This window comes from Amblyomma maculatum, chromosome 11 (genome assembly GCF_055883805.1).
Source record: "Amblyomma maculatum isolate TAMU_Amacu chromosome 11, ASM5588380v1, whole genome shotgun sequence".
Lineage (NCBI taxonomy): Eukaryota > Metazoa > Arthropoda > Arachnida > Ixodida > Ixodidae > Amblyomma > Amblyomma maculatum.
In genome coordinates, this window is record NC_139354.1 from 52602610 (window position 1) to 52723245 (window position 120636).

Below are 120636 nucleotides of genomic sequence, written 5' to 3' on the forward strand. Positions count from 1 at the left end.
GCTGCCTGCAACAATTTCTACAAGCGAGAGCTTTGTAATGGCAGTGCGATCTACACGTGTTTTCCACACTGGCTGCGAAAACAGCAGCTTAACAAAATGCTTTCAACTCCGCAGGAAATTTATCATTTGCTTTTCAATATATATGGCTGCGACGTTTACCAAATCTACATGGTCTGCGGCAAGATGCGCATGCAATGGGCGTACATGCTTCTCCTTGGAATGCATGCAACCAAGGAGGGAATAGTATACAGCGCCGCTATTCAGTTTTCTCGTAGTTCCTTCGGTAGCCGGTATGGATTCTGCGCCATCCGGGCCTGTTAAGTTCCTCGCATTTGCGAGGAGAGCAGAGAATTAAAAGCATCAGCCTCACTATTTCAACAGAGCTCATTAGAAACAGGAGCAAACAAATGCGATGTTAGTATTGTGCGTTACTTGAAAAGAGGAAGATAAATGCATTTGCGGGTTCTTTTTTTCATTTTCATTTTCAAATTACAGTCTGGTGTGACAGTTAATACACATAACATAACACAACATATATGATACAAAGGGCCCTTGGCCGGGTCCTCCCGTGCTCCATAAATAATATAGTTTTCATGAAGTCCATCGCTTCATTAGGGGCAATCTGAGTGCACGTCAAATATATTACGTTACAGTTGAGCTTGTAAAATGTTGAAGGCTTTTATAGTTTAGCAGTTACAGTTCATTGAGGGAATGCTGCCTGTCGTGACCAGGTGTCAAGAGTTTTCAGTCATATATTTTCAATATTTCTTTTCAATATTTTCTTTTCCGATAGATCATCACTGCGCGATGGTTTCTGAAAGTTTTGCGCGCAGTAGCGAAGAAATTAAATGACTTATTGCACTTTTTAACTTTGCAACAGGACAGGCAGAGATTTGTTTTGATGCACGAGTATTATTGCATTTCAGTTACCCAAAGCAAGATCCCGTCGATGCATGGATGCCTGAGCCAGGTACGTCGTAGATTTTGCTTTCGCTTGAAAGTACTCTTTCTGTGATTTGTGGAAACAATTCTTTCTATTGCTGTCGCCCATGCTGTGTAATCTTGTACACGATTAGGGAGAATTTATTCATGTTTCAAACGATGGATCAAACCAGCGCGCTCGTTAGATTTACCTGTAAAATCGGTTTTAAAGCACTCACCTGAAACTTTTGGCCGACCACACTAATATTCTTATTGGCAGTGAGCTCGTAACAGCTACTGTTGTAAAAATGTGTCTCATGGCTGGATAACGCAATTATTGTAGTAAGGAACTCAGTGTTCAAGATACCCGACACAAATTACGTAAAAAACGGAAAAGATCTGAAAGGCAGCTACGTTGAAGCCATTTCGCTTTCGATACTTAGACATATGCTAGTGCAAAAAGTTTATAATATTGTTGGCCTTTCAGGACCGCAACAATGCCACCAGAAATTAATTTTCTAACAAATGGCTTGGGCAGTCATAACGTACAAGATGAAGGAGACCGGAAGATGGGCTGTGCACAAGACAATTTCAACCCTGCCAACCTGGTAATGCACACTTGAAAATATTTTGAACGAATAAAAAAAATAAAGGTTTTATTTTCAAACATTCAGTCTTAAGGATTTGTACGGATTTGACGAGCGACCTACATTCAATCAGTAAACGTTGACAGTCCCCTTTCCTGTTTGCCTCGGTGGAATCGTTAGTCGATTCTATGCAAAAGAATCGATTTATATATATTGTAGTTATATTTCATTTTACATACCTACTTTCAATTTGACTAATAGACTGGTAAGCTAAGAGAAACAGAGCTTTTTATTTTCCAGCATTCTGGCCATGTTATAAATTGTAGTTGCTGTAAAAGGAACAACTTCCATACTTACTGATTTGGTTTCTGTTATGGTTTTTTGTCTACCATTTTGAAAATAGCGCCTAAATATGTTCCCAAACGGGAAAAAGACCGTACAATCAAAGGACGAAATTCACTTCAAAATTACCACATTGTTTTTCTTAGAGCTCATATTTACACTTGGAAACATCTACGATAATAAAGTGGAAACGGTACGAATATTCAGAGGGCATTCCTGTCCCTTGCAAGCAACAAAAATAATTCATTAAAAGTTCCTGTTAGGCAAAATTGGTACTTCATCTTGATGTAGGCGTTTTTAAGCGCAAAGACAAGGACAAGAGAGGCGACGTACACACACAGGCGCTATCAACTGACTTTATTAGCGGACGTCAACACTTAATAGGCCGAAGGGTGGGACAGAATGAGAGCACAAAAAAGCCTTCAAAAAGGAAAACTCTAAAATCTCATGGAATGTGTTCTGATTATATGTGTAAATATAGGCTGGCGGCAAATAAAGTTCAATGGTCCACAGTGATATGGTGTGAAATAGTCATGTTATATCAGATGTTCACAAACTTTAGGTTGGGGTGCTGCATGCGGGTGTCACAAACTTCCACATTGAATAGGCCTGACTTGTAAATAGGGCCACTAAAAAATTTAATTAGCAACCCTGCCCGTCACCCGCGCAAAGTATGAATTCCTCATGGCGTCAAAGTGCAATCTTAGCAGACAAGTAAAAAATAACGCACACTAATGGTATTCTTGATGCGAAATCTGAGCGCAACATTTTAGGTTTCGGGTCTCCGTGATACCTTTAGAAAACATATCCAGAGAGACATCATCATTATCATCATCAGATGGACTATACCCACTGCCGAGCGAAGGCCTCTCCCGCTTTTAACCAATTAACCCGGTCTGTGCTAGCTGCACCCACTTGAACCCTGCGAATTTCTTAACCTCATCCAACCAACCAACTTTCTGCCACCCCCTTCTACGCTTTCCTTCCCTTGGAATTCATTTGCTACCCTAAATGATGGTTGTCCACTCTACGCACTACTTTCCCTGCCCATGTTCTTCTTATTGATTTCCACTAGAATGTCATTAACGAGTTATTTCCCTGCGGGCTTCGTATCTCTTAGAGACATATGTACACACAATTCAAGACCATGCTTTAGTATCAGTGCATGCATGGTGTTCTTTGAAGTACCAATCTTGCCTCGCTCCGCAGTTGTAGCTCAGTGGTGAGTTTTAGCGATGCCTTAGACAGGATCCTGAGTTTGATCCTTGCTGCATCGGCCACGTTTTGATGGAGCCGAAATGCGAGGCGCTCGTGTACTGCGCAACATAAGCGCACGTTAAAGATTCCCAGGTAGTCACAGTTAGCCGCACCTCTCCATGTTAGAGTCTCTCAGCCTGAGTAGTTTTGTGAGAGGGAATCTGATAAACCAGCTCATACTGATTTCGCAGTCCTTGATTGTCCAGGAAAGGAGTTGCGGTAAGTGAAAATGGCGGAGATAAGGTTGGAGCTATATACCTGTTCATTTTGGGGTGAGTAAAGCGACCACACATATGAAATTACAATTTCACGTGTAGCTGCACGCATTCTTCTTGCTTTCGGACACGTTTTAATTCATGTTGATATTGTAGAAGACGACGGCATCCGATGCGGAGCGTAAGAAGTGGCCGTTTAACATGAACGATAGAAGGCGTCGTCGCTGGCCTGGAGATCGCAGGTGGTCACCAGCAAAGCTGCACAGTTCGCTAATTCGCGGATTCGAAGCGTTCTCGGTGGCATAACGACGTAACTTTTATGTGTCCATCACGCGATGCGCGAACTCACACTGCGTCAGCTGAGCGTGCCTTCGTTCTTTTCCATCCTCCGCTGCATTCTTCGTTCGTTTTGCCGGCTAGAACACCGATGCAACAGCTCAACACGTTAACCGGCCTGTTAAGACATACATTTTAAATGGGGCTTCCTAAGACGCTCTAACCTGTTTGACCACTGAAAAAAATTGGTTTTTTAAAATATATTAGTGAATTTTACCAATTTATTATATATTTTAGTAAACAGGTAAGCTGTGCTGATCATTTCGTTATGAAATCCTGGAAATAGACTGAGTTCTCTTTATCCCCCATATATTTTCTGAACACTTATCTAAATTACCCAAACAATGATCTACAGGAAACATGCTACATGACTGCAGAATGAAGCTTCCCTATCAAGGGTTCCGAGCAGCATAAATTAAATGGCTTCAAAGCTGTTCTTTGTTGACTATCTGCGGAGCCGTGATTCACGGCTAGTAATTCCGAGCAAGCGAAATAATGATGGCCAGCACGTTACTCTCTAGCAGTAACTGCAGTTGACAAACCGCGCCCTAAGCCCTCGGTGGGTAGGACGCTCAATTGCTCAACCTAAGGATGCGGGATCGAATCCCGGCCTCGGCGGCCGCTTTTCATTGCGGGCGACAAGCAAGGCGCCTATGTGCTGTGCGATGTCAGTGCACAATAAAGAGCCCCAGGGGGCCGAATTGCCAGAGCCCTCCACTACGGTGTATCTCACAGCTTTTTAAACAGTGACCCAAACCAAACCAGTAACGGCCATTAAACACGCAGCAAAACAAAGAATAGTTTGGTGTCTAGGGTGTGATGTCCCAAAATGACTCAGGCTATGAGAGAAGCAGTAGTGGAGGGCTCTGAAACATTACACCATCTGCAGCTCCTTAACGTGCACTGACATCGCACAGCATACGGGTGCCTTACGTTCTGCCTCCATTAAAAAGCAGCCCCTGCGGCCGGAATTTGATCGTGCATCTTTGGGCAAGGCGATTGCCCTAACCACTGTACAACCACGACGGGGCGCAAAAAAAACGATGTGCGAGTAGTTACCGAGATTCTACCTTTTGTCACTGAGGCCTTATAGACCTAGCATAGACATCACCTAGCATAGATTCAGTTTCCTTTGAAGCTGGTTGAACTTTTCAATCACTTAAAGGCACATAATATAGTTGAAACATTAGGGGACAATTAAGAACTGCGTCAAGAGTGTGATGCGACAGCGGCTTTGGACCTTAGTAATTGCACGCATAGTGATTAGCATACAATGATAAGATACTATTTCAAGTGCAGGATAACACGATATGCAAATAAACTTCTTCCCAACACGCGCTACCTTCCTAGTCCGTTTGCTTGTCATGCTCGGAACCTAAAGGCCGTGGGCTTGAATTCCGACTCAGATGCACAATACCTAAAACAACAACTGAGCTAAATCAAATACTTTATAAATCAATATCATATTTGATATTTAGCCACCTTTATAACTGCCGTTAAGCGCTGTTAGAGATGTTCACGATTGCTACAATGGTAAAGAAAAAAGAGGTGGTTTTCTTGATCTGCACTGCAGACACTGTGCAGATTGTGAACCTGTCTTTGAGGCATGCAAGGTCATCGCGAAAACCCCTAGCAAACTCACCCGTAAATGATCGAAGCTGAAGCCATAGATAGCCTAGGTGACATGTGTATTGCAAAACCGTCTGTAGGTTTATCGCAAGAAGAACCTAATTATCTGAGAAACCATTGATAATTGTTAATCCTCCTGTCTGCGTACTGCGTCTGCGCAATGCGTTGTCACGCCGTGTATATTTACTGCCCTGGATTCCGTAGTAAACTGTTGGAAGGTAGCGCTCGTGCGTGTTCTTGCTTGTTCCTTGTCCTGTCTCTGCGCTAGTTTTGTTGACATGTGGTAGCTTAAGGCTCTCGCGTCACACTCTTAAAGGATGAGCTTAAGTATCCCCAGTAATATAGCACCTTACACTGATAGGGCGTGATAGGGAAATAATGTAGCAGGCAAAAGAAGCTTCATCCAAAAAACAGCGCGAACAAACCAAAGTTAACCAAGGTTAACCAGAGTTCATCACATGGTAGTGACGTTTGAAATGTAATACGCGGGCCACGGTCCGACTGTTTGTTGTGTGAATCTGCTTTTAGCAGGTACCTGGGTTGCGGCCCATCCAGTACCAACATCCATGCCTCAGTCGTTAGCGACGAGCCATATAGGGGACTCTGGTTTATAGAGAGAATCTCTCCATCTCAGTCAGCCTGGTGTTTTCTGTAGCAAGAGTTCATGGCTTTCATGATGACCATAGGTGGAGACGGGCTTATGCCAATTTCAGCAGTCTGTTTCAGCAGCGGTCTGTTCACTGGAACCGGAACTGCTTACGTCTACCGTGTTCAGAACGTTACCAAAGTAAGCTCATATAGTGTCCTACCGAGTGCAGTTCACTACTTCGGGTACTATATATGCCTTCCGCATGCTGAAGAGAGGCAAGCAATTGCAGAAGTTATTGTTTGGCTAATGTACGACTAACTTCATTGGTAAACACAGCACTGAGATTAATGAAGGCGAAAGACACGCTATCGAAAGGTTTGTCAGAGCGATGCTCAAATAAGCGTCATCCAACCAGCTAGAAACCCGTGGCCGCTATCTGTAGTCTTTGCGAAGGAAAATACAGGACGCTGGGCATCCTGTGGACCATGAATCCTAAGGATATATTACGCATATAACACAGAAGTACGTTTAAACTCGGTCACGTTCAAACGACTTCTTCTACCGAGTTCAGCAAGCCAACTACTTCTTTTCAGTATATACCTAGGAAGTGCTTAACTACGAATAGAGCTGACAACAAAGACCCCGAGAAAATTGATTTCATGACACTGGACGTAATCTACTAATTCCGCCTCCTCCCCTTTGGGCTCTGCTGCGCTTCTGCAGCCTCCACTTGTCACATATTTAATAGCGGTGTGATAATCACCGTTCTCACATACTCAAAGCATTCTGATCGACTCTTCAGGGGGTTTCAATAACTTCCTTTAAAAACTTCCACAAAGCTTATGCATTGGGGACGCGTTTCTATGAAGCTTAGGAAATATCCGTACAATCGCGAAAACAATTGTAATCAAGTGCTGCGCTTTCAGTTCCTTAGCTTCTGATTGCTCATGTTGCATTGTATATATTTTTATCCAAGAAAACCTTACTCTCGTCCCTCTACCTGCATCACCTAGCTTATCACCGCCGCGGTGGTGCAGTGGCTACGTTTCTGATCTGTGCTCGAGGTTACGTGATCGAATCCCAGTCGCAGCGGCCGCTTTTAAATGCAGGTGATAAGCAAGCCACCGGTTAAAGAAACCCAGGTGGTAGAAATTTTAATAGCCCTCAACAACGGCTCCTCTCATAAGTCGCGTTCAGGTGTTAAACCTGATAAACCAAACCTAACCACGTATATTCGTTTCTATCGAAAGATCATAATCCTTGGACTCATGCTCACTGCAGCAGAGGCTCAGTCCCTGGGCACGCAGGCACGAAAGGGAAAGACCCCTTTCTGACTGACTCTGCGATACTAAACTGAGGTAGGGTTGTTGACAGTGTGATATCTTACTCTCCACAATATAAACTAAAACAAAAATATTCGCCATAAGTAGTTTGAGTTCGGTGGCAGCCAAGCTTTTATTTCCGACGGTCAGTTTTCTATGAAAGCAACATACATTGGGGCTGTACACTTCGCAGTAAAACGACGAACCTAATTATAAGAACAAGAGCAGCTTAAAGGTCGCCCGCACAATAGGAAATCTAAATCAGCACAATGTTGTTTTGGCCCTGAGACAGTTTTATGTGCGGTGTCTGTAAATGTGCCAGGAGAAAAGCCCTAGTGAAAAAACCCTATGAGTCACAATAACCTCATAAAAAATCTCATACTAAGCTCATAGTAATTTCACACAAATCTAATATAATCTCGCATTACACTCATTCATCATATGAGAAATATATGATAATTAATGCCATTTGTATAAGTTTAGTATGAGAAATCTGCATGAGGTTATTGCGACTCATTCGGCTTTTTTTTCACTAGGGCAGGCTGCTACAAATAACCACTGTTCTGATGAAACGCAGCTTAACTCGTTGATTCAAACATTGTGCATAAAGATTACAGTTTTCCTACGAGCAAATAAATAATTCATTTCCACAAAGTATTGTCAGATAAACATCTTTATTCACTTATTGAGTGGCAGAGTTCCATCGCCTAGCTCAGCCTTATTTTTTGATGCACGAAAAGGATTATTTTGCGAAAGATTTTTTTAGACTTTACTTGACAAGTGCCAATGCAGCTGTTCACCGCCACCTTTGCTAATTGCAGATGAGTACCAGATAAGGCAACAATCCACATTACTAAAGTCATAGGTTTAAACATAGACATTTATTTTTGTTCAGTAAGACTTCTTAATGGCCGCGCTTTGGTTTGCTTAATTCACATTTTTCAAGTTCGCTTAGCTCTATTCAACCGATAATCAGGCTGCTAACTAAATAACCGTTTTTGCGCCACCGAAATAGTACGGGGAGTTGCAAGCTGTAATGAAGTATAAAGTGCTGCGGCATAAAGTGCAAACTTGCATTGCTGTACGCTCCGACATGATAGAGCGGTCTTCAGGGAAAGGCCGAGTCAGTCTGGTCTTCGTATCGATGATCTTGACTTCTTTGAACACCCGAGTCGCATTCCTGGACAGGGTCCAAGGGTCGGAAGTTTGCCACAAGAGAGGCCAAGCCACACGACAAGATGTTGACCATCAGCTGAACAGGCTGAAAAGCAATGAAATAGACCTGTGGCTTTAATTTTTTAGTGCAACGCGCAGTGCAGTCTAGTCAGGGCAGTCCAGTCCAGTCCAGTGTAATACAGTGTAATTTGGCAAACCACCAAAACATTTCTCACGCATTGCAGTTTTCCACTAATAGCGATGATGCCTATACTTAATGAGTTCTGTGATTAATTGGATTAAAGAACTTCAGTGGGGCCACATCGCCATCAAAACTTCCAACCGTAGCCAGAAAGCGTATCGGCAACATATGATATTGTTTCAGCAAATACTCAGACCTTTTTCTGCGTTCGATTATTCAACTCTTTCTTTCAGGTGCCTTTAGCACAGCAACCAATTTAAAGTAAGAAGCATATTTCTGAACAGAATAATGGTAAAATGAGGTAATTGCTAACATAAAGCTTGCAGCAAATTGACAGCAGAAAAAAAAATGCTTATGCAAACTATTAAGCCAAGTCTGTCTTAAGCGGTAATTGGCAGCAAAGAAGCACTAACATCAGAGCTCTGGAGTGTGCTGATCTTTCCCTGGTTGTACAAAATGCACGAAATTTTATAAATGGCGATACGCAACTGAACAATAATCAGAGCGCTTTTAAAAAGGTAAATGCCATGTGCAATTTTCTGTTCCACGTATATTTTAACATTATATTGCAAAATAATTTATGGACAGGCCTTAATCAGCGAAATGAGATATCGAAGCCGAAGATATAACCCAACCATCGTAGTTCAGCGAGCACATCAACCGCCGTACATTTAGCCTTTCTTTCCAGTCATCAACTGCGATTTCGTCCTCGATGTAATTACCCTCCAGAAAGCAGCCAGTATAGCATTATTTTGTGAAATAAAATGCCTGGTGTGCCTCAACAAGCAGACTTTGCACGCGTCAAAGGACTGTTCAGATAAGAATGATGTGTACTTCAAAATTCCTTTAATGGTATGTGGACAATAACTGCATGCAATAAGTTTTTTTTTGTAAAATTTAGATATACGACTCATTCTGATTTTGAAAGACATTTTTTGGCACAAAGCAACAAAAGTTGCATAGAAAAATAAATTTTAAAATTCACATTTTTTCCCATCTAGTGACATTGTCAAAACTGGCAACATCAAGATCAAAACTAACTACTGGACCACCATTCATAAACTAAATAGCAGTGTAAAGAGATTATAGGTTGCATGGAAAAGCGCCTTTCGCCTCTGGTTTCTAGCCGAAATGTTGGCCGCGAAAATATCTTCGGTTCGTTTTGTTTTACCTTCCGTACCTTCCGTCCCATATTATTTGCTTTCTGAATCAAACTAACTGATATATAGATGGAGACATAATTGAACTGCTGACCAGATTCTTTTCGAATCTGCGCGCTAAAATATTCAAATTCCTGCTGGCGCAGTTCTCATTGATTAGAAGTTTCAAAAATATTCGTCCGGAAATAAAGTCATCAACTTAACACTCATTGCAGTAAAATGTTTAGTAACGCAATATTTTGATTCCTAATAAGCCCTTGTAAATACCTGTACATTCGAATCAAACAATGAGCTGTCTGATTAGAATATCCGTAATAGAAGTGGCACCCCAAGTGATATACACGTGACAACTTCCAACGTCTAAATATAGAGGGAAACTGTTACCCATATATGGACTTCCTTGATTCGATTGAACTGTTTCAAGTGGTATTAGGTGCTGGAGTTTCCTTCATCGCCGATTTTTAGCACATATCTTCTGCCTTTTGTGACCAGCAAAGTTATAAATAACTGCGTTGGCATGATCCGTTTGGAAACCCCGAAGAAGGAGACCCTAACCTCCATCATATCCTCTTGCAGCTGCAATTATTCCGTTAAGGCCATTGGTCATTTGTTCCATCTCCTAGTATCAGGAGCCAATTACATATGAAAAAAAAATATTGCCGGACAACTGGACACGACAACGCTAAAGCTGGAGGCTGTAGCAATAACCTCACACAACCTCGTCAAATCACATAGACTCTCATACGGTGCAGATCATTGTCAAAAAATGTCTTCCATAATTTATGTTAATATACAAAAAATTATGAGATCCTGCGCAATTATATGCGACTTGTATTTGATTTCTTACGCGAATTGAGTGAGACTGTGTGAGAAAATGTGACGTTGTTGGCTCATGAAATTTTTTCAGTAGGGTAATTATTGTAAGTTCGGTTCACATTCCTTACAAGTCTCATTAAAATAGCGCGGGGCTAACAGTACAGCATATGGTTGGGATACACCTGCACGATTCCGGAAATGCAGGCGATTAAAAAGAGAGGAAAGGGGTATAGCGAAAAAAAAAGAGAAAGGAAGCATATTTTTTTTGTCTTCTGTAACATAAACTGCAAAGCAGCTTGAGTAGACCCATTAAAATATTTATTGCCTTTTCATATTGGCTTGAAGGCTCCGAATGACATCTGCAGAGGACCCGCACACATTCTAGTACAATAAATTTGATATTACTCGCAAATTTAAAGATGTATTCATAACTTTTCGAATTCACTGAAGAGAGATAGCAAGCAATGAATGGTTCGCAGTTTTTTCAAAGCTCATGATATTTCGCTTAGCACATCGAGCTTTCTTACCGCCGTCACGAAGGTTGTTGCAAGGCTGTTTTCAACTGTCCCAGTTGTTTCATGCTGCAAAACAAAAAGAAAATACATTTGTAATAGCCATGAACGTGAACAACAGATAAACATCGATTTTACCGAGTGAACACTTTTACAAACAAACCACGCTTTGTTTACTTTATTCTTATGTTAGAAAGCTTCATCATAGTCAGAAAAACAGCATCTGAAGCGGAGTAATACAACATCACACCACTTCCAGGACAGCGCCGGCCTATTAACTGATTGATTGATTAATTGATGGAAATACAAGGTGTGTGAGGTGATATATGCCCTTATCCTATGAAGTTTTAACCGCTCCTAGCAGAAACGACGGCACCTTCTCATCATGTGACCCTTATCAATGTATGATATCGTTTTCGCTCAGTCAGCTAAAATAACTAAGAACCTGATCAAAAATTGTTTGCATTAAAGGGCCACTGTCCAGGGAAGGCCCTTTTAAGCAAAGGAGCCCAGTGTTTCGATCAGGTACCGGAGATAGTCTGTGCAAAATGCTACAGTGACACGCGCGCCGCAAAGCCTCGGAAATACAATTCAAAGCTATCTCATGCTCTCCTCCGGGTAGCCAGCTTCCCCGTTTCCTGCGCTGGCCCGACGAGCCACAGTAATGACGTACGTACCGCGAACGACGTCCATTGGTCCGTCTCTCTGACTGACGGGAGAAGGATGGGTGTCTGCCGCTCGCTGCGCGCTTCTCCCTCGCTACGGCCAGACTGAATCCAGCGGCGCGCGCTCCCTCAGCCGTTTTTTTTTTTTTGCGCTCGCGGGGTGCCACGCCCCACCTCCCGCCAAACGCGGAGGAGGAAGAGGAATTTGTCTTGCGTAGGCTAGACGACCTCGGGCAAGAGAGTGAAAAACCTTTGCGAGGGAACGGAAGGAGAGAAGCATGACAGAATCGGGTGATTGCGGTGGCTGTAATTGCGTTACTAGTTAAACTTTTCAAAAACATTTTGCGGCCTTGCGTTCTAGGGGCGAAGTCTCAGTCACCGGGGAAGAAAATATTTTTGACCGGAGGGTGGACAGTGGGCCTTTAAGCGTCATGCTAAAATAATTTATTTCGCTGAGTTGTAGAGGTGTGCCTCAAACATTTGTTCAGATATATGTGTACCACTGCACCGGCAGCATGATACTGTTTTCCTATGAATTAATAGACGCGAAATAGGAAATATCGCGCGAATTTGCATGTGCGCTCCATAATTCAGCGCTCTAGCAGTGCTTGGAGAGAACGATACTTCCGCGCTGGCTATAAGCAGAGCATGACTGCTTACTGTTTGACCAGCCCAATGATGCAAACCTTTAGCTACGCACTCAACGATTTTATTTTATTTTTCCCGCTCTGGGGGGGGGGGGGGGGATGAAAAGCTCAAATGTTCGATAGACACACCTAAGACAGCCTACGTTAGAAAGGTGAAACTGTTCCTTTTTGCGCACTCGCATTTCTTTCACTGAAGCTCTTTCTGTGGGATAGTTCTTTCTGCAGGATAGTGTACAAGGGCCGGCAAGGGTCTGCGAGTTATACTGCGATGGTAAAGCGTAGAGTTTTGTGGGAGCACCAAGTGCAGCTTCCGTTGCATGTAGAGCTTTGTTCTTGCGTAAAAAATGCCTAACACAACGTTCCTAACGGCCACAGCTCACCACCATCAGGGAAAAAGGTTGAACATCCACCATGCCTTGTTGCAAGGCAGAGAAGTTCCTTTTGGGAGCACGAGGGATTCATGCGAGGTGCTAGTGGCCGCTACAGTCGCTGAGCCGTTGCGGAACCGGACAAGATGGGAAGGCGATGCCGCGTACGAGATGACGATGAGGTAGTGCGATGAGTACGTCTCCGTCAGTGATATGGTCAGAAACAAAGGTAAGTAGTTTTTCGCACTGAGGAGGCAAAACAGTATCAGCTGCGGCAATGAGGGTATAATGTCGTTCAGAAAAGTCAGATGCAAAATCACTGTCTGTCATATGGATGACACGGTCGCTCGCCAAAGGAAATTAACACTGAAGCAGCTGACAAAAAATCCCATCCAAAAATCATCAGATGCACACAAGATGAGAGCACAGCAAACTGCACATGGTGGCGGACGCCGTCGATAACACCTCGCACAGTGCACTTTGTTGAAGGGCGCAGAGAAACGTCATTGGCTCCAAGTAGTTGAGGTCCATCATATGGTGCCGTCACTTCTCGTAAGCGGTAGCACAAATTAGCTTGAATAACAAATTGCAGCCCCTATCAATCAAAGCTTCGACCAATACTCCTTCAGCGAAAACAAAAATCAGATTGTGCGGGCGATCAGGAGGACTTTTAGTAAGCTCGCTAAGTGCAGTTTGACCTCCGGCTACTGCATCACTTAGTTTCCCGAATGGCGGACAGGAAGAGTTGTTGCGGGCGGAGAGGAGAAACTGAGCGGTGGTATGGGGATTGGGAGCGGCGTCGAGACACATCGGCTTCACTAGGATCAGACGAGGACACTGGAGGCGGAGAGGACCGACGAGAGGGGTTGGGAATAAACCGGCGTTGATAATATGAAGTTGAAGGCAAATCAGTTTCGAAGGCGTAGTAACCATGGCGCTCGTTCTGGAGGCGGCGGTGACAGAAGCGGGATATGTGTCCTCTAATGCCACAGTAGTAACAGACTGGTCGAGAGGGGCGCTAAGGTGCGTAATAGGGTGACGCAGGTTGAGCCGTCACCATTGCATTGATGTGATTGTAGGGCGGTGCCAGTCGGGGCAGCGGAAGAAAAGGAGGGGGTGATGCTGCGACGTGCGCGTAAGTCGGTGCTGGGCGGGGTGCAGGAGGGTCAGACGCCATAGGTCGGGTGATTGTTGCCAGCTCATCTTTAATGATATTGCCGAGACCGGAGTCATTAGAAGGTACGAAATAATGATCGCATCCGTCTCGACAGACAGGCTTGAAGGCTTGGAGCTTCTCCCGGATGATGGCTCGAATCAGTGTCCGCAGATCGAGGTCAGCAGAGGTCGGGCTAGTAGCGATGCCGGGCTGCACTCGGGAGGACTGCAGCTGGTCGATGCGTTGGCAGGTCGCAATAATGGCGTCAACAATAGAAGGATTCTGGGCAATTAGCGTCTTATAAACCACAGAAATAAGTCCTTTCAAGATGTGGTGTACGCGTTCAGGTTCCGGCATGGTGGGACTAATACGCCGGCAAAGTGCAAGTATGGCCTCTGTAAGACGCATAAGACTCATCGGGACCTTGGAGGCGAGAAGCGAGATTGTTCCTCGCGACCTCAGTCCGAAGTGCCGGGTCCGCGAAGTATTGGCGGAACCGCTGCTTGAATATGGCCCATTAGTGGTGTGGAGTTCGAGGTTAATAAACCAGGTTCTGGCGACCTCAATGAGGTAGAAAGAAACATTCAGAAATTTTGGAGTATTGTCCCACCGGTTGTAGTTACTGCAGCGTTCACAGGTGTCGAGCCAGTCATCGACGTCTTCATCGCGACGACCAGCGAACAGCGGCGGGTCGCGTTGTCGTGTGGGCACAGTCGGAGAGGACGGTGCAGCGGAGGTAGACGGTCCTGCCGATTCGTGAGTACTTTCGGTAGACATAACGATGGTGGCAGGCGGTAAACAAGGTAAACAACGCCCGGAACATAACTCCAGCGAGAGGCAGGGCACAAAACAGCAAAGGCGATCAAGTCACACCTCCACCACTTATGGAAGAAGGCCAGGTGGAGACGGCAAGGTCGAGACGCCAAGGCAAGGGATCCCGTGTCTGTCGTTTATTCCGATGAACAAACGAGGCGCGTGCCACCGGTGGCGCCGCAGGAAGATGAAGATGATGATGGTATGTACACATTGCCAGGGTCAGATGCCAATGGCGGCCTGTCCAGCGGAGCCAGAAGTCCTTAGCACCCCCTGCTGCGTCACAGGTCTGACCGCCGCCGTGGTCAGTTGTTCCGCAGTCGCTGGTAACTGAGGGCCGGGGTTTTATGGAGCTTATCATGAGAGGTCATTGCCGATTACTGCACCAGGGTGGCCAACTCCTGTTCTGGTGAGGGAGCGCGTTGCTGGAGGTGTTCACCGGCATCAGGTCGCACCCCAAGCCTGTTTATGCAATTCCATCGACACGCGGATTTTTTGTTTTCTTTTTAAATCCGGTGGAGAATTGCGCGGCACCGGGATTTGAGCCCCGGTCTCTCGCATGCGACGCGGACGTTCTACCGCTACGCCACCGCGGCCGCTAGATCTAAAGCCTAGATCTGAAGAAGGGACGAAACAGATTAGTAAGAAAGAAGCCCATCAACGAATTAGCGGTGAGGGGGAGGGCAGAAGAATTCAGGATCTCGCTACAGAATAGATATTCAGCTCTAACCGAGGATTGCGGCCTTACCCTGGAAGCAATGAACAATAATTTCAGAGATATCATTACTGACTGTGCGGTAGAAGTAGGCGGTAGGATAAATAGAGTGGATACCGGTAAGCTGTCAAAGGAGACGAAAGATTTGGTTAAGAAACGTCAGAATATGAAAGCTTCCAATCCAACAGACCAGATCGAATTGGCAGAGATATCAAAGCTAATCAATAAGCGCAAGGGGGCTGATATAAGGAAGTATAACATGGAGAAAATGGAGCATGCTGTAAAGAACGGGGGAAGCCTTAAAGCAGTAAAGAAGAAATTGAGCATAGGCAAAAACCAGATGTATGCGATAAAGGACAAGGCGGCAACGTCATCACCAATATGGACAAGATAGTCAAAGTAGCCGAGGAGTTCTATACTGATCTCTACAGCAGCCAACGTTGTCAGGACCGTAATGAGATTGGCGGCTAGGAAAAACAGTCAGATGTTCCACCAGTGACGAAGGACGAGGTCAATACGCATTAGAATTTATGAAAAGGGGGAAATCAGCTGGAGAGGATCAGATAACTACAGATTTGCTAAAGGACGGGGGGGATATCGTGCTAGAAGAACTGGCCACCGTGTATACACTGTGCCTAGTGTCATCGACGGTACCGGAACCATGGAAGAATGCAAACATTATCCTCATTCATAAGAAAGGGGACTCTAAGGAGCTTTAAAATTACAGACCTGGTCAGCTTACTGTCTGTTACGTATAAGGTATTTACTAAGGTAATCACTAATAGAATCAGGACAACCTTAGACTGCCACCAAGCAAAGGATCAAGCAAGGTTTCGGAAACGGTACTCTACTATCGATCATATTCATACCATCAATCAGGTGGTAGAAAAATGCTCGGAATATAACCAGCCCTTATACACAGCATTCATTGATTACGAAAAAGTGTTTGACTCAGTTGAAACATCGGTGGTGATGCAGGCAATGCGATATCAGGGAGTAGACGAGCCGTACGTGAAAGTGGTGGAATATATATATAGTGGCTGCACAGCAACAGGTATAGTTCTGCATAAAGAAAGTAACAAAATTCCCATAAGGAAAGGTGTTAGGCAAGGAGACACAATCTCCACAGTTCTATTCACAGCTTGCTTAGAGGAAGTATTCAGAGACTTGGAATGGGAGCAGTTAGGGATAAGGGTAGAATGAGAATACCTCAGTAATCTGCGATTTGCTGATGACATTGCCTTGCTAAGCAACTCGGGGGATGAACTGCAAATAATGATTGATGACCTAGACAGGAAAAGTAGTAAGATAGACTTAAAAATCAATATGCAGAAGACTAAGGTAATGTTCAACAGCCTCGGGAAGGAACAGCAGTTTACATTAGGTAGCGAAGTACTGGAAGTAGTAGCCGATTATGTCTACTTAGGACAGATAGTAACCGCAGATCCGGACCATGAAAAGGAAATAAGAAGAATAAGATTGGGATGGAGCGCATTCGGCAAGCACTCGCAGACTATGGCTAGCAGCTTACGGGTATCCCTCAAGAAGAAAGTATACAACAGTTGCATCTTGCCTGCACTCACCTATGGGGCTGAAACGTGGAGGCTAACCAAGAAAGTTCTACTCAAGTTGAGGACAACCCAGAGGGCTACGGAACGAAAAATGGTAGGGGTAACATTAAGAGATAGGAAGCGTGCAGAGTGGGTCAGAGAAATAACTCAAGTTACCGACATTCTAGTGGAAATTAAGAAGAAATGGGCATGGGCGGGACACGTAGTGCGAAGAGAGGATAACCGATGGTCGCTTAGGGTAACAAACTGGATTCTAAGAGAAGGAAAGCGTAGCAGGGGGTGGCAGAAAGTTAGGTGGGCGGATGAGGTTAAGAAGTTCGCGGGGGTCAAGTGGATGCAGCTAGCACAGAATCGTGTTAAGTGGAGAAATATGGGAGAGGCCTTCACCCTGCAGTGGGTATAGTCAGGCTGATGATGATGATGATGATGTATACGTGAAAGAAGATCCTTGGAAGGCTCGCCATATTTAGGCGGCTGGCAAAACTGCTGACTGGTAAATATTTACATTTCCGTGTCATACCAATACAAACGAAAACATGTAACGTACATGTTACGCATGTCTCATAGAAGTCCAATCATTTTCATGTGGAGGCAACGCAATGCTATGATGGTATCGATATCACCCTTCCCATTACTCCCATTAGAATATGCCCTGGTAAGTACAAAATTTAACACGTACGTGAGAGCGTTTGATGAATGCAATACGACCACTAGTCGGCCTTTCATGGCTCGAAATAACGCAAGCGTCCATTACACCATTGAAAAGCAAGTGGCCGCATTGGCGTTAGTTGCCGCTACCAATTGAAATCGGAACTATAGCTGTTGGTTATGCGGAGCTGCAGCCGGTGGTACGTCTTCAGATCAGGCAGATGAATGCTAACTATTGGTTTCCGAGGCACTAAACGCCTATTTAAGCTATTTAAATACTCCTCTATTTCCTGCTGCGCGAATAGAATGGGCAAAGGAAGATGGCTACTCAACATGAAAAGGCAATGAGCAAGGGTAGAGTAGGGAGGGAGCCGGGAGGAAGTGGGGTGGGGGGGGGGGGGGGGGGGGGGCTGAGTTCGCAGATCAAGACAACATTTCAACAAGTGGAGTTGTCTTCGTCTGGGCCCCCTTAGCCCCCCTTGAGCCCCCCCCCCCCCCACTACCCCAGTTCAATGCCCTTGCTTCCCGCCTAGACACATCTGAAACAACACGTATCATGTTCACATAACCGGTACAGTCGTGAACCGAACACCCGGCCTCGTGCAGTGCGAATGGAGCGCAATATGCATGTAGCGCTTGTAAGGAGGCATGCAGAAACAGTGCTTCGAAAGGAAATGAGATGGTGCAATTCCCAGCAAAATTACAACGTGCGGCAGCGTTCATTCTCTGGTAGGAAACCGACACTCTCCAGCTGATTCGCAGTTATCCAATTTCTCAACCTCAGGGGCCATCGGTTATCCCTTCTTCGCATTACAGGTCCTGCCCGTAGCAATTTCTTCATGACTTCGTCTGGAACGTCGTTCACCTGCATTTGCTCCCTGACCTACTCTTCACGCTTAGTTCCCCTAAACGTTACACTTACTGGCTTTCGTTCCGTAGATATCTGCTTTGTTTAAAGCTGGAGCAGCATAATATCCAGAAATGTGGCGCAACAAACACAAAGAGACACAACACATTTCTGGATATTATCCAGCACCACTTGCCCCTCAAGCCGTTATTCTGGAGTAGCATCATCTTCGTCAAGCACAAGGTGCTGCCTTATCCGAATGTGCTTGTATAATGCAACTCTTATATACTTTCATCTTGAGGGATGCTAGTAGCTGTTATTGATCCCGGAACAAGGTCCATCATTCTGCTTTGCCTATCAAGATTTTTATCATACTTTGCCATTCGTCCCCTAAGGTAAACAGCAACACACTGTCAGCAGTGAACGGCGGATTGTTATTCTCTGTCAACCCTTATTCTAAACGTTCCCATTCTCGGTCTGCGAATATTTCAAAGCGGTGAACTGCTTAGGAGAAAACTTCTTTCCTTACTTGTAACGGTTTCGTATGGAAATTATAAAACACTTTACATAACTAAACCTTGCCACGATGTGGAAAACAATTTTCTTGTGACTCCACATACTCTCGAAAATTTCTTTAGTTACCAGCAAACCTCACGTGCACAGATGTACAAAAATATCGTATTTATTCTTTTAAACTGAATAACGATTTATGTCTGTCTCGCTTATTTGCATATAGTGATACAACTGGCGCATAGTCCCTGTATATGACGTCCTCTCTGCATTGGATCTTGGGTGCCTTGCACTCAGATGTACGATAGTCGTGCAAAACCGCGTTACATCAGCGCTCCTAGATAATGTCCCTAACGTTATAAAGCATACGGTCGCACCATGTGCCTCAAGATGAACTCTAGGCAAAAATTCTAGAATTGTTCATAGTCACCGTCACTTTTTCGGTTCTAGTTCGCCGATTGTTTTTCTAATGAATACGATGATAACATTACGAAACTCTGGCCTTTAGTTGCTGGGCAGGTTCCACCGTGGTATTCTCCTATTTATCCTAAATCAACAACGTGTGCCATCAAGCGGCACATGCAGCGATCAAAAGCTGAAGATACAATATTAGAACAAATTATGCCCATATAGAACCACATCTCTAGCAGCAGTCCCGGTAGGTAATCACCAAGAAGAAAAGGCAAGCAGCAAGGAGGCAAAAAATTAGGCTGAAGGCGATAGCATGCATTCTTATTCCATAACGATTAGATGTAAAGGCGCGATGCACTAACCGTTACCAAACTAATACAACGTGAAACATTTCCTCCATTTCGCCGGACTGCGGTCATGTGGTTTGGTGAATGGGGTTTAACATCCCAGAGCAACTCAGGTTGTGAGAAACTGCATATTGGAGGTCCCTGGAAGTTTCAGCCATGTGGGGTTCCTTAACCTGTACTTTTCGTTTTTTCGTCTCCATCGAAATGCGACCACCACGTTGAGTTTCGATTCTGCATCCTCGGGTGCAGCAGCCAAGCGCCCTAACCACAGCGCCATCGCGGCGGGGCTATTGACATTATCGCTCACCTTTGCTGTTGTGGCTGTAGGAAGAAGGAAGAGAAAATGCACGGGCCTGCATGGCTCTGTAGCTGAGCCACCTGCGCTGCCTCGTGCAGACAGAAGAGAAAACAGACAAGAAAGAAAAGGAAGGAGGAGAGAAAGATGCGCGCCGCAATAACAGCCGTCGTCCACCCCCCAAGTGGTGGCGGGTGCAATGACGGCCTACAACAGATAAACATTCGGTGGCAGGCTAGCCCCCGCCGCAAGCGGGGCTGAGGTACCTGTCCCAGCCCCGCGCTCAAGCTCCATCCTGTTTTAGAGCGCTAGCATTACTCCGTTCATTTGCGTGTTAAAAGTTGTTCCGACCCCTAGTATCTCATGTGTTCTACAGATAGCGTCACATACACGTGCGCTGCATGTTTCATCTCGCGCTGTGCTGCAAACATGGTGGTCTTCATCTCGTTCTTTGAAGTTTGGATTTCAATTTATGTGGCGTCGCCTTAGTAACGGGTAGTGCTTACGAAATAAATTCCTCAAGTGTCTTATTATAATTACGTAGGTGCCCCTCGTAATTCACGGATATTTCTCCTCACAACGTAAGTCATCAGTTTGTTCAAGGGTCTTATTATAATAACGTAGGTGCCCCTCGTAATTCACGGATACTTCTCCTCACAACGTAAGTCATCAGTTTGTTCTCACACTTGCTTCCACATCCCTCACAATGTCGGATGTCTCTCCAATTATCACTGCGTATGCGACAGCCCAATCGCCATCTAGTGGTCGTCGAGGCAGGAATTGAAGTGCCTCTTCGAAAGTCATTCTGGTCTGATGTTGTGGTTGGAACACTAGACAAAATAGAATATCGTTTGTAGTCTCTCCTGCTTCCTGGCACAGCGCACACATCCCATCTGTACTTTCTGCATTCTTTCCACCGCACTTCGCCAACATCTGGCTTTGAAAGGCAGTGCGAGTCCGACTGATTCGTCATAAAATTGCTACTGCTTGATCTCCGTCTTTTTGATGCGATACATGCTGAAGGTCGACATCTTGGCTGTCGCCTTTCTCCGCTGTGTCTGAATCACTGAAAACAGTTAAGGCAGTTTACCACGGTCCACGATTCTGCCATCCAGGTCGCATAAAGCTGGCAAAAGTCTTAAATGTTAGCTGCTAGACCACTTACTTTCTTCATCCACCTTGAGGACACTCCGGAGTGCACCTTATTAATTCAGCGCTTTTGGCCAAGACCCCATGACCCCAATGTTTCCCTTTACTGTCCCGTTAGGTTTCGATTGATGGGCGCCGAGAGCCTATCTTCGCACCTCACGTTGCCTCCTCTTAATTTAATTCCCAGAGAGCCGACGACAGACACAGCATCTTATTGGCGACAATGAGTCCAGGAACTATGACTGCCTTCCACAGGCTGCGAACCACTTCTATGCATGCTTAAGACCCACAGCAAACATGCCTTCAATAGTGCGTAATTCCGATCTCTCAAAGGTAGGGTGCCACAATTTCTTCCTCACTAGTTGTGTCAGCCCGTTAAATAGTGATTCTGACGCAGAAGTGTCTGTGAACGCAACCAAATGGTAAATCTCACCAAGTGACGGCACGAAAAAAAATACCGAAATATTACAGAATTTGTGTGGGCATTGCTATAATATGTTGCTTCCAGCCTTATACACGGCTGCTTTTACGGCTGTGTACAATCGAAATCATCGCATAATAGAACCTAAATGAAACACACCCCCCATGAAATATGTTAGTCATTTAGTGTATTGTTGCGAATTGAAAAAAAAAGGAGTGCACAAAAAAAGGTCGCATCTAGGAGATTCGAACCGCTGTTTCGGCATTTCAAAACGCTGCATTAATACATTGCTCTATAGAAGCGAAACTAAGAGCAGCTCTTAATTGCTCGATTCTTCATTTTAACCCTATTCCTACAATTTGAGACCAGGCGATGCTGCGCAGAAGATCCTACCATTGAAAAAAAAAAAACGAATTCATGTGCCAGTGCCCTAGTTTGGTGTCTCCTAGTTCGATGGTCTCGGCATTCTGTCTGACACGGCTACGATCTTTGTCTTTAGCGATATTGTATTTACGTAGGCAAATACGATATACGTATTTGCCTAGGTAATATTATGGAGCGGCGGAGATGAAACTTCATGAAAACAACGACGACGTTCAATGCCCAGCACGAGGAAGAGAATGTTTAGCACGACGTTTACAAATCTTTCTGAAAAGAATAGATAAAAGTTTTTTTTTTCTACGGTTAAAACATGATTAACGTGATTACTACACACCGCAAGATTGTGTTCCAATTTCACAAGAGGTGAGACCGACTGCAGCGATAGGATAGTGCTCTCATTGTCTGCCCGCTATGAAGACGAAGATATTTGCTGCTCAGCGCTTGTGCCAAGATGAGCGCAATATAAACCTGGGTATCCGCATAGACAGTGCTGGATGAGCAATCATTAATTTTCCAGTGCATGGTAATCTTATCACTATCGCCACACCGATACCTGAGAATTGAGTATTAAAAACTTTACAAAGCGCGCGAGCTAGCCATAGACAAAGCAGCAACAAAGACTGCGCTATGGCCGATAACTCACGCTCGTGAAACGCGTTTCAAGGATGCGTGAACGTCTCCAATTGTTTACTGTCCATTATGATGCACAACAGGCGACAGAAGATTCGCGTGCACTCACACGGGACTTCATTGTCACGAGGAAGCAGTCAAATGAAGTAATTGTACTTGGGACAAGTAATTCGTGAAAATCGTGAAGGACCTTTTCTGCACATTTATAGACTTTTATTGTTTCACAATCGCCTCCGCAATCAACTGTGACCACAACATAAGTGCTCTGTTCACGATCTCAAGGGTAAGTAGATGAAAATAAAATTTTAATGCTTTCGAAAACATCTTAGTTTTCGAATACAGTAAAATGAACAAAAGCAACTTCTGCGAAACATTTCTGATTGTTCCACGCTCGGATCTCCTTTTTCTTCAAGTGAAGCATGAGCGTTGTAAAATCCGTGGCTTTGAATCAAATGATCTGTGCAGGTGTCACGGTGTTCCTGAAGAATAAAACAACGCAGAGCTGAAGCTTCTGGCATTTATTAGCAAAGATCGGGCAATACATCATTTAAATGTGGCCTCTCTGCAATGTCTGCAACATCATAAATACAATATTCATGTTTGTGTCAATCCTTGCTTTTTTAGCCTGGAAATATTACATTAAAACCACTAAATCCTTCATTTGTGTTTACACCTGCGTTTTTCTATATTGTAAAGGCATAAGCCCTGAAATATACCTTTTCATGCAGTGATTCTCTGCTTTCGCAGAAGCGTATGATGCATAACACATTCACAACTGAAGCCGTACGATTTCAGATACTTTTTTCTTTAGATGAGCTGATCCTTAGTTGCGCGATATATTTCATTTCACAGGTGTTGTTAAAGATTCTGCTGAGACGCAGAACAAAATTGCTTGAGGTAAAAACGCAATCGTTGGGTTGAAAAGCGCTAAATGAACAGTGGGGCCTATGGATATGACAGAGGTAAAGTTTGTCTGCAAACTGCACGTTTTCGTGGCACTATTATATTATTGCGACAACTATTTCGTCAATGATCACAACTGATGCACTCAAGTGACTACAATAAAGGAATCTATTTGGAAAACATACTTATGTTCATGGCCAGCAGTAAAAATGACAGCTGCAACGCTGTTAAGACGTTACATTTCACAGGTACTCTATTTTTTGTAAACAATATAGCAGACATAGCGCTGTTTCTTCAAAAACCCTTTTGCAGTTCTCTGATCTAAGTTCTTTAACCATTAGCAAACTTCTCTAGATATTGCTCGTAATTGTAGGCAACTTCAGCATATGTGGCCTGGCACAAGCATAAAATTGTTTACTACACTGTTTATTAGCCTGCGGTACTATTTCAAAATTTCGATCAAACACGACTAGCCCCTTTTGCAGCGATCAGTATTAAAAATGTGGAATCAAATGGTCTACGCGGGTTTATTGTGTTTCTGCACCATGGATATTGAAGCAGAAGTTATGCTCTTCTTTAGAATGCCTTGGCCAGGAGTAGCAACTCAAATGTTTTCGTTAGAGCATTGTCCCTTTTCCCTGAAGACTTAACATTGAGGCAGTGCTAGAGCGTCTTATCCAATTGCCTGTGCAGTACATTTGCAAGGGTGCCGTTTAGACGTACGGCTTTATGATTCGTTTAAAACAATACTACTACCGTTCCTCAATTGTCAATACCATACTTTTCGAGGAGGAGCACAGCACGAGGTGGCAACCACGAAATAACAGCTGCGAACGGTATACAGGCATATTGCTTATACGAATTAGCAATGGGCTGGTGGTTTAAAATAGGTAGGTAGGGTGTAGTGTTAGTGTGAAGGCTACGAAGTATGACATCGCCCGCAAGCCAAAAGTATAGATTATAGAATTAAAATAATACTGCGTGTTCTGGGAGAAGTTTCAGCCAAGCAAAGGAGATATTACAAAACATACTCACTAGGTGAACTTGCAGGTCAAGTGTTAAATATGCATGAACGTTAACAATAATTGAGCAGTACATGTTTTATTTTCTTATTCATCATCACATCCCACACCAAAAAAGGCATCGCAACCGTTATCCATTTGGGACTTCAGTGCTTCGTGGACGATTCTTTTCCATAAACGGTTCGCTGCTTACCGGGTGATTTCGCCCAAGAAGCTGGTCGAAAATTTTTCCCAAAATACGATATACTGCCTCCTTCAGCTGTAAACCTTAATTTGGCAGGTATCCCTGAAGACGCATGGAAACTACCACCTGCTGCCGACGCAGATGGAATTGCGAGCCCCTTTTCGATGTGCGAGCTGCTGGCTGCAATTGACGATGCGAAACGGAAAACAGCGCCCGGCCTGGACAAAATTCAGTATGAGGTTTACAAGAACCTCAGTACTGCTGCACTTCCTCAACTACTAGACACCATAAACAAAGTGTGGCTTGATGGTGTCGTACCCGAGAGCTGGAAAACCGCTGTCGTGATCCCTATTCCCAAACCTGGGAAGCCTCCAACGGACCTCGCCAACTTACGACCAATCTCCTTAACATCAACGCTTTGCAAGCTCGCAGAGAAAATGCTAGCCACACGACTTTCTTGGTGGCTTGAACAGCACGGTTTTTATCACCCTGCTCAAATTGGATTTCGTCCATACATAGGTACGGAGGACGGGTTGGCTGTCTTGGCATCAGCAGTTCTGTCATCTACCCACAGTCGCAATGTACGTACCATATTAGCAATGGATGTTGCAAAGGCATATGACAACATCAGTCATGCTGCAATAATGAATGCCATTGACATGCTTCATCTCCCTCCGAGAGTACGCACTTTTGTCGCATCATTTTTGGACGGAAGAAAATTTGCAATACGCCTCAGCGGTGACACTGTTGGTTCATTCGTTTCACTACGTGGCGTGCCCCAAGGATCAGTATTGTCTCCGATGTTATTCAATATTACTTTCATCCCATTGGCGTGGCGCTTACATGATATCCCTGAAATCAAGTTTTTGCAGTACGCAGATGATATCACGGTATGGAGCACTCACCATGATCTTCTCACTCAAGAGGCCGCCCTTCAGTCAGCATTAGACGCAACCTCTGATTACGCATCCTCCATTGGCCTTCAACTTTCTGTGGGTAAAACTTCATGCACGTCAGTCGCCAACCGCTGGGGACGCCGTAAACTTGCCTCAAATCCAATTCGTCTCTCTCTATCAGGCACGCCAATACAAGAAATTTCGAGCCTGAAAATTCTGGGCTTAACAAATCAACAATCAGGATCAGCGACTGCTTGGCTCTCTCATGCAAAAAAGCAAGCAAGCAAGCAACTATAAGTTTAATAAGAAGGATTGCACCTAAAACGGGTGGCGCTGGCTCGTCTGTTGCACGCCAGTTAGTGAGGGCGGTTCTGCAGCCCCGTATTGTTTACCAGGCACAGTTCCAGCATCTTACAAGGGCAAAATGGGATCGCCTTGAAGCCGTAAATTGAGAGGCTATGAGGACCATAACATGCCTTCCACGAATCACACCGGTCGTAGCGTTACAGGAGAATGCGCAGCTCAACACCATTGATGAATTGGTGCAGCAGCGCCGTGATGCTCGCAGACTCAAGGCCACTTTGTCACATTCCACGCAAGCACTGAGGGCGTATGCAACGTCCCACATTATTCTTCAGCCACCTGTGCCAGTTCTCCCTCCCTGGAAATTTATACAGTTAGGAGACAAGCCAACCGACATCCGCAGACCGACGTCTGCCAACTCTGCATCGTTGCTACGCCAGAGATTTAAAGAGCAAGATACTAACCTGCCTCAAGATTCCATAGTAGTGTACGTAGATGGAAGCCTGCAAGGCTGTGAAGCCAAAACGGCAATCTACTGTCCACGGAGACCTAGCCTGAATCGGACAACTACGTTTCAGCTTTCGGAACCACTTACATCTTTCTGCGCTGAGCTTCTGGCAGTTCAGGAGGCACTCTGCTCCGTGACTTCTATAACCATGCTCCCTACAGCCCACATTGTCATCAGCATTGACGCACTTCAAGCAGTACGTCTGCTCCGACGTGTCAGCCGCTGCCCTAAAATTTGCCAGGACATTCACCAGCTTGCAGCGCGCATCCCACAATCAATACGCATTGAGTGGGTCTCACGGGATCTGCTGCCTTCCCAAAGTCAAGCTGATTTTGCAACCCGCCTCGTTAACCAAGACTCATCAATCCCACGGCTTCTCGAAGTCGACGACGCTACCCTCCTTTTGTCAAGAAAGGAGCACCTCCGGCGCCGCACACGTGCACTTATCCCTCCGTGTGCGATATCCCTTCCCCGCGGTCTCACCCGTGCAGAGGAGGTTGCGCTTAGAAGGATCCGGGTCGGTGTTGCCCTTACACCAGCTGTAACTAGGACGTGGTCATACTTCCAACACATATCCTCGCCCAGGATGCCCGATCTCTAACAACGAAGATGTCGAGGCCGACATCCACCACTTGCTGTGGGACTGCCCAGCACTCAAGCCAACACGAATCCGGCACCTGAGCATAGCTGGCCTTTCAGCAACCAATCCTGCTTCATACGTCCCTTGGACGCAGGGACCTCATCATCGCTCATTTCTGGACTTCATAAAATCAGCCAACCTTTTTTCCATTCATTTAATCATCTATTCATCCTTCATCTCATAACCTACTGATGCCCTGAGGCAATAAATATCGACTTAAAAAAAAGCCAGGAGGTGACCTATTCTCCGCCATCGGAAACGTCGGCAGAAATGGGGATGCCGCCTCACCATGTCAAAAGACCCCAGGATGGTATCCACTGAAAAGGCACCCAGACCCGGACTGGAGGCTTTTAACATTCTGTCATAAAGGCTGCACAACTGCCCTTTTAAGCAATGACAGACTCTTGTTGCAGGAAAAATACCAATGGATTCTCAGGTCATGTATAAACGGTTTCATTCAGCATAGGTCTGATGGCTAGGTGTCAAACGTCTTCAAACCAGGCACAAACACAGCTTCTGTTTGCTTTGCCAAGAGGCACTCCTGCAAACGGCAACGGTCTTAGAATGCTGCAGTGGAACCACCCATCGTCCGCGCTTATTCGAAGAAAGCTGGTAAGCTGATCCACCCTATGTTCTTACGTGCCATTCTCGCGTTTACGAAAGCAAGCAAAGAGTGCAAGACAGAAAACGACGAGTTCGTGCAGCACTTATAAATCTTTAACTGTCGTGATTGCAATTACTGGCTCCAGTCTTTGCGTCAGAAATGCCCAATTGGTGCTTGCAAAAAGAGAAGTTAATTTCTGTAGTGTCCAATAACGGTATTTGTTCAGTGTTTCTTTGGTTAAAGGCCCACTATCCACCCTCCGGTGGAAAATACTTTCTTCCCCGATGGCTGTGAGACTTCGCTCCCAGAACGCAAGGCCGCAAAATGTTTTTGAAGAGTAATTAATAACGCATTTACAGCCACCACAATCACCCGATTCTGCCGTGTTTCTCTCCTCCTGTTCCCTTTCAAAGGTATTTTCACTCGCCTGCACGGTCGTCCAGCCTCCCTAACACAAATTGCCCTTCCTCCTCCGCGTTTGGCGGTAGGTGGGGCGTGGTACTCTGCGTGCGCGAAAAAAAAAAAGAAATGGGCGAGGGAGCTCGCGTCACTGCATTCAGTGCGGCCGTGGCGAGAGAAAAGCGCGCAGCTAGCGGTGGACACAATTAGCGGTGTATTCCCATCCTTCACCCGTCAGACAGCGAGACGGACCAATAGATGTCGTTTTCTACTTCGACGTCAGCCATGCGGCTCGTAGAGAATGGGGAAGCTGGTTTCTCGAAGAGGCGGATGAGAGAGCTTTGATTTCTATTTTTGCTGCTTTGCGGCGCGCGTGTCGCTGTAGCATTTTGCACAGACTATCCCCGGTACCTGATCGATGCGCTGGGCTTCTTTGCTTAAATGGTCCTTCCCTGGACTTATGCTCACCTACAATGTCTGTTCGCTTATTTTTCTTTGCAGTACACCGCAATGCGTGCATATGCCAGTTCCGTCCATGTTGCAGATATGTTGCAGCAGGAGCTGTTATATGCGCATTCTTCCCTCAGACCTCCAGAAGATGTAGATATCCTTGGCTCAGTACGATCGTTTGTGCCAGCTTGCCACAAACAGAAGAGATCTGAGAAGCACCGTTTCCAAGGCTCATTTTGACTGCCTCCTGAGCGTTGGTGTTCGTGAAAAAAAAAAATATTACTTGCAGATTGCTCTGTTACCCGCTCAGCATCTAAAAAAGTCGATCATCGCTTCATCAAGCTCTTCCCCGAAGGCCAGCTGTTCGTTGTTCATACCTCTCTAAAGCAATTTTTGCCGCTTCCCTGTCGTGGCAAGGCACTAATAGTGGATCTTCATTTCGCGAGCAATTTTTCTGTAAAACAGGAATTGCTCTGTAGTTTGCAAACGTTTTCTCCATTATTCTGGAGCCGCTGAAAAATTCGCAATTTCCTTCTGAATTGTAAAGCTGTCACAAGTGGTGGGTGCAGAAGCAAGCAGGAGTCGTGAACTGTTCAGTGGCAGGTTGAGGAATGATTGTCGGCTCTATATTTCGGTAAAATGTTTCCATCTCTTTATATATTTTTTTATAACACGGATGGCAAAATCGCTCTTGTCTTTCCCTTATTCCACTTCTACTCTGCCCTTCCCTTTTACTACACCTGCAGATTATTTCTACTCGCACCAGTAGTCATTTACACAAATTGTTGTCATCGCAGCAAAACGTTCTTCACCGTTTCGAGCAAACTAATGTCCCCCTCCCGTCATCTTACCGTTCACATCCATCAAGTAGTAAAGGCGGCGGAAACCGTTATATTATTTGAAATCAGTTGCCAGTGGTGTTCGCGGATGCATCTTCTCAACGATCGAACATTTGCGTCGTGGAAGCTTCTCGAGCTCAAACGACGTTGATAGAGAATATTTTTAGTGTGGGCGTAGTGTAGAACGTCTTAGTAAATTAGTCACTTCCGCCCAAAACGCGAGCTGGCGATATTTCAGGTGAGGACATTAGAGAGATTCAGCACACCATGATCCGCGATCTGCTACCGTGATTCGCTACCGCGCGTTCCATTGCACATGCCCAGATAACTTTGATGCCGATAGATGGCGCCACGTGTTTGATGTCGCCACATTGACCTGCCGCATCGGAACCAATCAGCTTGTGCACCCCGCCCACCAGTGGCAGAGGGTCATGGTGGCGGATCGCGGATCACGGTATCCTAAATCTCTCTATTATCTCAAGATTTTATGGTTTCTGAACTATAAGGCAAATAAGCATAATTTTGAGTATGCCATAAGAGTTGGGGTAGTTTGTCCCTGCTTTCATATTGCGTACACAAAGATTCTATGCCTTCAATATTTAGCGGTACTGTTCTCATGATGGAAACTTCATAAGGATAGGCATGTTCACTATGCCCTTTGAGGTGCAAAATTGACAATTATATGAGCAGAGCTCATACATTGCAGGCTGATGTCGTTTTTTTCAATATCTGAGGAGAAAGCTAAGGAAATATTGTCGAGTTGAGTCCTTGTTTGAGTTGGTAATTATATGTCTGGCAAGATAGCGAATAATTACGTTAATATCAGTGCATTTCGTGGGGATTCAAACGATTATTTATTTGTCTTGCAACATCCAATTGTTGCTTTCTCCATTATACGGTTCTGATGCCATGATAAAAACTCTCCATGCCAACAGTGACTCACTTTAGCTAAGGGAAGCAAAGAAGAACCGAAATATTTCACATAGTGACCTCCACATCTTACGTTGTACCTAAATATACGAAGCGACCTTGATTGGATAGCTCAGAGTTTATTCGCTTACAAAGTGCGTGGCACGTTAGGCATTGAGAAGCCAGTCAAGTAAAAGATACTAAGGTCACAAACCAATTTCGAAATACGTACAGTTTAACTATATGCCTGTTTTCGAAACGTTCATGCTCTCTTAGTGCACAAGGCTCGCTTTCAAAGAGTCGCTTGAAATGTCCACTGGGTAATTTCTTCCCAAGTACTGTAATGTAGCAATATCTTTTTATGTGGCCTTAAGACGAGATTGTGCAGCAAATTTTGATGTGAATGATTGGGCCGTAATATATCTTTTACTTCAGCATCGCTAACCTGCCTTTAGGTACAACATTTTCCTTTACGAACGCAGTAATGCTTGATTGCACGAGACCCGAGTGAAGCAGCGGTTAACTTGGGTGCTAACACAACGTCGATACGTTTTCTCTCACTTAAACTGAGTTGAAATTCCCAAAATTTTGTTCACTACATTTAGATATGTATTGTACGGTTAAGTATAAATTTGCATCCGGATGTAGTTAACGTACAGTAGAACGGCGAGTGAGTCGGTCAGACATGATGATATGTAGTTAGTGCTTTATGCCCTTTCAAGGCGAAAACTTAAGATTAACATGACGTCACAAACAGAATCAATCAGCCGAGATTACCAATGACACATTCGCAGCTGTACTGGGTTCGAGGAAATTTATCAAAATTGGGTCATAAATTAAAATTACACAGTCCATGTAAATGATTCGTCTTCCAGTTTCCAGACTTTCGGCAAGATTGAGGAGAAGCCCTTCGGAAAACATAGGAGCAGAGCCCCGTACCTCTCCTCTCCTGCGAAGTTGGTAACGAGCCATTCAAAAGATCAAAGGGATGGAAATTCAAGACGCAGGTTAAACCTGGATAGTTTAGAGGACTTCCAATAACACAAAGTGCACATTAAAAAGGCATGGCTAAGATCAACTGAATTATTCCCTGTTCAAGGTTTATTCGAATGATTGGTAAAGACCACTTGTTCTATACGACGCCAAAGGGTATGAAAAACGAGGTCAAAATTATTCAGACGCTAGCTTATATATCTAATCTAGAAGCAGGCAGGGTACTGAGTGTCATCTTAAGAGTACATTGTCCTTTCCAGAATACAGCATCTCAAATGGTGACATTTTTAAGTAAGAACGAAGTAATTGATGTTTACCTGTGCATGGTGCGAACTCGAAGGCTGGCTGCTTATCACTGACCAATCGTCTTGTATACTGTGAGTAGGTTGTGAGGTTCCTTCGGATTGTGCCTGAAAAATCACAAAACCAGAAAAATGTCCTAATTTACACTTATTTCTTCCAAAGATTACATCAAAAAATGAACAAAGCAAGCAATTCTGCTCGAATTCTCTATCGGCCATAAACAGAATACATTTTCACACGAAAATGCACGAGCGTCTATTTTTGGCCTGTACATAATGACGTTGCCAGTATGTATTGATCAACGTTTGAGAAATTCTGGAAGACAACAGCATGATTCGTTTACTTTCATTCGTAACCATTCTGCAAACCTGAAAATACTTAGGTAAAATACGAGTCTTTAAAGTAAACCCGGCTCATGAAACCGCCCTTCCAGCCAACATTTTTGCTATAAAAACAAAATGGCGGGACTCTGCAGTTGCTATTTTTCTATATCCTCAAAAACCTCGCTTAACCTTCATTTAACGAGTTTATATAAAGCCCGAGTAACTGGACATGGGAGTAGGATATAAAAAAAGAAGGCGTCCAATTCAAACTATTCTAATGGGGACATGTCTGAAAAAACAAACTCGGTCCACATCTCACTAAAAGCGCTGCAACTAGGAGTAATGCTTCATTCCGCATGACAGGCTGTGACAAGCTGCCTCACGTATACAGTGGAGGTTACGGAATTTCCTGCTTCACATGTAGAACGGAACTTACGGGATCTACCCGCTCCTCCGAGCGTGCTTCGACATGATGCTCGGGGCCGCGACCACGTGTCCTTGACGCGGCCACAGCGCAGCCAGCCGAGAGTATAAAAACGCATACTGCAGAACGCCCGCGGCAGTGCGCTCTGAGAAGATTCAGTCTTCCGGGCCTCTCTCGCGGCCGCTCTAGAAAATAGTTATTTTTTGCCACCTCTGTTGTCTAGCATTCCGCCAAAACAGTTTCAAAATCACTAAAAATCCGCTAAATATTTACAAAAAACCTCCAAAATTACCATTAATATGTACTGTGGTGCCAGATGTGTAACTCAGTGGAGTGAAACCTCTGCATGGCTTAAAAATGGATAGAAACTTATCCTTCTTTGTCACAGCTTTCAGCAAAACCAGAATTTCGACCGCCGTCGTAAGTATCTAGCCTCTGCTCGTTCGTGCTTCATAAGCAGCCTCCAAGATAAGCTGGCAAATTGTATCCAATATTTACGTGGCTGATAGAAGAGAACGTTCTCTTCTAGTGTTCATTCGCACTATTTTAGCACGTCATTAACTGCCAGAATCTGGGCGGTTCGCAATACGCAGCACTGTTCGTGCCTTTCAATGAACTTTTTTCCCTGTAATTAATACTGATGCAAGAAACACTGACAAAATAGGCCGTGAGGCTACCGTTCTTAAGCTCAGTGGGGAATAAATTGTTCAAAACAACAATATAAAATATTTCACAGATTTATTTTAAGCATTTGGAAATGTCAATTACAAGGGTATATCAATCACACTGCTAGGTAACTGCAGGAAGTTCGGCTGGCTAAAAGATATTTCAACTTTCGCGTTGAGTCGCCTATCGCCACGCGCCTCGCAGGTTCGACGGACGGGTCAATGCATGGATGGGATTATTTCACACCCTAGAGCAGCCAAGTTCTGAACGGCACCAGCTGCAAAGAGCATCGGGATCACCACCTCAAAGCGTATCATATAATTGTCTGCGCCATCGAAATTGACCGCATCACGGACGACCAGACGGCTGTCGCTGTTTGAGATCACCCCCACAGTTCTTCGCACATAACTTGCAGGAATATTTTAAGCAGAGGCGAATGACAGAACTTAACATCCACTAAATATCCACTGTAAAACCTGAAATCCAACAAAACAACAGTACTTGCCAAATAAATATTCGTAATCCGCTAAAAAAAACGCTACCCGCTAGATGCAAGTTGTTCCCGCCAAGGCACAAAAACAAGACGAGAAATTTAGCGAGAAATGCGCTAATATCTCAACAATTTCGCCAAGCGCGCGATCAACTCATCGTTCCCCCATCTGCAAGGCCGCCGCTACCGATCAACTCTGCGACGTCGACTCCTCATCTAACAAGAAAGCCGTGAGAGTACCTTTTTGCCATAGACTGTTGGTTAATTAAGTATTGTTGTCTCTTTTGTTTTAAATTTTAATCTGACTTAGTATTTTACGCTGTGTTTTCTACGTAGCCCTTGCCCATACTTATTATATCTGGAATACTTGCTTTGTTAATTTTATAGTCTTCCTTTATCGCAGTGTTTTGTTCATTGTCGGGTTTTCCTCTTGTCATTTACCGAGTCGTCTTTTATCACTATCGTGCCGAGCTGCTTTACTTTTTTTTATTCTATGCAGTTTAATTTAGACTATTCTCTAAAAATATTCAATTGTTTGTAAAAAAAAGTGACCGTCTTCTTATTCCTCAATCAGATACCGACACTCGTACTTCACGGGTTGACCGCCTAACGTTTAACTGTGTTCTCAAACCTCAAAGAGGGACGACGGGTAACCGTAAAAGGGAACCCGCGCCTCTGTTGACCGCAAGTGCGGGGTTTTGTGACACAGGCGAAGGCTCACGTATTTGCGGGTTTACTTTAGCCAGACACAAAATGCGCGTTTGTAAATAGTGGTTGGTGTAGAAGAAAAGAAAATTCATTTCGATAACGGCTGTCATTGGATAATTTCCCGAGATCAGCAACATAAAATAATGGTAATGTCGCAAATAGAAGAGTGCAATTAAAGGCAGCGCCTGTTAGCCGCCGACTACGCGCCGGTCACCACGATATTTTCGCCACTGCCGAGAGGGGCAGAAGCAAGTGCCCAGTGGTACAGTGCCAATCAAGGCGGGTCCAACATGGGCAAGGGTGAACCTGAGTGCTTGACGTTCTCTGCTTGCGCTATCATTGCGATAGCGCCTTAAAGCCGAGACGAATTGGCCGCGCCTTATTCACAGAGGAGTATATATCGACGAAGCTCAGTATATTGTTTACAGAATGGTTATGACTCTCCACCAAAAATTTCAGTGATAGTTCTTTTGCTAGCTCGCTACTTTTAAGGCTGCAGCCAACAGGCTATATCATCCTAGGCCCTGTTGATGTGCAAGATTTGTAGAGGGGTTGGGAACAAATTTTCTGCGACCATGAAGACCCAGGTCAAGGTGGAACAGGGCACTCAGGCAAAGGGGAGAAAGGCTGCGTCTAATTTTCATTCATTCTGCAACAGAGGAACTATCCCGCATGGCATGGACCTGCTGCCCAGCTGGTAGCGACAAACACAAGAAACTGTCAAATGAAGTGTAACCCGATAGCGTGTTTGTCATCAAAATTCACATTGTGCAACTCAACTCACGTATCGCAGTTTCTGTTATGCCGCACCAAATCATTTTACGTCGGCAATAAATTATTGTTGTGTATTCCCATAATTTCTTTTCTAAGCATTCAAAAGTTGTCACAACAATAATCAACAGTTTTGATGGCAATAACTATTTCTTATCCGGTGGTGCAACCCAATCCTGAAACCTCAACTGTGAGCCGTCTCATAATGAATAGGCTTGTGGAAGAGACTTAACTTATTGTAGAAGAGGCCAAATACGGGTTGGTTAGTACATGCTTAAGCAGTGAGTAAAATAGCGCTAGGTAAGACGGGACACGTGAGAGACAGTCAGAGCATGTGTCTGTCGTTCACGTGTACCGTCATACCTCGCTCTTTACTCGATTTTACATTATTGTACCGCGGCCAACACATGGGCAACAGGTACGTTGGAAGCGTGAAAGATGCTGAGATCTAGTGACGAGTAAAACCGGAATACCACGCATGAATGTTAAGCGGCTTGAAAATCCTCAGCATTTCATACATATAATGATAAATACACTAGTTGAGTGCCTCCTTTCTAAACTGTGTCCTTCCAACAATGAGACTTACATTTTGTTACCTTAATATTTAGTCCTGGAGTAGAACAAAAAATTAATCAACGTGCAACACCATTTCTGGCGAGAACTTTCCAAAACTACACAGTTAGTTACAATCAGTAAAATTTCTAGCATCATAGTTACGGGAGGAGAAGTTGACAATGTTGTATTAGGTTACTCGAAGGCCTTCTACAGAGTGCCTTATTATAACTTGATCGCAAAAATGATAATGCTTGGCATGCCAAGTAAACATACACATCGGGTGTCTTCTTATCTGACAAGTGCTAACAGTTTCTTACTGTTGATGATGTTAACTCTTCCTCATTAGGTGGTCATTCTGGCGTTCCTCAGGATTCGGTTTTAGGGCCTAGACTATTTATTATGGTTTGATTGTTTCTTATAAATTTATAATTATTAAAGGTATTAAATTTCATTATCACTAAATATCTCTCAATGAAAATTCGCAGTTTTTGGATTAATGGCACAATGATTGGGCAGTGGCCATCAATGTTGTGAAAACGTTTGCACTTCGCAGCACAAACAAAATTATTCAATTTGAATTTCAGTAAGAAAAAAATACAGAAACCTACTAGGAAGGTAAATGGTTGGAAATACTTTGTCGTAACCATTAAATCTAGATTAACATTAACAAAGCATGTTTATAGTTTATAACCTGCAGTACATAAAACGCTTGGGTTTTTAAAGCGTCACATTGTTCCATGCCATAAGTCGTAAAAGAAAAAGATATCGAAAACATGTTATCAGACCCATACTTTAATATGCCTGCTCTGCATGGGACCAATATTGGTCCAATAATATTCAAAACTTTCAGAGTATTCAACGTTTAGCAGCTCGTTTCATTTATAATCGACACAGGCGACGAAACTCACCTTCATCCATGATTATTATTCGCCTTCATTCACTAACCGAAAAGAGAAAGAAAACCTGACTACTAATTCTATAGTTTTCCAGACTTTGCATTACTCCTAAACCCTACTTAAAAATTCCTCCAGGCCCTCTAGCTATAAGCATTGTCTTGCCTTATCACCTACATTTGCGCGAACTATATGCACAAATTTTCTTTTTTTTTCACTATATATCGCACCCTGGAACGCCCTACCGACTAAGTCGCTGTATTTATCGCTTCCCAATTGAAGTGTGGTATGATTTCTATGCGTTACTTCCTTCTGTTATCAGTTCAATGCTGAGTGACATTCCCTGTTTTTTAATGCTTTTGAACTGTAAAACATTGATTTTAGTTGACCTCGTCGGCTTGGTGATATTTTGCCTCCAGTACCGCTTAAATAAATAAATAATCATCTTTCAGGCAGCACAGTTTAACTGGTTCAATGAGAACATGGTTCAAAGACCAGCTTACATGGCGTAAATATATAAAACTATATTAGCCAAGATAAACACTGGAAAATCTCCACAGCACTCCTTTCATCGCTATAGGTTTAGCCGTTAGGCGCTCGTTCCTGGTTTGAGCGGGACATCACTATCGTGGCCTTTGACGCAACCGTACGGCCATAAGAGCACCGTCCATGAGTCACCACGGTTAGCCGGAACACAGGTATTTCAAATAGTGTGATGAATAATGGAGTTCGTATCCAGATGTTCTCTTTAACAAAATCACGTCCTTCACCTACAGGCGGACCTTGAGTATTCGCGGGATATGATGCCTCAGGTGGCTACGTTTTTGCAAGTGTCAAAGTTCAAAGTGAGGCAAAGATTCTTCCAGACCTCGGGCAGCCTTCCATGATAATATGAAACGCTGAAGTGTCTGCCAGTCAGGCCGTAAGCTTCCCGAACAGTGCATTAACCTCAATCAAATCGAGACTGATTTCAGCAATGCAGGATTCAGCGTACACATCAGGAGAAACAAGGGCTACAGACAATTCATGCGCATAAACCTTCAATTCATCGCCGTCATCATTCCTTTTAGTGCAGTGGCGACCGGACAAATCTCTTGTACAGACCCTCTTTCGGAACCAGGTTCTGGTGGAGCGAATAGAACATATTTATCTTTATTTTTCTGACCCTTAGAGCTCCCACCACAGTACAGGAACAGGAAAGGAGTGTAACTTAAGTAACGAATATGTTTGGGAAATATTGCTTCCTGTATAACTGTACAGGGGCATCCACTTCTAGCTATAACCCTGTCACTGGTTTGAAAGTAACATTGCGTCCGACGCAGACACATATTGATGCAAATCGATGCATGGCCACATGGAGCCAGACATGCTACCTCACATGACCTCTCAATTAGCTTTATTGCTTGGCCGAGCCGGAAGCAATGACGCTTTAAAAGCATTGAGCATGTTACAGCTAGAAGTGGACTAGGCTGTACATGCCTATAATAACCTCTAAAATTGCTTTCCTCGAAAACGTTCCAAATCAGACGCACGTCAAAGGCACTCAATGTTCGCATTTTCGAGTTTTGTTATTGTCCACATTTTTATATGAGGGGCCTACAAGAACTAATTGGCGGCTCCCCGTCATATTGTTTTTCCTGTAGCAAGTTTCGTCGCATGTATACTGCTAGTAGGTCTGAACTACTTACTTTTTGACACGATAGATGCTCCTCATCTGGGTCATTAATTGCAAGCTCGTTAAGGCAGTTCGTTATGGCAGCGACATCCACATCTTCACGACTCCGGACCTAAACATGAACATGGTAATTACTCATTTATTCAACGCACATATTATCGCCGCGGCAGATGATGACAGAAGCACAAGATCTTTTTTTCTCGCGAGCAGATGTTTTCGTTTTCCCTTCTTACGTAGGCACTACTTTTGTATTCAGCGTTTACTTATAATACTTTTTGCGCCAGCCATGTTGCTATAACATCTGCCTTCCGTTAGCTTGTACCTTGACGTATGCCACTTATTTTTAAGAATGACAAATTTGTTGTTACTGCCACAAGAGTGGTGATGTATGCGCTAGTGTATTAGAGTGTGCCATTTGTGTCTATTGTACTCGGTTTCAGTTACGTACTTCGAATTGCTTTCACCACACACTGGTGGTATAGATAGTTCAGGAGGTGCCTGGGTAAGAGGTGGCCGGAGGAACGTTCGAGATTGCTTGAAGGAATATTTGCAGGTTCGGTAAGTGAAAATTGGTATATAGTTGAAGGGTGGATGCTCGCAGGTGCAAGCTACTTCACCCTTCACCCTTCAACCATATATCATTTTATTTGTTGAGCTGGAGGCTTCGCACAAGCATTAAAACAATGTTCACTTTTTGAGAATATGCTAACCTGTACCACATACTCCTGGTGTGCCCAAAATACTTCCATCCTTCAGATTTGCTGCACCTGATTCCTGCCGAGTGAGAAACCTCATTGCACTGAACCAACTCGGTCAGATGTCCGTGTCGTAAGAAAGACTAGGAAGTTGTCGAGCTTCTTTGGCTCATGGCTACTTAATGGGTAGTATTCTTATCGCCCCGAGAGCCGATTACTATACTGTTGACAAAAAATAAAGTTGACCCTCTTTCCCGTGCGAAACTGGGCGGTATGACGTTTAAGAAACATCAAGAAATAACCACAGTAGCCAGAGAGACTACGGTGTTCATTTCCTTCCTGCAAACTAATCCACATGCCCAACTCACTTATTGCGAAGGACCAGTTCATGTGCTGTTCGATATTAGAGCAAGCCGAAGGGTTGGTTAAGATCTAGGCATAAAAAAATATTAAGTGCTCAACCGTTTGTTCATTTTTCTTATTATTCTTTGTTGCGCTGTTTGTTACATATGATTCTAAGCTGTGTCCTTGTCGAGTATGATGGGATCAAAGTTTGTCTTTCCAAGCGCTGAAATTTCATGCAAATATCTAATGTCTGTGAAACTAAATTGAAACACCCCTTTCCCCATTAGTGCGAGAAACATTTGGATGAGGTGCCATTTGGGAAAATTGTTTTCTTTTCAGACAATTTTGCACCAATATGAAAATTGCTGTAAGCACCAAGGGGATCATTCCATGCAATGTCGTGCCCAAGCAAGCAGCGAAATACCACTCAGAAATACTTTAAGCTTCTATAGCTAACACTCACTTTGCAAGCCCCAGTGCAACTCCGCTATGCTGCGGCGCATCGCAAAAGGCCTTCGGCGACATCATGTTGAGGCACGCCAGCAAAATTGCAGTCACCCTAGTACCGGTCCTCTAGCGGGGAAATGCCATCGTACTGATCAAGATTCGAAGCGAGTGATCAGACACTCGCTGATTGCATATCTCTAGCCACAGTGAAGTACCCCCCTCCGGATTGGAGAATTTCAGGGGCAACGGTTTTTCATGCTATATAAGCGACATCACTGCTACTAAAGATCGAGACATTCACGAGTGTTCGTACTGTGCAGTGATGTTCGCAAAGGGGGGGACACGTCGTAGTCTCCCCGACCGTCGCTGTGTCGCTACAGTACTCTACGGCTAACAGCCTTCGGCGCCTGTGTCGAACTAGTACTGCAAACAATACCCTGCAAAAACTAGTGTATAAAAACGCGTCTGTTCATCTCAGCGACAATGACTCGGTTTCATGCCTACCGCCAAGGGAGCACGCGATTCTCGATCACGATACTGGTAACGAGAGCTGTGGGTCCAACATCTCTTCCCAACACTCGTAAGAAGCGGCGGGATGCCTCAGGTACCAACATAACGCAACACTAGAAGAAAGCGGTTGGGTCTGCCAGGCATGACCATGCAACTGGCTGGCACCTATCATCTCGCAACAGCGGACAGAAGCTGCGGATCAACCGGCGTCAGACGCCTCGGCGCGGATGGTACCTTAAAGTTTCCCTCAAACGTCAGACTTTCTCTGATCCATGTTATGATAGCTTAGAAACAGATATGGTGCAGCATTTTGTTAACGTTACGTATTTCAAAACTAGTGAAGAATGTTTTGAAAGTCAAAGGATGCTAAGAAGGTAAACGCTGCAGGTCGTGAAATACTTGCGCGCGTTTTGTTAGAGTGAGTTAGCGAACAACAAGCATATTTTCAAGGGAAAACGGCGAGGACAAAGTGCTGTGCTCGCGTGTGGAATGTGTGGAACGCGAGGACGACAAAGTGTGGATCTGGAACTAGTGTTGTTCACCTCGACCTGCATTTTACGGAGGAGCCGCCGGATCTAGTTGGGAACCGCCTATGTTTTGTCAATTTTCTCCGCCTGGACTCCGAAGCCGTCACCTATGTGTCGTTCTTGTGCGTCCCACCAGTCCCTGATGGTCAGTACATCGCTACTCCAGCCCTTGATGTACCTCTCGCACAGAATGTTGCTCTTGCGCATACAGTGGCCACGACGTTTGCCAATCAAGTGGCCCTACCAGTCCTCAGCAGCCGCTTCCTCAAGGCATGTCGTTCGCCACGCTGTGCCCTGCTTCTAAATTCGTTGTTATCAGCTGTTACAGGCTTCATACCCCCGCGGCAAACCGCCACGTCTCAGACGTCCCACCGTATGATAGCTCCTGACCTTTTACCAGCACAAATTCCCGACCTCAGACGTCTTCTTTGCTCTTTTCACGAGATCTTTGACTTCGATAACCGCCCTTTGGCTCGGATCTCTGTAGTTACGCATCGCGTGAACACCGGCGACGCCGTTCCTATTCAAAGACGTTCGTATAGACTGTCCAGTACATAAAGCAACATAATTCAACTGGAGGTGGCCAAGATGCTTATTAAGACATCAGAAAGCCCTAGTCGACCCCATGGGCCTCACCAGTTGTCCTTATTAAAAAAGACTGGAGTTGGCGCTTCTTTGTTGATTACCAGCACCTCAATGGCATCACGAAAAAGGACGTGTATCCTCTCCCAAGAATAGATAAAGCTTGGGATTGCCTTTACGGAGCGAAATGTTTCTCTTCCATCGATCTTCAATCCGGGTACTGGCAAATTGCTATCGACGACAAAGACCATGAAAAGACCGCATTCGTCACACCGCAAGGTTCATACTAGTTCATGCCGTTCGGTGTCATGCCGTTCGGTGTCTGCAGTGCACCAGCTACCTTCGAGCGAATGATGGACTCTGCTTCGAGCTTTAAATGGGCTACATGCCTGTGTTACATCGACGACGTTGTAGTTTTCTCCTCCAAATTTTCCGCGCACTTCGAAAGACTGACGAGCATTCTTTGCGTCTTCCATACAGCCGGGTTGCAGCTCAACGCGTCGAAATGCCAATTCGGACACCGCCAACTCAGAATCCTTGGGCGTCTTGTTGATGGTTCTGGTGTCCGAAAAGATCCTGCTAAACTTCAAGCTGTCAATGACTTCGCTCTGCCTCGATCGTCTACGGATGTGTGAAGCTTTTCGGCTTGTGCTCCAATTTCCGAAGCTTCATAAAAAAATTTGCTTCCGTCGCCCGTCCCCTCACTAACCTCCTTAAGAAAGACACCCCTTTTACCTAGGGCCCTGCTAAAAAACCACTTAATTTCTTCACTGAATTACTTGCTCACCTCACCATCTGTATTGGCCCATTTCAACACGTCGACTCCAACAGACATTCGCACAGATGCTAGAGGATATGGCGTCGGCGCCATGCTCGCCCAACGTCACCGATGTCAAGGCCGTGTCACCGCATATGCCAGCCGCCTTCTTTCCTCTGCCCAGCGCAATTACTCCATTTCAGAGCGCGAGTGCCTAGCCCTTGCATGGTCCGTGTCTATATTTAGACCTTACCTGTTTGGTCTTCCTTTCTCGGTTGTGACTGACCACAAACCACTTTGTTTGCTTTCTTCATTGAAGGACCCTACAAGCCGGCTTGGTCGTTGGGTATTGCACCTCCAAGAGTATTCTTACATCATTGTCTACAAGTCAGGGTGTGTACCCTGTGAAACCACTAGATCCTGCAGACAATGACCTCTGCCCTAACTTGTTCGCTATTTCTTATCTGCTTAACATCGCGGACGAGCAGCGGCAATACTCCTCCTTGCGTCCACTAATCCATCGCCTCAGCGATGCCACCTCAGACCCTACACTTTAACTCTTTGTTCGTCGGGACATCTTCCACCACCGCAAGCTTCCCCTTGATGGATTTCCGCTCCTGGTCGTCGTTCCCCAGCGTCTTGTCCTCTCGGAACTACATGGCCTGCCCACCGCAGGTCACCTCAATGTCTCACGAACGTACGATCGGGTCTGACGCCGCTTCTTTTGGCCCAGTCTAATAGTAGCGTTCGGCGTTACGTTGCCAGCTGCGACATCTGTCAACGCAGGAAGCGCCCATCCACATTGCCTGCCGGTCTTCTGCAGCCTATCGACGTACCCCTAGAACCCTTCCATCGTGTAGGACTAGACTTCCTTGGGCCTTTTCCTAGGTTCAGTTCAGACAACCGCTGGATCACTGTTGCGACTGACTACACCACCGAATACGTTATCACGCGGGCATATCCAACCCGCTACGCCGCCGATGTGGCCGATTTCCTGTTACAAAATATCATCCTTCGCCACAGTGCTCCACGCCAATTTCTGATGGCCCACGGCCGCTACTTTTTGTTCCGGGTAGTGAACGACATACTCCGGTCCTGTTCCACGCAGCATAAGCTCACTACAGCGTACCATCCTCAAACGAACGGGCTTACCGAGCGGCTGAGCAGGACCCTAACTGACATGTTATATATATACGTCGCACCCGACCATCGTGATTGGAACATTTCCTTGCCCTATGTAACATTTGCTTTTAATTCCCCTTTCTATCTTTTATTTGGTCGACACGCTGCATTGCAATTGGATACACTACTGCCACGGAGTCGACCACGGAGTACTCCCGTGACGTCATCGCCCAAGCAACTATTGCCCGCTTAATCGCCCGACACTATCTCACCGCCTCCCAGATCTACCAAAAGTCTGTTTACGACCGCCGGCATCGCCCAGTGCACAATGCCCCAGCGTCACACGTTCTCGTTTGGTCTCCTTCTCGGCATGTCGGTCTGTCTAAAAAACCTCCTTCGTCAGTACAACGGCCTTCATTGTGTGCTCCTTCAGGTGACAGACGTGACATATGAGGTTGCCTCCCTCGATTTTCCAACGTCCTCCACCAGCCCCGAAACTGATGTTGTTCACGTAGTTCGCCTATAGCAGTACCATGCACCTGATCCGTCTTCTACGTAGCATCGGGACGCTGCTTTCGCCGCCGCAACTTATTTCAATGGACAACGACGAGGACAGTGCTGTGCTCGCGTGTAGAACGGGTCGAACGCTGGGACGACAAAGTTTAGGTAGTTCGTGCTAGGCGCCGCTGGCCTGAAGTTGTTCGTCTGTGCTGTGGTCAACAACCCCTTTGTAAATATCTGTGAATACGTCTACTCTCTGTGTGCGTGTATCTACGCTACAGTATTCTAGAAAGAAGCAAACATCAAAAGGCCGGAGAGAAAGATGGAACGTTACAAGGTCAAACATCTCTGAATTTGTGAGCAGTTGGGCACGAATGTGAGCCCAACCAAGCAAAAAAAAAAGGAGATCGTTGAGGTTATCCGGGCTAAGAACGTGATGGTTGAGGAAGCTGTGGAAGCTTGGACATATATCAAGGACCAGCATGAGCAAGCTGAAAAGAACGAAAAAGGACAGCGTGAGCACGAGCTTAAAACGAAAGAATTCGGACTCCCAAAATGCTTGCCAGCGCTTTGTGTTGCTTCTTCGACAGTTCCCTCTAACGTTCCCAGATCCACGACCAAAGGTCACTTTGTGTCATCGATGAGGATATGGCTATAATCTTCGTTAAGTTTGGGCATGTGTGCAAACGGAGTGACATCAAACGCTCCTTCTAGGCACAAAATTTGTCAGCTTTGCTTCACGGGAGGGATCGCAGTAAGTACTTTTCTGTCGAAAGAGGCGTTTGAAAGCTTGAATGTTGTCAAGGGAACCCTGCTACCGAAGCACAAAATGTCGCCTGAAGCTTTTTCGCAGATGTTTCGGTATGCACATAAAGGCAAAGATTCGCATGTTGACTTCGCCTTTCGTCGAAAAGCCGACCAATATGAGGGAGTCAAGGGCGAAGAGGTTTATGCCGGCCACAATAAAGTCGTAAACCGCATCAGGTTAAAGCAGTTCTAACGTTGCTTCCATCATCTCCGACTCTGGTTGCCATATAGGCTAAATGAGGTTAAACAAGGAAACAGCGGAACAACAACCACCAAAGGCTGCACAGCGCCGTCCGCGTAGAAAAAGCAAGAAAGATGTTTTTTCGAGGTAGCCCGAAGAATGAAAGTCATTAATCAATCGCAAGTCCCGGAAATATTCCTCCCTTATGAAAGAATTGGTAAGGGAAAGACCGATTGACTCTCAAAATACAAAGGATATTTCCAAGCTGGACAACGATGCGGCACGTTCGTTGAACAACGGAAGCAGTGAGAAGTGCTATGACTGCAAAAGGGAAGGGCACATCGCAAAGAACTGCGAAGAGAAAGTTGCTTTTGGAACAATTCGGGAAACGCTAACACCTGCGACTGTTGAAACCGCATATGCGCAAGATGAATTTGAATGGCAAAACGTGGAGAGCACTTCTAGTCTCAGCTGCAACTATGACGTTGTCCACCCGTCTTTCATCTCCCCGAGTGTATCTATGGTAGAATAGGTTGGAAGCGCCAAGTGGCCTAGGAGCAGAGTGCCTGTTTACCAATCTCAATGGTTACCCTTGAAGGAAATTTTAGAAAACATAAAATAGAAGCAGCTTTGTTGGCGGCCCTCCCGGAGCAGTTCTACCTTTTTTTGAACAGCTCGAAGCAGCTTATTGAAGAATCAGGGCAGGTCATTCTTTGCACATTTGGTATATTAAGAAACACACGCTTAGGAAGTCTCGGAGCAGACAGCGAAAATGTTCGGTGAAGCGGCCGAGCAACGCGACCGCAGTAGCTAGCCGACTATAGTGAACTACAGGCCGTCCGAACCTCGTATAGCAGTCTGACGTTTCCATGGTTGAGTTACTGGCGGGCGGCGTCATATAAACGGTTGGGCCGGCTCCACAGGCGACGAAACCACAGTGACGCTGTCAGCCGATGTGAACGGCACACAGGCTCCTGTAGCTGTGCGTGATCCGATTCCACCAAACGAGAGTGGGGAGCAGACAGTTGCTGAAACCCTTATCGAATCAAAAGCAGAAGTTTCAATGCCTTGCGGACATCGAGTCATACTAGGAGATGACAAAATTGCACTTTCATAAATCATCGTCGTCATAGAGCAGGACACATAGAAACACGAAGTGCCGTTCAAGGAAATTGTTCAGCCCACAAGTTTCGATCAAGGAAGGCAGCACCATGATGAGCCCGCGGTCGCTGTAAAGAGCGACACTTGCGAATTCGAAAGCGGGTGACTACGGAATTCTTCGTACGCAGTGAAATCAACAGTGCGAACGCTGACGTGGCGAACGCTGACGTGGGCTAAAGCACCTCTGTTCTCGAGACAATTTGATCCTGTGTCGGTTACTGCAGAGCGATGCAGCAAACAAGCAAACCAACGGAGCAAGGTACCTTTACTGTCAAGCCGGCACGGAAAATGCCTAGCTCAGCGGCTGGCGAGCGAGCCTTGTTTGGACGTGGCCAGGAGGGTGGCGTCCGCTAAGAGTGATATATGAAGATCCTGTGCGCCGCGCTTAGGCGACGTCGGTACCACAGTCACTCAGATTACCGTCAGCTGGCAAGATTTGGCTCCAGTTGAAAAAGAAAACGAAAAGGGCTGCCTGACAGCACTGACATCAGTTGAAAACACTGGTCGTTCAATGCCCAGAACACAAGGAGCTTGTTGACCGTGTAGCAGGAACGGACTCAGGGACAGCAACTTGGATATAATTTTACCCCAGAGAGGTCAGCACGCACATGCACTTAGAAGTGTTAAATAAGACTGTACACATGAGCCAGCTGGGTTATGCGCAACATACACCGTTACATATATGTCTAGTGACCACGGTTACGATATTGCGAAGAAATCAAGCCTTGCTACCAAACACAAACGAGCACCAAAGCGATATCGCCCAGAGGAGTGGAAATGCAGGCGCAAGAATCTGTGCTGGCATCAAAAGGAGAGAAAGCTCAAACTATCGCGAAAGGAAATGAATAGAAGCTCCTGACGGCCGAAATGCTCCCGTGTTAAGAGCACACATGACCTGTGTGGAAAGCGGCAGATTGTTGAGCAAAGCGTGTAAGTTGCCCTCGTTTGTTCCTTTCCTCTCAAGTGTAAAGGTTGTTCAGAGAAACAGACCGCCTGAGCTTCAAAAGAAAGAGCAGAAGCAAACACCGCCCCAGTACAGCTGCTCCAGAGTTTGTTTGAAGGGGATCTAAATGCAAACTGGGACTCTTTGAGCCGTGCATTTCAGACATACCCTTAGCCGCGGGCAAAGAGCACTTCGCCAAAACCGGCAATTCTCGCAGGTAGATCGGGGCACAGTTAAGTTACTTTGTTTTTTCAGTTCTCTGTTCACGGCTCAAGTGATTTTAGCGCTCTATTTTTGTTTATACTGCTGATTGTTAATTTTTTCAATCATCGTTAATGTGAGAAAGTGTTGCTTGAGCCCTTTATACTGCATCCTATACTTGTCTGTTGTTGCAGTGGGAGCAAAAAGCGGACAGCAATTTAGTCAAGCCACTTTGATTGTCCCTTAGTCTTGTGTTTAACGGGGGACAGATGGTACTTGGTGTTGTCTAGTGTTGTCTGTTGTCGGTTGGTTTCCGAAGCTGCAGAACGACCAACCGTGGCCAGTTGCTAGACGCAACATCAGAGAGATCCGAGCGTAGCGGATCGAGGTGTCTTCGCGACATAGCGTGAGCAGCAGATCCTGGCCTGGCGAGTAGAAGCCGAGACACGTGGAGCTACCTGGCGCCTCGACACTGGACGCGGATTAACGAGTATCTGGCGAACGAGCGCGCCCGGCATCCTAGCTACTTAGGGAGCAGCTTGTCCTCCTGGTGCATTGTCTGATGGCGGGGGTACTGTTGCGCTCGGTCAAGCCACCCGGATTCCGCTGTGCCGAACGACAAGCTTCTCCTGCTAACGTCTCGTTTACAAGCTTTCATGCCGCTCCTCTGCACCGCGGCATAATGCAAGGAAGCATTGGCGAGTAGAATGTTGAAGCGCCCGCGAAAATCAAGACAACCTGGCTGCGGTCCTCTAGCAGCGTAAGCCGTCGCGACGCGGCAGATTTGAATTTAGTGATCAGTGCGATCGCTGATTGGATCTCTCGGACCACCTTCACGTACCACCTCCGGTTTTGGCAATTTGAGTGGCAACGTTTTTCCTGGCTATATAAGCGAGAGCACTGCTACTGGAGACGAAGAACTTCACGACCGTTTGTCGAGTGTAGTGCCACTCGCAAGGAGTGGACATATCGTAGTCTCCCCATTCCTTGCTACAGTTGTGTATGAATTTATGTACATAAAAATGAAATGCTTATCAACTTTCGCGTCGTGACTCCCGGCGATAAGCTTTCGCTTTGCAAGTTGACACGTTTTTCTTGCTGAACATCAAAATTAGTGGGCGCCAATGTGACCTTGATTTATGTAGAAAATTGAGTATACCGCAAACTCTCAGTGAAAAGAGGCTATGAGTTCTCGTATTACCCCTCCTGAACTTGCAATAACCACATGATGAAAATTTTCTGACTGATGCATAAACTACGGGGTGTGTTGTTGTGCATCTTCCTTAACGTTGGTCGACTACTACTGTCCAAGACGAAGGCTCAAATATCACGCAAAACAGCCCTGCGCCCCTCCCCCTTCCTGCTATTCCATCTTACAGAGAATGCCAACGGAATTCGGCTTATACATTATTCCTGGTTATGACCTTACAGACAACTTGCAATATCCTCAGTTGTGAAGTGGCACGGCAAAGAAGTAAGGTTGTCTTTTGTAGCTGGTCAAAATCCACATCATCATCAGCCGAACTATAGCCACAGCAGTACGAAGGCTTCTGCCAAATTGTTCCAATTAACGCGGGCATGTGCTACATTAGGCAGCACAGGACCGAAAACCTAGGTACAGGCTCGACAGCTTCGCCATGAAACACAGAGTGATAATGCCATGTTCTAAAAGTGTTGTACATTGAATGAATGTCTAGAAAACTGACCGGTTGGCCAGGAGGGTAGGCCTCGTGCTCCTCAGAAGAACTACTGGTTTCAGGCTCACTGTCTTCATCTGATAAGCCAGTCTTCATCTACAAGTGAGAATAAGTGGTCACAGGTTCAAGCAGGTGAAATCTATCTTGGTATCGGAATCAATGAGGTAAGCAGAAAAAAGAGAAGAAACAGATTAAGAACACTTATTATACCACACAAAAAAAAAAATATTGCATAGCCAATGAACATCAAGGAGATAAGGGCTGCGTGCTAAAAGATGACGTCATCTTTCAAATGGCGTAGTGTGCGCATATTTGTGTACAGTTAAGGATAGCATTCGTGATAAGGTACTCATTTTTATGCAGCACTGAACGCGTGCGATATAGAAGGTTCCTTGCACAGAAGCTAACACTTTTTTAAAATATGTATTATGACAATACTCTTGTCTGTATAATAAAAATTCCAAGCGCACTGCAGAATCTGCAGTGGAAATATGCCTAGAGCCTGAGTATTTCTGCTTCGCAGAGTATATCGCACCCATATTTCAGAGATTGTACACTGGGGAAATTATGACAGCCGCTGCGTCGTTGACGACATTGCGTAGCAAGCTGCACAGTTATCTCCGCACAGCGTAACGTTGCGCTACACTATGCCACCGCGAAGTTTTTCACGCCGGCGTTCTTCCTCTCCCAACGCGCCCACGCATGCTGCGCCACCGGCTCTCCATGATGTGGCTGTTGCTAGACGCGCTCCACAGTGGAGCGCGGTTACTAAGGACGCCATGGTGGCGCCGGGGCCGGTCACCATGGCAACCTCACCAGGAGTCATCTACACATACCCGCCTCCATTTATATTCATTTGGTTGCTCCTCCTCGCCCTCTTATGTCCTAATTATATCCTAATTATTTGGCACCGAATAATTGCTTTTTCGTCAATCTCGTCCATTTATTTGCAATTTTTTACTCTGGCGTCAAAACACATGCCGCTTTCTGGTTGCTTGTCATCACGTCCGTTCGGACGTCGACATCAGCTCGCCCAGTTATTTCGACGTCTCATTGCTTTTATGGCTATAATTAACCAGCTATTGACTCTACTTCGACCACACGATTTACCTGGAGAGATCCCCTGGTTCTTTTTTGCATGCATTGTTTCTTCATCTAGCTCTTTTTAGTTCACCCCAATCGTTGTGAAAATATGCCACTTAATGCTTATGAATTGAAACTTCCACAAATACTGCAGTCTGATCAATAATATGAACGTATTTACTCCCATAAATACGAATGTACAGTGTAATTGAAGGGCTATGCTGATTATCGACAGGGGCATTCTTTCACTGCTGGATAACGATGTTAAGCGTGACAGACATTGAAGATACTGGAGGAAGGAAATACTGGGAGTGCCACATAACGGGCAATGTTACTCTTATTACCTCTTTGCCGTTCTCCAATTTACACCTCATCGCCTCGTGGATTCAGATACGATGAGCACACTCAACGTAGACCGATTCATTATGAGCTGCCCACAAACACCGTCGGCAGCGCTTAGGAGTTCGATCATCTCGAGGAGTATTTTTCTTGAAGTCGCTGGATGGCACCATGATTTAGTCAGAATAAAATGAACACATTTACTTATTAGCAAAACCAGACCTGGCAAATACTTTTGCTGAGAAGTAGGCACATCTAATAGAGGATGTACTGTAAATTACGTTTCCCTTAGAATATTACGTTTTCTTAACCGGCCTGCAAAACATGGGCGTGAAGAGGCATCACTTAACGGTCGCGAAGCATGAGGAAGATTAGATGTCCTATAACATTCAAGACTGGCCTGAAAAAAGGGAATAAACGATAATTGCACTCCGTGACTTCTGACAAGTTTAATTCGTAATCAGGGACAATATGACAACAGTTTACAATTATAGAGAGAATTTATGAGTAAATGGAAGTGGGCGCAAAAGTGTTGGATAAGCATGCGTGTAAGATAAAATGTGGTAGGAGATTAACGTTCTCGGATCTCAAAAAGGATGAAGCAGCTTGATATTTTAACGTTCTCACTGAAATATAACAATATATTTTAAAGTAATTGGGTGGAGTACAGTACTCATAGTAAAAATATAATAAACAATATATCTGTTGGGAGCTTATGAACGAAACATCATGTTATAGTATTTTGAAGTATTTTATTGAGTTACCAGCCGGATGTTATGTCATGGCTTTTCTGAATTTTGCTGCTGAGCGGATGACACGGAAAACATGGGCTCATGCGGACAACCCGAACTTATCAACCGAAACATCTTCCAATCCCTTCGTTCCAACACCCCACTTGCATCCCCACTCACCTGCATTTCCACAGGCGACCCCAATACCCTTGACACTGAACTATTCGACTCCGCAAATTCTCCATCTGATGCAATCGGAGCTGGGTTGGGCGCTAGAGCAGTTGTTTCCGGTTTCACCTGAAAAGAGAAAAACAAAGAAAAAACAAAGGAAGGAATCAAGAACTACAATCTCAAATAGACAGCGCAGATGAATTGGATACACGATTGTAAACAGGTGCGGCACACAACCAACGATTATTGAGTGCATGTGCAGCGCAATATAAGGAACTCGCTCATCGATGCCGGCCGCGAAGTCGTCATCTTCAGGGCCACCACTCCTGTCTGAGCCACTCTCCATTGCCTTTCATCATTTCTTACCTGCTGCCATTTTATTTTCAACGTCTTCGAGTCTTATAGGATGGTCGCACTACTACTACCCACACAACGGGATTGAGACATTTGGACCAGAAAAGCAGAATGAACTTCAAATTCAAACCTCGCTCAAGTTGTTTCATTTGAGCAGTTAACACTGCCGTGCACCTTGATATTCGCGGCTATGTTTTTGCAATTGTGAACAACAAGGTTTCCCCCTTGCCTTATTTTGAGTTCATGATACCTTTCCCGACCACGACAAACAGCTGTCATGTCTGAAAGTGTGCTCTTACTGTTCGTCGCAATATTTGTCTTACATATATTCAAAATCAGTGGAACGTACTAGGCCTAGGTTCCACTGCACCTGAAGATAAAATGGCACAATGCACATTCTTCGCGCACAACTTGCCCGCTTTAACGTTGTGCTATGTGTGTAATTGTGTTTGCCATTCGAACAAATCCAATCTCTCTCACCTCCTTCCTCTGCCTTCTTGTTATTGTTATTAAACATAGCTTTCTGCCTCTCTGTCACTCTCCTCTTTTCTCAACCTTTCTCTGAGCGAATGTAATTATACAATGAAACATATTGCTACTCTTCTCACACAGTTCCCCTAACAGCTGTGTGATGAAATAATCATATTCTGCAAAACATCGAAAAAAAGCTCTAATTAATCTTCGGCAGCGCAAGAAAAATGTTTACAATAAATGAAAAATTATTTTGCGTCGCCCACCGTTTTAGGGACACAATCATAGTCATCACATAAAGTTATTTGAAATAAGAGACACTTTCTACCAAAAAAAAAACTTCATATGATCGCTGCTCAAAATGAACACGTTTATGCCGAGGCTTGGTGCAAGGCTCTTGTGCTTATAATTTAAGACGTTTTTTTTTCCCTGTCGGCTACAAATTGAGCCCGTTGAGTTAAATATAAACTTCCGCATATGCCAGAATATCTTGCACAGAAATAAGTTGGAATGATTAAATAGCACAAATGATGCTTTACTCACTTTGAGCACCTGGCTGACGTAATATTGCTGTGAAGCTTCACTTGAAGGATATCTAGATTCAGGTGTTTCGTACGTGGCGTAACTTGAAAGAGGAGCCTGAAACAACCGAACCAATAAAGATTTATTTCCACTGCAATCCACGACCTACAAAGTCGTTTGAACTTGTGGGATACGCTTTCTGTAGTGAGAGAACTTCAGAGAATGTGTCGCAATACAAACCTTGTGCAAAGCATAATGAAATAGGAGTATGAATAAGAAGGAATACGTTTGTGCGGTTTCTAGTCTCGCGAATTTGAACCGACAACACGGATAGATATCTCAAAGTTAATGCCTAAAATGACAACACTCGTTCTTGAAATATCTTCACGATGCGCTTATGCGAGATAAATCTCAAATATTACGCGTCGCTACGTTTGCAGTCTGACAACCTGAAATGAAGCGTTTTGTATCATAGATGTTGCATTACCAAGGTGTATCAAATGAGCGCCTCTTAAATAATATTGATTTTGGTGTATCAGACCCGAAACGTTGCCTCGAGGAGAGCCAATGTAGAGAGCACGAGATACATGTGGACCCAGCAACGTTAGTGGATAGGAAAATTGTGCAATTTTTTTAACCACAGCACCTTTGATGGAAGTCAGCTTGTTTGGGTTTTTTAAATGAAATTTGTAATATAACAACAGCAACCAAACAAGAAGGAACCAAAGTGGTGCTGAAAATTTGGGTTACAATTATCGATTGGTATCAGCGTCTTGAATGAATTATTCTTTGATTGCACAAATTAGCATGGGAAATATGGTTTATGATGTTTAACATCCCAAAGCGAACTTAGGCTATATAAGACGCCATAGTGGAGAGTTTCGGAAATTTCGACCTCCTAGGGTTCTTTAATGAGCACTGACATCGCCCAGCATACAGCCGCCTTGCTTTTCTGCTCCATCAAAACGCGACCACCGCTACCGCGATTTGATCCCGCATCCTTGGGCGCAGTTGTCTAGCGCCTTAACCACTGCTTCACAGCGGCAGGGTTTAGCAAGGGAAAGAAAATTTACACTCTATTACACTCTTTAAATTTCCACCCACCAGCTTTTCAGTCAACAACGCTGGCGCATTTGGCGGTAGATTGTGCAGATTACTTGAGTCGTGCAACTGGTCCCGCAATGTTTGTGACTGTATTGAACCTAGGCTGGTTGTTGGAATTCGGTCCAGGATGGTTTGATACTAAAAAACAAATATCGACAGAGTTCGCAAGTTACATATAGCTCTGCTGCGGCATCAGGGAGCATCATCGCGACGCGGTGAAGGTGTCAAAGATTGCTTCTATCGCTACAGCCTAAATTGATAAGACTATACCAAGCGCAATAAAATAACGTGCACAGTGGTCGAAAAAATAATTTCATAACAAATGCAATATAAACAACGGGATGTCCCTTTCATGAGAAACTTGGGAACTCTGAACAAAGTATTTTATATAGTAAGAAAATGGGCTGCTTCTAGTGATATAGAAATTAGGGGACAAGTTTAAAAGCTTTCAGTACATTCCCTGACCTGGCGCCCATCAAGGAACGTTACCGTGTTTGGGGTTGATCTCTGCTGAAGTTGCTGAACATGCTCATGTGGGATCAATTGTGCAGTTGAAACTTGAGTCGGTGTTGAGATGGGTTCCATCCTATTTCCACCCTAAGAGATGGATTAAAAGCAACGTTTTGTTGAATTACTACTGCAATCAAATATTCAAATCTGCATAACATTCAATATAAAACGGAGACAGTGAAGCAAAAAAATTAATATAAAGTCCAGAGTCTGCGCATTGTATGAACCAGTCCTTAAGGAATAATGCGCAGTTCTGAGTGGCACGCGTTAAAAAAAACAGCAATACTGAGTGGAGGATTCAGTTGTACTATAGCACAGAAAAATATTCTTGAAAGCAGCAAGCGGATTTTTTTATTGAATATATTTGTGGTATATCATCATGTGGGCGCGCTGAACTTTAACTCAAGAAGATTCACTAACAAAAGGCAAGACTGATACGTGCGCGAGCTTTCAATTGTTTATTACAAGTACTTCTCACACATACTAAGAAAACATGTACAAACACGTGTCAGAAACAAGTTTATAAGTGCAATTCATCAACCCGTAACCCCTGCACTTATAAACTGAATTGAACTTATAAACTTGTTTCCGACACGAGTTTGTACATTTTTTCTTAGTATATGTGTATAAAAGGAGAGAAGTACTTGTAATAAACAGTGATAGTGACTCGTCTTGAGTTAAAGTTCAGCGCGCCCACATGATGATGGAAAACCAACTAGCCGTCATTACAGCATTGCTTGGGGTATATTACATCACAACCGCCCTCATCAGCCGTAAAGAGGGCTGCTGACTTCTAGTCATGTGTACACGTAACTTAACGTGAGACGAATTTATTGGAAACTCCGGTTCCATGACGTGGTTTCCGCTCCAAGATCTATGAAAAAAGCACTGAGGAGTGTAGAAATTGGGCATGGATTATTAGCAAGCAGACCTTGACTGCCTGAATAGACATAGATAGATATGGATATATATAGATAGATATGGATATATATAGATAGATATGGATATATATAGATAGAGATGGATATATATGGATAGATATGGATAGAGATGGATATATATGGATATATATAGATAGAGATGGATATATATGGATAGAGATGGATAGAGATGGATATATATGGATAGAGATGGATAGAGATGAATATATATGGATATATATGGATAGAGATGAATAGAGATGAATAGAGATGAATAGAGATGAATAGAGATGAATAGAGATGGATGGATTGATGGATGGATGGATGGATGGATGGATGGATGGATGGATGGATGGATGGATGGATGGATGGATGGATGGATGGATGGATGGATGGATGGATGGATGGATGGATGGATGGATGGATGGATGGATGGATGGATGGATGGATGGAATGATGGATGGAATGATGGATGGATGGAATGATGGATGGATGGATGGATGGATGGACGGACGGACGGATGGAACATAGGAGCGTCCCCTTTGTAACCCCCTGTGTCCCCTGGTCCTAAACATCTAACACCAACCACTAGCTGAATATACTGCCCTATTTTAAATAGAAGCCTGGCAGCGTCCGAACAACCCCCTCCCACCCGCACTGAGTCGACTAAACTCTTAAATACATTTCTGAAACCACACCGTCTCCTGCATGACATTGCGAAACCTCCTGCATCCTGCAACAAACTGGCAAGTTCAACCTAGACTTGAAGCGCATACGAGAAATAAATATTCTTAAATACAACAAGTGACTCCACTCATCGTACAGGGAGGAACACTGCGCGAGCGCCAACCCTCATACTCGTCAGGCACCGACACACAAGGAATGTGGAGAATTTTTAATACTGTTTGTGGTGAGTGGAATGCCCCTCTCAATGCCTCCGAACTTGTATTTAACGTCAACAAGCTCTGTTTTAAATTTCATAAGAATTTCCAAACAACTTCTTTCCACAAATGGGGATTTGGAGTCACATCACCTCCTTCTAATCGCGGCTATCAGGAGTGCCAGTGCGCCTTAGTCTGCCCGCTGTGCGTGAATTAACCTAGGCAGAATGACTGACATGTCCACTTTGGCAGCGTATGCAGCAATACGAAAAATACAATGGCAGGCAACATGCTTATCGATGTCAATGGTCCCGTTGTAAAAAGTCTTTTCAGGGAGAATAATGCAATTAGCGCTCCAAAGTGTCGTAGCTGCTGAATTAAAATACTCTGTTAAAGCCAATCCGTAAACCCAGCAAAGACTCCTCCTTCATTGGCGAAATTAGCCAATTACTGTTAACTTTTCAATACGCAAATAGAACGCACGATGATTTACCAGCTCAATGCCCTCATTGAAGGCCAGTGTCTGTATGCATCTCATGCGAACTGGATGGAGTGCATGCAGGGATTTTGAAATGATTCACTCGTCCCAGCATGACCAGGGGTATCCATGACAGCCTGTGGCTGATAAGGCTATATTATATATGAAAGACCACGAAAAAGGCAGTCACAGTGCCTTATCACATATTCTCTTCGCAGGAGATCTGCTAGATGTTTTTGATAACGTCGCCGTTATGCCATCTGAGAGAATGCCGTTACGCCTGCCGATGCGCTGTGATCTAGAACTCTGCATCCAGCTTCCTGCAGATAAGAACTTACGATATACAAGCGAAAACGACGCTCCTCATAGCTCGTCAACAAAATTTATGCCCCTCAAGGAACCTGTACTACCTAACCCAGTTCTATCTTGATATTTACTGCATAGCCACCTGCTTCCAGAGCGCTGTAAGCTTCATGCAAATCGTGCACGCAGACGTCATTTCTCAATACGTTGATCGAGGTTACCCCCCAACCACTGAAACAGACACAACACAAATGTAGTCTGTACTCCACGCTGTAAAGGCCGGTACCGGCCGTGCGGGTACCGGCATATCGCTCTCACATGAAAATATGTTACAGAGGCGGACGGCCCGAACGAAACAAAGTATTACTATTTGTCGAAGACTTCAAACCTTAAACACCTGGTAATGAAGGCATAAAAGTGCAAGCATCCATTTCAGTTAGAAAGACAATGCCGTCTCAAAGATCCAAGAATTAGCCACACAACTGGATCATCTGGTAATGTTATTTGCGCAAAGAATATGTCTGCGGACGCTTGATCCAACATATTCCACATACTGTGTAGGTCTCAGTTGCAATCGTAGACTACGCGTAGTGCGAGAGAAAGCGAGAGGTGCTGAGAGAGAGAGAAAGAAATATTACCTGCCTCTTGCGTCACACAGCACTTCACAACTTCGTTTACTTCAGTAAAATTCAACCATTTAGGGTCATTTCTAAGTGTGTGCAGGGCATCCAGTTACACCGTCCCACCTATGCGGCTAATCCCGCTCGCCATCCAGGATAGGGCAACCGTCGAAACCTACAGAACCGTTCACCTCTGGTGACATTTTCCCTGCCACGTTGTCGGCGGTACCTGCATTACCCCACCGTCGCCCGCGCCATACAGAAGACCACTCGACAACACTGCAACTCGGAACAATCGCCTACGGCCTGATTGCCGCTACCACCACCATTGAATTTTAGATATCAAAATATCTCTCTTATCGGCATTGCCAGCTCGGTTGTAGTATACCTTAACGGCCGTCCCTAATGGCATGCAGCACCCACACCATGCTGCAATTAAACAGCACGAAGGTAGAGTTATTTGCCATCCTCTGCGCTCCACCTCCTGAATATCCACCCAGGCGGAATACCAAGATGGCTTTCGCAACGTGGTCAACCCCTAAATGACACATACCCTCAAATGTGCCTTCCCAGCCCTTACGTTCTGGCTATCCATGCAAAGTGTACATCTGACGGCACCCGAGACATCAGGGCGTGATCAACTCATGCATTAATCTATTGCATCTGCCGACTGGTACCTCGCGGATGTAATCCTTATGCTCAAATACCTCTTACCACTACGACTTGCTCTTAGCCGTTTTCGTGAGGCTCTCCTGAACAAGAAGCGGCCGCGAATTGCGATCCCCGATGATGTGCTTAGCAGGCGCAAAAACTTTCAAAACCAGTGCCACTGGCTAATTCCGTTCTCGGTGCTCTCAACCAAGGCGCGGCATAGCAAATCGCGTGGTGCTATTCCCAGCCTTCATTACAGCAGCCCACACTTGTTCAATGCTACTATGAGTGGGTTTAACCGAACCCAGACCCCATCGTCTTTATCGTAAGACTACGGATCTTGGCCCGAGCATTCAAAGTCCATCTCATAACATACGTTCCAGTTAATTGCATAAATTTTGATTATCGTATAATGCACCCTCACCTGACCCTCATTGCATCACAATATCCGTAACCCAAGCATCTTCTTCGAGTCGTGCCTCAAAACTAAATGAAGCTATTCATAGCTCTTGCCCTTGTTGGCGTTGTGGGCTGCCCAGTTATTAACTGAATGCTCCAGAATTCTGTAAATGTTTTGTATTCGCTATTGATATATCCTCGTAACAGCAATGCTTGTGGCAATCCAGTTGGAAAAACTACAAAAAGGTTTGTTTTTACGACAGAATTTCTGTGCAATTATTTACAGGAAATTTGCTGTGACAAAGTAACTTCCTGTGGTAACATCAGACTTTTCTGTAGTTACAACACAGAAGTAATACAGACCTACAGACAATAAAATATATAGACAAAACTACAGAACTACAAATAACTGATGTTTGCGACCGACCTACAGGATATTTTGTATATTTTTACATGGTTCTGTAGGTTTTTTGCCTCGGAATAATCCTCATACATTTCTGAAGCCTGTTTTTTTCTGATGCCCGAAGTAAAAATTTGGAACCATCACGTATGATAGGTTTTCGTTCATTATTTTTTCTGCTCACTTAGTTGCGCGCCTATGGAACCCACTAAAACATATAAGAGTTCATTGTGCCGCATATCACGTTGGATGCACTCAAAGTTGAAAGCGCATTCAACTTATTACAAATGATCACATGGTGAAGCGTGAGAAACCTGGCAGCCCTTCCCCGACTGTGGTCGGATAATATATTTTATACAAATCACAAAAATTGAAGGTTGATAAAAACGCGCCTCTTCTTTTAACCTTCAAAATCTGATTACCGGATAGCTGCAGTTAAAACTGTATAACATTCAACAACACATCTGTAGAAGCGACGCGTTTCTTACAAAGACGATGAGACACAAACATGAAATTATTGCATGCACAGCCTAATGAAGATGCACGACTCTAAACCCATGTAAAATCGTCATCAGCATAGCCAAGATGTTGCAAGCACTTGCACGTAGAGGATGTTGCTTATACTGTACTGAGCCACTCACGACAGCTGGATTACCCAAATTTTCAAATAGTCAAAACGTATTTGCATTATTGACCAAAAAAACTGGCTTGCTGAGATTCCTGCCGAGTCTGAGCAGGGTAAAGCCTTACATAGCCGTTGATACTCGCAACCATTTATACTATATTTTGTTACCTCAACTGTTTCCTTTGCACTTTTCAGCGCGGAATCGCTTGGCGGGGCTGCTTTTCTTTTCCGGCATATATCCATATGTTTGTTCATATTTCTTTCCTTCACTTTGGCATTGCAAATAGGACACTGCAATGTCTGCACGTTCAGGCTAGTATGGAAAGCTGAGGCCTGTAAAAAAGTTACAAAATTAGGATTTGTGCTCTTGGGCCTCACACCACACTTCAGTGACGTCCAATTGAAAAGTTAAAAGGTATGCAATTGAAACCTGGAACACTTTTACCATTATACATTTTCTCCCACATTTACCAGCTTCCACCAGTACGACCCTTACAGCCCAAGTTTGACTTAATTGTAGAACTTGTAATCGCAGTTTCGTTTCGTTCTTTTTTTTTCGTTACATTCAGAGCTCCGAAACAGACTAGACAATGCACTCTGCTTTCAGTCAGCCTTTTAAAATATTATTTGTGACCTGTGTACCCACCAACCCCATTTTCTCCCTTCGAGAAAAAGCCAGTAGGAAAGAGCTTACTGACTGAAAACACCCTGTAGTGGAAGTTGAGGTGCCATAAACATCTAATACAAAATTAGAAGAAGGGCCTGGAGGATAGCCTCAGTCCACTGCCAACAATCTGGACATGCTGATTGGTCCACTTTCCGCCCCTGTTGACACTGAACTTCTAAATATCCATTTTTCCTTCTCTGCTCATAGTTTCCGAATCTCTAGTCATGCTCCAAGTAAGAAGAAAAGCAGAATATCAATATCACCACATTGTTGTCAGGAGCACTTGTGTCCTTGTCTCCACGGGCAGTACTCTTCCACAAGTCTTGAGAAGCCATCTCGGGCGGCGTTATAAGGTCTGTAGGCCGCACGAATTGCTCATCGCTTCCACGGATGGCCCAACGATTTTCGTTGCAGACTCTTTCGTGAGCCTGTAACAGACGACCCGAGTCATGCGGAAGAAAACGTAAAACTCGTCCCTTTTTCTCGATAACTAGCAGAATTCTATGAGAGGACATGAGTATGGGGCCCGGTACTCACCGAATGCTAACCATTCTCGTACCATCTGGACGAAACAATTACGGACTTTAGCGACTAAAGCAGTGAAAGGCGATAGCCTGAGTGCCGTATTCTCCGCATTAGAGGGCCGCATTCTGAATAGTAGCTAATCAATTAACTGAAGTAACTAGTCATTTATTTATGGCCTAAGTGAGTGAATAAATGTCTAATTGACTGAATAATAAATGGTAATTAAATATTTACTTAGTATTTAGCCATTCATCAATTTATTAGTCATTAAATAGTAATGGATAGTTGGTTTTATGACCATACAAGGCATGCATTCGCGCATACTGTGGTGGTGCTCTGTGATTGTTCGAGGCCTCTATGAAGTCATCCTGCCTCGGCCAATCAGAGCCGCCGCAAAAGCGACAGCATGAGCCATTAAAGACTTTGGTCTTAATAACTGGCCTCGAAATTATTTACCAGGGCCAGGTAACGGCTATTTTTTATCTCCACCTTCTTAGCTTAATTAGATGTAACCTAAATTCGGGCAAACAGAGTGAAGGATAACGAAACGACATACGTTATTAAGAAGAGTTGCAAAGTTGTCTTACATTGCATAGACACATCCCTGGATAGGAGGCTTATACCCATAGCCTCACTCTACCCTTCTCCAAGCATGTTTTCAAGTTTATTCTCTCGCGTGTGTGAAGACTACCTAAATTAAACAGCTTCCCTAGACAAAAATCACTGAACTTATTTTTGAAGGCGAATCCAAACTAATACAGAATTGCATCATTACACCACTGATCGTCCAGACTTTAATAAAGGAATTAATTTAACAACTACATTCTCAACTCCCATTGTCCGTTATGGTTTCTTCCACCAAGGCTACCGGAAATCCATGGGTGCCTCCACAGGAGTTTCAAAAATGCTCGTGTGTTATTGTAATTAATACTTTAAATGTCGTCAAGTAAACCGTACTAACTACGTATTGTTTTAATTACTGCACACAACGGCATTGCAAATGTACACCATTGCTAGTCTGGAAAAGTTTCTAACGGATGCTACCAGCGCCAAGGGTTGCCGCCGCCGCGCTGTAAATAATTCTTCACAAAAAATCGCGATGGTGGCGCCTAAAGGAGCATTTGTCCTCGAGGCAGGAAACTGGTACCTTGAGACCAATGAGCGCGTGTACACTGAATCTATAAGCAAAACTGTTTGCTCAACTACCCGGCGTTTGTGATTGAACGAGGATTTTGGTTGTGGATATTCGCTCGTCAACTGGCAACTGTGTTGCTAAGACGCTATGACGTCACAGAACGGTGTCGTCATCGCCGGAACTTTCCATCAGTATGGTGCCCATCGCCGAGAACGCGATCGCCTTTGGGTGCAGCAGGCAAGGACACATTATGGAAGAGGGAAGACAGGAAGATCCTTAAGGCACAATCATTAATGAGGGAAGAGCGAGGGCAACAACACTTCCGTAACTAACAAGCAAGAGGCTTGATCCTTAAAGACCAACAAGAACAAAAACGCCTGCGGAAGCTACAAGCGAGACCGTCTACCTCGGATATCGAAGGGTTAACAAAAAGAATGTCTTAGCAGAAGCAGGTGAGAGCCCACAACACATCCGAGATGACTGCTACCGCATCCGCACCGGCTTTTGAACACGCCAGTGCGACGGAGCAGAGGCAGACAGTGCCTTGAAGATGATCTGGGACGAATACTCAGTTCCGTCTAAACTGCCTGTGTACACCTGTGGTTCTAGAGCGACGTCACAGTGATTGCGTTACAGGGAAATGTATGACTATCTGTCTTACCAAGGTACTGCGGCTTTCTTTTATCTTGTCCTTTGTCTTCGTGTTCGCGCTGTTTATATTAATAATGACTATCTGTGTCGCTTGCTACAGCTCATACATTACTGCAGGGTGATAATCTAGGCATAGCACGGATTAGACCACATTTTTTCCGGCATTGCAGGACTTAGAAAATGGCTATGGCTAAGAAAGCATAGTGCTTGCCTCGCCTCAAACCATCTGTAAGGCCAGCTGGCCATCGTGAGTGTATACCCAACTATCAATTTTGGCGGATGGCACAAAAGCTGCGTAATAATTTGTGCAGGGCCAATTTGTGATTCATGGTGAGAGAAATCTGAAACAAGCAATTAGATGGAGATCAACGTTAAAGTGCAACAGATTTGCCTCTCGCATAATCGCCTCAATAGATTTTTCTCCCTTTTCTTTTGCACTTGTACTGCCTTTAGTCCGCCAGAAGTATCTTTGCTGCGCTTTTGCGAGCATCGTGCCACTTTCAATTGCCGCTTCAAGCTTGCGCACTAGCGACGTCTCGTTCGCACTCCATACATGCATTTTGCGCCGATCCACTGCTCCAATTGGGAAGAATCGGATGCAAGAGGCGGCCCTTCCTCCACTTGCAGGTTTTGGCCACTTGTTTAAGCGCGGTAACCGCCTCCCAAGCATTTCGATTACTTTGTATCTCCATTCGACTAGAGTGTTTCATACGGTCATACGGACACTCATGAACAGGGCTAGCATTGAAATACCCAGCGCTGCTCGATCAACTATAACATCAAAAATGCCTCTAACGCAAGTTCAGGAACCTATTACAAATCACAATATATATATATAGAGAGAGAAGCCTTCAAAATACCCGCCTGTATGCGATAGAACAATGCATATAGAAATTCTCTGCATTGTTTACAGCTGAAATCGTATATGACGCCCCAGTGCCCTACCCATGATAAGAACCGAACAAGAAAGCGAAATAGCCGTTTTAAGCTGTGTTATATAGCGCGAAAATCATAACTAGGCAGGTTATGATTTTTTAAACAGCTGTGGCTCAGTTAAGACAATGGTGGATTCTAGAGTCGACTGAAGTCTTTACACATCATCTATCACCCTGTGCCAGCTAAGCGAAGAAACATGCTCCCTTCGATTCCATTTGTGACCTTTGCTTCAAGGAACAACATATCACTGCCCGCTCCAACTGAACCGCAAGCGTATTTCAAGCAGGACATCAGTGTTCGAGGAAAGCGTAGCAGGGGGCGGCAGAATGTTAGGTGGGCGGATGAGATTAGGAAGTTCGCAGGGGTCAAGTGGATGCAGCTAGCACAGAACCGGGTTAAGTGGAGAAATATGGGAGAGGCCTTCGCCCTGCAGTGGGTATAATCAGGCTGATGATGATGATGATCAGTTTTCGAGTCTAGGCTATTATTGATCTTTCCGCACATAAGGCGCGGGTGAAGTTTTTTTTAATATGTACTCCCTGCACGTGCTGACACAATCGGGAGCACATCAAAACTTAGAGATCCACCAAGAAACAGAAAAGAAAGCTAGCAACTCAAATAGCCTTTAAATATATATTTTTTTCTCTAACGGGCAGAAAACTCGCCAAATTTAACAGAAAAGCCTCTTAATTGGCACATAATGCAAAAAGGATAAATTCTGCTCTTTCCGCTACATTAGCGGTTTAGACGGTTTATAGTGCACTAAAACACAGTACAATTTGACGACGATTGCTGGGAGCCCTAATGAGGACATTAGGGTAGCCGGAGCCATATGTATAAAACGCAGAGTGCGCTGGGAAAAAACAGAGAAACAACTTTATTCGCCCCAGATGTCGTGAATTAAGGCAGGTAGGTCCTGTGTAGCCTGTCGTGACGCTGGGGCTATGTCGACCCGGCCTTCACTTGGTAGCGTGCAGAGACTCGGGGTTGAAGAAGGACTGAATCTTCGAAGTTGGTAAAATATGTACAAGCAGGTTTACTGGCACTTTGAGAAAACGTATTTACAAGAATATTTACATGAAAAAGAAGGGTACATCAGCAAAATGACAAGCGTTAAGAGTTCATAGCGAGAAGCGACTGGATGAGCCGTTTACCCAGGGCCCAGAGCGACATTTCGTGCTCTGCAGCGTCCTTAAAACCCCCTATGTCCAGCCCCTCTCTGAAGATGCTGACCAACCAAATCCAGGGCACGCCCCTCAGGTATCGGCATCCAATCGAACACATCACTGCACTGATGGTCTGAAGCACTGACTGGTCCGGCATTCATTCGTTGGGCGTGATCACTTGTTGGCGGGAAAAGCTTGGGAACGGCGAGGAGAGGAGGTACATTTCTATTCTTCAGCAAAGAAACCACAGGCTGGTTCTGACAAGGGGTTTTACTTCTCAGAAACCCGAGTGCACGTGGCGCCGCATAGGGCTCCCAACATGGTCCCTTTTCGACAATTGCAAATCTTTCCTGCATTCCCGGGAAATCACTTAATGGCCGTATGAGTCATGCTCCTTTCTTGTCCTGCACGTCAGCGGACATGTCACTCTGTCGTCTCCTTTGGATAGGAGGCATTCATCACTGGAGGATAGCACTTCTCGACTGGAAGGGTGAACAAAAGAAAGCACTTCCTGCTATTTCCCGCAGGGGGACGTTTCTTTGTGTTTTTCCAGACGTTCTCTTGACAGGGCCAATTTGGCATTTGCAGGTTGTCCACAAAGCAAAACATGCTTACAAAACAGGATTCCTGGAAACAGGCTCACTTAGAGCCATTGGACCATCACCACATTTCCAAAGCACTTATTCATGCCCACAGGCGAACAATAGAGCGCGCAAATGCGGATGCTTGGTCGTAACAGCCTCCTCCCCCGCCAGAAGAGACTCGGAGGGCAGCAGTCCCAGCTGCTGCATGAAGAGCCGACTTAATGGCCTGCACGTGAACGCTTGAAGCTCGCTGTGGCTTGTCGCGTTGTCTTGATTGTTGTAGGCCAAATTGCTCGAGCTGTCTGAAACTCAACCACATGTCGAAGCAAGCACTCGGCTCCCGTCTGAAGAGACCAGGTTAAAAGAAAACTGCCATTGTTGTTCGAGAAAAGCCCACTCTCAAGACGTTCAGGACCCACGTATGCCTAGAAAACCAAACGTGCTGCTTTACATAGTCACACATATACAAGCGCACGGAAAAAAAAAAAAAAACCTGATTATCAATTTCGATACATGGTGAGGAACATCTCGGACCGCTTAGAAAGAGCGGCTAAGCGCGTCCGCATTCCCATTTAACTTCCCCTTTTTGTATCTTATTTCAAAATTGTACTGCTGTAAAATCAAGCTCCACCTGAGAAGGCGACTGTTCTTCGATGTCGCAGTTTGCAGCCAAGCCAGGGGACAATGGTCCGTCTCTACGGTGAATTTGGCCCCTCCAAGATAGCACTGCAATTTTTGAATGGCCCATACAATGCAAGCGCATTCCTTCTCTGACGCGCAATAAGCCCTCTCTCTAGAACTCAGTTTTCTGCTCAAGTAGAGCACGGGGTGCTCATTACCGTCGTCATCTCTCTGGCAGAGAACAGCACCTAACCCTCGATCACTGGCATCACACTGGACCGTGAATTCTCGGTCATAGTCTGGAGCTCGCAATACCGGACGGCTAATCAGCACAGCCTTCAGGTTTACGAAGGAGGCTTCCTTTTGTTCGTCCCAGACTACATTTGTCGGTTCTGTCTTGCGGAGAGCGTCGGTCAGAGGGCTGGCCAAAGCTGAATAGTTAGGGATGTAGTGATTGTAGTATCCAGTCAGACCTAGGAATGCTCGAATTTCCGTCTTCGTGCTCGGCCGCGGGTAGTCTGCTACCGCAGAAATCTTAATCTCGCTGGGTTTCCTGAAACCTTGACCTACATTGTGACCCAAGTAGTCCACGGTCGCCCTTGCCAGGCAACATTTCTCGGCCTTTACGGTTAGTCCAGCTTGACGCAAAAGGCTCAGTATAGCTCTTAGATGTACCATATGGTCCGCCCATGAGTCGGAAAAAACCGCAATGTCGTCTAAATAAGGCACCGCGAATGTTTCACACCCCTTTAAAACCCTATCCATGAGTCGGGAAAAACAAAATGGAGCATTTTTGAGCCCGAAACTCATCATTGTTGGCTGGTAGCTGCCCGTCGGAGTGACGAAAGCCGCGTATCTGCTGGCGCGTTCAGTGAGCGGTACTTGCCAGTATCCTCGAGTAAGGTCCAGCGTAGTCACATATGCCGCTCTACTGACCTGTTCTACTCTCTCCTCAATATTCGGAATAGGATACACTTGATCCCTGGTGAGAGAATTTAGCTTTCGGTAGTCTACCACAGGCCTAGGGTCTTTACCTGGAGCTTCTACTAAGATCATAGGCGAAGCATAATCGCTTTCCGAGGGTTTTATTACTCCCAATTCCAGCATGCGAGTTACTTCCCTATCCAGAATTTCTCTTTGCCTTGGAGAAAATCGGTAGCACCTTGATCGCACTGGCACGTCTGAAGTCAGCTCAATATCGTGCTCAGTCAAATCAGTTCTGCCTGGCCTGTCCACGAAGCAGGCCTCAAACTCTGTTATTATCTCGCCCAGATCGGACAGCTGGGATTTCTTTAGTTCTCCTCTCTGCTCCGTCTCTCTGAGAAGCTCCTGAGCGTTGCTTCCCTTTCCGCTGAGGCAAATCAAGTTGTCCCCCATCTCCTCGGGAAGGTTTAACGTTAGATTTACCACGGCTTCCCTCTGCACATAAGGCTTCATAAGATTGCAATGATAAATGCGCACTTCTTTACGCCTACCGGGAATTTTCACTGCGTAGTTAGTGTCAGAAAGCTTTGCAACGACTTCAGCAGGTCCTTCCCACTGTACTTCGAGCTTATTCTTGGGATCATTGGCTTGCTCCATAGCTAAGTCCTCTCGGGTTCCACTTAGAAGTCTCGTGAGATTACTAGACACCGGCGGCAAGAGGTTACTCTCTAGAACGTCCTCATTCCGTGTCTTATCAAGCTCACTTTCTAGTTGACTTATCTGAGATGCCTCGCTCTCAAAGTTTTCTGACCGGCTATCTTCCGCATCGACCACTGTTTTAACTGCCGTTTCTTCCGCTGTGGATTTTTCTGGAATGAGCAGTGTAGCTAGTTCTCGCGCCTTTGAACGTGTTAAGGCTGGCACAACTCTGTCTCCGAAAAGGATGCCCCTCTTTCGCAGTAGCATGTCCGATTTGTTAGAGAACAAATACGGATAGCACTTAGGAAGCTTTCCTGAAACGGCAGCCTCGGTTGTTAACTTGCCGAAAGGGCCCTCGATGACCACGTTCGCGATTGGCAAGCACACACTCTGTTCCTCAACTACCTGTCGGATCCATGCACACTGTCCTGTATAGTCGGAAGGCGACACATAAGCCGGATGGACAACATCCATCGTTGCGGCCGAATCGCGCAGTACCTTGCAAGGCTTCCCGTTGACTACTAGGTCATGCATGTAAGGTTCCAAAAGCTGCATATTTTCTTCGCAGTCACTGATATACGAGAAAGCAAACTTTTCTTTCCGGCAGTTGACGGCAATGTGACCCTGCTCATTACACCTAAAGCATGTGAGCGGCTTCCTAGCCTCAAACTTTTTCTTTGTGTTCTGCGCGTTGGTCACTTCCCCACTTTTCTCACTGCCGTCCTTTCTAGGGCGTTTGCCTGAAGAAGCCTTCCTTTCTTCGTTTGCAAATCTAGCAAAGTGCCTTTTCTGACAATTATTCACACTCAACTTGGGATTGCGGAGCCTATCCACTGCTGGGTTGCTGAATTGTCGGCGCGAAGCGTACTCCTCAATGAGTTCGGCAGCTTCAGTTGCCGACTTAATGTCGCCTCGGTCCTGTAACCAATTTCTTTCTTTTTCTGGGAGGCAGCTATAAAACTGCTCCAAAAGAATTCGCTCGACTACAGCGTCCCTATCACTGTAGGAATCAGTGCTCTTTAGCCACTCGCCCAAATTAACTCTTAAATTGTACAGGAATTCAGGGTAACTCTCGTCCCTGGACTTAGTAGCGTTCCGAAAACGTCGTCTGAACGCCTCGGCGCTAAGCCTATACTTTCTCAGAAGGCAAGCTTTGACCTTCTCGTAGTTGTCCGCGTCCTCCTTGCTTAGCCGCGCGACAACCTCCGCTGCCTCGCTGGGCAGAACCGTCAATAATCTCTGAGACCAAGTGTCTCGCTGGAAGGACAGTTTTTCGCAGGTTCGCTCAAAGTTAGCCAGATACAGACCGATATCCCCTGATATCACATATGGCTGCATGTACTTTGACATCTTGAAATCTGCCTCCTTGTTGAGACGAGGTACCGCTAGCTGGGGACAATCGCCCGACCTCTTGCTCAACTCTAGTTCTAATTTCCGGAGCTCAATTTCTTGGTCCAGCTTTTTTGCTTCTCTTTCACGCTTCTTTTCCTCTTTTTCCCACTCAAGTTCACGCTCACGCCTCTTTTCCTCTTTTTCCCGCTCTTTCTGCTGTCTGAGCTGTTCCTTTTTTTGACCGATGAGGTTCCATGCTTCACTGAGCTCCTCATCATCGGTTCCTAGATCAGTGATTGCCTTTATAATCAAGGGTTTTCGTGCCAAACCACTTGTATCAATTCCCAATTCCTCACACAATAGCAACAGGTCCGGTTTCTGCAGCTTTTGTAGGTCCATGATCGCTCCGAGTGTCGGCTACTTCCAAAACAACTGTGCAAACTACCAAACCTAAAGGCGTTTCCACACTCTCTTTACCAGTTCTAAAATCTAACCCTGTTCTAGAACCTGGTCCACATCAGAAGAAAAGCCAAGCACTCACCCACACATGCGATCGATGTTCCGAGCTGCCCTCTTGTTGGCCGATTGTTGCTCCTGCTTGTTGCTTGAGATGCCACCTCCGATCACAAGATGTTGTGGCTTGTAGCTTTAGATCCACCTCCAATCACCAGATGTTGTGGCTTGCAGATTCAGATCCCAACGCTGGTCACCAGTGTTGGGGCTTGTAGATTCAGATCCTACCGCTGATCACCAGTGTTGGGGCTTGTAGATTCAGATCCTACCGCTGATCACCAGTCGTTGTGCTTGTAGATTCAGATCCCACCGCTGATCACCAGTTGTCGTGACGCTGGGGCTATGTCGACCCGGCCTTCACTTGGTAGCGTGCAGAGACTCGGGGTTGAAGAAGGACTGAATCTTCGAAGTTGGTAAAATATGTACAAGCAGGTTTACTGGCACTTTGAGAAAACGTATTTACAAGAATATTTACATGAAAAAGAAGGGTACATCAGCAAAATGACAAGCGTTAAGAGTTCATAGCGAGAAGCGACTGGATGAGCCGTTTACCCAGGGCCCAGAGCGACATTTCGTGCTCTGCAGCGTCCTTAAAACCCCCTATGTCCAGCCCCTCTCTGAAGATGCTGACCAACCAAATCCAGGGCACGCCCCTCAGGTATCGGCATCCAATCGAACACATCACTGCACTGATGGTCTGAAGCACTGACTGGTCCGGCATTCATTCGTTGGGCGTGATCACTTGTTGGCGGGAAAAGCTTGGGAACGGCGAGGAGAGGAGGTACATTTCTATTCTTCAGCAAAGAAACCACAGGCTGGTTCTGACAAGGGGTTTTACTTCTCAGAAACCCGAGTGCACGTGGCGCCGCATAGGGCTCCCAACATGGTCCCTTTTCGACAATTGCAAATCTTTCCTGCATTCCCGGGAAATCACTTAATGGCCGTATGAGTCATGCTCCTTTCTTGTCCTGCACGTCAGCGGACATGTCACTCTGTCGTCTCCTTTGGATAGGAGGCATTCATCACTGGAGGATAGCACTTCTCGACTGGAAGGGTGAACAAAAGAAAGCACTTCCTGCTATTTCCCGCAGGGGGACGTTTCTTTGTGTTTTTCCAGACGTTCTCTTGACAGGGCCAATTTGGCATTTGCAGGTTGTCCACAAAGCAAAACATGCTTACAAAACAGGATTCCTGGAAACAGGCTCACTTAGAGCCATTGGACCATCACCACATTTCCAAAGCACTTATTCATGCCCACAGGCGAACAATAGAGCGCGCAAATGCGGATGCTTGGTCGTAACAAGCCCCCAGGTGGGGGCGACATCCTCAGCCAACGAAATAAGGGCAAGTTGTGTGTTCTTGTGTGGCTTGATGAGGAGCTGGTCCCAGCTTTCCGCAAAGGGAGCTGGCAGGAAGGCGCTTTAGGACGGGTTATTTTCGCATCCCCAGAGGATGTGCGCCTGTGTGGTAGGTTCTTTTTTTTTGCAATTTGGGCATGCAGGGTCGTATTCCCCGTTAGTAATTAGAGATAGCCTACAGTGGCTAAACATTGAGCGTGTCTATTCTGCGAAGCAGCGTGGCTTGTGCTCAGTGGAGGTCGATGTGGTAAGGCGGGAAAAGGCGTAGCGTCTCTTTGTAAAAATTGTAGTTTCGGCGAAAGACTGGGGGGCTTCGGCGAGTGCGTCTGGATGCATGAGACCGACCGCCCGGATTGTGAATCCTTGGGCACGTTGGTCGGCCCCATCGTTTTTAGTGTTGCCCGCGTGGACGGGTACCCATATTGGGCTAACTTTGTGGTCGGGGGTGCAGCCGCGCAGGATGCGGGTGGTAGGAGCGCCGATTTAGCCGACCGAGAAATTTAAAATAGCTTTTTTTTTTTTAGTCACTGAGAGAATCGGGGAACTTCCGGCAACGCTTGTGCGACAGCGCCACAACATGTGGCTCTTGTTTCCGGACCTTGTTTTTGTGCCCTTTTCTTCCTCATCGCGTCCCATTTCTATCGCGACATATCTTCACAAAAATATCTGAGGAGACATGATGAGTCAAGCAAGACGGAGCGTGCTCTGATGTGCATCGCAATAGCGATTGCAGCTCATGAAAAAAAAAAGGAGATCCTTGTCTGTTTCTCTGCCGGAAGGAACAAGATGTGATTCGTGGACGCGCTCGGCCAGGAAAGGAAGATTGCCGACTTTTAAATGCATCGCGAGGGAATTTATTGGCGGCTAAATTAGTTCCACATCTTCTCAGGTCTATTCTAACGCTACAAAATGTAAACCCTTTCGCATCACAAATATTTCAACGTTCAAACAAAACAATAATTTACTACATCGTCTTGAATGTTGCCTCTTCAGATCGATATCCATTAAATATTACACAAAAACTCTGCGATTACATCACGCCTCAACGTTTTTCTCACTGCTCATGCTAGCGGTGTTTCGAAATGTCAGAAGCTTGGCTGGATTGCATCGCCGCAGGATGGTTGCAGAGCCCAAACTTTAATTAGAAACGTTTACTTGCTTATGATTCACTACTATCGCACATGCAAAAGAAACCAATTACAGCTAGCACTGAAGTAGCAAGATCCTGAGTTTGAATAACCTATAGGAGGCGTTGTATTGTGCTTGCAGCCCTCATCGAACTCACTCCTCAGTTGTGTGTCATCTCTCCCATTCTGTATCGAGCGTTTATTGTGTGCAAAATATTGCGAAATGATGAAAGTTGCCACAAAAGCAGCGATGGCGAAACCGACTCGCCAACCTCTCCGCTACGTGCTCATAGCCCTCCCTTCGAAATCAGCGCCCCCTCGTGCCGTCTTAAACTTTCAGCTCCGAAACACCCGCTCACCACAAGCGCCATACGTTTTCAAGTTCTAGTACAATATAGCGCGAATTGCATGTGGTCGAGACATGACTTGCGATCTGGACACTCAGCGGGACGTCCAACTACACGTCTCGTAAGTTCCTCCGGGCGACTAGAGGCTTGATGTTGGCAACCACTGCCGTTACGAACAATGGGAATCTTCCCCTCAAGAGCGGCCGTTAAAAAAGCACTCTGAGCGTATTCCATCTTTTGACGCCATATGCAAGGAGGCCGAGAGTAAGGCTCGAAGGATTCCTAGACACTCCATGCTTCTGGTTGTAAAGAGAAACAAATGTTCGGAAACGAAGTTTGCTACATTGCATTTGCCGTAATCCTGTAACGATGTTTTGCGAGCTTACTCACTTCAAGTTTGTATCGAGGCACTGCTACCACGCAGTAACGGCACTGCAGGATCTGCTGCGGGCAAGACTTGACATGTGTTTCCCATTCCGTGCCTTTAACGTGTTCACCGCAAACGAGGCAGAATATTTTCGTTCGTTCACATTCTAGGTAGTGTCCCTGAAAAAAAAAAAAAAAACTTTTGAGATGCGATATTTTTTGCCACTTAAAAGTTTTCGTTTAAATCGGGCTAAAAAATTTGTATTCACATGCAAATTTTGGATGCTTAATTTTTGTATGCAGGCGTTCGTATACCGTAGTGAAGACATAGAAATCGTTTACACCAGGTATCTTAGACATAAATAGAGTGCTTCCTCTTGTGCTTTCATAATAAATTGCAAAATTTTAATGGCGACTATAAAGTGAAAGAAAAATTGAGGTCCAGTAAACGTGTCGAGGTGAATTCAAACGTCTTGACCGTAGCGAAAAAACCGTATGAGTCACAATAACCTCAGGTTTCTCATACGAAACTCATACAAAACTCACAAAGCTCTCATGTAATCTCATATACTTCTAATAAGTTGAGTGATATATGTATGAGATAATATGAGATTTGTACGAGTTTAGTATGAGAAATCTGTATGAGGTTATTGTGACTCATAGGTTTTTTTTTCACTAAAGGAGGGGAAATAAAACAAAGGAAGGGGAGCCAATAGGGCATTTTTCTTCGCTGCACTGAACCTTAATTCGCATTCTACATCAGGGGCTTTTAAACATAACTAAAATTCCAAAAAGAGTTTGAAACATGCATTTGGCTGAAAGCAAAACTTAGCGTTGCCGCACACACTTGCTAAGAACACGAGAGAAAAGGAAAAAAAATTGCAAGACTAAAATTTTGTTCGCCTGGAACCTTCACACGGCATTTCACAAACAAAAGTAAGAATTTTTTGCATGCGACATATTCAGAACATTTACTGAAAGCATATGAAATACAGAAGAGTGTAGAAGTCTTTGAACACTGTTGATCAAAGTCAGAAGATGCGCGACTATGACGATTACAAAAGGGTCGGAAACTGGTCAAGTTGGTGCGGATCCATATTGTTGTGGCACCACAAGAACGAGGACTGAGACGAAGGACAGAACAAGTGCTTTCTATATACTGACAAAATATATATTGGGACAAGCAAATTATATAGAAAGCAGAAACGAACACCAAGAACAAAAACAAATGGCATGCGCAGTCCAGTTCATGTAAAAACGGTCGAGTCAAAAAAGCGCGTGAAACATGTCAAACCGTATCAAAAAAAAAAAAGTGCATCTTCAAGATATTTATACTCTGCGTCGAGTAATGGCAGCGAAGGCGCGCTTACAAGTTTATCGGTTGACTTCTTATTCTAAAATCCTTCATAACCTCCCGCGCTGTTTTATTTTTGTGTATCCATGGAACACGTGGTTTGAAATCTCGTCTACTTGTGTATGTTTGTTTGGGTAACGTCCCAAAGCGACTAGGCTATGAGAGACACCGTAGTTGAGGGCTCCAAAAACTCCGATCACCTGGGGTTCTTAACGTGCACTGAGATCGCATAGCACGCGGGCGCCTTGCTTTTTGCCGCCATCCAAAAGCGGCCGCTGAGGCTGTTATTCAATCCTGCATCCTTGGGGACAGTAGTCTGAACCACCATGGCGGGGTTACTTGCGTATGTGCCCTGTAACAACCTGCAAGAGTATTTTGGGGCTTTCATAACTAATTTTGAAGAAACCACCACTGACCTCCAAGTCCTTTAGAGAACAGTACTTATTGCAGCAGTTGCCACCACTTCTGTTGGGACAGTAGACTAGTTGGTCCATCACAGTCGTGAGGATATCAACAGCGGGCATCATCTGTGTTAAATGAGAGCACGGATGGAAAATTTTAGAAAGAGAATGGCATATGTGTGAAGTTTTCAACCGTCAACGAACGTCGGAGCGATGGCCTAGCACTTTCAGAGCCTCCCTGACTTGCGGGAATTGTGAGGTTCTATTTCCAGGGCCACCAGTGATGCAAACAGCAAACGTTTCTACATATATAACTGCCTGGTGCTCGTCTTCTAGGGGGACACACACCCGAATGACTTGTGTAAAGTGGCAAATTAATTTAGCATCCCGAAGTGGCCTGTGCCACGAGAACGCCGTGTAGAAGGCGGAGATTCTAGATACATCTCGACCGCCTGGTGTTCTTTAATTGGAACTCCCATGCACAGCAGACTGGCAATTTGCCATTCGTCCCTTTCGGGACGTGGTTGTAGCGGTTCGGATCAAACGCGGGTCACGGGCACGTCAGTTAAGCGTTCAAACTTCTGAGTGGCGCCGAAGGAGGGGTGAGGGGGGCTTGCTTGGAAAAGAGTGCTATGTGCCGCACCGCTTGTAATGCGATAGCGTTAAATACACTGTTATAAATATTTTTTATCCGGCTTTGTAGCAAAAAATTGCGGGCATCCCTGTGGCACGCGGTAGTTAGCAGCTGGCATAATGGTCACTGACTGGTCATGTGGTTGCGTATTGTTCCGAGACCACACGAGATAGCAGCTTTAATTGAAAGCGAAAACTTCCGCTTCTGTTTTGAAATATGCGAGGGGAACCTAGACAACCTGTTCCACTGAGACCATAATCAGACACGTTGCCCCTAGACGACGCAGGAACTTTTGTACTGCTTGGTTAAGCTGTAAAAGCTGGGCATAATATATATGTCGAGTGGCATTTAATTCCCCCAATATGGCAAATTAATATTGATTGATCACGGACATGTGTGAGTTGTAGGTGTTTGCTCGCGTTGCAGAGTAGTCGTATGCAAATTAAAGTTAACAAGGGGAGCTGTAGAAGGGAGGCATCAACGCTGTAACTAGATAACTTTAAAGGTGAAGCTTATGTGTCCCCAAATCTAGTTTGAAAAAGTGTTCTGCACTAATGAAAACAACGCTAATGTAATTTTTCAACAGTATATCAGATATTTGCAAGCACCAAGGTGTCAAACATTTTCAAAGCAAAACCTCAGGTTGGGCTCTCATAATAGAGGCAATTTATCCAGCGAATATGTTGAGCAAATAATCTTGCCAGCTCGAACGCGTCAGCTACTTGATCTCTGCTGACGCCGAAGAATTATGAGCTTCTTATTCACCTTTGGGCAAACGTCTGCCGCCACAAAAGGGCTACAAAGTACTGTTAAAATTTTAATTACAATATATTCTTTTCCTACCACACTCGCCGCTTATTAATCACTAGTATATTCGCTATACCGCTGCACATTAGTGGCCACTACAGATATTATATCCGATTTTATGCAATGCACATGTGCTTTTCAAGACACATCGGAAACATCTATTAGTCACCTGTATATATCTGTGTGACGCTTTACTTTGTTGACCGGCTCCGGGTACTGGTTTCCGGGGCTCCACACAACGCTGTGTCACATCGCCTGATACCATAATGCGTAAAACACATTTTGTTTGCAACTACTTTGCGAATCTGAAATATCCTGTTTGGTGCCGCAACTTCATAGTGCCGCAAGTTGACACTGCAGGCCTATATCTCCTCATAGCCATCTGCCTAATGAATGAAACGCGTACCTAGTCACAGTATTTCAGCTTAACGTCAGAGGCGCTGCCACTGTAGCATGTAAGTGCGAGATGGAACCAAGGTGTGCAGTTATGACGGTAGGATGAAAAATTGTGCCGGTTTTCTGGCGCTGTGCGTCTAGGTTTCAACCATCTGACATTATTCTAATTGTACCGAATCTGTGTTGTCTGAGGAGGAAACAAATGCGAAATAGGCACCAACTTTGTCTTGTGTACCTCACTTCTACGTGTGAACACTTCAGTGATGGGACTCCAAAGAAGACCATTTACATGTTGTGATGAGAAAGAGCAGATACCTCATCAACGGAGACTTCCTTGTTTTCGTATTTGCAGCGTATTTTCTTCCTTTCACTCGATTCGAAGATGCACACGCTGCAAAAAGCGTGCGATGACGGGTCCTCGAACATGCTTTTTGAGAGCATACCACATTTCGTGCATAACATACAGAGAGGCAGCTCGTCTGTGAAATTCAGCTGTAGTGGTCCTCCAGGAAGGTCTCTGTACATCACCTCAGTCCTCATTTTCAAGTTTCAATGTATCGTCTCTGCAAATGAAGAAAATAAGAAATAGATTACTGACTCTATCAACGCTAACGCTAATATTGTAATAGAACATCTTGCCGCGAGCTGTTTAATGGTTCGGTTTTCAAGCTGGAAAGACAGCTTTCGTCCGGTTTATAACTTTTCATGCAGTAAGCGACGGCGTTTCTGTCGAATGAAAGTAGCAAGTGTAAAGGCACATAAATGGTTTAAATTTGCCGTACACATGCATGCGTCTTAACTAAAATGTTCAAGGTCAAGTTTAAATTACGGTGGACCGAGAGCGGCCGATTATCTAAGCTTAGATAACCGCCCACCACACTTGCTGCTATCGCCACTGCCAGGTTGTCTTTGTTTCGGGGAACATAGTGACCAAAACCACAATGCAAGTTGAACGCCAGTCCTTTATCTTCTGTATTTGCCCGTGTCGCCATCTCAGCGATACGACGGACTATACTGCCTCGAAGTTGAGATTAAAGTCATCATTACGTGGCAGCCAGTAATACACAAAACTGATATCTCATCCACTTGGCCAGGCTCTATCCACTTTTTACATTAAATGTTCATCGCTTCGCTATTACAATTACCCACTTTGAAACATGTCCCAGAGGCGTTCGTATTTCCCAAAAAACTCCAAAACTTGAGGCATTCAGTTTTAAGGGAAACGTGAAAAGGGCACCAAATTTCGTTGCTTAAACATTCATGCTCGCATCATGTCTCCCTATGAACACAGCTAAAGTGTGGTTTTAAACCAGAGCGCTCCAAGTCGGAGAATTCAATTCGCTTTTTCTCACCACAGACAAAACGAACGCTCAATTGAAAGGAAACAAAAAGGTGTATACTAGTGCTACAAAGGAAAACCATGAGGTAGACACACAAGCGCTGTGTGTCTACATGTCTTCGTCGTGTCTTTTACTTCGTTGCTCTAGTACTTCGTTGCTCTAGTACAGTCGAGCGCGATTTGAAGGTTATCGCGCGAGCGTCGACCGAGAGCATGAACAGCGCCATGGCCCAGAATTCTCTGCCGATGCGATGGAGGTATCAGCCCAGCTTCCCTCTCTTATTGCTGTTCCTAAAGCAGCCGTCACTCCCTACTGGGCTATCAGTTTTCTTTTTTTTTTGGTTCTGAGAACAGGCAATGATCGTAATGCGCACCAAGTATTCTTCGGTATTATCTGAAATTGCACACTTTATCGCAACAAATAGAATGTTTAGAATAGAGAGAAAGGGCGGTGAGTTTGTCGCAGGGATGATGTTTGTTGTATGGAAGAGCGAACGGGGGAGAGAAGACTGCGAAATTATGATTTTTCCGGTTCCAAAACCGACCGCCAAGTGCCCGGAGTGCTAGGCTCGTTGATGCTCTCGCGATTACCTTCAAATCGCGCTCGACTGTACACATCATGAACCACAAACTATCCCTCAGCCATACGCAACGACAGCCTGAGGAGGGACGATCAGTAATTTCTACGATCAGCAGGAGTATATGTTTTCATTTTTAGACAATATTTACATTTATATTTAGTCTTATTTCCTCTAAATTAAGGACATTCCTCGCACAGATATCGGCAGAGCGGCCGAGTACAAGGTCTAATATTTTAGCAACAAAACACTATCTTGACGCCACAATGGCCCGCTTGCCGATTAAACATTTACCATGCGTCGTGATGCAGCGGAAGTATATAAAAACATTAATTTGTGCGTACTGCGTGCAAAGCAGGTGAGAACTATATAAAGGCAATATGTGCACGACAATCGGAAATAGATACACTCACGGCGCTTTTCCCATAGCATCTTCTGTTAGCAAACTTTTCAAATAATTATTTTGGGGTAATGCAGGAATGTAGGCGGTAATGATATTTACTTGGAAATGGGGCGTTTGTCATGAGACGAAATTACATCCCTCCCCTCCTGATCATTATTTTGTCTTTTTATAGTAGTGTTTCCTGGCATATTCCTTGAACTTACATACCCATGATAGCATCTCGACGTTAATTGAATGCTTGCCGTTCAGTGTTGATAACAGTGTTAGTTGCTGGTTTTGCAGCGAGGTAAACGGGTCACAGACAACTATCCGCGAGAAGCGCTCAAGTGTTGTTCATGCAGAAGTGGGCATTTAAAATTTTCCTCCATCATATCCCATGCCTATCTTTCCATAAAAACCTACAGAATTTTATTTACGATTCAGCCCTTTACAAAACTGAATGCACTTACGGTTCTACAAAGTGCTTCCATGTTCAACAGGTAAGGTGATAAAGTAGGTGTAAAAAAGAACTTACCTTTCTATGTCCTCAGTAAACGCATCCTCTGTGGGCTCAGATGGGAAGAGTGGCGCTGGTGCGATGAATTTTGAAGTAAACCAGCACAGAAGAGCTATTTTTTGCTTTCCAAAACAGACAGGCAGCTAGGCCATTGCGGCTTCATGCAAGCCCGACTCCGCCGACAGGCGAGGCCCACAATCAGCGGTGCGATAGTTGCCATGCCAACGGTTACGCTCGTTCTCTTCGTCCGGATGATACAAGAAAGTTTCCGCGTGACTGCTGATCGGCAAAGGCGTGTGCGCGACGGCTGCTACGCTTGCGACCCGGGGCCCTATTCTCGACAATTCGCCATTTTGTTCACATTGTGACGTACGCGTGACGTGTGCAGTAGGACGGTGCCAGGTTATGTAAGCACACAATCGGGTTACGCATTCTGAAGAAAAAGAGAAATAAAGTAACAGAAAAAACCGCGCTGTCGTCTGCTATTTTATATTGGCGCCAAGTATGAAAAACGACAATGCTCCTGCAGGAACCGATACGCTGCGGTGCATTCCGTGATTCGGAAGCCTCGGGCTGCAGTGAGGCGAGTAAAGTATGTTGTGGCGTTGCGGTATTAGTGTGTCATGACATATTTGCGGGCGAGCATTCGGCATCAGCTACGCACGAGAAGGCTGCGCGTGTTTCAGCTGAACAGCAAGAACGGGAATGGAATATTCGCATTGGGTTGGTGCAAAATGGGAGTGGAAAGTACCATTGTCGTTTATAAGTGCTGATGACCTCTAACGTTAACTTATCAGCGGCTTTTAAATACAAGAACCTAAAGGTTTAAGGACTTGATCGTAAACAGAAGGAATCAACAGATTTCCAAAGTAGCTCCAGCACTGACTAAGAGGCGCCGGCGCAGCCGGTAATGTCCATCTCTGAGGACAACGCTCTCAGTCTGAAAGTATCAATTACTCTTAGGTACTGGCTGTGCTACTCACCTTTTTCGAAAAGCCGCGTTATGACCAGCTACCGTCAGGTCATCAAGTCTGCTTAAGTTTCTAACATAATGTGTCGGCTTGAGTTATGTAGAGCGCGGAACGGAAAGCAGCGCAGAGATAGAGAGAGAAAAAAAGTCTTTAACACACACACACATACACACACACACGAAGTGGAAGGCATATGCTGGGCCTTACACCTAGTCAGCTAAATTTTCATGCGCTGGCGTGCGAAAAGATGTCCGAGCAAGAGAACAAAATACAATAGCAGGAAGGTTAATTAGGCGATTCTCAGGCTACCGTACACGTGCAGAGGGGGATAAATGTACAATAAGGAAAGAATTCGAAAGATGATGGTATGAAGCCAGGGCGGCGCCGCGCGCGCGTATTCCTTACTGTCGAAACGGTAAAATGCAAATCAATAAAGGGAGGTTATTTTCAGACTCTATTAAAAAAAAAGCAATCAACCCAAAATGTCTCTCAACTACATCATTTGATTTGAGCGTACCGTCATAACATGCTCCGGAGTACTTATTCTTTTTCTAAAAAATAAGCAAATGGTGAGCTCGATTGCATATTAAAAGAAACCTTTATATATGAAACACATTACATGTGGCAAGCAAACATGTGCCATGTAGAGGGAACATACATTCCTTTATTAAAATAGAAGCAGTGAAAATTTTTGCTTGCTTCGCCCATCTTGGAAGGGCTGTTCAATTTATTAACTTTGCAGTGAGTGCATAGTGCAAGGCAAAAAAGACAGTGTTTAGGGACGACGTTTAAGAAAGCCTTTGGTGATCTTTCGCTGCCTGTCGCGCGAAGTTCCTCCACAGCCATCGAATCATATGACCCCTCAGGTTGTACTCACGAACCGATCAGACAAATAATTAGAAAGCATCGCGATGCTCTCTGAAATTCATGATGGTTTGGTGGGCGCTATTTAACACAGAGACAAAGAGAAGAAAACGCGGGACTGGCGCCTTTATTTCTCTTCGTTTCTTTGTCTCTGTGTTAAAGAGCGCCCACGAAACCGCCATGAACAACCTACCACTCGCCCAACTTCCCCTTCAGTTGTTCTCCGAAATGAATCGTCTCGCGCAGGTCAACCGCTTGAGTCGATGGTTTCTCTATGAGAGTAAAGCATTTGAAACGGCAGGGTAGCTACGACCCTCGTGCGGCTGTAAATCTACGTCTGCATTCTTATTCCTCTAAAAGATGACGCAGCTTAAAATTTCCCTTATGAGGTCGTTTCAGTGCTTTCTGCAATTACAACAAGATGTGTCAGCTTACTTCACCACCCACCAAACTCTCTACCAAACTGCGGTGAGCTAACAGCCGCTTACACTGCACGTCGAATTCGCCGTGTTCTTTTCGCGGCCGCCTCAAGTGGTTCAAAATGTGGCGCCCAACTTTGGTCATTTACATCAATGGCAGAGTATCCTTTGCGTAATGAAACGTCATTTTGACGTCATCTATAAATGTTTATGCATGACGTATTTCCCGCCACACAACATCAGCCAATCAGATTTTAGGAGTCGGCTCTTGACAGTGGGCGGTTCATTTCAGCCCATTCGTAATACAAGCGTAAGTGCTTCCCTTTCTATTATATATACCTCTGTTTTCCCTCCACAGTTACTTATGTATACCTTCCATGCATCATGAATACCGCTGCTAAAAATCCGTTTTCACGCTCACTTCATTTTTACGTCACCGCAAAAAGCTGTTTCGACACACCGAAATTTCGCGCCACAAATTTGAAACACGTGACAGTTCTGAGAACCAATCAGAGAAAAAAATGGCGCCGAATGTCGACCATGTGTGTCGAGAATAGGGCCCCCGCTCAGCCTGCTTCAAAACCATTACACGAAGCTGTGATGCCATCTATTGATTTTTTTTTTAGATTGTTACTCAATTGCAGCCGTTTTGTTATAGTGTTACATCTTGCTGCGTTGCACATTAAACCGAAGATAAACGTGGTGGTACCGCCCCATCATCACACTAGTGTGGACAGAGATAAGACGGATGTAAACAGGCGCGAATTGCCCACATCAAATTAGACAACAACAACAACAACAATTGCCCAGAACCGGTTTGGCGCGACTGCAGCACAGCCACAGGCTGGGCAAGGCAACCGTGGGGCAAGGTAGGCTAGGGAGCACAATTCGCGCACAAAATATTCTAGTAATTGGACAGCTGTAAACACAACAGGGCTAAATATTGACACAGTACAGTGTTTGCCTTCGCTCTGCGCTGATCGGGAACGTGTGCCTCCTCGAGGCGAAGAAACCGAAGTTCTCCCGTGGAGGCGCGGGCCCTGCCTAGTTTGGGATCAGTTCTTCAGTTCAGTCGTTCAGTCGTGTCCGACTCATCGTGACCCTATGGACTATGTCACGCCACGCTTTCCGGTCTCTCACTATCTTCCTACCATCACATAACTTCATCTGCAGTGCCTCAAGGATGCCATCTAACCATCGCGTTGGCTGCCTACCCCTTCTCCGGCGACCCTCAACCTTTCCCAACATCAAATCTTTCTCCAGCGACTCCTCTCTTCTCATCAGATGACCAAAGTAGCTGAGCTTTAACTTTAGAATTTGACCCTCCAATGAGCAGTCAGGGTTTATGGTCGACAATATCGGCTGATTTGATCTTCTGGCAATCCAAGGAACTCTCAAGAGTCTTCGCCAACACCACAATTCAAACGCGTCAATTCTTCGGCGGTCAGCCTTTTTCACAGTCCAACTCTCGCATCCATACATCACAACTGGAAAGACCATAGCACGGGTTATACGGATCTTGGTTGGCAGACTAATGTCTCTGCTCTTTACTAGGCGGTCAAGGCTGACCATTGCTCTCTTTCCCAGTTTGGGATAGCTCTGTGCAATATGGCTTCTGTGTCCCGGTGACTTCTGATGAGTCTTTGTTCTATGATAATATAAATACGTCATTTTCTAAATAGCGTAAAGATGTTTGCGTAAAGCACTAGTGAATGTTTTCAGTCGCAAGGCCGTCTTGTATGGGCGCCAGCTTAGCAACGGCGTCGTCGTCGTTGTTTAAGGAGCGAATACAGTCTGACGAAAAGCGCGCGCACACTCGCACATATGCTGTGTTACATTGGCGAAAACACTCTGCTTTTAGTTCGACGTGCTGCAGCGTCCAACGTAACCGGTGGCTGCCAGCGCACTCCGATCAAGGTATGTGTACTATGGTAGCGAAGGCTCCACAGACGCCCATACGTACAAAACACGGCAGCTCATGAGCTGCAGCGACCACTGAAAATTGGGGGGGCCATGATTTCGAATGACGTCACGCATACGTTCACTTTGCCGCGAAATATAAACAAGGTTCTTAAAAAACCGCCGCGTTGCATTGACGAGCCTGCATCTTTTAAAGGTTGTTGCCTTTCAGCGCGCGCCAACTGTTGCCATCTAAAAGAACTCTAGTTTCTGTTATTTACGCACTTGTTTACAAGCAGTTACTCCAGCAGAATGAAAGTGATTGGCCGAGGTGGCGGCAAAGAAAGGCAGCAACACTTTCAACCATACACCAAGCATGCAAATTCATAATGCAAACACTGATGCTGTCGTGCCCAGTTCTCAACAGGGTGTACCAAGTGATCAATGATGGTTTTCATATTCATGGTTTATCGCACCAACTAAGCAAATGCAGCAAAAATCACAGCAATAAAAAAATTCATGTCACAGACAGCACAAAGGGTAGCTCTGTTTAACCGGGCTAAGCACCTCAATGATCAGAGCCGAGGCATGGAAAGCGTTCGAAGTGCCTGTCACAAAACATCACCAGATAAGAAACATGCATGTACAGAAAACAAAGCTATGACAACTGCAATTAAAATAAAATGTCATGAAAGCAGGTGCATCAAGACACACGTATTGCATAGAGCACTGGGATTATACTCTTCATATTTAAATTCTTCAAGGCAAATCAGGGTTACAGCAATCCAGACAGCTTTCGCATCAACACACTTGCTTATCACAGGGGCATTAGAGCATACTGTGTACAAAAGAGTGTCTGTGTACAAACTCCAGATCTACTCACCCGTGAGAGTCAGCCGGGAAGCGGTATAATAAGACACCGACGGTTGAGTCCACACTGCCGCAATGTGCCACAGAGCATCGCTTTCTCACTTTGTGCGGGCTCATTTTGCGATAAAGCGCTAAGCGCAATATAATAATGCAAATGACTTCGCACTGCCTGCACGTCGAAGGGGACAAAACCCCTCCAAAAAATAAACACGGCTGCAGGGGGATATTAAATCTCACCCAACGGCGACACAGCAGCGACCAGCAAGGACGTCGAAATCTTCGCAAAAGGGACATTTTCAGACTTGCAAACTAAATTTATACGCTTTCCCGGGCGCACCAATGCCCGCACCACAGCAAACAGCGATAAAAAACTGTTTCGTGCTTCGTCAACTTCGTTATCTCCATTCTCTTGGCTACCTCTGGTTGCCTACTTTGCAAGAACTTAAAAAGGCCTGAAAAGTTTCGTCAAAACCTTTGCAACATCAAGGAGGCGCCATAAGAGGGTTTCAAGATTTCTTTAAAAATCAAGAATTTCTTAATAAAATACCTTACCTCATTCACAAGCAGAGTTATTAAAATTTCTATACTTCTTATGTTGATTGATACTTTTTAATTTGTAGTAGTAAAATTTCTTAATCTGAGTAATTGGCCCCCCGACCTGTGGCTATGCTGCGATACCACTAAACCGTTTTTTGGCCCAGCCATGGAGGAAGGAAAGAACTTGGCACACGCCCTGACGTCACTTTTTTGAAACCGACATGGCCGCGCGGCAGCGCCGTAACCGGACGCTGCAATGTCTTTTCTCCTCCTTTGACCTCCACATTTTCTATCTCCACGACGCTCAAGTGCCTCGTACATTTAGCAACGCTGTTGCTAGTGGCCCGAGTTTTCATAGTGGCCGGACTTAGCTAACCCTTAATTTTGACGTAACTTCCGCCACACTTTCTTCGATGCATTGGGAATGGCAAGGGTCTCTCTTAAGTTATTTCCTTCCTCCATGGGTCCAGCCTTCGCCACTATTCTACTTCCGCTATGCTCCGATAGGCGCGGCGCAGAGATGGCTCCTGCTCCCTTCGAGCATATACAAGGCCCATCGCATGGTCGCGTTACTTGGAACCAAACGGGGACAAAACCCCATTGCGAGCGACACCAATCGCTTGGAAGAACATCTTCAAATACGGTTGTAAATATTGGAACTATACTGAGTACAAAATGAAGAAAACTAACATTTTTACGTTCTGATGTTGATTAAATTTAGCTTTTAGATTTTTTAAAAGAACGCGGTATAGTTATGGTGAAGTAATTATCGTGCATCTTACTTTTTTGGCCTTTCATGCTCTTGTAATTCCGTTGTATTGTCACAGGGATGAAGGAAACGTATCATCACTTATTCTTGCCATTTGGAAGCGGCACACAACATGAACGTAGTTTCTAATGTATGAAAGGTAGGCGCACCTCGTTGTGTTAGCAGCGGTAAATTTTGCACCGTGCAAAGTTTCTCGGATGGTGTTGTGTCAACGCTTCTCCGTTTCGTCGCAGCAAGTGGCGGCATGCGCTGCTCGAATGGCGTTTGATTGCACCGCTTTAGAATTTTAACCCGGGAGGTGGTCCAGCGCGCATTTGAATTCCTTTCTTGGGCGCGTGTGGCCTTCTGCGCAACCTTTCTCCTGTTAGCTTTGCTGCTCATTTCGGTTACTGCGTCGCATTAACCAGCATTACTTACATGAATTCACTCCAGGAGTTATTACTGACGAGTAGTCGCGTGGACCACAGTTTTACGTTATTTACGTGACTGCATTAAAAAATATGTCAAAGGAGGTGTTGTTGATAAATGACGCTGTCGAGACGGCGCGGCGACATCTCGCGCCTCTGCGAGCCCAGCAGCATGCTGTGAAGTCCTCGTTGGCGTTCCTCAGTTCTCGTTTTTGTTACGTTTTATATTACGTTGATAGAATAGACTTGCTCCTCTGGTACTTTATAGTAGTGTTTATTATAGTGCTCAAATATAACCTGAAATAAAGCGCTCGAGTTCTAAGTGAATTGTCAACATCGAACAAGAATAGAAGTGTTCCTTAGTGTTTCTTCAAATGCACACTTTCCTTTTACTGCACTTATTGATGAGCTTACTGAGGTGATTATTACCGGCTTATAAAATGTGTACTATAATGTGTTATACAGGTAGCGTACATGTTCGGTCAATGTATTAATGCTAAACCAGCGCTAAAGAGCACAGAAGAAGCACAACACAAGTGCTTTTGTTTTGCTGTCGTCTCTTCCGTGTTTTTTTATTCGCGCTCGTTTAGCATGAATACCTACCAACTCGCCCAACTTCTCACGTGATCGGTCAATGTGTCTACTCGGTTTTCACCTCAGAAGTTATGCACTGTGGCACGCGTTTTTTCCAGTTGTTTCTAATGCATCTTGCAGCTTCCTATAGTGGCCGCCGTTATTTCACCAGGAACATCCACAGCCTTGAAAGAAGTACCAGCTGCATCAAGAGCGCATCCAGAAACTTTAGCAGTCCGCACTACGACGTCGCCAGAGGCCCTTGGTCGAGATAGTAAATGATATCAACACTTATGTATCGTCATCAATTGCTGCACTAGTTGAAGCTCAGCAGCATTAAAACGCTGTTGTTGCCTTCGCAGTAGCTGCAAGAAAGCATTTAACCTGGTACTTCACTTTCATCCCAAATGGGCTGTAGATAATTTGGACAGTTTTTCATGTGAACGTAAGTGAAGACACTGCAGCGTTGGTTCAAGGTGTGTTAATAGGCGTTTCCTTAAATATTTGAACTAATAAGAAGCAAAGAGCTTCGTTTTCGGCACCCGGGCGTGCATGCACTATAATCATCATCATCAGCCTGACTATACCCACTGGAGGGCGAAGGCCTCTCCCGTATTTCTCCAATTAACCCGGTTCTGTGCTAGCTGCATCCACTTGAGCCCTGCGAACTTAACCTCATCCACCCACCTAACTTTCTGCCGCCCCCTGCTACGCTTTCCTTCCCTCGGAATCCAGTTTGTTACCCTAAGCGAGCATCGGTTATCCTCTCTTCGCACTACGTGTCCTTCCAATGTCCATTTCTGCTTCTTCATTTCCGCTAGAATGTCGGTAACCTGAGTTATTTCTCTGACCCACTCCACACGCTTCCTATTTATTAATGCTACCCCTATCATTTTTCGTTCCATAGCCCTCTGGGTTGTCCTAAATTTAAGTATAGAACCCACTTAGTTAGCCGCCACGTTTCACTCTCATAGGTGAGTACAGGTAAAATGCAACTGTTGTATACTTTCCTCTTGAGCGATACCGGTAAGCTGCTAGCCATAATCTGCGAGTGCTTGCCAAATGCGCTCCATCCCAATCTCATTCTTGTTATTTCCTTTTCATGGTCCGGATATGTGGTTACTACCTGTCCTAAGTAGACATATTAGCCTACTACTTCCACTACTTCGCTACCTAATGTAAACTGCTGCACTATAATGTTTGACGAAATCCACAGTCAGGAAAAGCCCTGCAACACACCTTTCGATTAATTTGAAGGCGTTGTGGAATAATATACCGTGCAGGGGTGGAATCTTTGCGATAAGGCACTGGTGTCCATGGCTGGAGGCACTGAAGCATAATGTGAACGGCTTCATACTTATTTTTGATGCGTGTGAAGGCTTTTTTTGAGGCTTTTATTGCGAGCTTTCTGCCTAGAGACATTATCGGCAAAGCCCTTTCGTTGATCCATCCTTGATGAAAGAGTAGAACATTCTTGGCAGTGTGCAGCGGTACTGTATATGATGAAATGTTTCCTTCTTCGCATGGGTTAGGCTTCATTGGTTTGCGAGATAAAGGAAGGGCAAATATTGTTACGTGGTTACTCATTAGGTCCATATTCAGATGTCCGAAATTTTACTGCTGTTGATAGTGAAGGATTGTTTTGTGGCATGCACATATTTCAGCAGCGTAATATTTGAACTGATGCGAATCTTACTGCCTTGGCGTGATGTATGCAAGCTGACTGCTATTTGTAAACAGATTTTTCATCTTCAAGCTGGGCCGTACTGCTGAAGCGACATACTACTTAGAGTTATTATTGGAGCTGTGTATTCCATCTTGTTTTAAGGCCTTATGTTCCATTTAGTGCACCATGTTGCTGCTTGATCACGTCGGAGAGCTGACATTAAACTGCTGCTGCTTCACCTACACTCAATTCTGCATTTTGGTTTTCGTGGTGTGCAAGCACCACGGCGAATTTGTGACTCATCAGGCCACTGCATGCCGGAATGATGAATGTGATGTAATTAACGGTGTAAAGCTGCATGCTTTTACATCACTCGCACAGAAAGGCGAGGCCAACGACGACGGAGACTGAATGATGCTTGGACAAGTAGGTAGGCAAAAAATAGACCCTGTTCAACACCAACAGTTCCCTTAAATTGGCTGCCACATTTTCTCCCAAACTACATATCCACAACAGTCAAAGGATAAATTTTTTTTTCCCGACTTCGCTGAGCATCGTTCAGTCTTCGTCGTTGTTGGCCTTATCTTTTGGATTGTGTTTTGTGTTTGTCGTTTTATTAGCACTAGTATTTAGAATCATCCGCAGAGGGCGCGGCGGTGAAAAGAAACTCGTGCTTTAATCAGTCAGTCCCCATAAGGTCTATGTAAGTTTCGCTACAATGGGATCTTCAATAGCGGCATAGCCTCGAATATTTGCACGCCCGATCAACAAACTCAGGCGTGGCCTTTCCAGATTATCTAAAAGCGAGGGTTGTTGGCGCCGCTTCGCGCGACGCACTAACAATAAGTTCGTCGAGGTAACGCACATTTCCGCAGTGAGGCGCTCGCAGCACAAGGCTCCCGCTGCATGCACCGCGCTTTATTTTGCATAGAGATTCCAGCCACAATCACCGCAACCTGCTGTCTCCAGCGTATGTGACTTTAAAAGGGTAGTACATAGCTGCACGAGCGCAAACAATTTCATGCAGACAATCCGGATACATGCAACGAATTTTGGCCACACCAAAGCTAACATTTTGGTAAAATTTTTTAGACGGGGGCCGAATTACGGGACTCGCTCTAAAGTTTTAGAGCGTGACGTCAAAATGACGACTCTTTGAAGCCTCAACGAGACGTCAACGCGTGACGAGGATCGGAAGCAACCAATGATGGCAAGGGTGTCGCCCCGGGCCGCTTATTTTCACGGCAAGAGGTTTACTCGCACGTCAAGAAGCCGTTTTCTAACGTTATTTATACATATAACGCGTGAATAAATTAACTAAAGCTTTATTTTTTCAAGAAGCCGCATTACAAGTTCAACACCATAAAAAAAAATCACGAAGCAGCTGCAGTTTTGCAATTAAGCGGTCTCGTGGGTAACTTCTGTTGCCGCGAGGGCGCGCTGGCACAGGTAAACAAACCTTGAAAATGGCGCCCTTCAGTAAAACAGCTGATTCCACGGCTAGTGTCGGCTTTTTCGCATCGTCTGAAGTCAAGGTACTGTGTGATGGTCCTAAATGCGCGGAGAAATCATATCGAAAGCAGTGTAATCGGGGCTCTGCCTATTTTTCTTGAAGAAACAGAACCAAAAGAAAGATCGACCGCGGAGCACGCTCCGTTCGGCAAAATAAACGTTTATGTCCACACGAACGTCTCACACACAAATGCTTCCGTTAGAACGAACACGGGGAAAAGCAACGCGGTTGAGCGTACACTACCAACGTCGCTCGTTTTCATTCGTTTTGCACTGTATGTCGCTGTCGCCCCCGCCGTTTGCTTTGGGTGCACTGCGGAGCCCAACCACCCTTCAGCGCCAACTTTGCAGTAGTCAAGTTCAGCCATTTGACGCACGCTCTTGCTCACCGTCGGTTACAAGAAGCCGAATACTTGCGGAGACTTGAAACCCTCCGGAGGCAAAAAAAAAAAAAAACGGATCGGAGCACGCATGACAGCCTCATCGACAGGGCGGTCGACTGCGAGCTTCATCACAGTTCATCGGTGCGTTCGTCGCACCACCATTCCGCTTTCTTATTTTAAAGTCGAAATAGGCATCGAAACAACTCGCCGAACAAGTAGAACGCATGCTCACACACCGCCCTTCGTCGTTGCTCGCGCCGGCGTTGCCGCTTCAGCGCCGCAGGCCCCACTCACACCACTCCGCCGTGGATGCCACCGCCATTTTCGCTCTAAAACGTTTTAGACCGCCTCATCGCGCTCTACAAAAATAGTCTAAAACCACCGGCATAATTAGGTGCGCGACGTCATCTGCTTTTTCGCCTCCGCGACGCAATCGCAGCATCCCGTGACGCAACTTTTCAAGATGGCGACGGCGACCAATAGGAGCGGGCGTTTTAGAGTCGTATACACAACCTACTGACCTCTGAGCGAAACACACCACTGTACGAATTTCACTAACCGAGCCGATTGCTCTCCGTAAATATGTAAAATTTCCGCGTGGGTTTAAGCTTCATCCGGCAGTATGCGCACACATTACTTCAGTAGCCTAGTAGCTCCGCTGATCAAGATGTCACTTTTTAGAAACCAATGAGGCCCTTGAACATTTTACACAGATAAGTATGATGCATACATGCTGTACAGTTTCTGAACGTGAAAAAAGACCGCATGCATACAAGGAAATAAAATAACCAGAGCCCCACAATAACATGCGCTATACAGAACGTTAGAAATGATGTACGAGGCTAGTCGCAGAGGGTCGTCTGCACCCATGTGCCAAAATGTATTAGTAGAGCAGCTGAAATGGCATAGACGCTGAGGCACCGAAGGTTGCGGGGACTGGTTAGGATCGCCACGCAGATGCATGACGACTAGTGTCGAGAAAGCGCTCCTCTGCTCCCCTCGCGACTGGCCGCGGCATACGGAACAGAGTCAGTAGATAAGTACGACAGAGGCGTCGAGGCGTACAGTACTCACGGATTGAAATAGGACACTCGGAGCGCGTGGCCGTCGCTGCATGCAAGGCAGTGTGGTAAACAACAGGCCGGCTTATTGGCGACCGGAAGGAGCAATTCTGCTTTTTAGATGTTCTCCCCCTCGCGCTATACCACAATGCAGCCCCTTGGTTCCATGAGCATCCACGGGCGGCGCTGCATGCAGCGACGGCCACGCGCTCCGAGTGTCCTATTTCAATCCGTGAGTACTGTACGTTACGCTGCCCACGCACGACAGCAAGCACGCCGATGCTAGCGCACCGTTTCGGGAAACCTTATCAATGAGCGAAGCACCTAGTTTTCTCGCTGGCCGTGAAGCGGCGCTACCACCTTTGTACCGCCACGGCCGGTCTCGAGGGAGAGCGCGCTTCTCTTCACTTACGGCCTCTCCAATGGGGTTTGCTTCCACCGCCTGCCGTGCCTCGATGGGGTCGCCACCGCCCCACAGCTGCTCCTCTGCTACAGCCGTTCACGCGAAAGGGAAACGCGCGCTCGCTTTTGGCTCAGCCCGCGTCAGTTGCAACCGGCAGGTCCTGACATTTCGCCCCTTATGGTTTATACAAAGGCCGTAATCAGCATCGAACATTTATCGTGTACGAGGAATAAAATACAGTCAACAATCCGCTCACGCGCGCGCGCGCGCCTTCGTCAGTGCGACCGTGCAGGTCGAAGGAAGCTTCGGGTACACTTCAACATTTTTTTCCCCTGGTCGAATGAAGCTTCGGGTACACTTCAACGTTTTTTGCCCCTAAGCTTTGCACAACAATAAATTTACCAGGCTATGCAATGTGCCTTTGAATGTTGTAAGCAGGTGTAGCGCGACCTGACGTGAGCACACGGTGAACTGTTTGGTGGAGATTCTGTCAACTGCTACCGTTTTCGTTTAGATCAAAAGAGCCACCGGCGAAAATTCAATGCGCGTCACAGATTCAGAGTAAAGAGCAAAAATTTACTCATATAGTAAAAATGTCACTTGTCTAGTGGAGTGGGCTGTTCTAGCTTCGTTCAAAACATATCAGTCGGTTGAAAGACCGAAGATGTATATGTAGTCTCGCGGCTTATTTTAATCTAGGAAATGGGCATAAACAGTTAAGGAGAACTGAAACGAGCGGCAAACAATAAAACAAATTGTCGTTCAAAGTTACACATTGCACTACATATTCATCGTAATGCGACCTGCGTCTAGAAAATTGTCTCAAAATCTTCCTGCACGGCCTGTGCACATAAGGAGTTGACCTCTCGGTCTTCTCTGTCACTTTCCTGGTATAATTAATTGAGAAGAAGAATCTGAGAATTGTTTCAAAGATCAAGGAAGCGGACCTAATATCATAGCTGTTGTCAATTCCTTTCGGGCAACTCAGTGATGAATTCTGAAATGCTGACTGAATCAGGATCTTAAGTACTTCGAGAACATTTGTGTGTAGTAGGTGCACGGCGGCTTTTTCGAAGAAAAAAAAAAAGCTTGTCCAATAGGGCAACAAGCTCTAGTTTCGGATAATGCAGTCCACTAGAATGTTGTTCTTGTAGAAAAGTGTACTACATGGGGCTGCTTCTTTCGCTTGTTGGAAGAAGAATAGCGCAAGCGTCACATCCGAAGTTGATTAACTTAATATATCCATCGACGTAAGGTAAACCGGAATATGTGACATTAGGAAATGGGATGGCAGGAGATGCCATCACTTCCTTGAGTTCCTCGGTTACTGATTGCGGAGCAGCAGAAATTTCTTTTTTTGGCCTCGGCGCAAGGTGCCTTGATTTTGCTCTCAGATAAAAGGTCCGTCTTGACAATGTAGTCAAGGGCCGCTAGCTGTTACGGCCCTCGCATCTAGCACATGTCGTTCCCTTCCGCACATTAACCTTACTTTCCCGAACAAAGCCTCGATGCGTAGCTATATAGGGCTTAAAATGAGTCTTTAGTGAGACTTTTCTTGCATACTTTCGAATACATATAGCATGTGAACTCATTTGTAAGTCACAGCATCGAGTATCACCTTCATCATTTATTGGCCCCTTTTTACCACTTCCAGCACAAGTGGTGTCATGAATATCAAACCATTTCTGATTGTTTTCATAATAAGCTTAATATCATGTAAAACTGTCATGAAAACAACGTTTATTTGCAAAATTAAAATAATGTGTATAATACCACAAAATATATGAATTGTAATAACTGTAAAGAAGACAAAGAACAGAAAACGCTGCGGCATCGCCATCACCATCGCTTGTCTCCGGCGCCCATCTCGCTCGCGCTGAAGCTGTGCCCTGCGGCTGGTAATTCGATCCTGCTGTCCCCAAAGTACTGCCAGGGCTAGACGTTCCAACCAACCATTAAATCCACATTTCACTTGGTGGAGGTCAATCTGAGGTTCCCTGTACCCATCTCGCCCTGGAACTTCGCAGCAGAACATTGACTACCCCAATGACGGAGCCGACTTCATTGCACCTGCCTCCGCCCGTCACCTGCACAGGTGCGCTTCGTCAACGGGACCCGGCTACCTTCAGTGGAAGCAGCGATGACGACGTCGACGATTGGCTGGCCACTTACGAACGGGTCAGCCGTCACAATAACTGGGACGACAACCGTAAGCTCAACAATGTCATCTTTTACTTGAGCGACGTCGCTAATCTGTGGTTTCGAAACCACGAGTCGGACTTTGCCACCTGGGCGAATTTCAAGACGAAATTTTCTGATGTCTTTGGCCGCCCCGCCGTCCGAAAACTTCGCGCGGAACAGCGTCTTCGATCGCGACTACAGCTGCCCGGTGAAACGTTCACCAGTTATATTGAGGACATTGTTGATTTGTGTCGCCGCGTTGACCCGACCATGACCGAGGCCGTTAAGATACGTCATGTCCTCACAGGAATTGATGCCGGCGCTTTCAACATGCTTATCGCCAAAGGCCCCAATACGGTCAAGGAAATCTACGACCTCTGTCAAAGCTACGACGAACTCCGCAAGGAGCGTGCTTTGATTCACCAGCCTCATGCATCACTCGCTGGATTAGCTGCGGAGAGGGAGTCATCTAGCCTCTCTGAAGACATCAAGTCTTTTGTACGTTAGGAGGTCGCGCGACAACTGTCCCTACAGCCATATGTTAAGGAGTCGTCAACAACTGGCCTTGTTCCGGAGCTTCGCCATGCAATCCAGCAGCATGTATCTGAAGTCCTCCCTAATCCTGTTCCTCAATCAGCTCCGGTCGCACCCTCAATGCCGTTACTCACGCCCACAGTTTCATCGTCCGGCGTTGCGCCACTGAGCTACGCTCCAGCATTCGCGCCGGCTCCTCCTCAAGTATTGCGTCGCACGTACGCCGAAGTCACTTCAAGTCCACCGCCTGAGCCAGCATATGCCTATGCTTCGCCCCCCATGCGGTGCGCACCACCAGCTTTTGCTCCCCCCTTGCGTCAGACACCATTTCCATGGCGCATTGCAGACAACAGGCCTGTTTGCTACCACTGCGGCATCCCTGGACACATTACACGCTACTGCCGGCGCCGAATAAATATGGCCTTTTCTGCACGGCCTGCGCCACCTTATTTGGCCCCCCAGTTCCCAGTCCCATCGGGTCCTCCAACAGCACCCCCTGATCCTCCGGACTTCCTCCCTCGTCGTTTGCCATCACCACGTCGCCGCTCCATTTCTCCAATGCGCCGACGACCCGTTACCCAGCCGGAAAAGTAAACGCCGCAGTTCGCGAGGCACGAACTGCGTATTCGACAGAAATTCAAAGTCCTCGTCTTAATCCCGCGAATGTTGTTGCTGTCATCGTTGAAGGTGTTCATACTCTTGCGCTCGTCGACACCGGTGCAGCTGTATCAGTTATCAGCCAAAAACTCTGCCGCTCCATCCGAAAGGTGACTACGCCTCTCGAGGGACTATCGCTTCGTACCGCATCCGCTCACAGTATACAGCCGACAGCTATCTGCACTGCTCGCGTCGTCATTGCTGCAGCCGTGTACATCATCGAATTCGTCGTTCTTCCCACATGTTCTCATGACGTCATTCTCGGCTGGGATTTCCTGTCCCAGCATCATGCTATCATTGACTGCGCCAATCCTCAAGTAGAGCTCATTGAACCAAGTGGTGCACCGTCTGATGCCCTGCTCCAAGAGTCGTGTCCTCGTTTTGCGGCCAAACTCCTCGTAGCTCATGACACAACCATCCCACCCGTTAGCGCTGTTCTGGTTCCCCTCACTGCCCCTTTTACCACCGCCGCAACTGTCCTCTTTGTGCCCTCTAACGTTGTCTGCAGCCGCCGCCACTTACCGCTGCCGTTTGCCGTCCTTGACATGAACAACGGCGCTAGCACACTTCTGGTGGCCAATCCTCTTGCATCTCCCGCTATGTTGATCGAAGGGGAGTGCCTCGGCCGCATTGAGCCCGTGGACCTTCTGTTCGCCTTTGATGATTTGTCATTCCCTGTTTGCCAAGTTGACGCCTTGACTCCAACTCGTGTGGCTTCAGATCCGCTACAGCGGGGTCTTTTTGACCATTCTGTGGACAGCGCTCTAGAGCCGCTCCACCGAGAACAACTGCTTGACCTTCTACACCAATTCCACTCCTCCTTCGACATCCCGCAATCTTCCTTGGGCCGCACGACGACCGTTACTCACCTCATTGACACTGGCGCTCACCCACCTCTCCATCAGCGGCCGTATCGGGTGTCCCCAACTGAGCGCCGTGTTATTGCCCAACAAGTCGATGGCATGCTGCAACACGGAGTAATTAGAGAATCCTGCAGCCCATGGTCGTCTCCTGTGGTCCTAGTTAAAAAGAAGGATGGCTCCATACGATTTTGTGTTAATTATCGCCGACTCAACAAAATCACTTGTCGTGATGTGTACCCCCTCCCACGAATCGACGATGCCCTAGACTGTTTGCAAGGCGCAGAATTCTTTTCCTCACTCAATTTACGCTCCGGGTATTGGCAGGTGCCCATGGCAGAGGCGGATCGTCCGAAGACAGCCTTTATTACTCCAGATGGACTATACGAATTTAATGTTATGCCATTCGGACTCTGTAACGCCCCAGCCACATTTGAAAGAATGATGGACACTGTACTGCGCGACTTGAAATGGGACATCTGTTTATGCTACCTCGATGATATCGTCGTCTTTTCAACCGCCTTCCCGGCCCACCTGACTCGACTTCGCCAGGTCTTCACCTGCCTAACCCGCGCCGGTCTTCAACTGAACCTCAAAAAGTGCCGCTTTGGTGCCCGCCAGCTCACAATACTCGGACATGTTGTGTGTAAAGATGGAGTTCTGCCTGATCCTGAGAAGCTGCGCGCCGTCGCTGACTTTCCGAAACCGACCACTTTGAAACACCTGCGAAGCTTCGTGGGCCTCTGCTCGTACTTTCGTCGTTTTGTTCGGAATTTCCCAACCATCATAGCCCCCCTTACACAGCTCTTGAAAGGCACCCCTAGCCTCTCCTCTTGGTCGCCAGCCTTCGATGATGCATTCGCGACACTGCGCAATGTTTTGACGTCACCACCAATCATTCGCCATTACGACCCTACTGCACCTACAGAACTTCACACCGATGCCATTGGTGTCGGCCTCGGCGCCGTCCTCGCCCAGCGCAAGCCTGGCCTCTCCGAATACTTTGTCGCCTACGCAAGCCGTGCTCTCACCAAAGCCGAGTCCAACTACTCCGTTACCGAAAAGGAGTGCTTAGCAATCGTGTGGGCTGTAACGAAGTTCCGCCCTTACTTATACGGCCACTCCTTCGAGGTAGTTACAGATCATCACGCTCTCTGCTGGCTCGCGTCTCTCAAGGATCCGTCTGACCGTCTCGGGTGCTGGGCTCTCACGCTTCAGGAATACGACATCCGTGTAGTGTACCGCTCTGGCCGCAAGCACTCTGACGCCGACGATCTTTCTCGGTAACCGGTGCGCTCGTCTAACTCATCGTCCCCTCCTCAAGCATTCTTGTCAGCACTCACCACTGAGGATATGCCTTTCGAGCAACGACAAGATCCTTGGGTTTCTAACCTGCTAGATATCCTTGGCACTACTTCCGCGGCTACGCATCCTCGGGCACTCCGCCGACAGGCCTCCCATTTCGCCATTCGGGACGGCCGCAGGAACTACAACTCAGACGGCAGAACGTGGCTTCTTGTCATTCCGCGCCACCTCCGCTCCGAGGTTTGTGCCCACCATCACACTGACCCGCAAAGCGCTCATGCCGGCGTCCTCAAAACCTATGATCGAATTCGTCAGAGGTACTACTGGCGGGGAATGTACAATTTCGTACGTCGCTACATTCGCTCTTGTACCGCCTGTCAACAACACAAGATTTCTCGCCACCCTGCTGGCCCTCTCCAGCCTTTACCGTGTCCAGCTCGCCCGTTTGATCGCGTGGGAATTGACCTTTATGGTCCGCTACCATGCAGTGCCGCTGGCAATCGATGGGTCATCGTCACCGTCGACCACCTGACCCGTTACGCCGAGACTGCTGCACTTCTCGCGGCGACAGCCCGAGAGTTAACCCATTTTCTTCTGCACCACTTCATTCTTCGACACGGCGCCCCTCGCGAGCTACTGAGTGGTAGAGGTCATGTCTTTCTTTCCGAAGCAGTCCAAGAGCCCCTGTCGTCTTGTAAATCGATACATCGGGCTACAACTGCGTACCACCCACAAACAAACGGCCTCACGGAGCGCTTCAACCATACGCTTGGGGACATGCTCACAATGTATTGCGTTAAACCAAAGGAAATACAGCGCTAAGTTTTAGACGAACCACACAGAAAAACGGACGGGACAGGCGCTTCTTCTTTTGTGCACCTTTTAGCGCCTCTCCCGTCCGTCTTTCTGTGTGGTTCGTCTAAAACTTAGCGCTGTATTTGCTTTGGTTTAACGCAATGTCACACCAACTAGCCCAGCAAGGGATACTGCTAACAATGTATGTTACATCTGATTCGGGAAGCTCCAACTGGGACCAGGTACTGCCATTCGTAACGTTTGCGTACAACACTGCCACCCAAGCAACAACTGGGTTTTCGCCCTTCTTTCTCTTATATGGCCGTGAACCATCTTGTACTCTGGACACAATTTTGCCATACCATCCAGATGCCTCTGAGTACAGTGCTTTGTCAGATATTGCACAGAAGGCCGAGTAATGCCGTCAGCTAGCTCGCACGTTTACCTCCAACACTCAAGGCTATCGCAAAGATCAGCATGATACCGATACCCCTGCTTCCATGTTCCTGGCCGACAGCTTCGTTTGGCTATGCGTTTCTGCCACCAACAAACTAGACACCAAATACCACGGACCTTATCGCGTCTTGGAACGCACATCCCCTGTGAACTACGTCATCGAGCCAGTCACCCCTTCTTCCGAGCACCGCCGTAGCGGCCGCGAGGTTGTCCACGTTAGCCGCCTCAAGCCATATTACAACCCTCTGGTCGTCTCTTCTCCCTGAGTCACCAGGATGGCGACTTCTTCACGCGGGGGAAATGTAAAGAAGACAAAGAACAGAAAACGCTGCGGCATCGCCATAACCATCGCTTGTCTCTGGCGCCCATCTCGCTCGCGCTGAAGCTGTGCCCTGCAGCTGGTAATTCGATCCTGCTGTCCCCAAAGTACCGCCAGCGCTAGACGTTCCAACCAACCATTAAATCCCCATTTCATAACATTTAAAACTCAACCCTACAACGTTTACTTTGACTGTTATACTAATAATTTATATCATGCAAACATTTTGCAATTTACATTACATTTTTGTGAAATTATTTTCATTTTCAGTACTACATGGATGGTTTCGCATCTAGCGCTGAAAGGTGGTTTTGCTTTTGCAGACGAGTTGCTGTTATGTTAACCTTGAAGAAACTTCGTTGTTATCACTGCTTATTCAGTTTTTTTTTCTATTCTTGTACTGGCTTGGGAAAAATTCGGATTAAAATGGACAATAGTAGCTATACCGTGCCGTAGTGTATGTAATGCTTGTCGAACCTTTGCCGAACGACAGTGCGCGCGCTCTCCCTCGAGGCCGGCCGTGGTACCGCTAAAACCCCTCAATAAAGAAAAAGTAGCGCCATCTCCCCTCTCCTCCTCCGACGCCGCCGCTCCTCCTCTCGCATTTCGACCGTGGCTCCACCTACGCGGTGCACGACTAGCACGCGCTCTTCGCAGCAGGCGCCGGTCACGGCCGCCTTGTTCATCGCGCGCGGCGGGGGCTTGGCACCGTGTTTGCGTCGTTTTTCACCGGTGGAAAGCGCGCGCAAACACGGGACGGCGCTCGGCCAATGGGAGGGTCGAACGCCGAAAGAGAGCGCCGGAGAGGAGGTGGGCGGCAATCTTCACAATTTGGCGCTACTTTTAGTTTATTGAGGGGTCCTCGTGCGCGAGTGTGTGTGTGGGAAGAGGGTTTGCCTACGTACGTCAATTTTACCGTTAAAAATCGGTACAAGTGTCCCCAGGCCTGGCGCCCGGCTGTCACAAGGGTGTGCGCTGGGAAGAGGCTCAACAACCCCGCAAAATGCCAATACGCAATTTTTGTGTGAGTATGCGTACGTCAGAAAGAGACTACGTCCTCTGCTAGGCCTGTTTCCTCGACTGTTGGAAAATCTTTTTTCCAACCTCAAAGCTGCATCTGTCACTCATCAACCCATCTCATTCCCTCGAGAAGAGCACGTAACATCCAAAAAGTCAAGCGACAGTGAAGTAAAAGTTTGCGAAGAGTAAGGATGTTTATCTTTGTGAAACAAAAGCTATAACATCTATGCTAATATATTCTGCAAAGCTTCTGTCGCCACAAAAATGCAGGCTAACGACAAAATAGCGATGTTAGGAAACCAGCACTTGCTGTCTGCGGGGATAGCTTCCATTCGCTTCCTGCGTACTGTCGCAGTTCCCGTCTGGATCATAATGAGCGCCATGAGCTAGCGTAGCATGCTGTAAGGAAAGCTTGATTGCTTTCGGTAAAGACGTGGTGCAAACATTACCGATAATTCAAAGCTGTTCCATCGCGTAGTGTATTAATTGTATATTTCTTCTTGCTTGTCGTACAGTTCTCGGAATTGGCTTGATCATGTCTGTTTCGTTTATTTTGACAGCATTTTTTTTGCACGCCCAGAAGATGCTACAGTGAAGAAATGTTTCGTTTGCCAGTGGTACTGCTGAAACACTGTCGCTCAGAGGAAGTCTGAGTTGAGTCTGTGGGTCAATGAGCCATCGGAGGTGCAGTGCTTACGTCAACAAGGGACAGGTGCAAGCGGTTCGGATAGCAGGAGGCTAGAGTGATAAGCGCGAGCTGCTGTCATCGCGGGACTTTGCAAGGAAGCGACCTTCGAGCCGCACCCTCCTTTACAGCAGAAAATGACTCATATGAGTTCGGATTCACAGGATGTGCTGCAGGCGTATTAAGGAAACAGCGCAAATGATTTGAACAGAACGGTGGATATACTTATTCCCATAAGGATATGCAGCAACTAGCCCAGCAGGATGTTTGAGTGCAGGCGCTCCGGCCAGAGACATTAATTAGAATGTGTACTTCCGTCAGGGCAGGCTTCTTGCTGTAGGAAGCATAATAGTGAATCATGCACAGTTACATTTCTCACCCTTCGATGGTATTACATCTGGTATCTGTTTTATAAAGAATGTTCCTACTCCGCTGAAAGGGTCAAAGGTGGCGTGCTGGTAAAACGTTGTGAAGATAAGGTTACATGTAATTAAAGTCGGCCCCAAAGTGGACGCTTGAGCAGTTGCCTTCGTACAGCGTTGCACATTACTTGGAACGGTCGCTCCTTGAGGAACTCATCGCCGGCATGTGGTTGGTTTCTCTTTTACATACATTCGTGGTGAGGGAGTGATGACTTCTTTTCACCTCAAAATACTTCTGTCTAGTCAGTAGTCTTTAAGCTGAACAGTGGCAACATCACAAACACCGCTTTCCTCGGTTTTTTTTTGTGTTTTCATACTTACTTCGTCACGACACCTCAACCTGCGTACACTTGTTTGTGAGCATAAAGAAGCCGACATTCTGTAACAAGGGAGGTTACAATTTCGCCAGTCAGTTTTATGGCAGCATATTTCCCTCGCGCATGAAGCATCCCTTTCTGTAGAGCGCGGCGTTGGCGGCATTGTGGACCTTTGCTGCCACTGCGAGAAAAGCACGGTAACGGCGCTGCTTGAAATTCTTATCAGCTGTGTACTTACAGCGGCATGGACGACGGTATCATTTGACTTATGCATAAGGCATAGCAATTCAAAATCGCTGGCGTTTTTTTTTTCTCTTTTTAAACTGTCAGGACGAGAAACGCAGATACGCTAAGGAAACAGGCTGGATGCTTTCCAAGTTGCCCTGGTGTCCGCCTTAGTGCGGACTAGCGAATATTATGGCATCGTGCTTGCTACGCCGCAAATCGTCACCGTAACCTGACATCGCGCTAGCAGTCACCACAAATGTTAGAGAAATTCTTTTTAGTCTACGAGGTAATGACATTGCAACCAAGCATCCCGGGTGAGATTTTCAAACATTTGACATTGAAATAAAGCTAACGATTACGGAACTGTCCAAATGAGGCGAAACTTGGCGGAAAGTCTCGTAGAATATTTTTCGTCAAAAAGAAGGAATATGTTTAAATACATTTATGGCCCCTGCATGCCAGGCGGACAGCAACGCAGAGGTCACGGAGGTTCGCTGGTGCCAGGTGTACTAGAGGGCACCTAATTAATTTTTTGACGCATGGAACAAGAACGTAAATGAAGAAAATGAAAATAACGTTAATAATAAGAGGGTACAAAAGAAAACAAAAAGAACCTGGGATCTTGAGATTTCGAAGATATCTCGAGCTGGTGCACTCAGTCTATTCTGGTTGCTTCCACCCTCTAATTAGGAATAGACTGATTTCCATATACTGGTGAAATATCTGACGGCAGATATTCGCCTGTATTCAAGAGGAAACAAATAAATGAGCCTGACAATGCCCAGCAAAGAGATCTATTTTGATTAGCATTCACGAAAGAAAGGCTGAATTTGAGTGACTACAAAAGTAATTACTTTTACAAGAGAACCAAACCTGTTGCATATCGAAGTGCATGCATTTGTGGAATTTTGTTACACTCTTCAATGACGTGAACAGAAAAGCTGGGTGCGCAAGATTACTTCGGCACTGTTTAGTTTATTACGCAAGTAACGCGCAAACAAATAAAAAAAATGTTAGGTACACGGAGTAAGCCGAAACGTAATCAGAGGAAAACTACGATATACAAACCGGTGCACTTGATTATAGCTATGATTCTGCTAAGTTCCAGTTGTCTGAAGAAAATATTGCTGTGCTTTCCATGACCGCGTGCAATTATTCCATTGTTCCTTTTTTTTTCTTTACTGCCAAACAGCTTCATTCAATGAAAGTATTTGGGCCATGGTATCCTTTCACATTACCACATTCCTAGATGTACTCTATCACCTTCTCCCTGAAAATAAACCGGTCAAATGTGGCATTTGCTGTCATCGAGGAACTTGGCAGTGGGCAAAACGTTTGACACTCGCAATAGCCATGCTGCAGCGGGTAAGTCATCCTGGTCGGATACGCGAAAAAACGCGGAGGAAGTGAGTGAAAAAGCATCGTGGCATGATTTCTGCAGAGGGAAGGCTAGAGGAGAAAATTATGATTCCTGCATTCCAATAAATGTATAGTTGCGGCACCCCACATATGCTCATGTAGACGGTTCCAGTTAACTGCAGCATCTCCAACGGATTAACCTCTTCCTATGACCCCTCGCGCAGAGCTTATGTCTGCTTGTCGCCATTCCTGCATGACCGTCGAGGTTTCTACTTAGTCAAATGCTTTTTCGTAATCAATTTAAGCTATGTATACAGGTGGTAAGATTCCAAGCGTTTTTCTACCACTTGATTGATGGTATGGATATGATTGATAGTAGAGTACCCTTTCCGAAAGCCGGCTTGATCGTTTTCTTGATTTAAGTTTAAGGTTGTCCTAATTGTGTTAACGATTTCCTTAGTAAACATCTTCTTACAGCTCATAGATTAAGGTAATATAGCCTGCCATGATTCTGGCACCATCGCTAACACCAGGCATTACGTACGCAGGGTTTCTTGGAAGAAGGCAGCAGAGCAGGTAACAGCACAAAGCATAAGAAGAACACACACACACACACAAGGACAATGCTTGTGTGCGTGCTTCTTATGCTTTGTGTTGTTACCTGCTCTGCTGCCTTCTTCCAAGAGATGTGTGACCAACTAGCTCAGCGTTCGACTCTATCATTGTCCAAGTCCGAGGTGTGGCGGTTGCGTTTTTTGCATCCGTGGTATTGGAAGTCTCGCATGCCGCTTTGAACTTGGCACTTGTGAAAGCTGTTCCACAATCTGCGATCACCGTTTCTGGTGGTTCTAATTTCTGACACATCGTGTAGAAACTGAGCTGTTGGTGCTGCTGATGTGTTGCGGACTGCACGCAACAACACGAACTCTGTGAAAGAGTCGACGACTACGATTATGTAGGCGTTCCCGAACTTGCTCCTTATAAACGAACCGAGGTGATCAATATGTATCGACTAAAATGGCTTGTTGCCCTTGTCAATGCTATGACGTTTGCCCGGTCTCCTTCCAGATGGAGTCTTTTGGAAGAGACATTCGACTAAGGAAGCGATATATCTTCTAACGTAAAGCTGCATGCTTGGGAACCAATACCTTTCCTTTGGTGTGTTCAAAGTTTTGTCTACACCAAAATGGACAATGTTCTCGTGACATGACATGACGATTCTCCGTCCAGCCTGACTCGGAATTACCCAGAGTAGCTTTTCGTCCCAATCAGTGTATTTATTTTTAAGGAAGCGACATATCTTCTAACGTAAAGCTGCATGCTTGGAACAAATACCTTTCCTTTGGTGTGTTCAAAGTTTTGTCTACACCAAAATGGACAATGTTCTCGTGACATGACCTGACGATTCTCCGTCCAGCCTGACTCGGAATTACCCAGAGTAGCTTTTCGTCCCAATCAGTGTATTTATTTTTTTTTAATACGATGCCGTTAGGTAACCTGTATTATTTTTTGACGCGCTTGTCTTCTTTAGAGAGGTCTTTTTTTTCTATCCTTTCCTTCAACGCTTGCACCTTGCAACGGCGAGGACGTCCTCCATCTCTACACACGTCGCAAGGACTTGAAAGCCAGGAACGATGTCTGTCCTTTCGAGAGGGTCGCATGCTGGCTTAGTACGTCAACATGTGTCCTTGCCGTCCCCTTGAGATATTATATGTCGAAGTTGAACTCTTGCATCCTCAACCACGAATCTGCCTATACGGGGAAGGAGATTCCTTTTGCTCATCGTTACCTGTACCGAGTTGCATTCTGTGACCACTTTGAACTTAATCCTCATTAGGTACACTCGAAACTTTTATGACGCCCAAACGAAAGCAAGCGCTTCTAGTGGTATCTCTCCTCGTAGTCAGTTGTTCGGCGGCTTGCGAACACGACACGGTGAAGCTGCCCATCCACTTGCTGTTGCAAAAGAATTGCCCCTAGGCCATCTTTGCTGGCATCTGTGTGCACATCTCTTCTTGCGTTGAAAGAGAAATGCGCCAAAACTGGCATCTATGTCAACCTAATTTTCAATTCATTGAACGCCGCATCGTGCTCGGAGGTCGACCTCCAAGCTGCATCTTTAAACGTCAGTTGCCTTAGAGGTTGAGTAATGGTGGCGAATCCCTCTACAAATCTTCTAAAGTAGCTGTAAGACCCATAAACTGACGTAGCTGGGATACATTGGCGGGTTTTGGGAAGTCAGCGACGCTCTGGATCTTTGAACTTCCGGGTCGTACCCCACTCGCCGAAATATCGTAGCCAAGGTAGTCGAATTTCTCGTAGAAGAAACGGCACATGCTCAAACGCAGTCAATCCCGCTCCACGGAGGACATCCAAAAGCACCCATAACTTGTTGTGCGCAGCAGAATGTCATCCATGTAGGCGAGAGCCACGGTGTATCGTAGGGGACCCAGTACGGCGTTTATCATTCTCTGGAACACTGCTGGGGCGTTGTCTAAGCCAAAAGGCATTCGAACGAATTCATAGTGGGCATTAGCAGTAATCAACGCAGTCTTGTGTCATGATTCTTCGGCCATCGGGATTTGGTAGTAGCATGACGCAAAATCTGTGAAGAAGCATTTTCATCTCCGTCGGTCGAGTTGATCATCAAATAACGGTAGCGGATAATGAACCTTTTTCCTTACACGGTTTAGGGCTCGATAGGCTACACAAAAGCGTTGTTCTCTGTCGTTTTTCGCACCAGTAGGATAGGACTTGCATAATCCGATTTGAAGTCGACAAAAATGCCAGTTTGTTCTTTGATCATTTCCTTTGTGATTGCCCGTTATGCGCAGGAAAGTCGGTTGAGACGAAATTTCACTGGCTCCGGTGTTGTCATGTCAATGTTCATTTCAGCGGCCTTCGTGCTGCCGATCTCTGAAGCGGTGCCTGCGAAGCAGTCTCGATATTCGCAAACAAGCTGTTCAAGCTGAACCGCAATGGTGTCCAATTCCCCTTCTCGCAGTGGCGTATCGTCCGGGTAGCAAGTTTCCACTAGTGTGGTCTGCTCGTTCTCTTTGATGGTCCGGTGATGAATAGAAATGTTTACGATCGAGACGCACGTTTCGTTGGCCCCATCAACGCTGAGGACAAAGCGTGGTATACAATGCTCTCGACCTTCTTGGCACCTGAGCTGAACGTCAACGAACACATCCGAACATGGTACGCTGCCTATGGCGTGGAACTTAACGAAACCGGCGTGCTGTGGGGGCACCACCGTTGTTTCCTCCGCCCAAAAGCATACGGGTCTTTCTGGGAGCTCTGGGATTTCAATTTACTCAAGCTTGTCGTCGCTATCATTGACGTTATCGTGGTCCCTAAATATCCGTGCGGTGTTCTTCCACCTCAATATTGTGACGTGTGGCTGCTCGGTAAAAGTGTATCCACACGAAGGACCACGGACATGGCCGCGAACTGGTCACGTGGTGTCGACCACGCACGGTCCGGCCCGCGACAGCATCCACATGGCGGGCCAAAATAGCAACCGACACAACGGACCATGGGACGGGTCGAAAGGATACACTGTTTACCTCGCCGTTTCGCGTTGCGATCGTAGCGCACTGCCTCCAATTTTTTCCACATTATTTCACAATGTCGAACTTGGCATGCATTTGGGCAATACTCAGGTATAGTATATTGGCCTTCATCTATAGGCTGGCTTCATATTAACATGGATGCACCTAGAAAAAAAAAAGCGCTCTACAAGGTACCTAAGTTGACAGCGTTCCACTTAGGCCGTTTAATTACAGATGCAAATAACCACAACAACATACGCGGGCGCCTTAACTGTGGATCGAACTTAACCGCAGTTAACTAGAATAACAGTTCACCACTGCCTAATGAAATAAAACACCGCAAGGAACGAGAGTAAGCACGATTCACCACTGCCACACAGTTCGCAATCGTTACCCTTTAGGCGATCAGCATAAAGAAGGTGCGGCTACAAATATCCGAATTATTTATAACACCATGCGTCGAGTCACTTCCGACTCGGGCACCAATAGCGCGCGCTTAAGCATCGCCTTATATGCATTGTCTCTATACCGCCGCTTCGAAGCGCGCTATGGCAGCGGCAGATATCTCACTTTTCCGATTACCTCTACACCCTGCATGATGCCGAGGTTAGAACACAGTATTATGAAGCCAGTTTCATTTTAATCTTCCCGTTAGAGCTTTTCCATGTCCACTTCCGGTTTTTCCGTTTGCTGAAGAAGGTACTCATGACTCCTACGTGTCTCCAGCCTGCTTTTTCTCTACATTGACATTCACATTAGTAAAGTATACTGAGTCTATAAATTCCCCGTTGACAATTCTGCATCTTTGTAGAAGCTTTCAACTGACTGGTCATCAGGACTACATGTAGGCGCGTCGGCTTGAACAACCTTCGTTTATACCGCTTATTACTCTTAATTACTATACCTACCACCCTCTCATTAAGGCTATGGAATTCCTCTACACTACCAGCTATATCCTTATTTACATGGAACCCTACTACTATTACTTCTCGTATCTTCGGTAAACCTCGATAACAGAATACACGTGTGCCCTTCAGTGCAGCATATGCCTCATTTGGCCTCCTAAACTCACTAAGCCCTATCACATCCAATTTCATACCCTCTAATTCCTCTAACAGTACTGCTAAACAAGCCTCCCTAGCTAAGGTTCTAGCATTTAATGTGGCCAGGGTCAGTGTTGGGCTCGAATGGTCGGGAATTTGGACGGTTGTCGCCAAACCGACTGAATTATTGGGATAGCGACCTGTTGCCGCAGGACAGTGTGTGAGTGCGTGTTTAATCGCGGGCATCCCGTTTGGAGAAGTGCTTCGGTCACGCGCACGTGTTCCTGGCGATGGCCCGTTTTATTGCGGTCCAGACGCGCACCCCCCTCCCCTCCCCCTTGGAGTCCAGAAGGGCCGACGCCCCTGTGGCGGCAGCGCAACCGCCGCCACCCGCTGCCATCTGGAGACACTGCTCGCGGACCTCCGCCTTGGAAAAGGGCGGCTGGTCAAAAGAAGTGGGGCGACAGAACCAGAGAGCAGCAGGCCCATAAATCGACAGTCAATGGAGAAGCGGCCGTTTGGAGAAGCAAGTTCACAGGCTGACAGCAGGTTGACAGCGGACAGGCATAGATCGCCTTCGTCGGCTTCGAAGAATTCCCAGTCCAAGGAGTGATGTCACATCAATCGACCAGCCGCGTGGTGGGACGACCGGCGAGAGTGTGAAGCCACCGCTTTATCGTGGGCGAGGTTTTGTCAACGGATGTGATTGGATGATTTGAAACACAGCAAAATTTCCCCTCGCTATTTAGAAGCCTTAAAATGGAACCTCTGGAAAGTCTTCCACGCATCTTGATTTCATCATGATTCTCATCTTGGTTGGGCGGGGTTTTGTCAACGGATGTGATTGGATGATTTGAAACACAGCAAAATTTCCCCTCGCTATTTAGAAGCCTTAAAATGGAACCTCTGGAAAGTCTTCCACGCATCTTGATTTCATCTTGATTCTCATCTTGGTGCTCGATCTTGATCCTGACTAGTAACTGTGTAAAGAAATTATGTCTATCTCGTCTAACTTTGGTTAACCGGCTGCAGTTATTCTGCACTTCGTTGGGAAACCGAAAAACTTTGGAAAACATCAGAAGTACGAACCATCAACATCCTAACTGTCAGTTTCCTAGGACTGAGAGAACGCATGTTGGGTGAAACCAATATGACAATAATTTATTTTTACTCCAACAACGCAAATGGCGACAGAAAAATAATCAGCCTAAAAAACATCTATCTTGCAAGCTGCGATCAATATAATAACTATAAATATTTTACAATGGTTCTCAAGTTCTTTGGAATCAAGTATCATAACTTCGATGCAGCGAAAAGATCCGTTTCACTTCACGATGTTACAAGCACTTCTACACCGCACAACTGCATAGAAAATTGTACCGGTCTATGTGACACGAAATTCTTAAAAGTATGACATCAATAGCCGTTCTCACTTGAAGACACCGACAATTGCGAGATCCGAGTAGTTGAGTCCGCTGACGTTTATGGCGAAACCTGGGACTGTAGTCGCGTTGCCGGCGAGCAGAGAACCACCCCTGCGGTTTTGTCGCGCTAGCACACGTTGCTTAGTGACGTGTTCGAAGATGATCTTGCCGACAACGATGGCGCAGATGCTCACCAGTGACAACACCGCGATCACAGCCACGGAGCTAATAGAGCAGCGTCCCTTGTCACCTTCCCACTCAGTGCTGTCGGTTCACTCCATGCGTCGTTCGCTGGCACGGCGTCCCAAGTTTTCCAAAAAGCGCTGGGCGTCGCTAGTCCGCATCGCGGTAGATTTCAGAGTCCAGGCTGGAGACTCGGATTCGCTTGCCTGCTTGCCTTCTTCTTCTTCCGCCTTGATATATGGCACATACCCACGAAGGGGGATTGGCCAGGGTTCAGTGTGGACTGCCAAATATTCTACACAAACTGAATTAGTGCGTTAAAGTAATTATCAACTTCTTCATTTCGCCCCTAGTCGTCTTTCTCAGTCAATCCGATTGATTCTGCGCAGAATGGTACGGCGAAAATAAACAATTTTCTAAACTAGCCCTACAGTAGATTAAACGCGCGTATTCGCGGGAAATATTGAATAAATGATGGGACCTAAATAAACATTCGTGAATATCATAACATCAATTCAAATTTCATTGCGATGTGCCTTTCTCATAAGCTGCATATTTTATTGCTTGAGTGAGTGAGTGAAAAACTTTATTAAGTATATTGAAGGGAGGGGGATGTGTAGGTGGGGTCCCTAGTCCGGGACTCCAGCGGCTGCCGCTGCTACCCGCGCACGTGTCACGAGGGCCCGTTGGGCCTCTAGTCCAGAGCTGGATAGGGCAGCCTCCCACCCCTCAATTGTTGGCATTGCATTCGGATCATCTGGAGGATTGTGTGGGCAGGTCCACACCATGTGGTGCAGGCCTGCCTTTTCCCCGCAATATTTGCAATTGGGGTCGCAGAACCCGGGGTGTATTGTGTTTAAACGGGCTGGTGTGTTATATGTACCTGTCTGTAGGCGTCGCCATCTAACTTTTATTGCTTGGTGTGTCTTTCTGGAGCAGCGCTACTGGCTGGTAATCGCTTTCATCGTGAATGTCGCAAGTGCAAAACAGGACCCAGGCATCTGTTTGCTAAACATTTAAAAATAAACGCAATGTTCATCAGTAAATATGAGATGGATAATCCCATTACTTTGTCATCTGGCTGATCTAGCGTAGATTCACCAGTGGCCAGTTTTCATTGCCATGCCTTCCATACACACGATATAGGGCTTAAAACCTTTGCAGCCATAACTTGGTCGATCGTATGCGGCTTATTCTTTGGACATTGCTCCTAAAATGTTTCTTGAAATCACTCTTCAAGGCTGGAAGGGAGGGAGCTTTTAACGTGAGAAGGTAAAGGGGATATGCGCTATGTGGTCAATGCTACACGAGTCTGTCTGTCGCTCTCTCACTCTCTCTCTCTCTGTGTATGTGTGTGTGTGCGTGTGTGTGTGTGCGTGCGTGTGTGTGTGTGTGTGTGTGCGTGCGTGTGTGTGTGTGCGTGCGTGCGTGTGTGCGTGTATGTGCGTGCGTGTGTGTGTGTGTGTGCGTGCGTGTGTGTGTGTGTGCGCGTGCGTGCGTGCGTGTGTGTGTGTGTGTGTGTGTGTGTGTGTGTGTGTGTGTGTGTGTGTGTGTGTGTGTGTGTGTGTGTGTGTGTGTGTGTGTGTGTGTGTGTGTGTGTGTGTGTGTGTGTGTGTGTGTGTGTGTGTGTGTGTGTGTGTGTGTGTGTGTGTGTGTGTGTGTGTGTGTGTGTGTGTGTGTGTGTGTGTGTGTGTGTGTGTGTGTGTGTGTGTGTGTGTGTGTGTGTGTGTGTGTGTGTGTGTGTGTGTGTGTGTGTGTGTGTGTGTGTGTGTGTGTGTGTGTGTGTGTGTGTGTGTGTGTGTGTGTGTGTGTGTGTGTGTGTGTGTGTGTGTGTGTGTGTGTGTGTGTGTGTGTGTGTGTGTGTGTGTGTGTGTGTGTGTGTGTGTGTGTGTGTGTGTGTGTGTGTGTGTGTGTGTGTGTGTGTGTGTGTGTGTGTGTGTGTGTGTGTGTGTGTGGTGCGCGCGCGAGTTCCTGCATGGGCGCGGTGCAGGCTTGCATCAGCTACGCAGAATATGTGGCAGAGGAAATCTAATATCGACTAATTGTTCCATTGCTATTTTCGCAAGCGCTAAGATTGAGCACATATCGAGGCAGTAACCAAAAGTTCAGCCAACTAGTGTGAAGATTAAGTTAAAAACGATTGCAATCACTGGACAATGAAACCACGGTTTCAGGGGGTTAATACAGAGTTATCCGAGGTAGCAGTTCACCGCCAGTTTCACGTGCGGTGTTTTTCATAGTGAGTTGTTCGGCTATATTAGGGAGCAGTTTGTATTGTTCGGGGAGATAGAGTAATAAGCTTTAGTCGGAAACATGGTTGCTCTTTGTTACAGCCTGCTGAGATAGCAAAAGATAATGACCTAGGACGTGTGAGGGTCCCAAAAGCGGACAGTAGGTTCAAATAAAATATGCCCTTTGAGAGTTGCAGCGCTCCTGCAACACCACCGAGTCGAAGCCTTCCACGTTACTCTATCAGTCAACGAAACAATAGAGGCATATCGATATGGCAAAACACGCAGACTGATTCCAACCGGCAGAACACCTCCCAACGGCGTCAGATAGCAACAGTACGCTACAGGACATCACAATATAAGGAACTAACCCATGTGTTAAGAAATATCGCCAGCGTTAAGAACGAGACGCCTGGGTTGTTCGATGGCCGATTACTGCACAATTTTGAATGCGATATGCCTCCAGCAGGTCCTCAAGAAAACACTTGTCTTTTAACTTACAAGAGCTTTTGTAAACAATAGAGTTGGTGGGTATGACTGGCTATAGAATAAGGCATCGTTTCAATCGTAGCTTTTATCTGAAAGAGATAGTGGGGCTTCGCAATAACTTAGCGCGAACCTTAGCAAGAGAATATTAGTGCAGTAAACATAGTTGACGCTTCGACGAAGTGAGTTGAGGTTAAACAAGTACGTGGGTGCGGAGTAATCAAGAATGTAATCTACACTCTGTCCATGTTATTAGTGGTGACTCGGGTTTCTCGAAAGCCTTATCATTGTGATATTAGCTAGAACAGGAAGCAAAATGTGCGGAGCATCTACTTTCGCTCATACGTATTGGTGTAAAATTAGAGCTAATGGTTTTGGCCAGAACTCAATTCCTTCTTATTGTATATATGTGCATGCCCCATTGCGCTTAGCTTCTCACGCACTATTCTCAGAAATATGCTTCATTGAAAGGCCTATATTTCGTAAATACGTTTTTTTTTAGACCCATGATAACCTAAATGCTTTTGGTGTCACATTTAGGACATCCTGAAAATTACTCCCTCATACTCAAAATTACTCATTTCTCACCGCGAGGTCGGGGCTTACATAAGCGCGTGTCTGTTGTAACATTTTAAACAGTGTCCCTTATAATGAACATGATACGTGTGTTCTATGTTTATTTTTAATAAACTCTGCCACCGTAAATTCATACCTTAATCTCTCCTAGACCTTTGGGCCTCCCACCATTAGATTACCCTGCTGAAAAGAAAAAATTGTATGAGGCAATAACCTCACATTTTCTCACACAGTCTCACTCAATTCACATAAGAAATCACAAGTCGCATATAATTGCATATGGTCTCATGGCTTCTTTTATTATTATGATAAATTATGTACGATATTTTATGATAATGATGTGACCCGTATGAGAGTCTATGCGTTTAGATGAGATTTTATGAGGTTATTGCCACGTAGAACTTATAGTTTTTCAGTAGGGTATTACCAAAGGGAGTTACATTAGCTTTGAGAGCGCCTGCAAAGTAGTCAACAGATGACGGAAACTTTGCTCATGCAACGGCGTCGGTAATCGCTAACTATTTTCTCTGCTCTACGTCTTGCGAGAAGGAGACGTTAAAATATACGCAACCATCGCCTGAATCTGCATCCGGTGCCTTACTTCATCCCTGCAGGCAGCAAAAGATAATGGCATATGGTATCGATTTTCATCATACCCAACCGTTTTGAAGTGTAGGCGAAAAGGTTTGGGGTTTTTAAATGTCCACTCATCATCAGGCTCCCGCCTTCTTCACTTAGTGCTTATTTCATTCTAGCTCCTTTCAGAGACCGGCTGCTTTCTCCACGACCCTACGCAGTCACATACGAAAGATATTGCACGAGTACACAAAGGCGCGTACACTGAAGATAAGGCGGTCAGAAATGTTCCAAGTCCAGATGCCCTTAACGGCTCCCCTCGCCCTTCTGTGCAGGGCCTCAAAACAAGCGACGCACGCAGATTCGTCTTCGTGACGCACTTGCTGCACTTTTCATTACTAGCTGAGAAGCGCACTTTCGTGCGGCATCATTATTATAAAAACGCCACAATCAAGACAAGAACCGGCATATATCTTTTTTTTTTGGCAAGAGCCCTTCCCCGATTCCCCTTCCCATAAAAAGACGTAATTACTGCGCCTCAAAAGGAGAGAACCTTTGAGCTAAATATATCTCCAATTCAACAGCTCAGGGATGTGAGCTTGCACGCGATGGCATATTTAACAAATTTGATGTTGAGGGTATGTTCTTACAAAGCTAAGGAATGAGACAAAAATCATAATCATTGCATCAAAGTTTAACGCGTACGATTTAATGTAAGGGCTAGTGCAAACAAGCAACAATAACCGCTTTTTACCGACCAAACGTTTACAGGAAACTTTATGAGACGAATCTTGCAGTAAACGTTGCTGTCCATTGTTAGGAGTAGTTAATTTTTATGCAGTACAAGCACCAAAAAAGCGGTAGATTGAAGCGGAATTATGTGCCTGGTGCTTTATTGTGGTTTCTACTGTTGAGTGGTAAATACTTTACTGAACATGCAGATTAGATGTCGGCAGAGGTGTTATTTGATATAATGTAGCACCCTTTTTTATAAACACAAACGGCGTTGGTTGGCTGGAATTGGTCATTTCGCAAGCTTCACGGTATGGTACATCCGATCGTGCGAACCTTTTTTTATAAATAGAACATGATTTTAATACAATGCAATATGCTCGAAGCTTTTGAATCCGTAGCCAGGGGCTAGTGTAGGGTCTAAAAATATATGCTTTTATTTATTCAAAGATTACCGCTCAGCCCCCCAGGGCGTTACAACAAAGAGGGGGGGGGGGGGGATCACAGCATACAAAAAAAAGGCATCTGCATTCACACAACACACTAGTATTTGAGTTAATTGATTCCACTCTCTAACAGATGCAGCCAAAAGTACAACATGTATCTGCAGCATGCGAAGGTTAACACATTCCGTTCAATAAATAAAACTAAGAAATTCACATAAGGGAAAACAAAAAAAGACGCACACAATTCACTTATCTTCGCAATAAGTTGACACCAAAACTTCAGATGTCTATCAGGAATGTTTTGAGAGCTTGAATTTTTTTTGTTTTTCATTATAACGTCATTGTAAATGCCATTCCGAAACAAAGCTCAACTGAACTTTGTTAGTCGTCGCCCGTAATTGCGACACATTGGCAATTTGAAGTGTTTAGCAATACTGTTTTTCTCGCTTCTTAGACTTGCAAATATGCTACGAACAAGGGGTTCATTAAATAGTAGAGTTTTGATAATTACCTGCGCTACCTTAAAAGTGTATATGGAGAGAGTAGGAAGAATGCAGGTGGAGGTAAAGAATGGTTTGCTAGAGTCAAATAATTTTGAGTGATAATTTTCACCGCTTTCTTCTGTAGTCGCACTACCGTTTCGAGATGTTGTCACGTGGTGGTTACAAGTTCACTGAAGACACTCTTTATTGGACTGACTTGCGTCCACAAAAGAAGCAAGTGAAGCGACGGCGGCAAAACCACAAACGTGCTCGTCGGTCGTCGAACTAAGAATGCCGGAGGCTTCACGCGTCAGCGCTCGATTTAAAGGCTCCAAAGAAAGATCGAGATAAAACCGCAAACGGTGATTAGCGCAACCTATAGAACATTGCAGAAATTTGCGCGAGCGGCCGGAATCTTCGAGAAACATCTCGGAGCATCTTGTGCGATAGTGAAACTGACAAAGCTGCGTCTCGCGACAACGAGCATGATCAAACAAAGAACACAGAATTGATACGCGTGCCAGAATCAGAGTGATAAAGCCGCATGTGGATGGCTGTCGATAAAAAAGAATACAGATTTGAATGGTTTGCTGCAATATGATAGGTATGTGCTACCCCATGACTGTGCAAAACATTAGCTGGTTCTGTATGAAAGCAGAGCAGAGTATGCGGAATATAAATTGTGGTTGTTATCAGGTTTTAAAGCTGGATCTAAGGTATTTTAAGTCCAGATATGTTTCTTTTTCAGATCGATATTGGCCCCTAATTGAAAATGAGTTTAATTGCTCTACTTTGTAGAGATATTCAAAAATTTGCAGGTAGAGTGAAATTTGCGGCTTGCTTCTTTAAGGTCGATCGAGGAATAGATGCCGTCCTTGTAGGAGATTTCAGCGGAATTCTTGTGGCAAAAAAAAAAAAAAAAAAACGTCCAAATCTAACTAAAGGCTCAAATATAGTCATTCCAGTTATAAAAAAAAAAGAAAGTCAGAATGGAACGGATATAAAAATGCCGCGAAGGCGTGCAAGTTACCTTTGCACTTACGATTTATTCGCTCGCTCCGGCAATGGCGGCGGCGTCAAGCGGCTTGTATTCGAAGCAGTGACCTGGGGATTGCTGTACGCAGTGCGGGTGACTGCGATGGTTTCGAACGAGAATATATGCGAGTAAACAATGTATCATATTGTTGCATTCTATCCTGCACGGATCAGTAAATTTTCGACAACGCAGGCATATTGTTTCTGCCTCAGTAAAGACCCAACAAGCAGCGAAGATATTAAGTTGGCTGGACCATTTGTAAGATGTTCCGGTGCAACGACACGTGTGTTTTACCAGAAACAAATTTGGACGCTGCAAGCCATGCTTCAATGCATTTACGTTCGCGAATTTTCACGAAAGCATGGCAGTGCTTAAACACTAAGCAAATGTGCAGCGCGTTGCTGACCTTTAATTGCAGGCGTGTGTACAGAGGAACCGCTTCCTTCATTTATATGATGCTGTCATAGTCACGTGACATACTCGTTGAAAATGACTTCCGCTTAACGTGGTTATGTAATATGAATGTCGCACGACAGAGAAATTAATAAGTTAATTATAGCTAATTTGTAATAAGTAATTGAGTAACTACCTCAGTTGCATAATGCTATTTCTCGTACATTGCTGTTGTCTGTCCATAACTCTGCAGTGGCCACAGGATTGGAGGAGGTCAGTTTACATCCCCATTCCAAAGAAAGGCAGTGCCAAAGATTGTTCCAACTACCGCACGATCGCACTTATTTCGCATGCTAGCAAGGTGATGTTGAAAATCCTCCAAGGTAGGCTGCAGCAGTATGTAGATCGGGAGCTTCCGGACGTGCAAGCTGGGTTTCGCAAGGGCAGAGGAACTAGAGACCAAATTGCCAACCTCCGCTGGATCATGGAAAAAGCAAGAGAGTTCCAGAAACCCATCTACTTCTGCTTTATTGATTATGCGAAAGCGTTTGACTGCGTAGATCACAGCAGATTGTGGCAAGCTCTGCAAGAGATGGGAGTTCCAATTCACCTCATCTGTCTCCTCAGGAACCTGTATGAAGGACAAGAGGCCGCAGTCAGAACTGGGCGTGGTCTTACCGATTGGTTTCCGATTGAGAAAGGAGTGAGGCAAGGCTGCATACTGTCGCCCTGCCTATTTAACCTATATGCAGAGTGCATCATGAGGAAGGCCGGTCTGGACGAGTCTTCATATGGAGTGAAGATTGCTGGAAAACGTATCAACAACCTTAGATATGCGGATGATACCACTTTAATGGCAGAAAGTGAAGTGGAACTCAGGAGACTTCTGATGCGCGTACAAGAAGAGAGTGAGAAGTTTGGGCTTAAACTGAACATTAAAAAGACAAAGATCATGGCGTCTTGCCCTATCAAGTCCTGGAGCATCAATGGACAAGAAGTGGAAGCTGTGACAGATTTTCTCTTCTTGGGCTCCAAGATTACCTCGGGAGGAGACTGCAGCCATGAAATTAGGAGACGCCTGCTTCTGGGAAAGAGAGCAATGGTTAGCCTTGACCGCCTAGTAAAGAGCAGAGACATTAGTCTGCCAACCAAGATCCGTATAACTCGTGCTATGGTCTTTCCAGTTGTGATGTATGGATGCGAGAGTTGGACTGTGAAAAAGGCTGACCACCGAAGAATTGACGCGTTTGAATTGTGGTGCTGGCGAAGACTCTTGAGAGTTCCTTGGACTGCCAGAAGATCAAATCAGTCGATTTTGTCGACCATAAACCCTGTCTGCTCATTGGAGGGTCAAATTCTAAAGTTAAAACTCAGCTACTTTGGTCATCTGATGAGAAGAGAGGAGTCGCTGGAGAAAGATTCGATGTTGGGAAAGGTTGACGGTCGCCGGAGAAGGGGTAGGCAGCGAACGCGATAGTTAGATGGCATCCTCGAGGCACTGCAGATGAAGTTATGCGATGTTAGGAAGATAGTGAGAGACCGGAAAGCGTGGCGTGAAATGGTCCATAGGGTCACGAAGGGTCGGACACGACTGAACGACTGAACTGAACTGTCCATAACATTAACAACTTCGTTACATTATTGACGAAAAATTGCTCCATTATTTCGTTTAAATCTCTATACAGTATATATTAAGCATCAAGTAATCATTTTAAGTGCCATTACGCACTCTTTCTCATTAATATATTCACACGAAAGGCCACTTCGAACGAAAGTCAATTATTTGAATCGATTAACTAACTAATTACGAATAATTAGCCTAACTACTACTTATTACACACTCATTAATGCACTACCAAACTACATTAAGCTTTTTCGCATTCATCCGTATGGGATGACGTTTCCGTGCCGATAAGTTTTAACCGACATGTTTTGCGAGCAATGTTTGCCAACAGAACATTGTCATATAATGCACCCGCATCAATAACAAATCCAATTTTTAGCATCAACACATCTTATACGTGGCCGTTTTTGCCCGATATTAAATAAATCCAACAAATTATTAAACATGTCATGTGACGTACTGCACTGTTGACCTTCTTTATTGTATGTAGCGCTGCCGAACGTCCTTTTAATTAATGAAGCGTACATGCTCAACGCCTCGAAATGGGTGGCCGACGCCTTTATCGGCATATTATTGATAGTGCATCAGCCCAATCTGTCGGGCAATAGAAAGCGCGAGTCGTAATCAGCGATTAACGATGGGAACCCCACAGGCAGCCAACTGGGACAAAGCTTTTATTGAGCTAACACATTGACGGAAATGCGGAAGAAAACGCGCTGAAGTAGCGTAATGTACCGTTTGCTTATTTATAAATTGCGCAACCAGTCGAAATGAGCTTCGGCCTCTCAGTCGAGCCCGCTCGGTGCGCGCGCTTCATAGTTAAAAAGGCGGTTGTTACCGTCGCAAAGTCGCAGCACGTGAGATGAGCGTAGTCACGTGGTACTTTTTCAAATGTCGCGGCTTTTCTTGAAGGGCTCAAAATGAACGACACGTAAAATTTAACTGCGTAGGCTGTTTCGTGGCTCATTCTACAACTTCATGAAACACACTAGGTCTTAAAGTGTATCTCAAAGATTTTGATTAATTCATATTTGTTTTTACCTATTTAAAGAGAATGTTCAAAGTTACACTTAAGAGCCCTACATAGTGGCGAAAAATATACGTAAGCTAGCTGGGTGTGTAGCGGAGGCAAGGAAAGGAGCAGCATCTTCGGCCGTAGCCGCCAAGTGCACACATTCAAAGAAAAAAACAATGAGCAAGATGGCGCTTTCCGTTGACCTTAGGGTGAGCCGTATGCTCCCAGGAGAAATATCAGAATTATGTATAAACTGCGGCTCGAGAGGGACTCTCGAGCACATCATCTGGGAATGCCTAGTTTCTCACAGAAAGGGTCTCTATCTGCCACCGTTCTGCGCTGCTTGAAGTCTGGGCTCCAGCTAATCCCCAGCCACCAATGTCTGCCGGCCTGCGTCTGAAGTTGGACCCCCATCACTTCTCCTCAATCAACGGAGGGTGGGAGCTCCGTCATCCGCTTGTTTAAATAAAACGTTCTGCGCTCTCTCTTGTGAAAAATAAAATGATGCTGTTTTAGTCAACTTTGGATGTCAGCTTTCATTCCAGTACAAAAGTACTCCACCTGAAATTTATGTATCCCTTAAAACGTTTCCAGGTTGTGCTTGAAGTGGCACTTCACCTTACGTATTTCCAGTCTCGAAATACTGGTAGCGCGGAGTGTATGCCGCCATTAATTAATTTGATTATAACTGACATTGGTGTAATATATTTTACACAAAAAAGCGCTCATAGGAAAGGATAAGAAAAGCTGCACTAGAAAGGAAGGAATGGGTGTATATGAGCTGCTATCTTTGGAAGCGAGTAAAAAATTATTTTCCATTTTGAACCAAGATTATAAGTACCTTCTCCATTAGCGCCAGGAATACGTGCTCTCTCATGCGTGAGCGCCCAAGCATAATAACACGAAGTATCGTACCACACAGGAATAATAGTGTTGGCGATGAGCTTCCAACGTACGTTACAAGAAATTACTAGTTAAGCAGGCATGAGCAAGGGTATATAATATTTAAAATCCATGCAACGAACAAGCAGGACATCCGCTTACACCGACCAACCGCGTAGGAAGTAGCAAGAGAACTAAAACAAGCTGCTACTTCCTCTTCGCCTCCTAGCCTTGTCACAGGGAGATTGCTGGCACGTGCTGCGGCCCTTTTACGCAGTTAGGCGCAATCGACGTCCTTATCTGACAGCAACACAACCAGAAAGTCACCATCATGAACACCAAACTAGTGACTGCAATTCATGTGAGAAGAAGCAATGATCCTAATAAATTCAAAGAAGGCACTTCAGTTTGCTATAGTTCAACTTGTACTTTAGAGAGGAGGAGACAGGGTATCCGATTTTTTTTTTGTCATTGTCTTGATGCGTAAAGCTGGGTAAAGGGAGGCACATGTTTCGTTTTTTTTTTATTTATTTTAGTACATTTTTAAAACAATTTTGACTGCCTGCGTATCCTGTCTTCTACCAGTTTCTAACTAGAAAAATTGTCCAAAATATCGGGTCATTTCTACCGCACACACAGCTCTATAATCGAAGCGGTGCTCTAGCTTGGCCTTGTCATGTAACCTTGGCGACACGGACAAGCACCATTTAGACTCTCTACGTTTTCCGCGTTTACGTGCGCACCTGCTGAACGTATTTCTTCGACTCCTCTGTTTGCGCACAGTTGCCGAGTAGTATTAAATTTTGGTGAGCTCATGGAGCGTAACGGCAGTGAAAATCCACGGTTGTTGAGAAGAGGAACTAAGCACGACTGTGTGCGATGATATACTGCATTTCTTTTTTTCGTCGTCCTTTTCGTGGTCCCAGTTATTAAGCGTTACCAGCATCATTGTTATGATCGCAGCTCCGTTCACTCCAACGCAAACATATCACCCAAGAGACACCACATACCCAACCGTGTACAATGTGCTGATGCGCCTTATCAATACGTGTGACTCACTGGCGCCCTTCTCTGCTCATATCTTCCGTTACCCTATGCAGGCAACCAGTTTCTTTCCTGAGCTCTGAAGGCTACACTCATATGCATATCCGCTTTTAGATTTCACCTAGGATGTTACTAATTGACATGTGCCTTTTCACTCACTTCACTGCCTTCCTGTCTCTTGCTGCTTGTCGGCATAGTCTACTTTTCAATGCTTAGCGATTTTTCTTGGATTTTACTTCAAGCGTGTTTTGCATCGGCAAATTTATGCGGCGTGATCCAGGTGCTTGAAGCATACGTAAATCGCATATTCGCTAAATAGTGCGACTGCTATAAACGGTTCAGGCCGCCACTGGGGATATTTTATCCTCGTTTCGGTATTGTTTATTCTTTCTACCCCTATTTGCTCTTCAAAACCCAACGGTGCATGTAAGCCAACAATCATATCTCTGCTTGATATGAAACTCCTCCTGTTTAATTTGGCAATGCTAAATGTCGAAATAATATTGCGCTCAAATTCACCTTTTTCAGGAACCAATGTTACTCGGTGCCCTTAGTACTCCCTTTCCATTGACGAATATCGCTACGCTGTTGATACGGTACTTTATTCCTTTGATCATCTGAGTATATTTAGAGTGAAGGAAACGAAAACATTTGAGACCACGGAAAGACTAGAGCAATTTAATGTTAGCACTTTCTTTTTACGCTGCATGCTTTGTTCATGACTCAACATAAAACTGGAATTTTTGTAGAGCATCAGCCTCGCATTCGGGAGGTACGGGGTTCGATCCCCAGTGCCGCCGGGTACCCACCGGTTTCCAATGGGTACAAGATTTCCCCCGGCCTGATGCTCGGCTCTTCTGGGGTGAAATGCTTGGAAAAAGGGGCCATGAACCAAAATGCTGGTTTTGTAGGCATGACCACATTGAGAATAAGAAGCAGAATATATCTCTGGCAGAATCCTAGCC

At 45.6% G+C, this 120636-nt stretch overlaps 1 protein-coding gene across 13 annotated transcripts; it reads right to left on the reverse strand.

The window, feature by feature from the left end:
• Positions 1-7855: 7855 nt before the first annotated feature.
• LOC146173805 (uncharacterized) lies at positions 7856-78961 on the reverse strand. 13 transcript variants are annotated; one of them, XM_084584208.1, is made up of 15 exons: positions 78491-78927; positions 75972-76219; positions 73835-73945; positions 72089-72244; positions 60047-60208; positions 59282-59446; positions 53792-53923; positions 53327-53464; positions 52244-52339; positions 50885-51001; positions 48561-48647; positions 38089-38187; positions 31585-31677; positions 11059-11112; positions 7856-8459 (listed from the first exon to the last, which is right to left on the reverse strand). In XM_084584208.1, the coding sequence occupies exons 2-15, from the start codon at positions 76194-76196 to the stop codon at positions 8307-8309; spliced, it is 1788 nt and encodes a 595-aa protein (XP_084440334.1). In that variant the 5' UTR covers positions 76197-76219; positions 78491-78927; the 3' UTR covers positions 7856-8306. The 13 variants fall into 13 exon arrangements, with proteins under 13 accessions (XP_084440334.1, XP_084440333.1, XP_084440344.1 ...); XM_084584207.1 differs by having other exon boundaries at positions 60044-60208; positions 78491-78921; XM_084584218.1 differs by lacking the exon at positions 72089-72244 and having other exon boundaries at positions 60044-60208; positions 78491-78961.
• Positions 78962-120636: the final 41675 nt, after the last annotated feature.

Excerpts from the sequence above, each read along its gene's own strand:
- LOC146173805 (XM_084584207.1), bottom strand. The coding sequence starts at position 76,196 with ATGAGGACTGAGGTGATGTACAGAGACCTTCCTGGAGGACCACTACAG. Across the intron at positions 53,924-59,281 it reads GTGCAAAGGAAACAGTTGAG|GGTGGAAATAGGATGGAACC; the intron begins GTAACAAAATAT and ends TCCATCTCTTAG. Across the intron at positions 8,460-11,058 it reads CAACAACCTTCGTGACGGCG|CCTGTTCAGCTGATGGTCAA; the intron begins GTAAGAAAGCTC and ends ATTGCTTTTCAG.